The following is a 101,736-nucleotide window of genomic DNA, read 5'->3' on the forward strand; positions in this document are numbered from 1 at the left end:
ATTATTAACATATTATATTTGTACTTTCTTTAAGGAGCTTAGGGTGGAGGACATGGATTATCCCATTTTATCCCCACATGAAGAGCTCAATCTGTCTAAGGACACCCACTTTAATTAATGGCTAAGCAGAGATTTAAACCCAGGTTTGATTAGTTAAACTGAATATTCATCCACTACCCTATAGTGGCCATACTCATACTTCCTTACATTTCGGACCCTATCTCTAGAACCACTCTGACCTGGACGGCCCAGGCTGGCCCATTCTCATCACATCTTGGAAGTTAAGCAGGGGTGGCCTTTAGTACTTGGATGGGATACCAACCTAGGAAGTCCAGGGCTGCTAAGCAGAGGCAGGCAATGGTAAATCACCTCTGTTTGTCTCCTGCCTTGAAAACCCTATGGGGTCATCATGAGTCAGTTGCGACTTGACAACTCTTTACACACACATCTATAGAGCCTAACCTTTCCCTTCTTCTTCGGCAAAAACAGCAATTCTGATGTGAAGTCTTCATCGAATGTAAATCCTGTGTAAGGTTCCTAGAGAAACAGTATTAATATTAGTATTTTCTAACAAATATGAGTGCCACAGAAGTTTAGTATTTTTTATTCATAACTCTAGGAGGATTGTGCTAGGGGAAAAAAGGACTGGAAGTCTGTGAAATATGCTTCAGTACAGAAACTGCTGAATAAGTAACTGTAGTGAAAATTTTCTAATCTTGAAAACTTTGACTATGTTTAGATTAAATATGGCAAACAAGTTATCTATATAACATGTAAAGTGTACTTTTGATAAGTGTCACATTCTAAGTTTAAAGCATCTTACTAGCTTTTAGAAACAATCCTAAAAATAAATACACCCTTTGGAGTCACAAATCATTGCACTACAGCATATGTAACAGAGGGTGGCAGACTTTACTTCTGAAACAAGACTTCATTTAATTTTATGATTTATGTCTCTAACAGTATTGTGCCTAATTCAGCCTTAGTTCCTTCATAATTTTAAAAATATAATGAGCCAAGACAGTTCAAACATACCAGATATGAGTTCATTTCAAATGATTTGGAAACATCAATTTTGCCTGTCTCTTGCTCATCTGAAGGTTGGCTTTCAAAAATAAAGGATTCTAGAGAGAAGATCACAACAGCCGCACTTTTATTACAAGCATTTACATTACAAAACAATATAAGAATAAAACTAGCATGATAAAGAGTTATTCATATTTTATTTGCAATGTTTATTGTTGCCATGAATATCTCTGAAAAGCATAACAATCCAATTTGCATTTCACATACATTTTAGTTACTGACTTTGGGGCGGGGGGTGTTCTTCAAATAAACAACAAAACACCACCCAGCTTTTGCCTGCTGCTTTTGCTTCTGGGGTTCCTTATGCTGCACACAAAACAACACTGAATGCCGATTCTCTGAAAACTTTCCGTTTGGGAGCTAGCCTCAAGAAACCATTCTCCTCCCTCCCATTGCATGAATTGTCTCAGTTACCATGAGTATCTACACTGACAAGGTTAACGCCATCAGATTTGCATAAACCCACCTTGAACTCTGGATTTTAGATTCTGATATGATCATTTTTTCCTGATTAGCATGAAAAAAAATGCAGATAAAATACTAAACCATGGTTAAAGACAGAAAAGAAAGGAGGAAAGTTAGTACAGCGAGGAGGAGGCAATGTATTTATCCTGAGACTAACTCCAGACTAGCAAACCATGCCTCACAAAGAGTAGGTATGAGACCAATATTTGGATGGCAAGAAATGCACAGGAAAGTGAAAGAACCATGCACTAGATCTTTGATGTTACTAAAACTTACAAATGTTAGTAATTTTTGGGATTTGTAAACATGTATTTGAAAGCCTAATTCACTTGTATTGAATGACAGTTGACAACTGAAAGATTAGTAGTATATTCATCATAATTTAACTTGATGGGTTATTGTACATTGTTGCAGTGTAAGTGGAAACCTGCAAAAATTTATGGGTAGTTTTATTTTTCTCCGTAACATTTCTGTTACCATACCCCCTAATCCTCTTCTCATCCACCTTTGACAAATACATTCTCCTCCAGGTTCTCCTGTATCCAGTCCTGGGAAGGATTGACTCATTAACCAGAGCAGATCTACTCTTCTCCCTTTATGTTTAGCTTTGGTGGCCATTCACAATTCGCTATCCATGTGCATAGCGACGGTAATCCATGCTACGGTCACCTCAAGAATAGATCACTGTAATGCTCTCTACATGGGGCTACCCCTGACGCTAACCCGGAGACTACAACTAGTGCAGAACGCTGCGGCACGGCTGTTAATGGGGCTACCACGACGGGGGCACATTCGGCCAGTGCTGAGAGAGCTGCACTGGTTGCCTGTTGTGTTCCGAGTTCGCTTCAAGGTGTTGTTATTAACCTTTAAAGCCCTTTATGGTCAGGGACCTGCCTATCTACGGGACCGCCTTACCCCATATATCCCCCAGAGAGCACTGCGATCAGGGACAAAAAATCTGCTGTCTGCCCCTGGCCCAAAAGAAGCCAGGCTTTGCGCAACAAGATCTAGGGCCTTCTCGGTGGCAGCACCAGAACTCTGGAACACCCTCCCAGAAGCTATAAGGGCCCTGCGGGATTTGTCGACGTTCCGCAGGGCCTGTAAGACCGAACTGTTTAGACAGGCTTTTCTGGTTGACTGAAAATGGGCTGCCACCGGACATCCTACAGAAGCTGGTGGTCATAGTCAGAACCCAATACCGCCAGACTGGATTGAGATAGCGTAATAGTTTTAAACTGATAAATGTATTATGGTTTTATATGTTTTATGGAATTGATTGTTTTTATGATACTGTAAGCCGCCCTGAGTCCGCTTGCGGAGAGGGCGGGATATAAATGCAAAGTAATAAATAAATAAATAAATAAATAATGAGTAACTTCCATGACTGTATTAAGTGGAATGAAGTGTTATATAAATATTTAGAAATCCAAGACTTTAAAACTGTCCTGAAAATATAAGGCATCCTTTCCAAAGCCCTCCTAGGAACCTGGCCAGACTTCAGGATGATCAGGTAAAGGCCAGGATACATTGCCCTGCTTTTAAAGCTTGACTACTCTAATATGCTGTATGTGGGACTGACCTTGAAACCCCAGAAACCCCACAGTTGCTAGCTGTAGGGAGTATATACTCCAATTTTGCATTGATGCAATTCCTTGCATTGATTGCACTTGCTTCTGGATCCAATTCTAAGTGCTGCTGCTTAAAGTTCTTCAAAACCTGGGGCCCACATACTTGAAGGACTGTCTAAATATGAGTCTATAAACCAACTTCAGTCAGCACACATTTAAAGTTGTTCTACCTCCTTTAAAAAATCTGTTCTGCTGCTGCCTTTTTATGGGCCTTTTCAGTGGCTGCTTGGCCCTTTCGAATGACCTCCCAAGAGGAATTCAGAAAGGCTTCAACTCTGTTGGAATCTCACAAGGAATATAAAACTGAACCTTTTAAAAGGGCCTTGATATTGATAGAGTTCTAAGAACTCTTATTCTGCTGGGAGTCCTTGGTCAGGCTTCTGCTAAATGAGTATCATTTATTGCATTTTTATTGGCTGTTTTAATAGCTGTCTGAATGTTTTATTATTCTTATTTATTGGTTGTGTTCAATGGTTTTATTTCTGTCACCCACCTTGGGTCCCAGACAGGGTGTATAAATATTTTGAATAAATAAAATTCTGGGCTTAACATCCCCCTCATGTTCAGCCCCCCATAACTGGTCACTACCAGTCACACTAGCAATGGCTGCTAGCCCCTCTGACTTCAGCTTATCAATGTGTGTGGCACAGTGCCTAATACTGGACTATGTTGAATGCTTTCTCACCTCACAGTTGTTTTGAGAGTCTTTCTCTCTCCCCCTGATTGGGGATACCTCACATGCCTTCTCTTCCTAGATTCTGGCTCAAAACTAGCTGATTCCCAAATGATGTTCTGAGCAACATTCTTCTTAACTCATTTCCTGATCCTCACCACAGAAGGTTGGCTTTAACTGGGTTTCGTTGGAATATTTGCATCCTCATGCTAATAAAATGAAGCTCTCCATCAGATGACAGTATTTAAGATTCTGTGGAATGCATGGGAAGGTTTTTTGCCACCACATTTTCCCCCTTTATTTCTTAAGGATGATTTTGCAGTAGGATGGGTAGGAAAACATACTATGACACTTGTGATTACTTGTAAGCCAAACCTTTGATCCATTTGTCAGTCCACCTTGAACATCTGCTGAACAGCTTTGTAGCTGCACAGTTGCTGAGGTGGTTTAGTTTTATCTCCTTCCATCTCACAAACTTCTTTTGCATGGGGGAGTTGTACTATGACTCCCATCAGGCTGTGCAAAAGCATACATGTGCAAAATAACCTTGATAATAATACAGGCACTAATGCTGGCTGACCAATTGTGTATTAGAGGTGCCGGTTTCCAGGTGGAACCTGGGAAACCCCTGGAATTACAGCTCATCTCCAGACTATAGACATCAATTCCCCTGGAGAAAATGCCATGGAATCCATCTTTCAAGGGTGGATTCCACGGCATTACACCCCTCTGTAGTCCCTGTCCACATCAGGCTCCTTCCCCAAATCTCCAGGAGTCTCCTGGCTGGTAGCTGCTAACTCTACCCCCACCCATCCCCACCAATGGCCAGGGGAAACATGGCAACTATTGTTTATTCACTGGCTGCTGAACACTGGGGACAGATCTGAGCAAGAGGGGGGAAATTAGGACTCCCATCAGGTTGTGTGAGGATGAGTATGCATAAAATACTGCCAATTACTTGGTAATGTACTGTATGAATATACAAAAAGTAATCTGATGAACAACCCTAAACTGTTCCTGCACAGCCAAACAGTAATCCCATGCCCACTAAGTTCCACAGACTTTATTAGGATGAAAAATGTACAGGATTAGTATCAAAGAGTACCAAAGGAGGCAATGAGACTTGGCTGATGTCTCATTGTGCAAGTTACCTGCTGCTGAGAGGCCAGAGGAATCAATATATGTTTCCGATAAACCCAGTGCCTTACTGAGAGGCAAGGTATAAACATCATTTTTGAAAGCCAGTAAAATATTCCCAGAATCATTCAGGAAACAAGCGGTGCTTAAAGTGCTGTCAAGAGTGATTTCGGCCAACATGTTCTTGTGACAATCCCATAGTTTTATTACGGAATCTGAACTAGAAAATAAAGGAAAGAATCTTAACACAGGATTTAACTCTTAAGGTAGGATGTCTGTCACTTTGACACCCATGTAACACTAAAATCCTAAATAGGAGGTAAACTGTATATGTTTACTGTGGTCCTTAGCTTAGAGATGAACTTTATCCTGTGGTTAGGAATGTAATGAGTAAAGGTTGTAAAGTATATGGGTTTATATGTATTTATTGAATGAGTTGCTAAATTTAGAGTAAGAACATAGCACAGCATCATACTGAGTCATTCCACTGGTCTCTCAAGGTCTCTTCTGACTAGCAGTAGGTATCCCAGTTCTCAGGTAAAGGTCTTTTATATCACCTCTAATACCTGGTCCTTTTAACTGGAGATGCCAAGACTTGAACCTGGGACATTCTGCATGCAAGGTAGATGCTGCACCTCTAAGCCACAGTCCCTCCGCACAGCAAAGCAAATAATGAGACAATTAAATTTCCTTTCCTTCAGTGAACTGAATTAATTCCAAATCCCAAATTAAACTACTGATGAGTGTCTATAGCACTAGCCCTTCTCTAAATGTCCAAGCAAGACAATGGGATTTTGACCTCCCAAGACAGCAAATATGCATAATTCAATATCCAGTCTTTATATTGCCTTGGAAAATATTAGATGAACAAATGCTTCTTGATCTAAACAGGCTACGTGAGACATCCTTCACTAATATAACCACAGAGATTATTCCACCTCTTCCAGTATCCCCATTAGAATATTTCTAATGTATACCCAAGAACAGGGTAGTCTTAGCCATAGGACCTCTGAGGCCCTGACTGTCAGGAGGTATGGACTGGGTTGTCATCAATATGCAGATGACACCCAGCTCTATCTATTGATGGGCAGCCAGTCCGACTGTACCCCGGAAAATCTAGACCTGGCTCTTCAAGCCGTGGCTTCTTGGCTCAGGCTGAGCCGGCTGAAGCTGAATCCGACGAAGACGGAGGTTTTCTATCTGAGTCGGGGTGGTCCGGGGGGAGAGGTTCATCTGCCGGCTCTTGATGGGGTGCCATTAATACCGGCCCCCAAGGTCAGGAGCTTGGGCATGCTCCTTGAGTCCTCCCTTACAATGGAGGCCCAAGTAGCAGCCACTGTTAGATCCGCCTTTTTTCACCTTCAGCGGGTGCAGCAGCTGGCCCCGTTCCTGAAGCACAACGACTTAGCAATGGTGATCCATGCTACAGTCACCTCAAGAATAGATTGCTGTAACTCTCTCTACATGGGGCTACCCTTGACGCTAACCCAGAGACTACAGCTAGTGCAGAACGCTGTGGCGCGGCTGTTAATGAGACTCCCTCGATGGGAGCACATTCAGCCGGTGCTGAAAGAGCTGCACTGGCTTCCAGTTGTGTTTCGAGTTCGTTTCAAGGTGTTGGTACTGACCTTTAAAGACCTTTATGGTCAGGGACGAAAAATCTACTGTCCATCCCTGGACCAAAAGAAGCCAGGTTGCATGACACTAACCACGGCTTTCTTGGTGGCAGCGCCAGAATTCTGGAACGCTCTCCCAGAGGCCATAAGGGCCCTGCGGGATCTGCCTACATTCCGCAGGGCCTGTAAGACCAAATTGTTCCAACAGGCCTTCGATATCTAACTGAGAGAGAGCTGCCACTGGACATCATATAGAGCACCATGTAGAGTACTGGTGGTCACCACCGAATTTTCAGAACCGCCTATATTGTATTATATCAATACAGCACCATGAAATGGTTTTAAATAATTTAATATGCAATTATGTTTTATATGTTTTATTGGTTTTAATGATAGTAATGTAATGTTGTGAGCCGCCCTGTCCGCTTGCGGAGAGGGCGGGATATAAGCTTAATGTAATAAATAGATAAAGGCCTGCATAGGAAGGGGCCTATGCCACCATCACTCCTGAAGCTGCCACCACTGAACTGCAAGTTGTGGTGGCTTCAGGGCTGCTCAAACTATACAGCACTCTGAAGGGGTCCCCCCATTCTGTCGCTGGCTGCTGCCATGTCTGACTGAAGGCCCCTGGAGTCGCAAGCATCAGCTTCACTCAACCAGGGGACGAATCCACTGTAGGGTAGTGGGGCCCTCTCCAACAGCCCTACAGCTGAGCTTCCCTGAAGCTGATATGACTCCAGAGGCTTTGGAGATGTGGGGAGTCAAGGAAGTCCTTCAGTCTCCCTCTCAGTCTCCACATGAACTGACAGAACAGAACAAGACTTGTGGCAGATGTCATGTCTGTTTTGGCCTCAATAGCAGCCAGTGGCAATCAGCTGTAGAGGGTGAGTGTGCCGTGTGATTTTGAGGGCCCATCATTAACTTCTGCTCAGGGCTCCAGAATCATCAAGACTACCACTGCCCAGGAACTACATTTAAGTTCTTTGCTCCTACATTCTCTTTTTAGCTTATGTGGTTGTTTGCTTTCATGTCACAGCTGATTTATGGCTACCCCATAGGGTTTTCAAAGCAAGAGACATTCTAGAGGTGGTTTGTCATTGCCAGTCTCTACATCGTGACCCTAGTATTCTTTGGTGGTCTCCCATCCAAATACTAGTCAGGGCCAACCCTGCTTAGCTTCTGAGATCTGATGAGGTTGGGCTAACCTGGGCCATGCAGTACAGGATTTTTTCAGCTTATAGTCATCTTGATGACAACCAATATTTAAAAACCTCTTTCCTCACCTCACTTCATTCTCAGCTACTGAGTTCCAGAGTAACAGAGGTGTTTACCAAATGCCTAACCTTATACTTCATGTTAGTAAGTATAATTCCATTTTGCTTACTGCAGTTCACTGAGGTTATCCAGTTCATTCCCAATAATTTCACAATATCACCTATTAATGGCATTCACAAAATGTATCAACACCCACCTATGTACTTCTCAAAGGTCACTTCTGTGAATGTCAAAGAGGAACCCTGAAAAAGTCCATCATACTTCAAGTAAAAGAATAGTTTGTACTGCTTTATGATGGCATTATATACTTAAAGCTCACAAAAGCAGGGAACATAGTCTGTACAGCACAAAGCCAGCAAAGAAACAGACCATGACAAAAATAACAATCCTCTTAAAGCAACATAATGTTTATAAAGTAGCTGTTAACATATTATGCATACTCATAAGATTAATACAAAATACAGCAACACTTCACCATCCAACAGGTGACCCTAGAGGTCCCTTCCAACTGTATGATTCTATGATAGGTAAAGAGAAATAACCTCAAAAAATAAGTCCCAAGCACTCCAAACTAATATCACAGTTCAGTATCTCTCTATTTTAGGTGCTTGCAGACTTCTCTGGACCGGGAGACTCTTCTCCCAAACTTAGGGTGCAGGAACCGTGAATTCAACGATTGTTTGGAGGCTATTTAAAACTACAATCCTAGAAGCTCAGATAAAATATATACCACAAGTTAGGAAAGGCACAAACAGGTATAAGAAAAGGCCTGCCTGGTTAACAAACAAAGTTATGGAAGCTGTAAGAGGTAAGAAGTATTCCGTTAAGCGGTGGAAAGCTGGTCCAGAATAGCGCCAGGAACATCACTGTTGCTGTTAAATTATGTAAATTGGAATGGTTTTTTAAGACACTGTTGATTTAAACTACTGTATAACTTTTTAATGTCGTTTTAAAATTACTGTATAACTTTTTATCTGAATATGTTGTTAGCCGCCCTGAGCCTGCCTAGGCGGGGAGGGCGGGATATAAATAAAATTTATTATTATTATTATTACTATTGAGATTAATAAAAAGGAACACAGGCTGTGGCAAATCAAATGCAAGACTGTGATCAGGAAGGCAAAAAGGGACTATGAGGAGCATATTGCAAAGACCATCAATAAAAATTTCTTCAAATATATTAGAAGCAGGAAACCAACCAGGGAGGCAGTGGGGCCCTTGGATAACCAAGGGGTAAAAGGATTACTGAAGGAAGACAGGGAAATGGCTGAGAAGCTGAATGCATTTTTTGCCTCCGTCTTCACTGTGGAAGATGAGAAGTGTTTGCCCGCTCCAGAACCGCTAATTTTGGAAGGGGTGTTGAAAGACCTGAGTCAGATTGAGGTGACAAGAGAGGAGGTCCTACAACTGATAGATCAATTAAAAACTAATAAGTCACCAGGTCCGGATGTCATACATCCAAGAGTTCTGAAAGAACTCAAAGTTGAACTTGTGGATCTCCTGACAAAAATACCGTATTTTTCGCACCATAAGATGCACTTCCCCCCCAAAAAAAAGTGGGGGGGAAAGTGTGTGCGTCTTATGGAGCGAAGGTACCGGTACCTACCTTCCTGGGGGGGGGGAGCGATCCACTGCCTCCGCCTCTGATCCCGGCGCTTCCTCCGTGCCTTTCTGCCTGGCTTCAACTCTGACGCTTACAGCAAGCGCCAGGATCGCTCCCTCTGCCCTCCGATCCCGGCGCTTGCTGTAAGCATCAAAGCTGAAGCCAGGCAGAAAGGCACGGAGGAAGCACCCGCCCCCTCCACAAACCCAGCGCTTTGCGAGCACCGGCTGTGGGGAGGGCAGCGTGCTTCCTCCGTGCCTTTCTGCCTGGCTTCAGCTCTGACGCTTACAGCAAGCGCCGGGATCGGAGGGCAGAGGGAGTAATCCTGGCGCTTGCTGTAAGCGTCAGAGTTGTAGCCAGGCAGAAAGGCACGGAGGAAGCGCCGGGATCGGAGGCAGCGGATCGCCCCCAGGAGGAAGGTGCGTCCTATCGTCCGGAGCGCCTTATGGTGCGAAAAATACGGTATGTAATCTTTCATTGAAATCTGCCTCCATTCCTGAGGACTGGAAGGTAGCAAATGTCACCCCCATCTTTAAAAAGGGTTCCAGAGGAGATCTGGGAAATTACAGGCCAGTCAGTCTGACTTCAATACCGGGAAAGTTGGTAGAAAGCATTATCAAGGACAGAATGAGTAGGCACATTGATGAACACAAGTTATTGAGGAAGACTCAGCATGGGTTTTGTAAGGGAAAATCTTGCCTCACTAACCTGTTACAGTTCGAGGGGGTAAACAAACATGTGGACAAAGGGAACCCAGTAAATGTTGTTTACCTTGACTTCCAAAAAGCTTTTGATAAAGTTCCTCATCAAAGGCTCCTTAGTAAGCTCGAGAGTCATGGAGTAAAAGGACAGGTCCTGTTGTGGATCAAAAACTGGCTAATTAATAGGAAACAGAGAGTGAGTATAAATCGGCAATCTTCGCAGTGGAAGACGGTAAGCAGTGGGCTGCTGCAGGGCTCAATACTGGGACCCATGCTTTTTAACTTGTTCATTAATGATTTGGAGTTGAGAGTAAGCAGTGAAGTGGCCAGGTTTGCAGATGACACAAAATTATTTAGGGTGGTAAGAACCAGAGAGGATTGTGAGGCACTCTAAAGGGATCTGTTGAGGCTAGGTGAGTGGGTGTCAACGTGGTAGATGAGGTTCAATGTGGACAAGTGCAAAGTAATGCACATTGGGGCCAAAAATTCCAGCTACAAATACAAGTTGATGGGGTGTGAACTGGCAGAGACTGACCAAGAGAAAGATCTTGGGGTCGTTGTAGATAACTCATTGAAAATGAAAAGACAGTGTGCAATTGCAATAAAAAAAGGCCAACGCCATGCTGGGAATTATTAGGAAAGGAATTGAAAACAAATCAGCCAATATCATAATACCCCTGTATAAATCAGTGGTGCGGTCTCATTTGGAATACTGTGTACAATTCTGGTCACCGCACCTCAAAAAGGATATTATAGCATTGGAAAAAGTGCAGAAAAGGGCAACCAGGATGATTAAAGGTTTGGAACACTTTCCTATGAAGAAAGGTTAAAACGCTTGGGGCTCTTTAGCTTGGAGAAACGTCAACTGCGGGGTGACATGATGGAGGTTTACAAGGTTATGCATGGGATGGAGAAAATAGAGAAAGAAGTACTTTTCTCCCTTTCTCACAAAACAAGAACTCGTGGGCATTCAATGAAATTGCTGAGTAGTTGGTTTAGAACGGATAAAAGGAAGTACTTCTTCACCCAAAGGGTGATTAACATGTGGAATTCACTGCCACAGGAGGTGGTGGCGGCTACAAGCATAGCCAGCTTCAAGTGGGGTTTGGGTAAAAATATGGAGCAGAGGTCCATCAGTGGCTATTAGCCACAGCATATTATTGGAACTGTCTGGGGCAGTGATGCTCTGTATTCTTGGTGCCTGGGGGGGGGGGCAAGTGGAAGGGCTTCTAGCCCCACTTGTGAACCTCCTTTTTTTTGGCCACTGTGTGACACAGAGTGTTGGACTGGATGGGCCATTGGCTTGATTCAACATGGCTTCTCTTATGTTCTTATGTTTGATCTCTTTATCAAGAGCCCTGGTCCACCCTGCTATATCGTCTCCTTGAAAATGTTTACAATTTCAAAATGGAACAAGATAAAGCCTTCACTGTTTTCAAATGCTGTAATACACATTCTTCTACTAGAGCAAGGAGCTGAATAGAACAAGGGCTTTTGTTAAAGAGAGAGCAAAGGATGAAGAGATGAAACAATCGTCAGGCTCATGGTTCCTGCACCTCAGGTTTGGCAAAAGAGTCTCCAGGTCCAGAGAAGTCTGCAAACACCTAAAATAGAGAGATACTGAACTGTGATATTAGTTTGGAGTGCTTGGGACTTATTTTTTGAGGCTATTTCTCTTCACCTGTTGGATGGTGAAGTGTTGCTGTATTTTGTATTAATCTTATGAGTATGCATAATGTGTTAACATCTTCTACTTTATAAATGTTGTATTGCTTTTAAGAGGATTGTTATTTTTGTCAGTCTGCTTCTTTGCTGGTACTATATACAATAGCAACAGATATGACATTGTTGAGCTTTAAAGTTACGGCTGTCATTTCATTGTATGTGACTTTACCTCCTTCCAGTATGCTGCTACTATTTTTAAAAGTGAAATCTTTACCTACCCACAGCTTAAAAATATTAAAAGATCATTGCAGGAGTCAACTGCTACTACAGGGCCTTTGTGGAAGTTTTCTGAGCAATAAGCATCATTTTTTTGATTATTCCTCCCTGAAAGACAGAGAATACTTTGTAAATTCTAAGTATCTAATTTCTGGCTTTGAATACACCCTTGATTGTCAGGAGATCATAACAACACAATGTGACAGAATATGCAATTTTCCCTAGATCATCTAATGAATGTTTTGTTTGTGACTGAATAGCTAGTTTCTGCACTGGCAACTTACTACAAAACAGCATTTTATTTAAAACAGTTTAATTTAAGGCATGTGCTGTCTTTGTAGAATTTAGTCTTTGCACTGTTTCTCTGCAGTGTCCTTGGGCTGATTTCAAGTATAACTTTTTTCCTTTCTGTGACAGCAGTCCAAAGTAGGTCTACTCAGAATTCTGCTGGGGTCCATTCAAGAGCAGACTGCTTACTGAAGGTCTCCATCAGTGATGGTGATATATCTCTTCTGAAAGAGTTATTGCTTCATGTTTAGTCAGGCCTGGGATAGCTATCTACATTTCAACTGAGAAAATTATTTGATTGGCATCATGATCTTTGCCTACATTTTAAGTACATTCACTTAAAAATATTAAATGGACCTGTATTATACATATACTATAAATGAGGAGGAGGAGGAAGAAAAAGCAGCTCCAAAGCCATTGAAATTAAGATACAGAAATAGGGTTGCCAAGTCCAATTAAAAAAAAAAGTATTTGGGGACTTTGGGGGTGGACCCAGGAGACTTTGGGGCTGAAGTCAGGATTGAGGTTGTGACAAGCATAACTGAACTCCAAAGGGACTTCACATTTTTTAAATGCCTTCCCTTCATTGGAAATAATGAATGATAGGGGCAACTTCTTTTGGGGCTCATAGAATTGGAACCCCTTGTCCAAGCCTTTTGAAACTTGGTGGGTGTTTTGAGGCAAAGCACCAGATGCTATGCTGAAAATTTGGTGCCTCTACCTCAAAAAGCAACCCTCCCAGAGTCCCAGATAACCGCAGATCAATTCTTCATTATTCCCTATGGGAATTGATCTCCAGAAGGAATAATGGAGTGCCCAAAAGACATTTCCCTCCACCCACCACCCTGTTTTCTGATGACCCTGAAGTGGGGGAGGGCCTCCAAACCGGGGGATCCCCTGCTGGGGATTGGCAACACTAACACTCTCTCTCTCTCTCTCTCTCACACACACACACACACAGAGCAGCCAAAATAAACAGTCTGCAATCCCATACTTGTGTGGTCTCATTGGGCAATTTACTTATGCGTTGCTGGAGTTTCAAGTTCTATCAGACTAACACAGGGAAAGCAAAGGTTCTAGTCCTCCTTTACTATGCAAATGACTATGCAAACAAACAAAGAGTCTGGACTGCTACAACTTCACAACTAACTGGGAGCAGCCATCTTGTTCTACCAGCTCACATGCCCCCATTCAGCCTGGCTGGGTCCTAGATTTAAAGGCACAGACACACTATCCAGAAAGCAAGCCTTTCCAAGGTTCCTCTAGTTTTAAAATGGAAAGGCAGGTGGGGGCTGTGGGGGTGGAGCTCCCCCCCCCCCCGTGCTGACCAGCTAACTGGGGGCAGGAAGGAGCCTGCAAAACCAGGGGATCCCCTGTTGGGACCTTGTATTGGCAAACCTATACAGAAATGTCTGAACCAGTCTAAGGAATCTATGCATTCATGCAGACAACACAGATTACAAATATGAAAGGGAGTGTTTATATATGTAGTTTCTTTATAAGCTCTTCTACCCTTTGTTTTTATAAAATAAGGAGAAAGAGTTTAATAAATAAAAACACACAATCATTTACTACAGATCTTGGAAAGAATACAGCTTACCAAACACATGAATGGAACAGCAAAAGTTCTTTGTTAGCAACACTAGTTAAAACCAGATGTTGCTTGCATGTCAGTTCTCAGTTCAAACTGGGCCAACATACAGCAATTACGGATCCCTTTTTTTAAGGGAAAAAAGTAACTAACAGAATGAATATGCAAATCATGTGTGAAATGTACTGTGAAGCATCAATAGGAAACAAAAACTTTGAATTGTCTTATTGACTAAAATATATGTGGGTGGAATTCAGCAGAAATGAGATTAGGCAAAGGGGAAGCTCTGTGCTGCTGTTGATCATGAGGTAGTCAACATTCTGCATGAGCCCCAGGCTCTATCCATCTCTTTGTGTGGTGAGGAGGTAGCATCAACAGTCAGTGAGACATCTTTTATTAAATTATTAATATGCCCATCAAGCATGACTGATTCACAGTCAAAGAAGCTGATTCACACAAAGCCAACGGAAAGGCTAAAAAGGAGGAGTTATTTGAAAGTAGAGCTTTATCTGATTTGACAGCACTTTAGATTAGACCGGTATGCAGCTAGTTATATACATATAATTCTTGTAGACTGATGTGCCTGACTATAGGAGTACCTTTGGTGAATATTTAATGTCATTGCAACAACACCATACACCAACAAAGTAGGGATATCCATTCAGATATCCACAGTTCAAATATATATCTGAAAAATACACTGTTGATTATTTTTTACATATTCAGGTAACCTGGTGGGATTTGGAAATGTTCAGGGATGTTTTGATACAACATCTTAAGGCTCCTGGAACTGTTTTTCTTTCATTTCAATGTGTGATTAGGTCTGTGTCTTCTTACTAGGTCTTGGTATTGGCTTACCAGGTTAATTTGGCTTGGATTCTCTGGTTTTACATTAGAATAACAACAATTAATCCAAATACCTAGACCATACTGGGGAACCAGGAGTCACCTAGAATACTGTTATTTATGACCTTCCCAAAATCTGAAAAATTGATGTGCACATCCCTACAATACATACTTCATTTTATTTTATTTTGTGATTTCTATCCCGCCCTTCCCAACAAGTGGCTCAGGGCGGGTTACAACATAGAAGTCTAACATAAATAGGAATTAAGTGTAAAACATTTAAATTCAAACATTAGACCATTTAAAACATTAAAGCATTTAAAACATTTAAACAGTTAAAACATTTAGAGGCAGCGAACATCCAATATAACTGCGCACAGTTTCTTATACCAGCTAGTCATAGGCCAGCCGGAAGAGGGTTGTTTTACAGGCCCTGCGGAACTGGGTAAGGTCCCGCAGGGCCCTCACCTCTTCCGGCAGCTGGTTCCACAAGGAGGGGGCCATAGTAGAAAAGGTCCGGTCCCTTGTCGATTTTAAGCGGACTTCCTTTGGCCCGGGGATGACTAGGAGATTTTGTGTTCCCGATCTCAGCACTCTCTGGGGAACGTGCGGGTAGAGACGGTCCTTCAGGTAGGCAGGTCCTAGGCCATATAGGGCTTTAAAGGTAATAACCAGCACCTTGTACCGGACTCGGTAAACTATCGGCAGCCAGTGCAGGTCCCGGAGCCCCGGCCGGATGTGCTCCCTTCTTGGGAGCCCTAACAACAGCCGGGCCGCGGCATTCTGCACTAGCTGTAGCTTTCGGGTTCGGCACAAGGGCAGCCCCATGTAGAGAGCATTGCAGTAGTCCAACCTCGAGGTGACCGTGGCATGGATCACTGTTGCTAGATCGTCACGTTCCAGGAAGGGGGCCAGCTGCCTTGCCCGCCTAAGGTGAAAAAATGCGGACTTGGCAGTGGCTGCTATCTGAGCCTCCATCGTTAAGGAGGACTCCAATAGTACCCCCTGGCTTTTGACCTTGTCCGCCGCTATCATCGGCGCACCCTCAAAGGCTGGTAGGGGGATTTCCCTCCCCGGGCCCCGACGACCCAAGCAAAGGACCTCTGTCTTCGCTGGATTCAGCCTCAGCCCGCTCAGTCTGAGCCACCCAGCCACTTCCTGTAATGCCCGGTCTAGGTTTTCTGGGGCGGAGACTGGTCGACCGTCCATAAGTAGATAGAGCTGGGTGTCATCAGCATACTGGTGACAACCCAGCCCATACCTTCGAGCAATCTGGGCAAGGGGTCGCATATAGATGTTGAATAACATTGGGGAGAGAACCGCCCCCTGAGGTACTCCGCAGTCAAGCGTACGCCTCTGGGATAGTTCGCCCCCAATCGCGACCCTTTGTCCCCGACCTTCGAGGAAAGAGGAAAGCCACTGTAAAGCCAGCCCCTGAATCCCCGCGTCGGCGAGGCGGCAGGTCAGTAACCGATGGTCGACCATCTGAATAAAATATCCTGTACAGATGCAATAAAAAAAAATTAGATATACCTCTAGTGGACAGATTAGGAGTGCAATCCTAAACAGAGTAGACCATTAGCCTATCACTATAATGGTACTGGTTGGAAAACTTATAGATGCAAGTTTCACTGAAGAATATCATATTGTGAGGATGCTAGGAAATCAAATCAAACTTGCTTCAGACAAAATCAGCCTCCAAGCCTGCTCCAAATATAACTGTTTCAGAGGTAGTTCTCTGTACAATACATTAGTATTTTGTTATATTAAGAACAGCATCCAGGTCTCACAATTTTGAAGCCATGGGGGCAGGGAAAGCCATAATTTTTTCCATAGTTTTTAAAAAATGAGATATATGCAAAACTTTATTGCTAATCAAACCTAAACCAATTTTACTGCTCTGAGAAAATATAACACATCATTTATACCTTTGTATACAAAATTGTACTATTTTGACGTATTTTATTTATTTATTTATTTATTTATTTATTTATTTATTTATTTATTCGAGATTTATATCCCGCCCTTCCCACAAATGGCTCAGGCGGGATATAAATTTATAAATTTATAAAATTTAAAGTATAAAAGCTTTACTTTCTATATGCAAAAATGGAATATACATATACAAATCTTAACACACATCCATATTTGTTCTTTATAAGGTAGGCAAAAATAAAAGGTGAAAATAGAAACACAATTAAAAAAATAAACAAAAGGAACTGCACAAACCAGTTTCAGGGACCAGCAACATATTTATTTAGCAAGGTGAATAACTTTTCAATAGTGTATTATTATTATTATAATACACATTACAGCAAATTAATTATGGACAAATGTATTCACATTTAAATAATAAACATATCCTTGAAAATATGTTGTATGGCTCTAATATACACCAGAATGATCTTCTAATGCTTTAGATTATTATACATAAAATATTGTAAATTTTGAATGAGGAAAACCTCACTTGAAAAAGGATTTCACTCATTCTGAAGAAGAAAATATTTCACATGACGTTTTTTAAAAATAGTACTCATCCAATGTTCTCAGAAGAAAAAAAAAATCTAGTTTATTTTTCCCTTGGCTTTTTTATGGGCCTTCATATCGCTAATCTAAGTATGAGGCTTTGAATTGTGAAACACAAGGAGCTGAAGCAACAGAATAATTAAGACATGCATTGGTTGCACCATGTGATTGCTAGTATAAATGGACCCCTTTGCACATTTAAAGCTTTTAAAGACAAGCTTTAAAAGGGATTTTTATTACATGTGGAAAATAGAGGAAACATGATGGGAACTAACAAGTTATTTTTCACCTAAATTCAGGTTTGCGGTTTTCTGCCTGCACAGAAAAACTGTGTCAGAAGTATTTGCATGCCAGGATGAGTTATTTGTTGTAGGCTGATGAGGAAGAAGCACTGTATCAGTTATGCAAGCCACACCTCCCAGGCATGTGACTCAAACTTGACTAGTCTACCGAAAGTCACAGACGTGACAGAGCAGCTTCTTTCATTTGACCTTTATATATTTAGCAGCAAACCAGGTGTTGGACAATAACACCAGTGTCTCTCACATCTGATACTTATTCCAGATTAGATCACATATATGCTAACTGCCAGGGTGTGATCCTTCTCAAGACGCCTTCAAGTAACACACTCTTACCAAAACAACAGCAAAAATAAAATAAAAATGAGCTGCATTGTTGTATGTTTACTTAATGTATCGATTCTAATATTTTTATATTTCTACCCTGCTTTCTTGACTACATTCTTAAAGTAGTTAACACCTTAAAAATGTAATACATCACACATCAAAGCAATACAATTTATTTTTAAGCTTTTATGCCCGGCGATGATGCCAACCCTTTTATTGTCCAAGGGCACTAACAGCCCCATTCTTATCCCTCTGTGCTGGCAAAGTGCCCATGCCATGCACTGCTGGTCAGCATCCTCTGGTCATTCTGCAGAGTGAAGATGACCATTAGAAATATCTCTCAGCAAGCCATAGGCAACACAGCAGTGGTGGCAGAGTTCATAGTGATCCTATTGATATCCACCAATCCTACAGCAGCGTGCTGCTGAGTGCCCCCCCTCCAATGCCAAGCTGCTGCCTGTCACTGTGCCACAGTCTCCAATGTACAGCTGCTACCCACACACACAGTATTGGAGGGAAGGGGAAAGGATATGTTTATGTTTATTTGATTTATATCCTGCCCTCCAGGCCAAAGCAGGCTCAGGGTGGCTCACCATGCATAATATAACAACAATAAAAACATTTAAGATAAAACATTAGATTTAAACAATTTGAAACAACTGGGTGCTAATTCAGTACACTTTAAAGATGGCATTCAATGATCTTAAGATCACTTATGGTTGGCACTTCTACTCCCAATGAGGATAATGGTATAAGTGGCAGGAACCCTAGAGTTAACCTACTCCAGGGAGCTCCACAGATGTGGGTTCAATTCACTGCCTACAGCCAAGTTTCCTTTTTTGCCAGGAGTACAGAAAAGGGAAGACACATGGCCACCCTTGGCACAGCTCATGTTCCTGTGCCTCACTCAGTGCAGGAAACCAAAATGAACTGCTCAAGACAGACTTCAGTTAAAATGTTTCTGCATGTGACAAAACAATACAGCTCTCATCCTTTGCACCATTAGTTAAGGATCATTTCCTCTGAAATCAGAACATCTGAGATGGCATGCATAGAATCAGACAGCACACCTGTTTTTTTTTTTTAAATGTCTTCTTTCAAACAAACAAAAAACAAAAGCTGATGATGAAACTTCCACTGATTCTTATTGACAGATCTAAACATGGGATTAACTCTTGCATTGAAATTGTTGGGGTTTTATAAACTTTAAATTTGCCTAGATTATGCTCTTAGATGTAGCTCTCAGTTCTTATTTTAGTTATTGATCTAGTGTGTGAGTTCCATAACCCTTGTAATGAATGTTCAAAGCTTTTTCCTTCAATCAGGCTACCACTGACCTCTTCCATGACATTAAATACATTGAAGCATTGTTTTTTAAAAATAATGACAACAATCTTACCATTATTATTGACAGCTTTTCCTGAAATCTCTTCTTGGTTATCATCTGTTAGAATATCGAAAAATTCTACAGCTCCGGACTTCAGGCCAGCAAACAGTGTATGTTCCTGAAACATGCATATTGTTTTAGTTTGGTATGCTCAGATCTTTTGTGTTTGGTTTTTTCAACTCTCTAAATCAAGAACATGGATCTAAATTATTTTGCAAGAGATATTCTTTCTTTTAGATTTTTCCCAATCAAAGCCATCTTCAAGTTTCATTTTTCCTGCAGTGGCTTTATGGAATGCTTGATGGATTTACTATAATTAGGAACCATCTCAGCCACAAACAACTGGCCATATGGCTCTAAGTGTAGTGCTATTCTCTCCACACCATATTCTCCAGGACAGCCAGGGCAGAGCAGGGCATCAGATTTCAACTGGGGAGATCTGGATTCAAATATCACACTATTACTCAGTTGTTTTTCTTGCTTACAGCCTTTAAATCTCCAGGAAGCTATGCTGGACATAAACCTGTGTAACATTGAATCGAGGGAGAAAAAAAATGTAGAACAGACCCCCCCCCCCCACACACACACAGAAAGAAATAGGAACTTACAAGCAAGAAAAATGAGAATGAGGAAAAGCTTTTACTGCACAGAGCTGTTGTGTGGATAAAATGGCAAGAAAAATGATTTCCTGAGACTCATACTAGACTTTACTACTTTTGATGGGTAGGGTCCAGGAATATGTATAGTATTCAGTTAGGGTTACTAAGTCCAATTCAAGAAATATCTGGGGACTTTGGGGGTGGAGCCAGGAGACATTGGGATGCAGCCAGGAGAAAGGTTGTGACAGGCATAATAGAACTCCAAAGGGAGTTCTGGCCATCACATTTAAAGGAACTGCACACTTTTTAAATGCCTTACCTACATTAGAAATAATGAAGGATAGGGGCACCTTCTTTTGGGGCTCATAGAATTGGACCCCCTGGTCCAATCTATTTGAAACTTGGAGCGGCTTTTGAGGAGAGTTAATAGATGCTATGCTGAAAATTTGGTGCCTTTATTTAAAAAAACAGCCCCTCCAGAACCTCAGATACCCCCAGATCAATTCATTATTCCCTATGGGAATCGATCTCCATAGGGAATAATGAAGTGCCGAGCAGACATTTTCCTCCTCCCTGCCTCCATTTCTGATGACTCTGAAGTGGGGGAGGGCCTGCTCTCACCTAGGGATTGGCATCTCTACTCACAGTTGCTGAACCTCCAGCTTCTTCAAAGTAACACAGAGCAACCGACCTCTGAAAAGATTGTGCAACGAACAAAGGGTCTGGGCTGCAAATGACCCCTGCAAAGATTGTGCAACCAATGGAGAGTCTGGGCTGCTTTCACAGCTATGTTATTCTGCCTGCTCCCCCGCCCCTCTTCAGCCTTAAAGATGCAGAGGCACCATCTCAAGTGGAAGCCTTTCCAGTGGAGTCTGAAAGCCTCCGGAGGTGGAAAGGTACATGGGGACTGTGGGGGCGGGGCTTCCCCCTGCCGGTCAGTTAACTGGGAGCAGGAAGGAGCCTGGGAAAGCGGGAGAACCCCTGCTGGGACCTGGGGATTGGCAAGCCTATATTCAGTGTTCATGCAACTCCAAAATAGGGCAAATAATGACCTGGGGACATTTTGGTTGGGAAAACAGTATGGGGGAGAGGACACAGTAGACCCTTCTCTCCTTGCACTGTGAACCAAGCAGAATCAGATCCTTGTGGCTATTAAAAAGGCAGTTCCGCACTACTCTTACAGGATTTCAGGCAGAGGTGGAATTCTAGCAGGAGTTCCTCTGCATATTAGGCCACACACTCCTGATGTAGCCAGTCCTCCAAGAGCTTACAAGGCTCTTTTTTGTAAGTTCTTGGAGGATTGGCTACATCAGGGGTGTGTGGCCTAATATGCAAAGGAGCTCCTGCTAGAATTTCACCCGATTGCAGGGAATGTGAGTCGTGTCCAGCAAACCCAGACTTGACTTTTGCAATGCCATAATGTCTAGTTTGAACTTAAGAAGGACAAAATGCTGAGGCTCTTCTGCTGTATGCTCTCTAAGTCAGAAGAATGGCTTTGCAAGTCACTTCTGTATCTAAAAAAGATCATTTGGCAAGTGTTTGCAGGTGTCTGCTTTCCAAGAAATTCCCATACATACTAAAATCTAGAAGAAAGTCAATAATATCTATTTCATATATCTTGGAAAATAAGTGTGTGTAAACCATTTCTACATTACATACATGCAGGTGGAAGTACTTCTCAGGAACGCTTACATAATGTGGGAAGTACTCTGAGAAAATAAATTTACTTCCCACATTTGCTTCAGAGGATTATTCCAAGGCGATGTGGATAGGTATCACATCACAAACAGTGCCCCATTCTAGATGCATCAGAAGAAGTGTGTGAAAAAAATCTTGTAACTGGTCATAATAATTACAGTATTTACAACAATGTATAACAAAACCATATCTCCCAATATTACTCAATTGTTCATGTTACTCACAAGCCTTGAAAAAACAGCGGTGTCACTTGAGGCCTCAATGTGGTGGACCAGATCCAGAGCAGGTAAGCTTCTGAAATGTATCAGTCTGCAGGTTGGTTTCTGGCACATAATTACCAGCTGTTGATGGGTCACATCATGTCTTAAATGAATTACCTAAATCAATTTATGTTTGTCTTTAATTCCTGAAAAGGCATATGCTTCATAAAACTAAGCAAAAATTAAAAATCAATCAACAAACCAAACTGAAGCATACTTCCATATAAATTTTGGAAATATGGTGCTAGAGGCAACAAATGTCATTATTCAAAACTCATTTGATCATGAAGAGACTAAGTAAGGCTTTCCCCTTCTCTTGTAGGTGGAACTGAGATTGAAGATTTCTTTCTTGGAAGAAATTACTGTTTGTTGTGATGTTTTATTAGGACACCATAACACATTGTGATTTGTTTCTCTCCTGCAAACTGAGATTCTGAAACAGAACTTAAATGAGATTTATAATCCCAGTTTGTAGATAAGAGGTAGCATACACATTCTTTAAAGATAATAAATAAACCGCAGTTTGTTAAAAGCACATGATTGAGAAGTCTTAATGACCTGCTGCTTCTCTCAAACCAGAAACTTTTAAATCAAACCTGCATACATGAGGGAGTGTGTGAGCCCAAGAATAACCATACTCATTCTAGTTATGCACTGTTTGTTTGTGACATCTGAAATTCAATCAAAGTATGCAGGTTCAAGCAAAGTATCAAGTCAACCTCAAATCAACTTTTAATACTATCATCATGCAAATATGAAACTGGGACATTTAATAAGATTTGTGGTTCTAAGGAAATGTTAGATACGTTACAGGCAAAAGGAGTAGGTGTTTGAACTATCTATGATTCTCACCACATGATGAATGCAGGAAGGGATTTGATTACACATTTGAATCAGCCTGAGATTATTGTCATGTACATATCAAGATTCTAGAGGTTACTCAAGAGCTGACAGGTAACGTCTTGCTCAATTTACAATTAACATCTTGCATGATTGTTGGTAAAGACTAAACCTCTGGGTACTGTGTGTTAGGGACAAATCACAATGGAATGCTATTCTTCATTTGTAAGCTTAGTATTTGTTTCTTCTGTACTTCCTAGCAAATGTTGGTGACAGTGCCAATTCCATCCTAATCCACAATTACATTTGATTTTTCATAGTAGTTTTGGAAAAGTTCTAAATATTTAATAAATAAATACAATTTCCCACATCATTTTTTACCACTTGTTAGATTGGAGTGTTGCATCTAAAATATGGGGGTTTTCCCCTGCAGTTAAGCCACTTCTGTATGTATTTTTCTCCTATTAAAATTCTCGGCACACGGCCCAAGGTCCAGAATGCAGAAGGTGCACTAATGTGCCCACAGAACTCCAGTGTGACAAAGCACACCACTCATTTGCACAGATAAAAGAACCTCAGCCCACTTACAGCATACAAGCCTGGTACAGATGACCCCCCCCCCACACACACACACACCTATACATCAACAGAGTGCATAGGGAGGAGAGCAAGCATGATCATCTAGGAAGCTGCAAGGTGAAATCACATGGAGGAAGTGGCCATTTGAACACCACAGCTGCTCCCAACTACCTGCTGATCATGGAGGGAGAGTATTCATGCAGCCCCCTCCTTCACATAGTCAGACCCTGCAGATGACCAACTGATTGCATGAAAGCGGGATATGGGGCCAGCACACTCACTCTTGCTCTCCCTCCCCATGCACTCAGTCAGTGTGCAGTGTAGTCATCTGTATTGGGTTGCTCACTGAATGGAATGAAGCACATGGGTGCGCTCTAAGCACACCCCCGCGTATGCAACAAGCCCCTGAGTGGTACCTATTAAGAATAAGTTACATGCTTCAAATCTTTATCTATGCTACACAGAGAACTACGATACACAACTAGCAGAAATATGTAGGGTAAATTTTGTGCTAATCTTTTGGAACCAGTTCCTATGACCAGTCAAAGTGGTGTTTTTCAAATAACAGCTTTAACACAATTCTGCTAGCTTTCTATTGGATTTGTCCTGTTTGATCTGTCATTTCAATTACCAGTTCATCAAGAAACACGATTTTGTTAATGGCTACGATGCTATCATTTACAAAGAGAAGCAACATTTTGAAATAAAGAAGATATTAAAGTTAAAATATACATATTTACATGCTGAGAAAAGGATAACAATTAATTCAAGTGCACTTACTGGATCTTTGTAGGTTATCATCTCATAGTACACCAAATTCTGTATTGATGTGTGCAGGAAAATAATTCTTCCATCCTTTAAAAAGGGAGTATCATATTCAGTGCAATTAAGTAAGTGATCATACTCAAATAGACACAGACACAGATATCTGGGTGGGCATGGAAGTTAAAATGGACCAGGAAAAGACATCAGAGTGATCCCCTCAAATGCACCTGATCGGGTTGAAGGATACAGCCAAACAGGTAAAAAGGCAGGGAACTGTAAGGTGTCCACAAGCGTTGGGAGGAATGGGGTGAGGGGTTGAACCTCACCCTGTCTCCAAGAGCTAAAGGTAGAATAGGGGGTTCCCTCATTTTATTCTCACAACAACTTTGTGAAGTAGGTAAAGCTGAGAGAGAGAGAGAGAGAGAGAGAGAGAGTCAAGGTATTCATAGTTGAGCATCTTCCAGTTCCCACTCCAACACTCTAGCCCAGGACAGGAATGTCTAACTCCAGTAGCTGGAGTACCTAACTCTTCTCCAAAAGACATGAGAGGGCCCTACTTTTCACACCTACCCATCTCCCATGATCATTTTTATAACCCTCCCCAAGCTCTGTCTCTTAATACTATTGGCCATATCTGATCAGGCCATGACTTTGCTCCAGGGTGCCCCTGAATTGCTTGCTTTCCCACAAAAGAGAGAGGTGGGTAGGAGAAAAGAGAGACAGAGAAGGAGGGAGAACAGAAGAAGAAATGTGGTGGAGGAATGGAAAAACAAATCTCCAGGGGGGGGGGGAGAAAGAAGGGATGGGGCAGGGAAAGAGAAAGAAATATGGTGAGAAAAGAAATAGGTTGGGTGAAAAAAATACGGTAGGGAAAAGGGGGAAAAAGAAAGAAGGTATGGGGCTGGGGGAAGAAGAAACTGTGTGTGAAAGAGAGGGAAAATGGGGTGAGAAAGAGCGAGGAACCATGCTCAAGTTGGACCTACTGTACACGTTCTGTACATGCTCAAGTTGGACCTACTGTACACGCTCCATTCCAGTTTTCTGATACTAAAGCACAGGGTCCTTGAGCAGGAGACTGGAAGGTCAGAGGGGAAAAGATCAAGGCAGAACAGCTTTCTTATAGCTGTCTTGGGCTTCGGTATTCCTTGTCAGCCAACGGTAGCTGGCAGCCAGATGAGGACCCCTGGGGATGGAGAGGGTCATGGAAATGAGGCCCTCTGGGAACAGGGAGGTAAGGGTGCAAGTCAGGCAGAGAGAGAAACATTCCTCCTGAGTTGCAGCCCACTGGGAATTTACCTGGTGGTAACTTAAGTAGCCAGCCAAGTTCTCCCTTACACATATTTCCTGCCAGTATATATTTTGCCTTCTTTGCAAACAGCCATATTATCAGGCCCCCATACATGGCAAATCTAACTTTCTCCACATCTTAATTTATTTTGTTTCAAAGCACATGGTACAAGAAACAGAATGCCTAAGTTAGAATGTGTGGAATTCTCATATAAAAACTGAGAAACTTTTTCAAACACAGAGGCCCGAGGATTTATTTATTTATTTATTTATTTGGGATTTGTATCCCGCCCTTCCCACAAGTGGCTCAGGGCGGCTTCCAACAACTAATCAAACATAAATTTAACAATTTTAAATATAAAACAATTAAATAATTAACATTTAAACATTAAAACCAGTAACATTTCACTTCATAAATGTGTTAAGGTTAAGGTTTGCATCCAGATTAGTTTAATGTAATGAACTATGTGTGGTGCTACCTTTGAAAATGGAAGATTTGTAGTACTTACCATGAAGCTTCCTTCTCAGTGGACTGGCAGTGGGCCGGTCCGAACTACTGGGTATAGGCTCCTCATCATCATCACAGGGTCGGATCTTCTAATCGATCCGGGGGGAGTGGCCTATACCTTCCAACTTTATCAGTCATTTCCAAGCTGCAACTCCCCCTATAGGGAATAAACTCCCCAATCCTGCCCGTTAATCATACTCCACAACCGATGAAAATGAGGAGAAAAAACTTTATTACGCTCAACTGCGCCATACAAAAGGTCAATTGACTGTAGAACAACAAACCACAGTACAGTAACTTACCCCAAGTACAGGTGTAAACTACAGGATCCATCTCCAAAACCCAGGAAGCTGCTCAACCACTAAACTAAGGGCAGATCGGACCAACCCACTGCCAGTCCACTAAGAAGGAAGCTTCACGGTAAATGATACAAATCTGATACAAAGTGATACAAATTGCTGAGCAGTCAGGTTAGAACGGATAAAAGGAGGTACTTCTTCACCCAAAGGGTGATTAACATGTGGAATTCACTGCCACAGGAGGTGGTAGCAGCTACAAGCATAGCCAGCTTCAAGAGGGGATTGGATAAAAATATGGAGCAGAGGTCCATCAGTGGCTATTAGCCACAGTGTGTGTGTGTGTATATATATATGTGTGTGTGTGTGTGTGTGTGTGTATAAAAATTTGGCCACTGTGTGACACAGAGTGTTGGACTGGATGGGCCAATGGCCTGATCCAACATGGCTTCTCTTATGTTCCGTTCTCTGGTGGCCTGGTCAGTGGGTTGGTCCGAACTACTGGGACGTATCAAAGCTGTACATCCCAGGGCGGGACCCGCTTCCCTGTTTAGAGTGCATGCTGCAGCACACGCCTCCCAAAGGCAGCCTCTGCTGATACCCACTTGTCTACCTTACAGTGTTTGGTAAAGGTATGTACTGACTTCCATGTTGCAGCCCTACACACCACTTTCAGTGAAGGGAAGGACCTATACACTGCAGATGTGGCAGCACCATAATCCCATCCGGAGGGACCTGACCTTGGGCTTTATAAGCCAACACAGTGCATTCCCTCAACCATCTACTTAGAGAGATGGTTTACTGAAATGTATGCTTTACTGAAAGACACAAACATCAAATCAGATTTTCTTCAGTCTTTCGTACGCTCAATGTAAAAACTAAGCGCCCGCTTAACGTCTAAACAGTGCAACTCCCTGTCTCTCGAGGAGATTTGGGATTAGGGCAAAGGTTCAGAAGCACTAACTCCTGACATCTATGAAAAACGGAGTTGACTTTTGGAATAAAGGAAGGATCCGGTTTCAGCACAACTTTGTCGTTATGAAAAACACAGAGCTCCTTATCCACCGATAAGACCCTTAACTCTGACACTCTGCGTGCCATAATGATCCCAATCAAAAAAAGACTTCAATGTCAGTTCTTTAACCCCACATGAGGCCATAGGCCCAAATGGGTGTCTACACAAGGTATTCAGTACCATGTTCAATTTCCATGAAGGGAACTTATGCACCTGGGGTGGTTTGAGAAGCAAAGTACCCCGCAAAAACCTTTTAATATACTGATGCAAGGATAGCGCTTTACATCTCCGCACCCCCTGGATAGCGGAAATGGCAGCCACTTGATGCCTCAGAGTGCTGGTGGACAGCTCCTTATCCGCCCCCTCTTGTAGAAAACCTAGAACCCCTTGAACATTCACCTTCAATGGGCCCCACCCCCGCTGGGCAGACCAAGAAGAAAAAACTTTCCAAGTGGTGTTATACACCTTGTTAGTAGAGATTCTATGAGACGCTAACATGGTGTCCACCACCTTCTTTGAATATCCTAGGCTTTTGAGCTGAGACCGCTCAACCTCCAAACTGTTAACTTTAATAATCCCGGCTGGGGGTGTGACATACTGCCCTGAGTCAGCAGATCCCCCCTCCCTGGCAGACACCAAGGAGGCAGAACTAACAGCCTCAGGAGCTCCTGGAACCATGATCATCTCGGCCAGAAAGGAGCCACAAGCACTATCTCTGCCCTTAGATCCACCACCCTCTGAATCACCCTGGGTAACAGCTGGGTGGGCAGGAAAGCATACAGGAGCCCTGCCGGCCACTCTCTGCAGAGTGCATTGGTCCCTTCTGCCTCTGCGTCTCTGCTTTTGGAGAAAAACCTGTCCACCTGCCGATTCTCCGCTGTGGCAAACAGATCCACCAATACTGGCCCATATCTGTCCAATATCTGCCAGAAAGTATCTCTGTGCAGGCTCCATTCTGTCTGATCTAGAACGTCTGCTGAGCCAATCCGCTAGCAAGTTGTCCTTCCCTGGCACATGAATTGCCTTGATTGACAGAAGGTTGGCTTCCGCCTACTCGAAGAGTAATGTCGCCTCACCTGAGTCTTCACCTGAGTCCCCCCGCCCCCCCCCCCGTCGATTCACATATGCCTTGGCTGTGGAGTTGTCCATCTTGACCAGAACATGGTGGCCTGCCAAAACTGTCTGTAGATCCATCAGTCCCAAATGAATTGCTCTGAGTTCCAAGAAGTTGATGCTGCATAGCGATTTGTGGGGCCCCCATTGCCCCTGGAGCATTTGCCCCTGTGAATGAGCCCCCCAGCCCCATAGACTGGCATCCATGGTCATGCACACTCTCTGAGGCTCATGGTGAGGGTGCCCCTGAAGGAAACGGGCAGGCTCCAACTATCAATGTAACTGAGTCACCACCTCCGGTGAAATGGTTACCAGTTTGTGTAGCTTGTTCCCTATAACTTCCTGGAAGGGTTGGAGAAAAAATTGTAGGGGTCGAGTATGAAACCTGGCCCAAAACAGCAGGTCCTGACACAAGACCAGCAGCCCTAGCAACTGTGTCAGGGTCATCACCGGTACCCTGCACCGTTGTAGAACCTTTTGCAATAGGGAGCAGAGCTTCAGCCTTCTCTCCCCTGTCAGAAAAACTCTGTCCATGGTTGTGTTTATCTGCACCCCCAGGTGCACTAATCTCTGTGTGGGAACTAGATTGCTCTTCTCCACATTCACTACAAAATTGTGTCGCTGTAACATGGTCACGGCCCGCTGAGTGTCCTCCAGACACTGATGGTAGGACTGCGCCTTCACTAGAATGTTGTCCAGGTATGGAAACAGAGACGCCCCCTGCAGGTGCAGGTCCGCCACCAGTGTCACCAAAATCTTCGTGAAGACATGAGGTGATGATGTCAGGCCGAATGGTAGAGCCTGATATTGGAAGTACTTCCCCCCATATGAAAAACACATGGGAACATGCAAATAAGCCTCGGATAGATCCAAGGAAGCCAGGAAATCCTGTGGCTGAATGGCTAGTAACACCGATCGTAGAGTCTCCATCTTGAAGTGTCTCATTTTCACAAACTTGTTGAGTCATTTCAGATCCAGAATGGTTTTGAAGTCCCCATTTTTCTTTGGCATTAAAAAAATTATGGCGTAAACCCCAAGACCCTTCTGGGAGGTTGGGACTGACTCCATTGCCCCAATGTTGGATGGCAGATAACATTGCCCTGTGGGCGGCCCTGTCTCGCTTCCACAGAACCCAGCAAAAGCAACTGAAAGGAAGGGAGTGAAACTCGATGGCGTAGCCCTGTGTCACAGCCTCCAACGCCCATTGATCTTGTATAGACTGCCATCAGGTGTCTGCGAACTTTGAGAGTTGGCCCCCTATCTTCCCAGTCACATGCCGGATGGCATAGTCATTATGACCCTCCTTTTTTTGAGAGGGACTTGGAGCTCTGGTCGGACTTTGCGAAATAGTAGGACTTGGAGTCTCGCCCCTTCTGTTGCCACTTCCCTCTAAAGGAATGAAAGAAACCTGGTCTAGAAGGCTTCTTAGGTTCTCGAAAGGAAGCAAAGGGCTTCCTGTGCTTCGCCTCTTTACCTTTAGAAGGAAGGACCTTCTTTTTGTCTCTGTTCTCAATAAGATACCCATCTAGTTCCTCACCAAACAACAAGGCACCCATAAAGGGCACCGCTAACACCCGTGCCTGGGCCACAGCATCAACTTCCCAATTCCGAAGCCAAATATTACGTCTAGCCACCACGCCACAGGCCATGGCTCTAGCTGCTTGCTGCATGGTATTTAAGGAACCATCTGCCACAAAGGCAGCAGACAGGGTGATCTTCTTTAACTCATCCTTAAACAATGAGGTCGTCGTGGAAGCCTTAATGGCCCAGGCTGATGCCTCAAATTCCTTCCGCAAGGCCTGTTGTATTCTCCTATCACATGGGTCCTTAGGTAGGCCATCTATGTCCATAGGTAGGACCGAATTGGAGATAAGACTAGTTACGGGATCATCTACCACTGGCAGTTTTAGTCTCTTGGTGGCCTGTGGAATTAAGGAATAGAGTTTAGAGAACACCTGCTGGGTGGCCTTGGGCTTGGCCAGGCGCTCCCATTCTGCTTTAACCATGGCAAAAAAAGGCAGCTGGCAAAGAAACCCTCGTTTGCGAGCTACTCAGCTTAGGTATCATCTCTCCTGAGCCTGTGGGAAGGTCAGGATCCAACTCCTCCTTCTCTTTGGGAGTTGCCACAAAATTAAGGGTTTGTAGAACCTTGGGGAGTAGCCTAGAATAGTATTCGAGGGAAAAAACTTGGATTGGACTCCTCTTCTGAGAGTTCCCCTTTCTCCCTATCAGAAGGCTGGTCAGAACACTCAGACTCCTCTGCCGAACTAAGCAAGGGCAAGTCTAAACCCAGGCTAAGTCTGCGCTTAGGTTGCCTTTCAAAGAGGTCACTAGGACTGGGGTCTCTGTCTCTTTTCCTTCTTTCTTGTCTCTTCCGCAGGGCTGAAGAAGCAGAAGAGCTCAGCTGCTGCAAGAGGTCCTGCCCCAGTTCTTTTAGTATCTCTTTCTTAAGCCACTGAAGCAAGTTTGTTTTGGTGTCATCCCCAGAGAGGTCAGGATTCTGTGTCTCTTGTGCCTGCTGAGAGGCTGAGGCCCCAAGAAGAGAGACAGTTCAAACTCACTGGGGGAATTGCCTTTAGAACTAGTGCCATTTTGTTGCCTCCGTGCCTCACTGAAAACAAAAGTGAAAGTAGAAGGCAGTAAGAAATAAAGGTGGGAAGGGGCCCCAAGATGGAAGGCAGGTAATGTGCCTCCACCACACCCCCTGCTGGTCACCAAGGCCTCTCCTTCCCCCTCTCATTCTGGTGGCGCCTGTTCGCCCTCTGACTTAACAAAGTGCTCAGGGCTCTCGAACGTGAACAGGTCTCTCCCCGCTGCGATGCACTTAGCACAACACAGCTCCGGGCTCCACTTGGTTGGGCCTGTGCCGCGTTGGTCCCTAAGGCCTCCCCAGGGCTCCCAACAGCACCCCCGACTGTGAAGGATTCCTTCCTGCTGTGGTGTGACTTACTGTGCCGCAGTTTCCAGGTCCACTCGGCTCCTGTGCCGGTTTCCCCGCTCTGTTCCTACCATGTGAGTAAGGGAATGGAGCGTCACTGGGCTTTGCCGCCTCTGTTGACTGGGCCTACTCATGAATAGCCTGTGGCATCTCGCCCTTGTGCTGGTGTTGTTGGGGTTCAACCCCTATGCTCCCAGCTTCTTTGAATCTTCTCTGTCATCTGGATCAACGTGCTTTGCTTTAGCGCTCGAAAGAAAAGCCGTCCTGCTGCTTGCAGGGCCGGAACGAACTGACGAGGTTGGAAGGTATAGGCCACCCCACCCCCTGGATCAATTGGAAGACCCAACCCTGTGGTGAGGAGAAGGAGCCTATACCCAGTAGTTCGGACTGACCCACTGACCAGGCCACCGGAGAAAAGTCCAGAAACTTCAGTTGGTTCAAAATGTGGCAGCCAGACTACTGTCAGGGATTAATGAGAGAGATCACCTCATCCCTGTTCAGAAAAATCTACACTGGTTACCCACTTGTTTTCAGGCACAATTCAGTGCTAAGTTTTATACATAAGGCAGAGTACCTGATGGACCACCTCTTCCTGACCAGACTGCCAGTTAAAATTTGCTTCCCAGTCCCTGCTCTGTGCCCTCACCTTCAGAAGTGAAGCCAGTGATGCCTAGGAACAAGGCATTTTCTGTGGTGGTACCACTCTTGGAACACTCTTTCCCTTGAGGGTCACCTGATGCCTATCTTACTATTGTTTAGAAGCCAGTCCAAAGCATATCTTTTAATCCAAGTTTTAATTAGAGATTTTATGTTTCCAGCCTTTTAAATGGTCTGCTTCAGAGGCCTGTTTTATGAATAGTTTTGAGCTATTTATGTCCCTGGCCTGTTTTAATGACTTATTTCTTATATGTTGATGATTTATTATTTTTAACAGTAAGCTGATGATCCCTCAAGCAGCACTTTAAAGAGGAGGCATAAAAATCTCCTAAATAAATCAATAATTAAGGTGAATTATGCCTAAACAGATAGATAGCTGCCACAGGACACACACACACATACATTTATGTTCTTATAAGTATGTTCTTGGAAATGCATACTTAATATATTTGAAGACAGCTTTCATTCTTTCTAGTATACATTTTTAAAGATAGATGACCTCCAGGAAACTTGATATACTTGCAGGTTGGCCACTGGGCAAGCACAGGAATGGGTGGATAGCTTTACATGGGTGGATGTGTGGTGTCTTCTCTCTGCCTTCCAAGTAATTGTGGGTGGATTGCAAACTACTCATGCCCATACAGGTACAGTGAGAAAGAGTGGGAGGGAGAAGTATTACAGGGAGCCCTATGCCAAGATCTTTTCACAGACTGTGGTTCATCCTCTAGGCTGTAGACTGCACTATCATTTAGCCATATGTTTCATCCTCTAAGACTGGTAGGTTTTTAGAGCTCACTTACAGATTTTCAAAATAATTGTAATGACTGATGTTCCTATACACATCTTCAGATTTCCTTATAATTGAGATTAGATCTACAAACTAACAATATTTCAGATTAGGAAAACAGCATGAGGGGCAACGCTTACTTACAGAATTGTTGTGAGGATAAAACAGAGGAAAGGAGAATGATGTAAGCCACTTTTCATCCCCATTGGGGAGAAAGGTGAGATACAACTAAAGTAAATAAATGCATTTATTCCCTTTCCTCATGCCATGGTCCCAAGGTGACATCCCATTATAATTCCACATCTATTGGGTCCCCTTTGTCCACATGTTTGTTCACCCCTTCAAAGAACTGTAACAGGTTAGTGAGGCAAGATCTTCCCTTACCTGCCTGGTGCGAAGGTAGCGGAAATTACGCATGTAGTAGATAGACTGATAGACAGTGCTGGGGAGGAGCCTGTGGTTGTGGTGCATGTTGGCACCAACGATGTGGGGAAATGCAGTCATGAGGTCCTGGAGGAAAAATTTAGGCTGCTAGGTGGGAGACTTAAGGCCAGGACCTCCAAGGTAGCCTTCTCAGAAGTGCTACCTGTTCCACGTGCAGGGCAGGAGAGACAGGCACAAATTAGAAGTCTTAATGTGTGGATGAGACGATGGTGTAAGGAGGAAGGGTTTAAGTTTGTTAGGCACTGGGATGCTTTCTGGAACAAGCGGGAGCTGTACAAAAGAGACGGTCTCCACTTGTCCCCGGATGGAACCAGGCTGCTGGCGCTTAAAATCAAAAAGGTGGCAGAACAGTTTTTAAACTAAATCTTGGGGGGAAGCCGACAGGAGATTAAATGTCTCTGGTTCGGGAGGACTCATCTCAAAGAAATGAAGGGTTAGCTGCTATTTTTCTACCGGGTAACGGATCAGAGTTGTCCACTGTGATGGTGACAAACAGTATGGACTGTCGGCCAGAGCCTCGAGGCGGCAGGAGGAAGGTGGCGGGCCTAGCTTGCCTGGGAAATTACAGATGTTTGTATGCAAATGCTAGAAGTGTTCGAAGTAAAATTGGTGAATTGGAATGTTTAGTGTTGGGAGAAAACATAGACATTGTGGGAATTTCAGAAACTTGGTGGAATGAGGAGAATCAGTGGGACACGGTGATTCCTGGATATAAGTTATATCGGAAGGATAGGGAGGGAAGGGTTGGAGGTGGGATGGCTCTGTATGTCAGAGAGGATATACGGTCCAGTAAGACTGAGGTCAGAGAACTAGATTCCCTTCTAGAAATGCTTTGGGTTGAAATAGAGGGCCCAAAAGGAAATTTAACTATGGGAGTTTGTTATTGCCCACCAAATCAAACGAGAGAGGACGATTATAATATGATGGAAGGCTTAAAGATAGCGGCTAAACGTAAAAACTGTGTTGTAATAGGTAATTTTAACTACCGGCAGATTGATTGGGTCAATATGTGTTCTGGTCGAGAGAAAGAGATTGAGTTTCTTGATGCTCTCAATGACTGTGCTATGGAGCAGATGGTCTCTGAACCTACCAGGGGTGGGGCGATCCTGGATTTGGTCCTAAGTAATGCCCAAGACTTGGTGAGAGATGTAAAAGTGATTGCGCCGCTTGGGAGCAGTGACCATAATGTTATTGATTTCACTGTTTGTATAAATAGGAAGTTGCCCCAAAAGACCGCCACAACCATGTTTAACTTTAAAAGGGGTAAATTCTCTGAGATGAGGAGGCATGTGAGGAGGAAACTGAAAGAAAAGGTAAATACGGTCAAAACCCTTGGGGAAGCTTGGAGACTATTTAAAACTATAATCCTAGTAGCTCAGATAAAATACATACCACAAGTTAAGAAAGGCACAAACAGGTATAAGAAAAGGCCTGCATGGTTAACAAACAAAATAATGGAAGCTGTAAAAGGTAAGAAGGACTCCTTTAAGCGGTGGAAAACCAATCCAAGTGAGATTAATAAAAGGGAACACAGGCTGTGGCAAATCAAATGCAAGACTGTGATCAGGCAGGCAAAAAGGGACTATGAGGAGCATATTGCAAAAAACATAAAGGCCAACAATAAAAATTTCTTCAAATATATTACAAGCAAGAAGCCAGCCAGGGAGGCAGTGGGGCCCTTGGATGACCATGGGGTAAAAGGATTACTGAAGGATGATAGGGAAATATATATAGTGGTTTTACAACTACTGTGTGCAACCTTCATTCTTGCGTCACTAAGGATCACCCTCTTGGGCTCTAAGTGCATCGACATGAGGCTCTTTAGCTTGGAGAAACGTTGACTGCAGGGTGACATGATAGAGGTTTACAAGGTTATGCATGGGATGGAGAAAGTAGAGAAAGAAGTACTTTTCTCCCTTTCTCACAATACAAGAACTCGTGGGCATTCGATGAAATTGCTGAGCAGATAGGTTAAAACGGATAAAAGGAAGTACTTCTTCACCCAAAGGGTGATTAACATGTGGAATTCACTGCCACACGAGGTGGTGGCGGCCACAAGCATAGCCACCTTCAAGAGGGGTTTAGATAAAAATATGGAGCAGAGGTCCATCAGTGGCTATTAGCCACAGTGTGTGTGTGTGTGTATATAAAATTAAAAAAAAAATTATTTTTTTGGCCACTGTGTGACACGGAGTGTTGGACTGGATGGGCCGTTGGCCTGATCTAACATGGCTTCTCTTATGTTCTTAATTTTGAATTAATATATTGTTTCGAATGAATTATAGTTAAATTTATTTTTTTTTTCATTTATATTGTGTCATTGGTTCAATTCTGGGTTTATAATAGAGGTTTGTTATTTTTCCATGGTTTTTTTGTATTTCCAGTTCACCCTTTACTGTGATACTCTAGGATTACTCAACCTTGAGGTAGGGCCTGGGGATCTGGAATTGCAACTGATCTCCTGATTACAGAGATCAGTTCCCCTGGAGAAAATTGTGACTTTGGAGGGTGGAATCTATAAGGTTCCTCTCTTTCCCAAACCCCATCCTCCCCAGTCTCTACCCCAAAATCCCAAGGGATTTCCCAACTTGGAGTTGGCAACCCTGATCTCTCCCTAACTTCATTGACTCTGCATCCCATATCCAGCCAGGTATTGTCTAGTATGATTGGCAGTAGCAGCCATGAGAGGGTGGGAGGTGTAGAGGGTAGCGTTGCCAAGTCCTCTTCATCCCCCGACGGGGGACATCTGCACACTGAAATGACGTCACCCGGAAGTGACATCATCAAAATGGTGGTGCCTGTGCGGGGGCCGCTTTAAGCATTTCCAGGAAAACTCTATGGTTTTTCCTGGATGCTCTAGCAAATGGCCAGAGCATCCCAAATGGTTAGAGCATCCAGAAAAACCAAATGGCTAGAGCATAGTTTTCCCAGAATGCCTAGAGTGGCCCCGCATGGGCACCGCCACCTTGATGATGTCACTTCTGGGTGACATCATCACGCCAGCGCCACAGGGGAGGTTCCCCCTGCCGGGCCAATGTGGGCCGGCGGGTTGAGAATTTTCCGGGCAGGAGATTCCCCACCCAAACCGGGGGCTTGGCAGCCCTAGTAGAGGGCTACAGCTCAGTGGTAGAACATGTGCTTTGCTGGAAGTGTAATTAGATAAACTTTAGAGTCTAGTCTTAAGTGTCTTATTGGCCCCCACGAATTTTTATGAATCATTATGAAATCTGACTAATTTAAGGGAGGCTGACATTCATGTTTTTATTAGCTTGGAACACAAGAAGAGTTTCCCAGACAGCACCCCATTCACTTGCATGGTAAATCTATACCAGAGAAGAATCCCACCCTCCTCTCGTCCACCCCCTTCCCCACATTTGTACATTGTAATGAGGTTGAATGAAGTGATAAAAGGAAAAGAAAGCTGAAAGGAGAGAAAATTCATTCTGTGTCATCCCATCATCCTTCTTTTTTCTTTGATTTTTCACCATACATTCTGAGAACTGTAATTCCTAGAATGCCTGACATTTAGTAGCAGACATTCTGAGAACCACCTTCAAAGAATGGACTAGGAAGGCCCAGGAATGTGACATTTGTTCTTTTTTTCTCAAATGAATTCTGGATGTTGTGTTGAAAAATCTCTAAAAAGAAGTAGAAGAATAAGACAGACATGAGGTAGGGGGAGCTCTCCCATCTCTAGAAAAAAAAAATTGAGTCCAGTGGCACCTTTCTTTAAGAGCAACAAAGTTTTATTCAAAGTATAAGCTTTTGTGTGCACATATACTTTATATACAGTGAAACTGAAATTACCAGTCCATACATATAGGCAGAGGGTGAGCAGTAAATTAGCATACAGCATAATGAAGATGTTTAACAGATTCAAAGACCAAACAGGAATAACAAGTTTAGTTTACATGGTTATCATTTGTTTGGATTTAATTCCGGGGTGGGGAGGGGGGACATAGTGAAGGAAATAAATATGTCAAAATTTGAGACTGTTGGGCAGATGTATCCTTAATTAACTGACACCCAGGCTGGTACTAGAGTTTGCAGTAAACCCAGATGCCAATTTTGCTATCACATACACCCAGATAACACAGTCACTGGACCTAAAAATATCAGCTGCACCAGTGGTGTCAAATGTCCAGTCCTTGGGCCAGAACCAGGCCTGCCCAGGGTTTTAATCAAGTCTGCGGGGCTCTCTTCTCTCCACTACTCCCCCTCCTGTTCTCACCCTTTGGAACTCCAAGGCTGCTGAAGTTCCCTCCTATAGGAGCGCTGAAAAGTGAAACTGATCTTCACTCCATTGAAACACATTACAGCACAGACAAAGTTGCAAGAAAAACGTGGAATGCATTTTTTCATTAAGGTTTTTGGCACAGAGACATTAATGGAAAATATACTCTACATTTTCTTTGCAGTTTTGCTTCCTACTGCAACCAGTGAAGACCAGGCAGAAAGCTGAAGCTGTTGCTTCCTGGAGTTGTGTCCTTGCAAATAAAGGGTTGATGCTTTGAGCCACCTTGTCTCTGCTCAATGGACCTGAGAACTGGTGCCTAGTGAGTACTTTAACCTGGGAACCCTCGTACAAAGGGAGATATTACACTAGAGAGCCATTGCCAATCTGAGTAGACCTGGAGTGGGGGGGTGGGGAGCTTGCAATGTCATTTCATTGCTTTCCCAGGCTGAGAGCATTTTATATTTTTAGTTTCTGCTGTGATCCTTGTGCTTTTCTAGATGTTTTATTTTTAAAATTGCATTGCCAAATCCCACTATTCCCCCACCTTTCAATTTTAAACAAGCCAAGTTTCTTTATTCTGCTCTAAGGCTGCACCATTTAAAACAAAAAATTGCAAGTTTTAAGCATGTTTGCACTTTAAGTTAAAACATATCTTCAATTGTGTTTTTCTGTGTTCTTTATAAAGTTTATATCTCTGCTTCCTTACATTACATTACATTTTATGATACACATGGCTCAGCCCCACAAAGTCCCATTTGTGTCAGATCCATCCCTGCAAACAAATGAGTTTGACACCCCTGAGCTACACCATCTCAGGTTTATTCGCATGCTCATCTTCTAACATTGTATATGCCATTAAATGCCAATAATGCCCTTTGGTTCTCTACATAGGGAAAATAGGTCAAATCCTATGCCAAAAGATAAATGGACACAAATCTGACATCAAGAATCACAGGCTGAGAATCTTGTAGAACATTTCAACCTTCTAGGACATTCCATGGGTGACCACAAAAGAACTTTAGGAACATACTAGAAATGGCTGAATCTAGAAATGGCTGAATCAACCCTGGCAATCAATGGGGTGACAGATGTCGCAGCCAGAGCCCCATGGCGCAGAGTGGTAAAGCTGCAGTACTGCAGTCGGAGTCCTCTGCTCGCGACCTGAGTTCGATCCCAGCGAAAGCTGGTTCAGGTAGCCGGCTCTAGGTTGACTCAGCCTTCCATCCTTCCGAGGTCAGTAAAATGAGCACCCAGCTTGCTGGGGGAAGGTGACTGGGGAAGGCAATGGCAAAGCACCCTGTAAAAAGTCTTCTGTGAAAATGTTGTGAAAGCAATGTCATCCCAGAGTTGAAAACGACTGGTGCTTGCACAGGGGACTACCTTTACCTTTTAAAGTTATCACAACAATCAGAACAATGGAATCCCCAGGACTTAACAGGGATATTGGGTTATTTTCTCACTACATATGCTAACCTCATGACATCTGTAATCTCACCAATCCACCAGAAGGGCCCTATGTCCTCTTTATTTTTGTTTTATTTCTCATTTGAAATAATAGATTCATAAACTGTAATGTAACTTAATGAATAGTAAAATATAATGTAATTTGAAAGGGTAGATTGGAATGTATTTTTCTGGTCTGGGGACAGGAGAGATAACTCTACACAGCCAAACACTGCACTTCAAAGAAGAAGGTGTTTTAAAAAGTCGCTTCCATGCTTGAGAGGAGATGAATGGAACGTAATGGCAAGATCTCAGTTAATTAATTCTATAGTTAATTAATTCTACTGTTTTACAGGGCCTTCCTCCAGGCCTTTGGTTGAGGCAGTGGGCATCCAATCAAGTTGGCCTCACTTACTGCAACCCTTTTCTCCATCTCCAGTCTTAAGAAGTTGACCCAGTGGCTCCAGCTTGGGTTCATCGTATCTTAATCAATGGCTGCCTGTTTTAAATTTATGCTTTAACCATTTTAATTTATTGAATTATTTTGTTAATGTGTTGTATACTGTCTGATGTCATCTGCCCAGAGCCCCCTTGTGGAGAGGGCAGTATATAAACTGAAACAAATAAAATTACTCTCAACATTCCACAAATAAGGATACATCTGCCTATAAATCGCCAATTTTGACATATTTATTTCCTTCACTATATTTCCCCCCAGAATTTAACCCAAACAAATGGTAACCATGTAAACTAAGCTTGTTATTCCTGTTTGGTCTTTGAGTCTGTCAAACAACTTCATTATGCTGTATGCTAATTTACTGCACACCCTCTTCCTATATGTACGGACTGGTCATTTCCATTTCATTGTATCTGAAGAAGTGTGTGTACACACGAAAGCATATGCCTTGAATAAAATGTTATTGGTCTAAAGGTGCATCTAGACTCAAACTTTATTCTGTTGCTTCATACCACCATAGCTACCCATCTGACTCTATTTCCCATCTTTAGTTATTGCTTACATATGAACTCCCCTGTTGAGCAAGGATAGCCAGGGTCTGTTCCTGACAGCATCAATGTGTTTTTAATAACTAATGTATTGAAATATTTATACCCTGCCTTTCTCATTTTTAATAGTTCTCTGAGGCTGCTTTGCACACACAGAGTTCTTTGTCCAGGCCACACCACCTCCAGTTAAAAAGGTCTCAGGAAGACCTCTCTCCACCTGAGATGCGGACAGCTACTGCTGATCAGAGTAGATAATGCTAAGCAAACTAGACCACTGGTATGAGGTATTTTCCTACGTTTGCATGACTTCATATCAAATGCACAGTCTGCTTTTTTCAGGATTCTAATTGCTATGTTAAGTTCGGATGATAACTCCTGGGAATTCTTACAACCATTTAACATATCCAGCAAGCACACCCTCATTTTGTTACACGTCTGTCTTAAGGCATTTCCCTAAATAAGAAGATGGGAAATCCCCAAGACTGGCTTAGGTCCTCTTAAACAGTGTTTTGGAGAATGCTATTTTTATCAGTGTTTCATCAGTTAATAAGTAGTCAAAATTTATAAATACACTGGCCTTTCCTTATTTAAAAAAATATGTATAAACATTTGCAGAATTCAGGACTTCCATCAACAGCTACAAAACATACTCATGTATGCTAGATGATTGTCAAATAACTGATAATATCAAGCAAATATTTGGGTGATTAATTTAATTAGATTCATATCTCTATAAAATTTTACCTGCATACCAAGAACCAGAAATTCCTGATTATCTGCATACACCGGTCCTTCATCTGTTGAGTAGCACAAAGGTGAGGATAAGCTGCAAAGGCATTCACATCTTGTTGAAGTTCTAAAATTTCTTTTTCGAGTATGTTGAAAATATTCATTCTTCTGTACACATCTAGGAAAGCACATCGTTCCAAGTCAGTGGGTGTATGTGTTAGATGCAAGCCAGTTATATGTGTGCCCAGGACCTTACAGTTTTATGCTGAAATTTTGACCAATTTTCAACTTTAAAAAAATAAATAGAGAAAATTATTTAACAGTTAATATTACATATTTAAAAATTATTATATTCAAAAATAATCCATGCAAATTGTGGCAACATGCAGTTTGTGGATACATATGTACCAGGGAACATTTACGGCTACTAATAAAACTGCGTTAGCAATGTTTTTTTCTGTAAACAGCTCCTTGGAATCTCACAGAGAAGTAGGTAAGCAGAAGGTCGAGGTTATCCCTAGGTATATGACTAATTCTTTTGATCTGTTTTTTTAAAAAAATATCTGGATCAAAATTATTCTATCCTTTTTTCTTTCTTTCCATTGTGTGGGGACGTATATGCTTTGGTCAACTCCACAAGCTGTTCTGAGGTATCAACTTGTTCAAACTATTTTTTACTTGATTAGTTTTTCAAACCTAACAGAACAAAAAAATTGTCACTTATCATGAATTTCCATTCTCAGGGATTCTGGAGTGTAGGTCTTAACACATGAGAAGCACCACCTTTCATAACAGGCAGGGCCTTTTGCTGATGAAGCACTGAGGGGAAGGGTTTCCCAGGAACCACTCAGACAGAACCTTGAAAACCTCCACCCCTAATCTCCAATTCTATGCAAAACATGAACAAACAAACCTTCAACTGAAACATACCTCATTATGGGTGGAGAAAAGGAGAGCTTGAGCTGAATGAGGCAGACACAAAAGCCAACCACTGATTTCCCCTAAATTTAATCCAAAAATTCTCTGATGCTAATTATATAGCATCAGATGCTAATTGTATAGCAGAGTATGGTTAGCTTCTCTCACACTGGAATCCCTGACAATGAAAATCCATGGTAAACTGACAATTTTATTTCAACAGTGGGTTTGTCTCAGGGCCTTATTGACACATGGGGTTTTGAAAAGCAAGATATACCACACTGCTTTGATATGTCTGAAAAACAGTTCCCCACAGAGCTATCCCAAGCAGAGTTACACCCTTCTATGTCCATTGAAGTCCATGGGCTAAGAACTTTGCTTAGGATTATACTGCTGATCTGTCACAGGTTTCTGGAGTACCCTCCTTACCAAAACAGCACTGGCAAAAGACTACATGCAATGTTTGACAAATGGGTGAACAGCCTTCCAGGTTAGCACTCTTAAGAGACTGCATCCGATTTCCCACTAGCGTTGCTCCACCTCCGGGCTTCTTTTTTCCTCAGAGCAAGAGATAGATTTCCCACCAGTTGCTCTGTGGGTGCATTCTGAGCCACGGCAAAGACAGCATCTAAAAATGGCACGGGAACTGGAAGTTGCCGCAGCTCAAAATGCCCTCACGGAGCAACTGATGGGAAATTGATCACTTGAGCTGGGGGGAAACAGTAACCTGCAGGCGGAGCAACACTAGTGGGAAATCGGTCTGCATCATGATACTCTCCAGAGACACTTTCCTCTTTATTTGATAAGCTTGATAGAGGAGGAGGAGGAGATTGGATTTATACCCTGTCCTTCACTCAGAGTCAGACTCACTCTGCCTCTTTATCGCAGCAAACAAGATCCTCTAGAAACCAGTTTCTGTTTGCTGTGCGAAAAAGGCGAAGCTAGTTGCAGCCCCGGGGCAGATAGTGTGAAATCCAACAGAAGCCCCAGCTGAGAAGAGGAGCATGAGAGCGGCATAAGGCTAGTGGGAAATCAGTCTCAGAGCAGGTTACAATCTCCTCTCCCTTCCCCTCCCCACAACAGACACTCTATGAAGTAGGTGGGACTAAGAGAACTCTTTTGAGAACTGCTCTTGAAAGAACAGCTCTTTAAAGAACTGTGACTGACCAAGGTCACTCAGCAGGCGCAGACACACACGTCTGAAATCAATGAGCAGATTAATACTATTAAGAATGTGGTTTCCAGCCATTAGACCGAGAGTCAATCCCACATAGTTGAACCTAGGAACAGTAAGTGTGTTGATTAGTGACAACTCCCTGAGGAACCTACTAACATGCTAGGTTGGGCTACCCATTTATCCTCGTCACCTAAGATCCTTCAAAGTGCCACCACTTGTCTTCTTAAGGTGTTGGTGCTGAGCCTTTTACTGATTCCACTGAGTCCATCCTGAAGGAACTCCAAGAGCAACCACACCAAAATACCTTTGGAATCTACTTCCTTCTCTGTGCTTGATGCCATAAAAAATCTTCGAGTAAACTTATAAATCCTATTTGGTGGAAAGTTTGTGAGATGAGTCACTCTTGTCATGTCTTGCTTGTCCTTATAGACTGAAAACATTGTGGTGCCAAGTATCTTCAATGCCTCCTGGTGTAGAGTTTGAGATTTGGCTCCGCTCTGGCAACTGAAACATCCCTTGACAGACGTGTTGCTTATTAAAATCAACAAGCACTTGCCCTGAACCAGATTCTGAAAGGAATGGAATGCCAGCTGGATTGCTCTAAACACTAACCAATCTATGCTTTTCTTGGTCTTGCTGATGTTCAGATACCATGTCCTGCTGTGTTCTGGAAGTAGGCAGCCTACCTCTGGAGGCTGGCATATGTTTTAGCAATGTACCATGGAGGATCTCTTAAGAGATCCTATATTTAAGTGGTTTTTTAATCAGCTATATCTTCATGCTTGGTTGCTGCACAATATGCTCTTCATAGGGAAGCAGAAGTTTCTGCAGTGGTATGATTTGCTGTCTGGTGTGAGGAAATCTAGACATATGAATTGATTCTTCTCCAGTGGTTCTACGGTAGGACAGTCATGGCACATGGGAAGTACATCCTGTTGGTCTTTTGCTGATGAAATGCAAAATGCTTCTAAACAAAGCAGGCCTGATCATTTGCATTTTATTTTCAGACCTGCAAGCATGTATTGCTCATTATTCTCACTGTCCCAACCTTGAAAAGACAGTTTATGAATAAATGGCTGCATGTTCAGAATAAATCCAAAACAAACAGAACACAGTGTGAAACAAGTAGTCCTTATGAAAGTGTCATTCTGTGTCCCAAGGTGTCATGTATAATTCCTTCATAGGCAATGAATTAGATGATTTAATACAGTAATATGAGGTTCACATAACTGTGCTTGTACAAGGTAATCATACCTTACTATTCCGTAATCTCTCAGATATGAGTTGCAGTGAAACTATCTTATATTTCCTGGAAAATACATTGGTAAGAATCTTACAAAACAATATTTTTAAATTTAAGATAAATAGAATAAAGGATGACATGTATGCTTTTCTAAATTTCTAATTTCACTGACATACACTGGGGATAGTATCACTGCGATTCGTTAAGCAGCCTGTTTTAAAGTAAAGATCTTTTAAAGGTAACATTGAGTGATTTTTGGCTGAGATACAATGTTTTCACTTGATTTCCCCTGGAATAAATATATTTCTGAAGTCTCTTATTAGCTATCCGAGACTGATTATTAGATAATAATCATATCAATAAAATTTTGTAGCTTAGTGGAATTAATGTGTTGCTTTGAAACAGTCAAAAAGACACTTGGTTTCCATGTGCCTGTTCTAAAAGTAATGCTCTCCCATGAGTGAGATCAAACATTCCACAGCCCCCCCAAATAGAAGGCTATCTGGAACTTTGCTCATGCTTGGCTCTGATCCTTCTTCTTCTTCATCATCATCATCATCATCATCATCATCATCACCATCACTGGGATATGCATTTCAGCTTGAGGATACAAAGTCTTTTACCTTCTGAGATCATGATGCAGGACAAGATTCTCAGTGCAGTAAAGAAGCTGACCAAGTATTTCTTCATTCTAATGCAACTCCTGGACATGTTGGTTCTCCCTACATACTTAGATTTACAGTCTGCACCACTCCAAAAGTGCAGTATAAACTTGTAGTTTATGGTACACTTCAATTTCTTACCCATTTACAAAACTAATAATAGCTAAAACAAAACAAAATTGATTTCTCACTTCAAACAAGTTATTTTATTGTATGCTAGTATATTTTGCATAAAGTGTCAGCATTTAAAATGCAGATTCCTGATACCTTTGCCATTTTGTCATCGAAGTTTCATCAAAATGCAAATCTCTTTTCTCTCTGGACAGATTATGACTCAGTCTGATCCCTAAAGGTATTCTTAGGATCTAATCAACAAATGAAGTGAATGCTCCATCCTGACCCCCCAGGCTTTGCAGTCCCCGCCAGCATAGAGGACTCTAATGTTGTGTTAGCAATACTCATCATGCAAAATATTCTTAAACACAAGTGTCCTCTGGTCTCCTTACCCTCTTTAAAATTCTACTTGTCTACATCACTCTTCGCTGAGAAGGAATAATCAGATCTGTTACTCTCAAAATGCAGTGATCTGAAATTACTGTAACCCATTAAAAAGATAAGCATGTATATAAACTGAAAAGATTTAAGTGCTCAGTCAGTACAGAAGAAGGCTGGATTGGACCAGAATGTTGAACAGATACCTGTACTGGATGGGAAAGGCCATACTGCATTGGGCAGCAGCAAAATCTACAATGTAGGACAAGGGAACTCACGAAGCTAAAGGGTGTTTTCTGTGCAAGTGTTGCTGTAATTCTTCAGTAGTCCAAACTGCTGCTCTACATGCAGGATCAGTCCTGAAATCAGAACATATTTGAGGTGTAAAACAGCCTGATACATTACCTTCACACATTACTATGTTAGCTTTTCTCTGTGAAAGAATCTACCTAACATGCCACACTGTTCTAAAATGGTAAAAATTGCAACATTTAAGGAATGCCAAACTGGTGTCAGAGCAGAAGCCACCAGGCCAGTCATAAAAAGGCTCAACTCAGTTCTTTTTCAACTCTGAAGGAGTCCAATGGCACCTTTAAGACCAAAAAGATTTATTCCAACATAAACTTCCATGAGTCAGAGCTCACGTCATCAGATGTTTGAATGAGCAATGCTGTCTTTAATAATATGAGGAAGGGGTGAAAGTGAGCATTTTTTGTGGGGTATCTTGCCCCCACTCCATCAAGATAGGGAGAAGATCCATCCCAGTGCCAAAATTGCCCCCAAGCCATGATGGATGTGTAACAAACAAAAGACCAAAATGCAACCTGTAACAACCAAAAGCAAAGGAGGGGTAGGTAGGAGAGCTGGATTGAAAAAGTTCCAAGTGGGCAGCCGTGTTGGTCTGAAACAGTTGAACAAAGCAGGAATCAAGTTACACCTTTAAGATCAACCAATATTTATTTAGAATGTAAGCTTTCGTGTACTCTTAAGCACACTTCATCAGACGAGGAATCCAGCACAGTGAGCAAAGCCATACATGGCTGAGCAGAGCCATACATAGCTGGTAGGCAGTGGCCCAGAATGCAACATGGTACAGATTTAAGAACCAATGACAGTGAAGTAAAATTACCTGGTAGGCAGTGATTTAGAGTGTAAAATGGTACAATGACAGAATAGTAAAATTAAAAAATCGAGCAAACCTTTGATCTGAGTAGCATGAGCATGCGAAAGCAACAAAACAGTAGTATGTCAAAATGTGAGATTGTCTGTCAATGACAATGGGAGATGGGTTCAATATATGTAATGGGATAAGCAACCAAAGTCCCTGTTTGAGTGTGTCAATACAGTATTTCTCTTTTAGCTGTATTGACACACTCAAACAGGGACTTTGGTTGCTTATCCCATTACATATATTGAACCCATCTCCCATTGTCATTGACAGACAATCTCACATTTTGACATACTACTGTTTTGTTGCTTTCGCATGCTCATGCTACTCAGATCAAAGGTTTGCTCGATTTTTTAATTTTGCTGCATACTGTTGTTTTGTTGCTTTCGCATGCTTATGCTACTCAAATCTGTACCATGTTGCATTCTGGGCCACTGCCTACCTGCTATGTATGGCTCTGCTCAGCTATGTATGGCTTTGCTCACTGTGCTGGATTCCTCGTCTGATGAAGTGTGCTTAAGAGCACAAGAAAGCTTACGTTCTAAATAAAAATTGGTAGATCTTAAAGGTGCACTTGACTCCTGCTTTGTTGGATTGAAAAAGGTCAGTCATGGCAACAGCCCCATTATATAGAGGCAGGGTGGATCTAATGAGGGGCAGCCTGGATCCCTGGAGTCCCACCCCAGACCCAACCAACCCTGTGCAAGGATTGGCTGATGTGAGACCAAGCTCAACCCTATTTATTTCAACCATGCAGCTGGTCTCTGTACAGTAAAGCATGCTTTTCTCCAATGTGCCCTCAAATTGCAAATCCACCCCCCACACACACACAATTTAGTCAGGGCATTGCTTATTCAGATTATTGCTATCATCAAACTAGTTTGGATGATTTTGGTGCTGAAAGGCCATAATCTCCTTAGTTGATGAACTGTATAAGGAAACAGATAGGGGGGCAGTATATTCCTGTTGATTCTTCTGGAATTTCATTAGCTTTATGATGCCATCAACTATATTGTCTCCATATTATTTAACCCAGTTAGGTAGTGGGTTTGTTAGACAAATATTAAAAGGCAGTTATGAACTGGATGAGGATTAACAAACTGACCTCCATCTAAACCCAGTAGAGGTGCTCTTGCATGGTGGTTCAGTGGATGCAAGGCATGGTATTCAGTCTGCTTTGGATGCGGTATGTTTCCCATGAAGACTCAGGTTTGAAGTCTGGGGTACTTTTTGATTAAGCCTTGCTCTTGAATTATCATGTGATCATGTTGCAAACCCCCACCTCACCCCTGGCAGCTGCAGTTATGTTGCTGCCTACTGGTTGTGTCATGCCCTTGGGTCACACATTTGGCATCCATCAGGGCGAGGGCTTTTTCAGCCATAGCCCTGTTCTGGTGGAATGCCCTCTCAGTTGAAACCCGGGCCCTGTGGAACCTCCTTAGGTTCCACAGAGCCTGTAAGGTTGGCAGCCCTAGTTCTGTGTCACAGGAAATCAACTTTCCCTGGGTCACAAATTGCTGCTAGAGGATGGAAAAGATGCACAATCCTTTGTGTGAGGTTAGGTTGAGAAAGAAAGTGATTCTGCAAAGTTGTAAACCCCTCTCAGAGAAAACTTATGACCGAAAAGAGGGATATAAATATTTTAATAAAAAAGAAATAGGTGACTTCCATTGAGAAGCACCAAATACATTAAAACTTTGGAGTGCTAAATAATAAAAACCTGCAAGTACTTCATAAGTACTTCAAAAATTCAGTATATTAGTTGCTAACCTCACCCAACCATCAAGATAAAATCTCTCAAGAATTAATCCAAATGAATCATTTAGGATTAGGGGTGGATAACATCTATAAAGCACGAGGACTAACATCTAAATTGAAATGTTGCAATTCACTGAGCATATTGTTTGAGGCAATGCCTTTTTTGGCAAGAGTAGGCAGGTCACAACAAAAGGCCCCAGGTTTAAAAGAGGGCCAGCAAGGGTGCTGTAGGGGAAAAGGCTATAGTTAGAATTTGAAGTGTAATGACAAGTTCAGAGAGCAATCTTAAGCAGATCAACTCAGAATCCTACTCAGGTCTACTCAGTAGGGTTACTCCGAAGACATTGTTCTGAAGACTGTACTGTTAGTCTATGGCTGCTTCCCCATGGATATGTTTCTCAGTCTTGACTTCCAAACTGAAGCACTTTCTTTTTGAGATTTCCATCAATGAAAAGGAAAGGTCCCCTGTGCAAGCACCAGTTGTTTCCCACTCTGGGCTGATGCTGCTTTCATAATGTTTTCACGGCAGGCTTTTTACGGGGTGGTTTGCCATTGCCTTCCCCAGTCATCTACACTTTTCCCCCAGCAAGCTGGGTACTCATTTTATCGACCTCGGAAGGATGGAAGGCTGAGTCAACCTCGAGCCAGCTACCTGAAAACCCAGCTTCCACTGGGGATTGAACTCAGGCTGTGAGCAGAGTTTAGGACTGCAGTAATGCAGCTTTAACACTGCGCCACGGGGCTCTTGTTCAGGCTTTTTTTTTTTTTAAGGGAAGTGTTATTGTGCTGTTTTAAAGTTACAATGTATTCTCTATTTGCACTGGGGGAAAAAATCAGTTGCTCTGAATTCCCAGTCCTCATTTTTTAAAATGTTTCTAGTGTGGCCCTTTTCTTTGTGTAGATAGAGGGGGTAAGGTGCAGATAATTTTTGTCCAGATCCCTTGGAAAGGAATGGGGAGCAGAAGCTGCTAGATGGTTGGAGTGAGGAGGGAATTCACTGCTCAGTCATTTCAAACTATTCTGTGCACTGATTTTAACATGTACCAAGTAAAGGAAATTAAAGGTGTAAGATGGCACTTCAGGCTGAGGGTTATTATTGACATACATCACTCTATAGCAGCTGCATTAAAAAAAAACCAAAAGAAAAAAGTAGTAAGTTGCTATGGTATCATTGACAACCATGGTCCCAAGAACCATTACAAAGTTGTTGTAGAATGGAAAAGTTATGCAGAATTGTATTTATTTATGCAGAAAGCCCTCCACGTGGAAGCTCTATTGTCAATTCACAGGTCTTTATTTTTCAGAATAAAAAAAATATTGTGAATTCAATAATTACAATCCAACTTATTCCTTACAGTCTATTTTGAATCCTTGTATAATGGATTTATATAATAAAAAAAATATTTTAACTGATTTGACTGCAAATAAGTGGGTTTTGAAGTCTCATTCAAAAGGCCATAAGAAGCAGTGGCCAAGGAAGCGGTCCTCTGGCAGGAAACACATTGCTACAACAAAATTCATAGAATGAAATGGGCATTCATCTCTGTAGATATGTGCATATGTATTAAGAAGTGTTTGTAAACATATGGCATGCCTATATTTTCCTCCTTGTTTGTTTTATCTTTGGTACAATTTTATTTGTCTTTAGTGATTATCACCAATGACAACATAACAGGATAAAATCTGTCTTACTGAGGTAAGAAACAAAACTCATAGCTTGTCAAGTAATAGCAGTCTGATTGCTTTAGATGGGGAAAATGCATGAAATATCTAATAAGAAAGCAACCCATTGAGAAGTCTCTGTGCAAGCTAAGCTCTCGGCACACAGGCACCCTCCACTCTAAGGGTTCCCATATTAAAATAAAAAAGAGAATCTCTTTGTCCTCTGCAGAAAGGATGTGCATGCAGAGCTTCCTCAAACACTGAACCAAATAGTGATTTCCATCTCATAAGAGGAGGTCCTGAGGAGGTCAGAGCCTTGCGGGAGCTTGCCCAGATCCACAAGGCCTGTAAGATGACACTGTTTCAGTTAGCATTTAACTGAGATGCTGACCTCCATTAACGAGATGTTAGATCTAGTGGATGCTTAAGATCACTGAACGCCATCTTAATCCATACTGAAGGAAAAGGAAAGGTCCCCTGTGCAAGCACCAGTCGTTTCCGACTCTGGGATGACGTTGCTTTCATGACGTTTTCATGGCAGACTTTTTATGGGCACTCTGCGCCACGGGGCTCTTTTAATCTGTACTGAAACTAGCACCAAATTGTTCTTAAACTATTTTTAATGCTTTTTAATGTAAATGTTTTATTGTATGCCACATGTTATGAGCCGCCTTGAGCCTGCTTTGGCAGGGAGGGCGGGACATAAAAAGACTTTAAAGTGAGTTTCAGGATAGATTGATTGGGAAATGATACTGATGTGGTAGCTAAGTGATACAAAATAGCAAAGTTCAACAAGGTTGCATCAATCCAGTACTTAGCAGTGACTCACTGAAATAAAGTTATAACGTTTGTGCTGATTGGCTACTACACCCAGTTACCTTGTTCAAATGCACATGTACTGACTGTTATGTTTTCTCCCATTATATTCAGCATTGGCTTTTGCTCATTATGTCAGCAGTGAGATAATTCTTCTAAATTTCTACTGTGATATAAATATTGATGTCAAGATTTAGCATGCATTTACATCTCCATATTCAGATCAAGGCAGAGTGAATTCCTTGGGCTGGGCATTTTTGAAAGGCTATACACGAGATTCTTAGGCAGTGTCCTCCATGCTCAGCAGCCTTAGCAGAAGTCAGTGTATTAAAATGGCAGTCATTTTCATATCTTAGTCTTTTCCCTGTCTGTGTTTTCTGCTAAAATGTAATTCTGAGATGCAAATGCTGAAGCCTAACTTGACATTAAAATCCAAACATTATCAATGCCCAACAGAGGAAGTGTTTATTAATTGGCTCTTTAATGTCAACATGACATAACACTGTATGGATAGATATTTATCAGTGTTTATTTTTTCACATTTTGCCTATATTTCTAGTTCAATATTAAGGCACAACCAGTCTCCTACTACACAAAAATAGATTCTTTTGGCACATCTGCAAAAAATATTTTTATTATGCCAATTGAAGACAATGTTTGATGAACCTGCTGCATTTCAGATTTAAATGTACCTCTTAATGTATTTCCACAGTACTATTGCCATCTGATTGAGCCTTCCAAAAAACTGTCAATCACATATTCCAATCAAATAAGGGAAACCCTTGCTATATTCTGTGGATCCCACTTGACCAGCCATACATTGGAGAAGCTACATACAGAAGGTATATTTGCTATCTACTTTCAATATCTGCATAACTGTGGGTTCTCTAATCCACACTGCCCCACCTTGCATTTTTTTCTTTTAAAATAATCTAGATTTATGTTCTTTTTACTATTATTGTGAAAATGAAAATGCCATCATTTATTACCTTGCTGTGTAGACCCATATATCCCAGGGGGTCACAAGTAGGTAAACAGTTCCACTATTTCGGTTGTAGGTGAAGCTTAAAACTGGCTGCAGCCCAGAGGGATACAGAGGTGGCAGAATGGTGCATAGCTTTGTTCCTCCATGAAGAGAAAATATTCTTAAACTTTGAAAAGAAACAGATAGAAATAGTATTTAAAACGCACTATTGGTCAGCTTCATTATTATACTAAGGTCCCATCCACATATTTAGCACTCACTATTTAGAAAACTGCCTTCTATTTTGTTAGTGCAACTATAAGGATATTGACAGTTATTTCAAAGTGTTATCATTTAGACAGTAATACTGAGATATTTAGCTAGAGAAGTATTATTTGCATTATATTTCTGATAGCATTATGTTTCTCACAGAAAGCTAAGCTTGTTCATATTACAGAGATAAGGAGCTTTGATTTCTGTTCCACAGAAATCATGGATTTTTTGTTTGCTACTTTAATTAATAATACAACATACCTGTTGTCAACACCCACAGCAATTACCCTGCTGGACTTCCCACCAGCTGTACAGACGCGGAGATTACTTATCCGACCATTGATATGAGCCCAAAAACTGGTGAATGAGTTCAGATCATACAAATGAAGGCTCCGGACACTAGAGCAGTAGAGCAAACTATCATGTAGGGTGCCAATCCAAAGTATTCCTTCTTGGAATATTGATAAACTGGGTATAAAAGAGCAGTATTCAGGCCAAAAGTGAAATGAAGAAAATAAGTAATCATTGTGAATTACTAACTACAGAAGAGACCAGGCTGAAATGCATAGTGCAATACTCTTTCAGAATTATGTCCAAATGTTGTTGTAAAATAAATAAATGAGGACAAAAACTCTATTGTCAGTAAGCATGTTCAGGTGCTGACTGCATTAGTCAGTTTGGCATATTTGACTTACAGAACATAAAACTGAGGAAATACATAATGATTTCTGAATCACAAAAACCTTCAGAGGACAGTTCCTATAACTGTTCTCCTTAGTCATTATTGATAATTATTGAAACTTTATAACAGATTATAACATCAGTGAAGAGTTAAGTATGAACACAGTTACCATGTAAAGGGACCCATGGCCTGCTTTATAAACTTATATCAAACCACACAATACATAACAATACCTGGTCAGGATTGATGTATATTATTATCTGGATGTTTTTTCCAAGTATGTATTATTGACCATTGAGACTAAAAAGCATATGGTCTTTTGTTGGTCATTTGACATGTTCATCAACATTGTATGGGAAGCTACTACAGCTTCTGTAAAGCTTGTTCTGACTCTTGATTTCACTGATTTCATTTATTCACTTTATACCCCAAACTACCTCCAAAATGGGCGTGGGTTACATCATAAAACCAGCAAGATAAAATGGTAAAACAATAAATAGAATCAGTGGTTAATAGCAAAAAGCCCCATGGCTCATGTCATATAAAACAATTTTGGAGTTTTCTGAATGGTTCTTCTGCATGTGAACTGTTTGTCTGTACTGATGACCCTAGAGGTCCCCTCCAACTGATTCAGGTGACGTGAGAAAGTTTTGGGTGGTGTGAGAAAGTTTAAAAAGTAAAACAAGGCCTTGTCTACTTATAGGAAATTCTTACCACAGAGTTCCTTGTGATTCCTATAGCCAACCCATTTGCTAGCTTGTAAACCTGCCTGAGTTCTACAGGCACATTGTAGCTGTTGGAGCGGGGCTTTCCTTGTCGGTCACCTGGCTGGCAGCAAGGAGGATCCTGCAAAACCGGGAAACCCCCACCCCAGCCTGGGAACTGGCAAGCCTACCCTAGAGTTACCCTTTGTCACTTCTGGTTGGCTCTAGGAATCACAAGGAACTCTATGGTAAGAATTTCCTATAAGTAGACGAGGCAGGCTTGCCAATCCCCAGGTCCCAGTGGGGGTTCTTCTGCTTTCCCAGGCTCCTTCCCGCCCCCAGTCAGCTGGCCAGCAGGGGGAAGCCCCGCCCCCAGAGGACCATGTGCTTTTCCACCTCCGGAGGCTTCAGTCTCCGATTGAAATGCTTCCTCTTGGGATGGTGTGTCTGTGTTACTTTGAAGAAGTTGGCAGCAATTCGTGCGTAGAAAGGCCAATCCCTCACTTCAGAGTAGTCAGAAACGGGGAGGGGGGGAGGGAAATGTCTGCTGAGCACTTCGTTATTCCTAGATCCATGCCAGTCTGGTTTCCGGCCAGGCCACGGGACGGAGACGGTTCTGGTCGCCTTAGTAGATGACCTCCAACGGCAACTGGATCGAGGCGGTGTGGCAGTGCTGATGTTATTAGATCTGTCGGCTGCATTTGACACAGCCGACCATCAGCTGCTGATCCACCGCCTCGCCGACATAGGGGTTTGGGGGTTGGCCTTACAATGGCTTTCCTCCTTCCTCATGGGTCGGGGACAAAGGGTGGCAATTGGGGGTGAACGATCCCAGAGGCGCACACTAGATTGTGGGGTGCCCCAGGGAGCAGTTCTCTCCCCGATGTTATTTAACATCTATATGCGCCCTCTTGCCCAGATTGTCCGGAGGTTTGGGCTGGGTTGCCATCAATATGCAGATGACACCCAGCTCTATCTGCTAATGGACGGCCGGCCCGCCTCTGCCCCGGGGAGCCTGGATCAGGCCCTACAGGCTGTTGCAACATGGCTTAGGCTGAGTGGGCTGAAGCTGAACCCAGCGAAGACAGAGGTTCTCTGTGTGGGTCGTGGCGCTCTGGGGAGGGAAATATCTCTCCCGACCTTTGACGGTGCGCCGCTGACGGCGGCGCAGCGGGTAAAGAGCTTGGGTGTTTTACTGGAGCCTTCATTATCAATGGAGGCCCAGATAACAGCCACTGCCAAGTCAGCATTCTTTCATCTGAAGCGGGCGAGGCAGTTGGCCCCTTTCCTAGAGCGCCGGGACCTAGCAACGGTGATCCATGCAACGGTCACCTCAAGATTGGACTACTGTAACGCCCTCTACATGGGGCTGCCTCTGTGCCGGACCCGGAGATTGCAGCTAGTGCAGAACGCGGCGGCCAGGCTGCTGCTTGGCCTCCCAAGATGGGAGCATATATGGCCGGGGCTGCGCGAACTGCACTGGCTGCCGATTGTATACCGGGTCCAGTACAAAGTGCTGGTGATTACCTTTAAAGCCCTATATGGCCGAGGACCGACCTACCTGAGGGACCGTCTCTCCCCGTATGAGCCCCAGAGAGCACTGAGGTCAGTAGGTAAAAACAGATTGACCACCCCTGGGCCAAAAGAAGTTAAACTTCGGACTACCTATGCACGGGCCTTCTCTACCACGGCCCCTTCCTTGTGGAATCAACTCCCAGAGGAGGTGCGGGCCCTGCGGAACCTTGATCAGTTCCGCAGGGCCTGCAAGACCACCCTTTTCAAACAGGCATTCATGAACGGCTGACCAAGTCCACAAAGAAACATCAAAATGGTCCAGTCTGGAGATCCGCCATCATTCACAAACTGACAGGCATAGCGTCGATTAATAACGGTACTGTCAGATCTAACTTAATGTTTTTAGACTTAGTAACTGTTTTAACTAATGTATTAATCGGTTTGGGGTTAATTTAATGTTTTGTTAAATGTACTGTTGTTTTGCTGTTGTTAGCCGCCCTGAGCCTGCTTGGCAGGGGAGGGCGGGATATAAATAAAATTTTACTTACTTACTTACTTACTTATTCCCTATGTGGAGATTGATTCTCATAGGGTATAATGGGGAATTGATCTGGAGGTTTCGGGGGCTCTGGGGGAGCTATTTTTTGAGGTAGAGGCACCAAATTTTCAGTATAGTATCTAGTGCTTCTCCCCCAAAGTGCCTCCTAAGTTTCAAAATGATTGGACCAGGGGGTCCAATTCCATGAGCCCCAAAAGAAAGTGCCCCTATCCTTTATTATTTCCTATGGAAGGAAGGCATTTAAAAAGGTGTGCGGTCCCTTTAAATGTGATGGCCAGAACTCCCTTGGAGTTCAATTATGCTTGTCACACCCTTGTTCCTGGCTCTGCCTCAATGTTTTCTGGCTCCACCCCCAAAGTCTCCTGGCTCCACCCCCAAAGTCCCCAGATATTTCTTGAATTGGACTTGGCAACCCTAAGATGAAGCCTTGTCTTACGTTTTAAGTTTTCTCACGCCATCCAAAACCAGGACTGAATCATAGAACCATATATTTGGTAGGGACTTCCATGATCATCTAGTCAAGACAAAAAACTTTCATGTGCAGAAGAACCATTCAGAAAACTCCAAAATTGCTCTGCCACCATTTACTTGATCAGCTTGTCTAAAAATGGAAGGCTGAAACAGGCCTATAATTGGTAAGATGTTACTTTGCCAAAGCTGGACTTTTCAATAATGGCCTCTCAAAACCTTCAGGAATCTCACATTAAAAATTATCCAGGGGTATATAAAGGAACAATTTAAAAAAAAAAAAAACCACACACACACCCTATAATCGACAATACTTCAGCATTCTTACAGCTATGAAAATGCTTGCTGAACCTTTACATGTTAAAATGTATGTGTTTACAAACTGGGCAGAACAGCATTGTTTCAAACTACCTGTAAAAAAGCTGCATTGAATCAAATGACCAGAGTTTGATTGATCCATCTAGAGATCCAGAGATAAATAAAGAAGTATTGGTTGGATGAAGAAGAAGCTTTGTAACTGCTTTGGTATGACCTTGAAACACATGCACCAAGCAGGCTTGGTCATTCCATGATTTTACTAGGTATAAAAAGAAATAAAGTCATCAATAAAGTCATTTCCAGTTATATATATTACTTTCTATCCTGTTTCTGATAATAAAAGGTCACTTACTGATTCCACCCTGCTCCTCTGCAGACCCTAGGCTATTCACAGTGGCCCATGAGGGAAAACATTTGATGGGCCTCAATGGGCTGCAGTAGGAGCAGAGAGGGACAAAAATTCTGCTTCATGAGCCCTACTTTTGGGTCTCATTAAATACAAGCCACAATTTGCAAACCTGTTTCTGTTTATTTTACAAAGCACAAAACCAAACTCTGCTAGCTCAGAAGATTCACTTATAAAATAAGTAGTCTGTTCTTTCAAAAATATAACCATATGATAAATCTATTACTTCTTCAGTACTATAAGTTCTTCTTAAGAGTTAATGAAAATACATCATGACCCATGAAAAACATAATTCTTGTTTTTGTAAAACAGCATATGCATACGCCTTTTAACATCACCATTAATCAGCTTCTTGATAGTTAAAATAACTACATCAAAACTGAAGCCTTGACAAAAAAGAACAGACCATTCTAATTGTAAATTTCCTTTCCTTGTTACATCAGAAGAACTTTTGGCTTAATTTCAGGGAAACTTCTTTCCAAGAAGCTAATAGTACCTACAATAGAAAGAGGAATACTACTTCTGGTAAGGTGTCTTTATTCAAATAAATCTGTTCAAATGTGCTGCTCCAATAAAACAGCACCTTGCTAATTCAGTCATCACTACTAGAGTGGTATGACAAGGATGTTCACTTAAGCAATCTGATCCTCACTATTAAAAAAGGGTTAATCACCCCCCTCCCAAATAAACTGGGATTAAAATTAATGCTTCATTATATGCTGATGGTGCAGTAATTCTTTCTCAGGCCAAACTGCGCCTTCCACACAGGGCCACATAATGACTTTCTTGGGCTCTAGGTTGTTTTGCCTTTGCGAGCCCCTCCCACCACAAGAATATCAATATTCAAACATTTTTGATATAACTTCAAATGCTTCAATGTTTTTTTTTTCTGTTTTAGGGGAAAAAAATAAGATTTTCATGGACCCTAAACATTTCATTTTTTTCTGATGTGAGAAAAAAAATGAAGAATTTTATTTGACTCCAGAAGTTCATTATTTCTTCTGATTTTGAAATAAATTAAAACATTTTCATGAACCCCTTAAAGTGTTGTGGGCCCTAGGCATATGCCTACTGTGCCTAATGGGCATGTTGGCACTGCTTTCATGGGTATTTAGGAAGGAATATCGGAAAATTAATCATGATAGAATAAAGTCCTTGTCTTCTCAAACAGCGGAGTCAAGTTTAGATGGCTCATGGATGGTCACATGCTGGAACAAATACAGTTCTGTAAATATTTGAGTATTATATGTCACTCTTCTAGCAAATGGACCACTCATCTTATCATGCACTAGTGAAAGATGATAAATCTGCTCAGTGACTCAGTTCTATCACGTTAAAAGTTCCTGACACAGTTGATGGCTACAGGCCAAAGCAGTGGCTCAGGTATTTCATGGGGGTATCTATTTGGCTTGATGGATATAATGTGAACATAGAGAGGTAGAGATTTGATTGTTCAGAGCTATTCTGAGAGTCCCTAAATTTCTAAGTGGAAGTTATGAGTTTTGTGGGACTATGTTCATTAGCAGCTATTGCAATGTGCAAAGATTGCATCCATTCTTTTTTTGGCTATTTGCCATAGAGATCCATTCTCTAGTTATGCTCTTAAGTACTGGAAAATGCATATATGAGCAAACTGATGAAAGATATAACAGAAGTAATCAACGCTGATGGATTTTCTGTCTCAGCATTATTGTCATACAATCAGAAGAAAGCCCAGGCATTAGTCAAACAAAGGACTTGCAAAATAGATTACCAGAATGTATATAATGCAGCATGTAGACTTGGTTTACTTTAAATGAATCTAACCTTGCCAGTACTTAAGAAGTGTGCAAGCTACTTGAAAGTCTTAATGGTTCCAAAATTTTGGACAGCTTTATATTAGCACAACACAATACATCCCCACCAGCTATTCCTGAAGGTCATTGCCAAGCAAATCCTTTCAAATGATCAGTTCTGTCCTTGTGGAAAATAGACAGTCCATGTGCTGTTATTTGGTAATTACTATAAAGAAATTAAAAATGAAATAATTGCTCCACTAGTGGAAAAAGTACCAAGATGTTCAGATGAAGATCTAGAACAAAGTTTGAATCCAGAGGCACCTTTAAGACCAACAAAGTTATCAAAAAAGATTCCTGGAGAAAATGTAGGTATTACTGAAAATAGTTGCTATTTCCTAACGTAGCCATTGAGACAATTTCCTGGATGCTGAAGAAACTCTGATAACCAAATGTGCACAAATAATGTTTTATTGAAAGAGCTCAGCTGACCTTATAATAAAAGTTTCCCTTTGCTCTAGTTAGTTTCTTTAGCACAAACTTGTCCTACTACTTCATTATGTGGGAATCAGGTATTTTATAACTGCATCTCAACTCCTCCTCCCAGTGGTATTGAGTCAAATTAATATACATATATGGGTGCAACTTAACATGTTGCTTCTTAAATAATGTTTAATTGGAGGGAAACAGAAAGATGGTGGGAAGCAGACAGAAATGAGGTCCAAGGTAGTAGGGAACAAATGGAAGTATATCTGCCTGACAGGCATTGGTAGTTCTTCTGTCCTTTGTCACAGCATACTGTGGGGCAGGGGCCTCAGACTGAGGACCTTGACCTCTTTGTTTGGACTTTGGGCTTCTCCTGTTACTCCTTGGTGCCGCATTCATGTTAGTGTTGAATTAGAACTACTCATGGTTAAGATTAGTACTGATATAATCCTTCACCATGGTTGAGGAAGAGGACAGGGAATTGACATGCAGGATATGATGGGGAAGAAGAACACTGGATCCTGCTACTCTAACTATGCTTAAAAAACTGAAATCATTATGGTGGCATAGGATCAGAAACAGACTTGAATAACTACCATCGGTTGCATTTCTGAAGGGAGGTCTTGCATTTCATATTCTGTTTCAGCTCATCTCTATGTAACCTGAGTTTTTTTGTGTGCAAGGCACTCTCTTCATTTAATTATTTTGGCAAGGTTTCCTCTGTCATCCTCTCACAATAGAAACAAACAGCAGACAGAATTTAGCTCCATGGCCTCTCCCTAAAAGAGGCCTCTTCTTTTAACATCTATCTGGTTTGTATAACTTTTGTATAACTCTAAAGATCTGCGCAGGAGTGCAAGAAGTTCTGCAAAAGTTATGAGCTAGCAAGGTTGTCTTGGGGCAATATTGGCGGGAGAGATGGAGAGCTGAACACACCAGTGAGTGTAGAGACACACACACCCCATACACACACACACCTTCACTGCTGTTAAACAACAGAGTGCTAATCCCAGGTGAACTAACGTGGGTGAAGTGGAATCTCTCAGAAAAGAGCAAAAGAGAGACAAAGTGAATAAGAGGAGGCAGTGGCCTGTTCTTAACATTATGAAAAGCAGCTATGTGCTCTTTAGCAACCCAAGTGCTAGCTAGCAGGACTGTTTTTTAAAGTGCCGCTGGCTAATGGTTGCCTGAATTTTGGTTGTTCTTGTTGTTGTTTGCACTCTTGAGATGACACTATTACAGGCATCATTTTTATTTTCACTGTGGATCTAATACTAAAACAGAAAATAAGAATTCCAGCAATTTAAGAAAAAATGGTTGTTTTTAAACACTTACCTGTTTAAAAGCAAAAACAAAAAGGGAAATGAGCAGGTAGGCATGACAACACAATTAGCTTGTTTCTCTACAGGTTAGGTAACTTACTTTCAATGCCTCTGCAGGCAGTAAGCAAAATGTTAGCATGTGATGAGTAGACACAAGAGACAACTGCAGTCTGGTGTGCATTTGGTATCTCAAATAGCAAATTCCCACGGATGTCGTAGCAGAAGAAGTGGCAGTCAGAAAAGCAGTAGAATCTTTGCATATTGACATCAAATTCCATACTTGTGCACCATTTTCTCCCCATGTATGGATATTCTGCACTGCATTTTAAAATATTACTAAAACATTACAATGGATTTTGTGAAAGCTCTTTCAATCTAATAAATAAATCTCAGACAAAGATAGAAGAGCATTGTTTGCATACATATTGCCATTGCTGGATGGAAACTGTGGACTTTATAATTATTTAAAATGCTTAAATAGCAGGGACCACTGATTTAAAGGAAATTTGTGGACCTGGGCAACTTTCACACAGAGGTTTTGCTCCATCTTGTCTTCTAAACTGGAACATCTCCCCCCCCCCCACCCCCCATACATGATGCCATGCTGCAATCATTCTGTTTCCTGGCTTTCCTACAGAGAAAAGAACTGCGCACATTTTCCTATCTTATAAAGGTCCTGCCCACATTGGCTCTGTTTTCCTGCTATCAGCTCCTTGTGTGTGCCATTTTCTCAACATTTTTTTCTGCCGCTAGAGGGCTTTCTGAGGGTTCTTTTTGTTAAATCATTAACTGCCAGGGTCCTGAAGCCCTATAACAACCTATTGCTACACCACTATACTGCATTAAAATTTGACATACTGTAATGGCATAATAGCAACATATTGACACTTTTGTAGTTCAAATTTTAATAGAACTGTTTACAGCACTATAATGCATACATGAGGAAAAGAGCAAAAAAGAAAGGTGGCAAGTTGCCATGGCAGCTGTGACAGCCATACTTCTGAGAGCCAGTGAGGAGTCATTGGGCATATGTGTGGAAGGAGTAAGTTGGAAGCGCACAGAATACTGTGTGGAAGCTCTGTTGCCAATGTGCATACCACTGCATTTATAGAAGATGAAAGCAAATGCAGAGAATTCTTGATGCGCAGGAGCAGCTCAATTAAAGAATAGGATACATTTCAACTTGCTTTATTGTAGGGGTTGCCAATCCGCATAGGGCTCTGGAGCAATGATGAGTCCCCCTTGCTGTGCCCTCAAGTGGACACCCATGAAATAAAGCAAGCAGAAGCTTGAGCTGATCTTGTATCAAAATAAACTGAACTGAGTAAGCAGAAGCCATTAATGAGGAGGCTCGAGGGCCATTTTAACGTGTTCTACAATAGCAAACAATGATTAGCCACTTTCAAGCTAATCCTCTCAGCTAATATATAAAGTTGAAACATTGTTTTACTTGTATGCACACATTAAGCTTCAAGCAGGTATCTAAAGTACTTTAAGGGTGTACCTTAAAACCATTTGATGTGTTCCTGAGAAATGCAAAGGAGTCACAGAAAAAGAAAAGCATCTGTAACAATTCACTGTGGGAGTGGCCAGCTCTTACACAGCCATCTGCAGTCAAGAGCCAGTTGCAGACTACCTGATGAGCACATTCCATTATTATACATTCTGTATAAAAGTAATTAAGCATATTTCCCACACCATTGCACTCCCACACATATATGTTACAACCAGAAACAGAGCTGGTTATATCCAGGTAGAATGAAAGATGGGGAGGATAGAAATATAATCCTATAAATATAATAAAATAGAATGGAACAGAAAATGAGGGGAGTGCCACTGCCCCCATAGGGTGCCATCCACAGGGGGGATTTTCTTTGCCATTACTTCTAAATGGCAGCAGGACTTTGGAGAGTATCCACACACACTGTCATCATCTATTCACCCACTTTCCAGCTTTTCCTGTCCTTAATATATTCTTTCATGGACCTGATTTAATAAATCTGTCCACCAAGAATGCATTTGAAGTGCATTAGCATTAGCAAGTATGGCCCAGAAGGTGGGCATTTTTGAAGGTTCCTCTCACTTTGACACCACCATCAGAACCATTGAAGGGCTTTTGAAGGGTTTTTTTTTTTAAAAAAAAAATCAGAAATTACTATCAAGCTATAGCAGTAGTGCAAGAACATTATAACAATCAATTGCCATGATCTTCTAGTTCCTCTGAATTCCTAGTATCCATTTAAAAAAGCTCTCTAGCTCTTTAGAACAAAAAGGGTTTGATGATTACTTTTTTTAAAAAAGGAAATGGTGGGAACTGAATTTTCATAGGAACTGAAAATTCCTGGCACTAGATTATAACATTATTTCACTATAGCGCAATAACTGTTTTGGCACTGCTAGGGAAAACTGCAGAGAAAATAGAAGCTGATGGAAGAATGGGTGCACAAAATTACTGTGTGGATGCTTCATTGTCAGTGCAAATGCAGTATTGATAGTAATGCATCCACCATGTGGATGTAACCATAGCTTTCTAAACAGAGAGACACAGAATACATATGTGTTCATTACAAAATTCAGATAAATAATCCATATACCTGAGAAAAAGGCTGTAATTCATCATGTGTATGACATTAGAATAATCCTGAACTTTCTTCTCTTTAAACTTCCAAAGCTAAAAAGGGGGGGGGGGGGGAGAAATATAAATTCTTAACAAATTTGAATACTTTCTAGCTGAAAAGCTAAACATTTTTGGTAAGGCATCTTTGCCTTTATTAAGATAAAGGCCAAAGATGGTATGCTTCCTTTGTATGCAGTTCTCCCATTACAAACATTAACATTAGTTTAAACAAAGGAATCAAGCTAACTATAGAAATCCCAGTGTCTGAATACAAAATGTATGTCACCAATCATGGTTAGCCACACCACTACAATCACTGGGTTTCCTCCCCTGCTGTGGCCAAGATCAGCTTCATCCAGCAAGCAGATAAGGTGTAGATTGGTGGATTTCTCAAATCAAATTGGAAGTCAAGAATTAACATAAACTAACAATTACCAGACCCCAAATTATGTTTCTTTTAATCTGCTAACAAACAGTTTTGTTGTACATGTTCTCTGACTGGTCAGACACCAAAATATGGCAGAAGGTTTTTGAGCGCACCACCCATGTCAATTAAAGGCAAATTTATCTAATAAGAGTACTGAGATAATAGTTTTAGAAGTGCTTACACCCAAAAAGCATAATGAGAGTAGTATTCCTTTCCTTTTGCAACTCAACCCGCATGATGCCACAATTCAGTAGAAAGAATAGATGTCATATTTTCAGGACCCAGTTAGGCTTGCCAATTCCCAGGACCCAGCGGAGGTTCTCCCACTTACCCAGGCTCCTTCCCACACCCAGTCAGCTGGCCGGTGGGGGGAAACCCCGCCCCCACAGCCACCATGTGCCTTTCCACCTCCAGAGACTTCAGACTCCACTTGGAAAGGCTTCCTCTTGAGATGGTGTGTCTGTGTCTTTAAGACTGAATGGGGGTGGGGGGAGCAGGCAGAACAACATGGCTGCTCCCAGTGGCTGTGAAAACAGCCCAGACCCTCTGTAGATTGTACAATCTTTTCAGAGGTCATTTGCATAGGAAAGGTAAACTTGAATCTTTGGTTGCTCTGTGTTACTTTGAAGAAGTTGAAAGTTCAGCAACTCATGAGTAGAGATGCCAATCCCCAAGTGGGAGCAGGCCCTCCCCCGTTTCAGAGTTGTCAGAAACAGGGGGGGAAGGGAAATGTCTGCTGGGCACTTCATTATTTCCTATGGAGATCGATTTCCATAGGGTATAATGGAGAATTGATCTGGGCGTATCTTGGGCTCTGGAGAGGCTGTGTTTTGAGGTACAGGCACCAAATTTTCAGCATAGCATTTGATGACTCTCCTCAAAATGCTCGCCAAGTTTCAAAAATATTGGACCAGGGGGTCCAATTCTATGAGCCCCAAAAGAAGGTGCCCCTATATTTCATTATTTCTAATGTAGGGAAGGCATTTAAAAGGTGTAGTTCCTTTAAATGTGATGGCCGAACTTCCTTTGAAACATGCATCCTTCCTGTTCCCCAGAATTTCATGCTTCCAGAATAATGTATGAGAATATATAACTCTGTCAGCTAGTATTTAGAATAAATAACCTATCCCTTGCCTGTACGCCTTTGGTTCCTCCACTGATGACCTCATCTGTCACTGGGTTAAATGATATAAATGTTAACCGTCGTGAATCTCGATTTTCTACTGAGCAAATCTCATTATAGTTCTTATTGTATACCTGAAGAAAACAAATACTTTAATACTAATATAATGCATTACATAGTGTAGCAACAACAAACACCCAATGTCCTAATGGTTTATTAATTACACTGAAACTTCAGGGCACATAAATTAGCTCATCAAGGAGATATAACAATAATCAACTAAAAGCTGTTGTCCACTAGGGCCCATGATTGCCCTGTACTGATTCTGCACAGTTTGTGTAGGTCTGGCATTCATGCAGCTAGGGTTGACAACTCCATGCTGGGAAATTTAGAAGATTTGGTAGTGGTCCATGGAGAGGGCATGGTTTGAAGAGAAGGAACTTAGTGGGGCACAATGTCATAAAGTCCACTTTCCAAAGCAGCCATTTTCTCCATGGGAACTGATCTCTGTCAACTGGTGATCAGTTGTAATTCCAGGAGATATTCTGGGGCAACCTGAAAGTTGGGAACCCACCAGGTTACTGACAAGGAAGTGAAATTGTGTCCCTTAGGGTTGCCAGGTCCTTACCTCTCACCAGTGGGGGGAGGGAGGGAGCCTTCCAGGAGGGGGCGGGGCTCCATTCCAAAAAGCAACATCCCCATACGACATTCCAGATACAATGACATCATGCAGAAGTGACATTTTCACACTGGGGACAACATGCAGGGACACTCTGGTTTTGAGGGCCAAACTCTATGATAAAATTGCCCTCAAACCAGAGCATCCCTGAATGACATCCCCAGTGTGATGACCTCACTTCTGCATGATGACACTTTACTGAGGACATCTTATAGGGATATCATTGTTTGGGGGCAGGGTAGTGGTGAGAAGCCACCAAAAGTGAGGGATCCTCCACTCGGACCTGGGAGCTGGCAACCCTAGTGTCCTTCTTGCACTGAGGCCTTCTGGGTTAGCCCCTTAAGGAGGAAGTACACAACATAATATATAAAAAATCTTATGTGAGATAAAAGAACCAAGAAACCAAACACTTTGGCCATGGGCTAAATTCTAAGCATGGAGATCTATTGCTGGATTGAGATCACTGCAAGCAACAAACAAACCTTAGAAGATATGGAGTTAACAGCCTCAGAGAGTTTAGCTATTACCTTTAAATTTAAATTATTCAGTTTAACAATCTGTATTTGTGGTCAAAATAAACTAGAAAATTAGACCAAATCCTAGGGGAAAGGTTTAAGGCAATTAAACATTGTTAAAAAGGTAAAACATTATGCAATGACTGTTATTGCTTGTATTGGAGCCTACTTTTCTACTAGTATGAAGTTCCAGTGCTGAGCACTAATAACAGTGGTGATTTATATTCTTTCAGATTTATTTAACACCATGACAAACATTTTTTTAACTGCCATTGCCTTCATAAAATTATATTTAGTTTTATGGCTCTATGGTTATCAGTATATTAATACTGATAAATTCTGGCCAAAGTCATGTATGATATGAGGTCTTCTAGAGACAAAGTGTTTCATTATTATGTTTAATAGTGAAACAGTGATTGTATACTTGAGTTTCATGCTTTTAAAGACAAACATGAAACAGCTGTGATTGATCCAGAATTGAAATATGAGCTGTGACAAACTGATTTCTATTTTTTTTTTTTTTTTTACTTTGTGAGCTGCAATGGGTTCCGGTGGAGTACTAGGTCAGGTTCAAGGTCCTAGTATTGACCTATAAGGCCCTAAACAGTCAGGGACCTATGTACCTTCAGGACCGTCTCTTCTGGTACACTCTGCAGATCAAAATCTAGTGGTGGTTTCTGGCCCAAGAGACTTCTGGCTGTCCTTAACCAGATCCAGGGCCTTTTCTGCCCTGGCTCCAACCTGGTGGAACTCTCTGCCTTACAATATCTGAGCCCTGTGGAACTTGTTACAGCTCTGCAGGCCCTGCAAGGCAGAAAGATGTTCCACCAGGTGTTTGGTTGAGGACAGTGACGGTTGCATCCTGGCAACCCCTGCCCCCCTCCTTCTGAAAGACTGTGGTGTTACTGACTCTTGCCATCTTCTGCTACACTTGTTTGCTTCTGGCTTTTAATTTTTTAAAAGTGATGTTTTATGACTATGTTGTACACTGCTCTGAGCCCAGCTTGCTGGGGGAGGGCAGCTGAAAAATCTAATAAAATAAAATAAACCTTCCTTTTTTAATTAGTGGAGTACAACTCAACAGTTTACAACAGGGGTGGCCAAACAGCAGCTCGGGAGCCACATGCAGCTCTTTCACACATATAGTGTGGCTCCCAGAGGCTGAGGAGCAACTTCATTCAGGCTTACTCTCAAGTAAGTGTGCTTAAGCATCGGGACCTCAGTCAGCCTCTGAGCACTGACCCATAGGTAGGTGACTATTTCCACTGTGTGTAAAGCAGGGAAGGAGGGGGAAACAGGCATGCTTGCAAGCTCTTCTCATCCACCATAGAGGTTTCCCCCTTAGTTTTACAGGTCTTGTAGGAGCTGTATTTACTAACCTTGGTGTCAAGGCAAAGAGAGATGCAAATTGATGCAATTGGTGGTCCGTGATTTATATCAGTGGTCCCCAACCACCGGGCCCCGGACCAGTACCGATTCGTGGCCCATCAGCAACTGGGCTGCCAGCTGAGCTGCCCGCCCTCCCCATGGTGCCCCACAGCCTCCTGCCCCCCCCCCTGTGCTGCCTCCTCCCCCTCCTGCGTCACCTCCTCTTCTCTCTGTGTTTATTAGGTTAAGCCGGGGAAAGCGCCTTCCTGGCTCTTTAAAAGCTCACCTCCTTCCCCCATGGCAGCAGCTGATCCACGGGGGGAACCGGCGGCAGCAGTGTCGAGCGATCGTTGAACAAGCCGTGCTGCCTTTGCCTCCAGAGGCAAAGGCAGCGCCGCTTGTTTAGCAGATCGCTCACCGCTGCTGCCGTGGGGGTGGGGGGAGGTGAGCTTTAAAAGAGCCAAGAAGATGCTTCCCCTGGCTTAACATAATAAACACGAAGGGAGGAAGAGGCGACACAGGAGAAGGGGGTGGGGTAGGGTGGCAAGGCTGTGAGGCGCAGAGGGGGGAGGCCAAATTCAGTCCCCCCACCCTGCGTTTCCCCCACCCTGCCAGTCTCTGGTGCCAAAAAGGTTGGTGACCACTGATTTATATGGTACATATGCATTTTCTTCTCTCACTGGTGCAAAAAATAATTCCCTAACCTTTCCCTATGCTGGTCTTATTGGGACTATTATTCCCAGCTTTTGTTTTGTTTTTGTTTTTTAAAAAACCTCCTTCTAGCACGGTCATGTTCAATACTCTCTCTAAGCTGTGGAGTCTTGTGAACAAAAATCATACTTTTTGAGCTACTGGCATTAAAGTTGTGAGCTACTGCATAAATTAGTTTGCTCTGAGCTATTTTTCCTGAGCTAAGACAAAAATGTGTGATCCAGAGGCTAAAAAACTGTGAGCTAGCTCATACTAACTCACCTTAGAGGGAACACTGGTCATATTGCAAAGTGTATACATATATATTTTATGTTTCTGTGCAAAGAAAGTATTAAGAGTTTTAATAAATACATGTTTGTAATATTAGTTCACATCTTGTGGCTCTCAAAACATCTGATGTTTATTCTATGTGGCTCTTACATTAAGCAAGTTTGGCCACCCATGGTTTACAATATGAGACTATGGACATTCCTGTGTTCTTGTTACACCCCCAGTTTCATTCAAGGATCACTTTTACACAAGGAACAGTGTCTGATCCCCTCAACCCTCATTTTCTCTGCAACACCTTGTCCTACTCTGATATAGAAACAAACAATATTTGGTATTTTATTTACAGATGCAGTAAAAAAAAATGAGACACACAACACACAATCTACATTTCAAAATGACACTACCCAGCTGCTCTGTTGAATGGAAGGTTCTGCACTACATAGGGACCTAAATATTCATGCATGTGCATTTTTACATGCTTGTGAACAAGAAACAACACACATTTCTCCCTCCTCGCACATATTTCAGATGTAATTTCTAGAGACTTTGAATGGGGAGCTAAAATCTCAAGAAAGGCAGCTCCATAAATTCATATGGATGACATTTAAGCATATCCCCAAAAAGTGAAATAGGGGCAAAGCAGACAAGAGATTAACAAGGGACAATAAATCACTCTCCCAAATAGGGACAATTGCTAAGATACAGGGGCTAGACACAGGTGGGAGTGTGGCACACAAATGCATGCATCCCTGGCACTGGTTTTGAAAGTGGAATGTGGCAACTTTATAAAAGGTAAATTAAGAGCAAAGATGCCAACAGTGGGGGAGGAGTGGTTTAATTTATTCCTGATCCATTGTTTAGTGTGAGGAGAGAAGGTAGAGGGTGGTACCCACTACCTGCCATGCAGTTTCTCTGCTCTGAATTCCATTCTCCCTGCGCTGCTTTTCACTTAAAAAGATGGTGCCAGGGCTGAGTTACACACTTCAATATGTAAGGTTAATCCCATCTGTTTTATATAGCTCATATCTTGGTCTCAGCCACCACAAGATGGAGATTCTGCCTCTTCCCATACGAACCTTGTAGGACCTTACAATTAGGGAACCAGCATATTTTGGTGGTCCTGGCCCCAAGGATGACTGACTTGCCACAACTAGGGCCAGGGCTTTTTCAGCTCTGGCCCCTGACCAGTGGAATGATCTTCCATTAGAGATTAATTCGCCAAGATGATATGACAGCAAGATGGTATAGCACAAAAGGAGTACCACCATACAGCAAGCACCACAATACAGTAGGGCAGTAGGGGAGTAGAAGGAAGGCCAAGTGATTGAATAGGTAGATGCTTGTTGCCTGATCCAAAAACCTGGCAGAACAGCTCCATTTTACAGGCCCTATGAAAGGCCAGCAAGCCAGGAAGGGCCCCGATCTCCATAGGGAGCTGATTCCACCAGGTCAGGGCCAGGACCAAAAAGGTCCTGGCCCTGGTAGAGGCAAGATGGGCATCTCTTGGGCTGGGAACTATCAGAAGATCTTGGGAGGCTGAGTGAAGTGACCTCTGGGGCACATATGGAAGGAGACAGTCCCGTAGGTATGTTGGTCCCAGGCCGCGCAAGGCTTTGAAGTCAGAACTAACACCCTGGGTACTCTATAGGCAGCCAGATCAGGGCCCTGCAGGACCTATTACAGTTCTGTGAGGCTTGTAAAATGGAGCTCTTCCACAAGGCCTTTAGTTGAGGCAGCGGGTTTCCCCATGCTATTTAGCCTCCCCCTAGAGGCCTGTGATAAGCCTCTGCATCTACTGGTGCTATCAATTGAGGCAACTCATTATCTATGCTGAATTTTAGATGTTTTAATCTGCAAATTTTAAATGTTGTGGTTTTGTTAATATAGGATGGGAATTTGCCCTGAGCCTGCTTGTGGGAAGGGCGGGATACAAATCCAATGAAATTATTATTATTAAAAAAAAATCTTTGAATTGCTCTACTATTTTTCTGCAAGAATCTGCAAATTATCTTATTTACCACTTTTTAAAAGGACAGTATGTAAAAAACAACACCCAGTACATAATTTTACCTTAATTGTATAATCTCTTGCCAGAATAAAGTAAACATTGTATTTCTCAGAGTATGTGACTATTCTCACCAGGTTGAACTGATACCTTGGGAAAATCATCTCTCTTTTAGCTAAGAAATCAAACGCAAACAAGATTAAAATATAAACTCTTCCATGAAATAATTCACTGAATATTCATAATCTGCTGCTGAAATATCTAGGCAAAGGTAAATATGTAAATTCACAGGCTTTAAAAAGTGACCAGAAGGCAAGAATATCTCCATAGCTACTCTTCTCCCTTTCAGTTACAGTGCAATTTATCAGGGGTATGCAGCATAAAGGGTGGCAAAAATCTATTTCAGGGGTGTCAAACTCATTTTTTATGAGGGCTGGATCTGACATAAATGAGACTTTGTTGGGCCAAGCCATGTTGGGCCATGCCATGTGTGTACCTATTTAAGATTAGGTAGCAGAGATATAAACTTTATAAAGGAACAAACACAATTCAATATTTATTTTAAAAACTTGAAATAAAATATGCTTAAAACATTAGCATTTGTTGGTCTTATAGATACGTTCTTTGTATGTCTCCCATGGGATTGAGGGAAGTGGACAAAGGAAGCTCTTTCTCTTTCCTTCCTTCCCTAGGGGGCCAGGAGGGAGAGGAACCTCAGCCAATAGAAGGAAGAGAAGAAGAAGAATTGCAGATTTATACCCCACCCTTCTCTCTGAATCAGGGACTCACAGCGTCTTATAATCTCCTATATCTTCTCCCCCCACAACAGACACCCTGTGAGGTGGGTGGGGCTGAGAGGGCTCGCACAGCAGCTGCCCTTTCAAGGACACCCTCTGCCAGAGCTATGGCTAACCCAAGGCCAATCCAGCAGGTGCAAGTGGAGGAGTGGGGAATCAAACCCGGTTCTCCCTGATAAGAGTCCACGCATTTAACCACTACACCAAACTGGCTCTCTTGGTTCAGTGACTCTGCTGTGCAATTGAGAGAGCCTGGCAAAGCAAGCTCTCCTTTCCCCCTTCCTCTCCAAGGGAGGATCCTCAGCCAATGGAGAAAATAGAGACTTTGCTCTGTAGCTCCTGTGCGATTGAGCAAACCTTGCAAAGCAAGCTGTGATGCAACAGGAAGCAAGAGAGAGGGAGTAGGAAGCAGATGACAGCCAGTTGCTTAGGGGCCTGATAGGAGCCCTCCGAGGGCCTGATCCATCCCCTGGGCAGCATGTTTGACACCCCTGATCTATTCCATGTGATCTGCTCTCAGTTTCCTGAATCAAAACCTCTGTCAGGCAGAATAGAGAGAGAAGAAATAATCTTCAATCAGTACTCAGAGCAGATGTGTCAAACACAAATAGCTTTGAAAGATGCATCACAGGCAGAGCAATCCTGTGCTATGCCTATAACCCTTATGTAGAACCCACCAAAACTTCCCAGGCTTCCATGGACTGATGTAGGCTGGCCAGCAATCCTCCTGCTGTTCTGACCATCAAGCAAAGATGAAACCACTAAGGGCAGGAAGGCTCCCTCCTGACCCCTCCCATGCCAGCTGACTGGTGAGGGGGCATGGCAAATTCAGGAGGGGGTGTTGCCCCTGTGGGACCCCCATGGCTATGGGACTGACCTGTGTGCAAGGCTATGAATTGGGGGTTATGACCATCTTCAGAAGCCATTGGACACCGCAGTCTTCATGCATCTTTGGCCATTGCAGGACACATGGGATGCTACTGCGGAATCAATGTGGAATGCCACTGAGGAATCAATGCCCATTGAAAAATGGGCAACTGGATGGGAAGGGGACCCTACCTCGAGAGTTGTGAGGTGACCTGCAGGAACTGGCCTGTAGGAGGGGGTGTGGTTGGGTGCTGAGAAGTGAGCATGCCCTTTGTGGGGGAGGACGCTGATTGGGTGTTACAATCTCAATGAAAAGCCATGTGAGTTTACCCACCATCCGCCTCTGGCCTCAGCTGAGAGGGTGTTCCATAAGCATGGAGCAACCACACACACAACACCCCCCCCCCAAAAAAAAACAAAACCCAACCCATTGCAGAATGTACATTGCAAAATGTTCACAAAAAGTACAATAACAATTGATCTTGCTGGGAAGAACAAAGCTGCCACACTGGAAAATGCAGACAGAGGCAGATCTTCAAGTATGCTGTTGTTGTTTTTTTAAAAAATTCTTCTAGTTAACACAACTAAAGGCATTGCACACTGTTTGAAATAAACCTTAAGAGATCAGAGATTCACCTCACCAGCAGAATTTGAAGAAAACAAATCTAAGGTGGACAATCCTCTTCCATCAGCTAGGACCAATTTTCCTTTCCGGCTGTTGAAAGTTACTAAATGGAATTGTGAAGATGAGTGTTTTAGAGATAAAAGCCCTAAATATATGTAACAACAAATATTTCTCCATAGAAAACATGCTGAGATAGGAAACAAATTTAGGCTTAAACTGTAAGAAAAAAAGTATAACATTCATCCAAGATTTCCCCCTTTAGGACACAATATGCCTCTTCTCACCTCCTGCTATATCTAAAGCTTGCTGGTAGGATCTCTTAACCAAATTTAAGCCAAAAGTAAGAAAGTTTGTGCCTTTGGTGGCAAATCTGCAAGAAGAAGAATAATTCCACATTTTAGAGATATGCGTAAATTACATTCAGTATATGATAGTTGGGAAAAACATTGGTCAAGAAATAAATAAACATCTGATAAAAATCTTGTGTGGAAAAGTATTGAGTAAGTTATATCTAATTGAAACTAGATCTATCCTCTCCCTGCACATTTAATTCACAACTCTCGATCTTAGAGGATCGATATGGCAAAGCTTACCTGCAGAAGCCTTGTTGTTGCAGTTGCCAATGCAACACAGTAGCCATGCAGCTTCCAGGTAGCAGGTTTCCTTGGATTTTCCCTGCCCCAATCATAGGGTTGCCAGGAAATATCTGGGGACTTTGGAGGTGGAGCCAGGAGCAAGGCTGTGACAAGAACAATTGAATTCCAAAGGAAGTTCTGGCCATCACATTTAAAGGGACCACACTCTTTTTAAATGCCTTCCCTCCATTGGAAAAAAATGGAGGGTGGGAGCACCTTCTTTGGGGGCTCATAGAATTGGACCCCCTGGTCCAATCTTTTTGAAACTTTTTTTTTGGAGGGGGGGTTGAAGAGAGGCATCAGATGCTATGCTGGAAATTTGGTGCCTCTACCTCAAAAAATACCCCTGAGCCCCAGATACCCACTGATCAATTCTCCATTATACCCTATGGGGACAGTTTCATTAGGGTATAATGGAGTGCTTCCCCTGGAATTCTATTGATATATTTCTATGTTGTTTACAGGAATGAAAATTCCTCCAAAAATTCCCTGTAGTGTGGAGACTGACATGCCATCATGAGGACAGGAGCCTCATGTTGGTGGGAGTGGGAATCCAAACTTTCCCACCTACATGACAACAGTTTAGATTTTGCTTTGATATTTCTTGAAATTTCACTGCAAAGCAGACTTGGGAAAGATCACAGAAAAGCAGGGAGAACATGGGGTGTGTGAGAATGCACCATAGTGCTGTGAGGAAGTGGGAAAATAAATAACACAGAGATGTACTCACAGTTTTCTTAATTCTTTTAATCTTGCCTGCTCATCAGGTCTAGTAGCATGTACTTCATCTAGGAAAGTTAATCTGTACAATAAGGAAGTAAAATTAACATAAGGAAAGCAGTAGGTAGTATCAATCATTTGGTGTCTCTTCAAGAGAACAACCTTTAAAATTATGATGCAAGGACATCTATCAACACAATATGACATAATTTACAACTAGGGATGGACAAGGACCAGAAAATGTGGTTCAGTTTGTGGTGTTCCATTTGTGAACTCCATTCTGCCACAAACCTTTAGCCATGCCCCCCACTCCCAGCATGCTTTCTGGGTAAATTACAAGGTGGTCATTTCCCAGAAAGCAGTTTTCTGGGGGCACCTTCCTTGGTGGGGGGCTGTAACTTGGACCCCATATATCCAATTGTCACCAAACATGGAGGGCAGATAGTGGAGAGTCATCTAGAGATCCCCTGAAAGTTTGGTGTTTCTAGCTTGCACAGGATCTGTTCTGTACAGTCATGAACCACCTGAACCTGTGCCTGTCAAAATTCCCACTGTGGTTATTTTGACAGATGCAGGTTCAAGAGGTCCAGAGGTGTATAGAACAGATCTTGTGTAAGCTAGAGACATCAAATATGTAAGCATGGAGAGGATCATCTGGGGCAGGTCCACTGCGACATTGGTGCCTCTAGCTTGCACAGGATTCATTCTGTACACTCCTAAACTTGTGCATGTCAATATGACCACCAGAGATCATTTTGACAGATGCAGATTTAGGAGGTTCATGAGTATATAGAACAGATACTGTGCAAGCTAGAGACACCAAACTCACAAGGGACCTCCCCCATATGCTCCTCTACATGCCCTTCAAGTTGTTGCTTTGAAGATACATAAACTTTTCGATTGAGTGGAGACAGTCTGTAGAAATATCTCAGCTCATGAACCAGCAGCAACCTCAATAGACAGCTTAAAAGTTTTGCTGGTTAACCTGCCATGAACTTGATCAATTCCCTACTAGGCTTGTTACTGCATCAGAACTCTTTCCCCCTTGATGCTTCCATCCGATTTTGCACAAGCTGCCCCGGGGCTGCAACTTGCCTCACCTCTTTCCTGCAGCAAGCAGAAACCAGTTTTAGAGGATCTTGCTTGCTGCGGGAAAGAGGCAAAGCAAGCTGCAGCCCTGGGGCAGCTTGTGAGAAATCGGATGGAAGTGTCGGGGGAAAAGATCTCCGACGCTGGAACAAGCCTGGTGGGGAATCAGTCTTTGACTTCATGAACTGGTCAAAATTTGTCATGAACATTAGTTTGTGAGCTGGTTCATGCCTATCCCTATTTACAACAGCTGGAAATATTCAGAATGTCATGGCAGATTCTTATATTGGTTATTAGGTTTGTCTCATGGAGTGAGAACAATGTATCAAATGCAGAGAAGAAACTGCTTGACTATGATCTTTCACATTGTATCATGACATTTTGATATACATATGCAAACTAATTATTTTAATAGCAAGATAAACTAGCATTCAATTGGTCTGTTGCAGTGACAGCAATGCATGTAGCATAATGGAAGTAAAATAAAGGCTTGCCCACAGAAAAATGAAAAAAACTTAAACACTGACGGACAACTTAAATCTTAGCAAACAATGGCTATAAAGCTTTGAAAGAAGCTTCAATGACAAAATAATGATTTATAGATCAGTAAGGGAAGAACAACAAAACCCAGGTAAATTTATTATAAGAAAGGCCCCTCTTAGCTTTGGAGTTGTATGAATAAATAACAGTACAAATGCATAGACTATTCCCATATGCTCAAAAGACTCCTGAAACAGCCCCTTAGCTTCTTATGCTAGAAAAGCAGCTTTCTACACCAGTCAAAACACTATTAATAAGAAGGGGCAGGAAGGGCAACTGCATCTGCTTACCCCACTTGACTGCTGTAAGTCATATTGCATTACACACACATACATGGGCTGCCAAGCTCCCATCAGGGGTGGGAGATCCCCCGGTTTGGGGGGCCCCAACCCACTGGCACTGAGCAGGCCACTGGGCAGATCCCTGCCCTAAAGAGCCCTATCATTGCATGACATGCCCTGCATGATGATGTCACCCAGAAAGGATGTCTTCATGCTGGGGACACTCTAGGATCCATGGTAAAACTCTATGGTAGCACAGAGTTTTACCACACATCCTAGAGCGCCCCCGGTAGCCTGCTCCATGCTGGCGAGTTGGGGATCCCAAACTGCAAATCTTAGCGTGTCTCTGGCATGACATGCCTGGCACAATGACATCACTTCTGGGTGATGTCATCACACCACACATGCACAGTGTGCTCAAGAAGAGTCCCCCACTGCAGCAGTGGAGGGCCTTGCAACCCTAACACACACACACCTTTCCCCAGCAGCCCCAGTGGATGCTGAAAATACAGCTCTGAGTTGTGGTCCATGTGGAGTTATGACATGTTAGAACAAATGACATGCTAGATCAGAGTCCATATGGATTAAAATATAAGGCTTTTTAATTTAAAAAGAAAACTCTGTCTCTACTAGAGTCTCACACAGTGCTGCATTGAACCCATCCCATTATCTTTTCTCACATTTCCAATAGAAGCTCCAAATTAAAGATCCTTGCACCTTGCACTGGACTTACATAGACTGCATGAGGATGACACCACTGAACATATTAACAGCACTGTCAGTTTGCAGAAAACTGATCACAATCTCTTATACCAGCATTGGGAGCTGGTTCCAAGGTTATTTTCCCCTAGGTATCATATGCACAAACACAATCCTCAAGGGTAATCCAGGCATTACTGTATATGAAATCAGATTGTGCTTGATACATTGCAGCAGTTAACTTTTCCATGCTATTCTTTTTGATTAATTTTATATGATACAAATTCTTAGTATATGGCAAATATAAATATTTTAAAATCTCCAAACCAGCAAAATGGAGAAATTGTTTTCAATTTACAATAAAAAGAGCAATAATATCTTTTAAAATTCAAATCTATACTGGGCAGTGAGGGGAATATATATATACAGAGAGAGAGAGAGAGAGAGAGAGACTATCTATGATTGCATCATTGTTAAGTTTCCTCAATTTGCACAAATATGGTTTCATAGTGACAAGAAAAACCACTAATTGTAGATAGTTTTATCATGTGTTATTATCAATTAAGGGCCAAATTAAGATTTCACAGAATCAGTGTTATCTCTTTTTCCAGCATATATAAACAACAAGTGATGAGTCAAGTGAGCTGATAGTAATCACAACAGATAAGACACTGGGGAAGAGAATAAGCTGTAACAACACATATAAACAGGTACAGAGTCAACATCGTAACTCCGAATTACCTAGTCCAGCAGTTATGGAAACAATGAGACAATTAAATTGGTGATATTAACTGTTTACTCAAGTTCTGTTCATTTCAAAGAGACCTAGCATACTGGATTTAGCATTCCCAGGAGCAGATAATCTAAGGCACAGAATTTTAATTTGGTTTGCAGCCAAATTTGGAAATCAGTAGGAATACATTATACTATGGTGTGTATTTGTGCATTATTGCACAAATAACTCCCCCCTTTCATTAGCATAGCCCTGATCCACAGATTATCATGAGCTGCGCAAGAACCTCAGTGTAATGGACCAGTGTGTCTCAGCACCTGTTCTGATGTGCCCATCAATATTGCCATGTACTTAGTACAAAACATGTTTTTTTACAACAGAGACCTGAAAGCTACTCATTTCCTGTGCTAAATCAGGATTCTTCATAAAGGTGCATTCCTAACAGGATCATAAAAACCATCCAGATTATATTACGATAAAAGCAAAAAAAGAAAATAGATGAAGATATGCTAAACTGCCTTTAAGGCAAGGCAGATATTTTATCTCACTGGTAGAACACATTATATGCTTGATCAGTGGCAATGCAATGTGGAACATGCTGTGACGGAAAGCAATGGGTTAAGCATAAGCTGAAGACGCACAGGGCTGCGTCAGGTGACCTGAGGGTGGGGGCAAAGTGCTCTGAGCTCTCAGGGAGGGAAAAAAGTTAGTTTAGTGAGAGAAACTGCTGAGGCAGGAGTTCAGTCAGTTGGAGTCTGACAGAGTGGAGGCCTATCAGAGAAGTCTGTCAGTGGGGACCTGACAGAGACTGAGAGGGTCAGTTAGTGCCGGCCAGAAGGGCTAAGAGGGCAGTTGATCCTGTGAAGAAGCTGGAGACGGAGACGGGGAAGTCTTCCAGAGACTGCCAGCTGGACAAAACCAGCCAAGAGGGCTGTGTGTGTGTGTGAGTCAGTTAAGACCAGAATGGTCACAGACACCGGGAAACTACTCTAAAGATCTAGTGAGGAGGTTGAGGGAGTGGATGTGGGTCTGAGACACCAAGAAGGGCTGAGAGGAGAGACTCCAGTCGAGGGGTGAGACTAGACACATCAATCCCAAGAGGCCAGACCTTGGCTAGAGGTGGAGAGTGAGTTAAAGGGAACGGTGAACTGTGTAACTGTGAAAGATCCAAGAAAGTAAAAGTGATTGAAAAGCCTGAAACAGAACAAACGTATAAGCCTGTGCAAATATCTCCCATATCCCCAGTTTAAGACTTTTTGTTACAATAAATCTGTGGTTTAAGTTAAAGTTCTCGTGAGCCTATATATTTTGTGGGAAGAATAAACAAAGCTGCTGGGGTCCCATCAACAGAACAAATAAAAATACCCCGAAGAGACGAAAATATAGAGATCCAGTGAGGCTGTGAGGTGGGCGCTGCTATAATTGGTTGGCAGCGTCGGGATTTCGAAGGAACACCCCAAAATAAGTGTCACTAAGACACACAGAAAGTAGAGGGACACTGCAGTAAAGGAATTAATAAAGTTTTGTGAAAAATTCCTGTCAGAAATGGCTCCTCCTAAGAGAACTACCACAGCCACGGGGGATGGGCAGACACAAGAAGAGATTCCTGAGGATAATCCTAGTCAGAGCATAGAGGCTATGAAAATACAGTTGGAATTGGCCAGAATAGAGGCAGAAAAAGAAATTCAGATGGCCAAGATTCAAGCAGAACACAGAGAAAGGGAAGCAGAGAGAGAGAAAGAATTGCAGATGGCTAAGCTGGAATCAGAGAGAGAAAGAGAGGAGAGAGAACGCAGAGAGAGGGAAGCGGAAAGAGAGAGAGAACATGAGGAAAAAATGTACAGTTTGAAACTCCAGGAGATTCAGGGAAGGCCTGAGTTTCAACGTGATACAAGAAATGAGAGGCGACTCACAGTAGAACAAAAGAAATTCCCCAAGTACCAAAAAGGGGATGATGTAGAAGCTTTTTTGTTTAATTTTGAAAGAACATGTAAAGATTTAAGAGTTGCTGATGAGGACAGAATGATTTATTTGAGACCTCAGATCTGTGGAGAGTTGAGTGAAATCTACTCTGAACTGAGGGATGAGGAAACTTCTGATTATCAATTGTACAAGGAAAGGGTCAGAGTCCGCTTTGGCTTAACAGCAGAGCAAAGCAGGAAAAAATTTAGAGAAATCAGAAGGAAGCCTGGAGAAACATACTCTCAACTAGGTTGTCGGTTAGACAGAGCCCTGAACAGATGGGTAGAAGGGAGTAAAGTTTCCACTTTAGAGGACCTGAAAAACTTAGTGGGCTTGGAACAGTTTTATAACCAAGTCCCCTCTCAGTATAGGTGGGTTCTGAGAGACAAGAAATTGAAGACAGTAGAAGAAGCAGCTATGATTCTTGTAATGTACTGGGAGACGAGCCGTGGTGGAAGCTTATTCTTTATTCGCTGGTACATTACAGAACAGAACAGACGCGGCCGGGTCCGCTAATTTATACATGCATCCCGGAACATCCCCTTCGCTGGCCAGCCCAATCCTGGCCAGTTAAACTTCCCGCCCTTGGTCTGGATTGGCGGGGCTTTTCCCGCGCAGCGCACGGCGACCTGAGTGCGCCCTCAGGTCGCGCGGCGCTTGCGCTGAGTCCGATACTCTACACTCCTCCCCTCCTAGTTTAAACGACATAGTCCTTTAGGTACCCTGGTGTTCGGCGCTCCCGTGTTGATCTCCTCGGGGTTGCCGTCGGTGGGGGGCCCGATCCCGATGTGGGAGGCGCCGTTTCTGGCTGTTGCCCGCCCGCGTCGGGTACTGGCTCCGGTTCTGGTTCCGCGGCTCCGGGGGCATCATACGTTGGTAGCTCCTGTATTGGCGGCGCCTCTTCTGGCGGTACCGTGACCGGCGGTTCCCTGCTTTCTCCCTCTGCTGACTCCTCGGGTGGGGTGCGGCGGCGCAGCTGGTCGATGTGCCGTCTCAGCACCTGGCCTCCGGCGGTGGTTACTTCGTAGGACCAGGAGCCTGTCACCCTCAAAACCCTTCCCGCTAACCACTCGGGGCCGCTTGAAAAGTTTTTCGCATACACTGGATCGCCCGGGAAGAACCCTCTCACTGCCTCCCTGACCTCGGGGGTCCCGCGGACCTCTGGCGCCCTGTCCGGGTGTAGCCTATCTAGACGAGTGGTCAGTTTCCTCCCCATGAGCAGTTCTGCGGGGCTGAAACCGGTTATGGGGTTTGGGGTGATCCTGTTGTGGAACAGGAAGGCTGAGAGGCGGTAGTCCCATTCCCCTTGTACTATACGGCCCAGGGCTTCCTTGGTGGTCCGCACCATCCTCTCCGCCTGGCCGTTGGTGGCTGGATGGAATGGGGCGGACCTTATGTGCCTTATAAGGTATCTGTCGGTGAACTCCCGGAATTCCCGGGAGGTGAATGCCGTGCCATTGTCCGTTACTAGTGTGTCGGGGATCCCGTGTGTGCAGAGGACCCTTCTGAGCGCCCGGACTGCTGCTGCGGTGGAGGTCGAGGCCACCGGGATTACCTCCAACCATTTCGTGTATGCGTCCACCAGTATAAAGAAGATCTGGCCCTGATGCGGCCCCGCGAAATCCACATGGAGGCGGGACCATGGCCGCCCGTTCGATTCCCACCTGTGGGTCGGGGCGGACGGCGGGTTGGGTCTGGACTCCTGGCATGGTTGGCACCTTCTTACCCACCCTTCTATTTCCTCATCCATGCCTGGCCACCACACGTAGCTCCGTGCCAGGGCTTTCATTCTCACGATGCCCGGGTGGGTCTCGTGGAGATCCTCCAATACCTGCCTGCGCAAGGGGGGGGGGGACCACCACCCTGCTACCCCAGAGTATGCACCCCTTGTGTGTCGATAGCTCGTCCTTCCTGGACGCGAACGGCCGGAAGGCTTCTTCCGCTTTGCCCGAGGGCCACCCCCTTCCCACCCAGTCCCTGACCCGTGCGAGGACGCGGTCTCTCCCGGTCGCCCGAGCCACCTCGCTCGCGTGCAGGGGGCGCTCGGGGAGCGACTCTATGAGCATCACTCCGTGTGCCGGGGCGGGATCTGGGTCCGTCGCGGGTAGCGGGAGGCGGCTGAGGGCGTCTGCGTGACCCATTGCTTTACCGGGGCGGTGTATCAGCGTATACGTGTAAGAATTCAGGAACAGGTTCCACCTTAAAACCCTTTGAGACAGAATTTGGGGGGTCTGACGATCGGGGGCTAGGAGGCCGAGGAGCAGCTTGTGGTCAGTAGCGATGGTGAAGCGCCTACCGTAGAGGTAGTCGTTGAACTTATGCACCCCCGCCACGATCGCCAGGGCCTCCTTATCGATCTGGGCGTAGTTCCTCTCTGCCGGGGACAGAGTCCTGGAGTAGTAAGCGATTGGCACCTCTCCCCCGCCCGGGAGTTGGTGCCCTAAGACCGCTCCCACTCCGTAGGGAGAGGCGTCGCAAGCCAGGATCAGGGGTAAGTTTTCATCGTAGTGATGAAGTACCGCGTTAGAGACCAGGAGGTCTTTCACCGCCTGGAACGCCGCTGCTTGGTGTTTACCCCAGACCCACGGGGCTTGTTTATCTAACAAACGGTGTAACGGCTCCGCCACGGCGGCCTTGTGGGGCAAGAATGCGTGGTAAAAGTTCAATAAACCTAAAAAACTCTGTAGTTCTGCTTTGCATTTGGGGGCAGGGGCTTGAACTATGGCCCTGGTCTTGTCTGCCGTTGGGTGAATTCCAGCCGCGTCCACGGCGAACCCCAGGAACTCCACCCGCGGAACTCCCAACAAACATTTCTCCTTTTTGACTTTCAACCCCGCCGCTTTGAACCGTCTGAGGACCTCTCGCAGGCGGCAGCCGAACTCTCCATCGGTGGGGGCGGCGATTAAAACATCGTCAAAGAAGGGTTGAACTCCGGGGATCCCTTTGAGAAGAGAGTCCATTATGCTCTGGAATATCCCCGGAGCTACGCTAACCCCGAACTGCAGCCGTTTAACCCTGAACGCACCCCTGTGGGTCACTATCGTCTGTGCCTCCGCTGTCTTAGCGTCGACCGGCAGTTGCTGGTATGCTTGTGCTAAGTCCAGCTTCCCAAAAACCCTCGCCCCGGCTAGTGCTGCCAGGACATGGCTGACTACCGGGACTGGATAGGGGTTGTCTTGCAGTGCCTTATTTATCGTGCACTTGTAGTCAGCGCAGATCCTTACTTCCCCGTTGGGCTTGACCGGCGTTACTATGGGGGTCTCCCATTCTGCATACGTTACCGGTTCTAGGACGCCCTGGGCTGTGAGGCGGTCCAGCTCTGCCTCTATTTTTTGTTTGAGGGCGAACGGAACGCGCCTCGCTTTGAGCCTTATGGGCCTGACCATAGGGTCGATCGGTAGGGTGATGGGCGGGCCCTTGTAGCTCCCCAAGGACCCGTCGAAAACCTCTGGGAACTCCCGGCAGACCCCGTCGAAATGGCTGGTCTGCATGTGGTCCACCCCCACCAGCTGGATCCCCAGTGGTTTGAACCAAGCCAACCCGAGGAGTGTGGTCAGTTGGCGCTTGACCACTAGGATGTCTAGGGGCCCCTTAAAACCCCCTCTTTCTACATGCACCCGGGCCCACCCCACGATGTGTACTGGGTTCTTCTGAAAGTCCCTCAGTACGAAGTCCACTGGCCTCGTTTGGAGGCGGCGGCTGGGACATAGTCTCTTGAGGGTTTCCTCCGAAATGATAGAGATGGAGGACCCCGAGTCTACTTCCATGATGCAGGGGGCGCCCTCGATTAGGACTGACATTTTGACCTTGTCTGGGGCCGAGAGGGGCAAGCTCAATACCTGCAGACTGGTGGATGCCGTCGTGTGTGTGTCCATGGAGTCGTGATGCGCTGACGGTTGGCGGCGGCTGTTCTTGGCCCGGCAAGCCCGGGCGATGTGGCCTGTCTTTCCGCAGCTGCGGCAGTCCAGGTTTCGGTACGGGCAGTCCCTCCGCTCGTGGGGGTCGCCGCAGCTGGCGCACCGGGAACCGGTGGTGGCGGTGGCCCTCTCCGTCGCTCGTTGTCTCGCGGGGGCCCGTGTGTCCGCTCTTTGAGGCCGCCGGAGCTGGAACGCTTCTTCCTCTGCTCGGTCCTCCGGCTCCGTTTCTTCCTGGTGGACTGCCTCCCCACGTGGCTGGCCGTACGCCTTGGTGGCCCTTTCAAACGCCGTCGCCTCGTTGAAGGCTTGTTGTAGGGTGAGCTCCTCTTTTGCGAAGAGCTTCTGCTGCAGTCGCTCGTCCCGGAGGCCCCAGACAAATCGGTCCCTCAGGGCTTCGTCCCTCTTGTCGAAACTGCAGTTTCCGGCGATCTGCCGAAGGGCCGCCAGGTAGACCGCCGCTGTCTCCCCCGCCTTCTGGTCCCTCTTGTGGAAGAGGAACCGGCGGGCGACGATGGACGGTTGGGGCGAAAAGTGGCCCGTGAGGAGCCTCACGACCTCTCCGTAGGTCCTCTCGGTCAGCTTCGCCGGAGCGGAGAGACCGCGTGCGATCTCGAAAGTTTCTTCTCCACAGACGCTCAGCAGGACGTCTCTCTTTCAGTCGTCGTCGTCGATCAGGTTCGCCCGCAGGTAGCACGCGACTCGTTCCGTATAGGTCTCCCATCTCTCGGGGTGCTCCGGGTTGAATTCCGCAAGATGGCCCGTCGTTACACTCGGGTTCGCCATGGTGGCGGCGGGCTGTGCGGTCCTGCGGTCCCCACCTTCCTCGTCTTCGGCCAGGTCTGGTTCCCCTCGGGCGGCCGGACCTAGCTAGATCCCATCCTCGTCGCCAGTGTAATGTACTGGGAGACGAGCCGTGGTGGAAGCTTATTCTTTATTCGCTGGTACATTACAGAACAGAACAGACGCGGCCGGGTCCGCTAATTTATACATGCATCCCGGAACATCCCCTTCGCTGGCCAGCCCAATCCTGGCCAGTTAAACTTCCCGCCCTTGGTCTGGATTGGCGGGGCTTTTCCCGCGCAGCGCACGGCGACCTGAGTGCGCCCTCAGGTCGCGCGGCGCTTGCGCTGAGTCCGATACTCTACAATTCTAGATGAGATTGAATCAGATCTAGGGAGATCAATGTGGACTGCTCCAACTAAAAAACCCCGAGTCTGGAACTCTCCAGAGAAGTCTGGGGTGGGTAACAACAGCCCTGCAAAGCGGTCCAGTCCGCCTCCTTACAGAAAGACTCAGGCTGCTTGTTTCCAATGTGGGGGCATAGGGCACTATGCCAGGTTTTGCCCAGAAAAAGGAAAAAAGACCCCACCAGCTAAGACAGTTAAAATGGTGCAGAGTCAACAGAAAGAAGCAGAAACAAACCCCTCACTTCCAGAGAACACACCACCAGAAAGACCCGCTAGTGTTCTGAAAGTGTGGAAGGTACAGGAAAGCTTGGATGAGGAATATACTGAGACTGTGACAGTAAATGACAAGGAAGTCAAGGCTTATAGGGACACAGGGGCGCATGTTACCCTAATACAGCCAGAATTAGTAAAAAGTCATCAGTATTTGCCTGGGAAAACTTACACCATAAAAGGCATTAAAGGACCTACATTTGAAGTGGCCCTGGCAGAAGTTCCTATCAAGTATAGAGAGTTCCAAGGTGATTGGATTGTGGGAGTCCTGAGTGACATAGGAACATCGCTTTTATTGGGCAATGATTTGGCTTCTGAGTTAAAGAGACAGCAAGCTAATCCTGTCAACATTGTTACCAGAAGCAGGCCAGAAGCAGCTCCTGAGGTGTGTGTACAGCAACCAGCAGAAGAAGAGGAAACAATGTTGCAGACCATCCCTGCTGCAGAATTCCTCAGAGAGCAGCAACAAGATGACAGCCTGAAGGAACTATGGCAGAGAACTGGGGAGATGACAGAAGAAGAGTGGGAGAGCCTGTTTGGCTCTTTGGAACCCTCTGAGATGGCCCAACCAGTGAGCAGAGGACACAGCCAAGCAACAGAGCAAGAAATCGTCCAGTCCAGCAAGCCTCTTCGATCAGAGTCGTCAGTTGGTATGTGTGCACCTTTGTCATCCTCTCCCAAGAAAACTAATGGAACTGTTGTCCAAGCTAGGAAACCAACCGTGCAAGTTTTGAGCAGTATAGCTTCCCCATCTACATACCAGCTATGCATCACCACTTGTGAAACAGAACTGCAGCGGCTCATTCAGCAGAAGCAAGAACAATGCACCGCCGGAAGAATTGCCAAGCAGATGATGGAGACTGCAGACAACATGAGAAGATCGCAATGACGGCAGAAGCAGTGGTACGACTCCAAGTCCAGAGACAGAGAGTTCAAGTCAGGAGACAGAGTACTGGTGTTGAAGCCCAGGAAAAAGAACAAGTTAGATGTGGCCTGGGAGGGACCTTATACCATCGCCCATAAGGTCTCCAACATGAACTATGTAGTGAATTTAAGTGAAGATGCTGAACAATGTAAAGTGTTCCATGTAAATATGTTAAAACCTTATTTTGACAGGGGTAATTTGGTTTTAATTGCAAAGAAGGGAGAGTGTGCGGGAACTGAATTGTCGGGTTGGGGGAAAATATCCCAGGAAGAGACCCTTAAGGAGGTTCAGTTCGCCCCTTCTCTTAATGGAGAACAAAGAGGCCAGTTACAAACAATATTGGGAGGGTACAAAACAATTTTTTCAGATGTACCAGGTAAGACAAACCTAGCGTGTCACAAGATTGACACAGGGGAATCGAGGCCTGTAGCACTCCAACCATATAGAGTGACCGGCCCGAATGCCAAGTATGTACAGCAGGAGGTAGAAGAAATGTTGAAATTAGGTTTGATTGTACCATCAGAAAGTCCGTGGGCCTCACCTGTAGTCCTAGTACCCAAACCGGACAAAACCATGAGGTTTTGTGTGGACTACAGAAGACTGAATAAGATCACAGTACCGGATGTGTATCCAATGCCTCGCATAGACGAGTTGGTCGAGACAATTGGAGCTGCCAATTTTATTACCACCTTAGATTTGACAAAAGGTTATTGGCAGGTAGCTATGGATCCTAAGGATCAGCAGAAAACAGCGTTTGTAACCAAAGAGGGACTCTTTGAGTTTACTGTGTTACCATTTGGGTTAAGGAATGCTCCCTCCACATTTCAGAGAGTAATTGATAAGATGTTAGTGGGACTGAAAGAATTTGCTCTTGCATATATTGACGATATTGCTATTTACAGTGCTACATGGAAGGAACACTTGCAGCATGTGGCCATTGTGTTACAACGAGTGAAAGATGCGGGTCTCACCATCAAAGCATCTATGTGTCAACTAGCCATGGCCGAGGTTAAGTATTTAGGGCATGTGCTAGGAGGAGGTAAGATCAAAGCAGATTGGGGAAAGGTGCAAGCCATACATGAGTGGCCCAGACCCCAAACCAAGAAACAAATTCGAGCGTTTTTGGGCGTAGTAGGATACTACAGGAGGTTCATACCTGAGTTTAGCACGACAGCAGCACCGCTATGTGAGTGCACGAAGAAGAAGAACCCTGATCCAGTAAAATGGAATGCAGAGTGTCAAAAAGCGTATGAACATCTGAAAGTGGTTCTGACCACTGAACCAGTGTTGAAAACTCCAGAGTTTTCAAAGGAGCTTACCCTCTTTACTGATGCATCTAATGTTGGGGTAGGTGCATCTTTAAGTCAGCAAGGAGAGGAAGGACTGTATCATCCAGTTCTGTATTTGAGTAGAAAATTATTGGACCGAGAGCAACACCTCTCAGTAATTGAAAAAGAGTGTTTAGCCATTGTGTGGGCAATAGGTAAATTGAAACCATACCTATGGGGAAGGAAGTTTACACTGTGTACAGATCATTCTCCCCTGAAATGGTTGAACCAAGTTAAAGATACGAACAGCAAACTGATAAGATGGAGTTTACAGCTCCAAGATTACAACTTTGACATTCAGCATATCCCTGGGAAGCAAAATGTGATAGCAGATGCACTATCAAGAAGAATGTAAAATTTTAAAAGTCTGTTTGTATAGTAATGTTAAAGAAAATTAGTCTGTATAACGGAGGAAGAATGTATATAATTTTGAAGTTGGTGTTATGACAAAAGTGTTATAACGTAGTGTAACCCAAGCAAGTGTGCCCATGTCCCATTGCTCAGCAAAAGGCTGAGACCTTTCGCCTTGCGCAATGTCTCAAAAGGGGGGGGGGACATGTGACGGAAAGCAATGGGTTAAGCATAAGCTGAAGACGCACAGGGCTGCGTCAGGTGACCTGAGGGTGGGGGCAAAGTGCTCTGAGCTCTCAGGGAGGGAAAAAAGTTAGTTTAGTGAGAGAAACTGCTGAGGCAGGAGTGCAGTCAGTTGATGTCTGACAGAGTGGAGGCCTGTCAGAGAAGTCTGTCAGTGGGGACCTGACAGAGACTGAGAGGGTCAGTTAGTGCCGGCCAGAAGGGCTAAGAGGGCAGTTGATCCTGTGAAGAAGCTGGAGACGGAGACGGGGAAGTCTTCCAGGGACTGCCAGCTGGACAAAACCAGCCAAGAGGGCTGTGTGTGTGTGAGTCAGTTAAGACCAGAATGGTCACAGACACCGGGAAACTACTCTAAAGATCTAGTGAGGAGGTTGAGGGAGTGGATGTGGGTCTGAGACACCAAGAAGGGCTGAGAGGAGAGACTCCAGTCGAGGGGTGAGACTAGACACATCAATCCAAAGAGGCCAGACCTTGGCTAGAGGTGGAGAGTGAGTTAAAGGGAATGGTGAACTGTGTAACTGTGAAAGATCCAAGAAAGTAAAAGTGATTGAAAAGCCTGAAACAGAACAAACGTATAAGCCTGTGTAAATATCTCCCATATCCCCAGTTTAAGACTTTTTGTTACAATAAATCTGTGGTTTAAGTTAAAGTTCTCGTGAGCCTATATATTTTGTGGGAAGAATAAACAAAGCTGCTGGGGTCCCATCAACAGAACAAGTAAAAATACCCCGAAGAGACGAAAATATAGAGATCCAGTGAGGCCGTGAGGTGGGCGCTGCTATACATGCCCATCCATTCAAAGGGAATGAACATTTCCTGCTACAACCAGTTTCATAACTCCTACTGAAGTGCTTTAAGAGTGCTGTGTTGCTAATAGAACACCATAACAAGAAGGACTATATTGGGGTTTACATAATTTATTGAGGTTCTAGTCCATTTTCCTTTTAAGTGTACTATATAAAATAGAACATGATGATTTCAGCACACGGTTCTCAGCTATATGGAAGTCTACACATAGCTACAATCTACAAATGGTGATTTGGGGGAGGGGGTTGTTTTTAATGCTCAGTCTTTGGATATATGAAATAGCAAGGAAAAACAGCCCCTGAGAATGTACTTAAGGCATTTTTACTTAATAATCCATAATCAGCTATCATAAATCTCGGTTTAATGAACAGACATTCAAGAAAGTTCAGCAGACATATGCTAAATAATTAAGTCACCAAATTCACCTTTTCTTCTTTCTTCTTGTCTCTTCTTTATTAGGATTTTTAATAGCACTGGCAATTATCTGGCCTTCTTCCATCATCAAAAGCTGTTAGTGAGTAAACACAGAATGAATCTGACCCTTAGAAGATTTATCCCTGGTGCAGAAGAAGGCATAGAATTGTAAATCCACAATACATCTACTTAATATCAAAACTTGAAACATGTTAACTTTCATAATAAAATGAAAAGCCCATTTGGCAAATTGCTTGGATTTTTTGTGGGCATTTTTTATATGCATCAGTCTGTTTCTAGTGGGAATTTCAAAATGTCAACCAGGAATCATGCATCAAAAGATGGTTTTGAAGTAGGTACATTTTATTCTCCATCTTACAGAAACACAGACATTAGCTTCAACGCTTCCTAAGAATGGGTACTTTGGGGAGCCTTATCTTATAACAATTGCTGTAATTCTTGTTCTTGGAGAGACTCCATAGAGTTAAACACTCAGTATATTTAAAAAAACCCCCAACAACCACTAAGTCATTGTTAGGGTTGCCAGGTCTGGGCTGGGAAATACCTGGGGAATATTAGGGTAGAGCCTGAGGTTTGCAGAGAGGAGGGACTTCAATGTAGTATAATGCTATAGACAGAGTCCACCTTCCAAAGTGGCCATTTTCTTCAAGTGAACTATCTCTTTTGCCTGGAAATCAGTTGTGATTAGGCATCCCAATCCTCCCGCTCTGGCGGGGGTTTCCTGGATTTCTAGCTCCTTCCCCCGCCCCCCCAAAAAATGGAAGCGGGAGGAGGGGGAAGGGGGGGCGATCCACGAGTCCGGTTGCTTTTGAGCCCATCTACACTGAAGTGGAGAAGAGGCTGCAGCGCAGCGGCGTCGCCTGCTCTGCCTCTGAAGTCAAATGAGAGAAGGGGATGGTGGAGGCAAAGGGAAAAGTGAGCCACAGAACTGGACGTGCCACGACGCTCCTTGCTTCCCGCTGCCGTGATCCACCGACACACCAGCCTCCCGGCCTAATCACCTCCCCGTTCAGAAACAGCGTGCAAGCACTCTCCCTGCAGCCCAAACACGCTGAGAGGACTGCCGAGACGGGGAGCGGAGGCTTCAATACAAGCGTTGAAGCCCCGCCCCCTCCAGACGCGGCCGAAAGCACGCCGAAGAGTCCTCTCTCAACACATACATTGGATCCCTCCTTCTTCCATCGGATTTCTTTGCAGAATACGGCAGGTAGTCTTTGCTTTCCCTCTTGATCTGTCCCTCTCTTATTTTCCAAACCACATGTACACCTTTAGCCCAAAGAGTATCCCTTGTTCCAGTTTGGAGCAGTTCTGCTATTTGTTGCTATATTTAATAAGATAACGAATGTGTCTGTGTTTTTGATTTAGTACTTCTAGTATTTGCTTAAGGTTATTTCCCCCTGCACACACACACACACACACACTACCGTACCAACTCTCTGAATAAATTTTGTATCCCTTTTAAAATCAGATCTCTGCCATCCTTTTCCAACTGAAAACTTGCTCCTCACTGTTGCCACTTGAGGTAAAAGATCTTGGTTTTCTTTGCTTTGTACAAACATGCAAAGCTAATTCTCCTTGTTGATCTGAACATAATATTCATGTGTTTGTTGTGTGGGCAGGGTAACATTTGCATAGATATGTTATAACACCACCATATAATGTGAAGAATAAGGTGGTATGATCAGCCGTGTCTCTGTGCAGTGAGCTACTTAACCAAGGGTAAACACCAGTGAGTATATTTTTTATAATACTAATGCCATTATTTTCAGCAAATATTGGCTACTTACAAATATCAAAATCTAGTACAAAAATTAAAATCCATAAAACACAGTGTGTTAAGAATGCCTGTCTTTTTTAACATGCTGTTTTGGCATGTTATACACACACACACACACACTGTGGCTAATAGCCTCTGATGGACCCCTGCTCCATATTTTTATCTAACCCCCTCTTGAAGCTGGCTATGCTTGTAGCCGCCACCACCTCCTGTGGCAGTGAATTCCACATGTTAATCACCCTTTGGGTGAAGAAGTACCTCCTTTTATCCGTTCTAACCTGACTGCTCAGCAATTTCATTGAATGCCCACGAGTTCTTGTATTGTGAGAAAGGGAGAAAAGGACTTCTTTCTCTACCTTCTCCATCCCGTGCATAATCTTGTAAACCTCTATCATGTCACCCCACAGTCAACGTTTCTCCAAGATAAAGAGCCCCAAGTGTTTTAACCTTTCTTCATAGGGAAAGTGTTCAAAACCCTTAATCATTCTAGTTGCCCTTTTCTGCACTTTTTCCAATGCTATAATATCCTTTTTGAGGTGCGGTGACCAGAATTGCACACAGTATTCCAAATGAGACTGCACCATTGATTTATACAGGGGCATTATGATACTGGCTGATTTGTTTTCAATTCCCTTCCTAATAATTCCCAGCATGGAATTTGGGCACAAGTAGATTTTTCTTGAAAAGAGGTGGAAATGAAGCTTCGGAGCTCAAATCTGATACTGCTGAGGGAATGATGCTTCATATTGCAGTAAGAGAGAAACGGCAAGCGAGTTTAAACAAATGCTAAGAGTAAAAGACTATTTGACTTTTGCAGTGGTATGATGAAGAGCTACTTCTAGAATATCCATATGACAAATCTTTATTTTGGTTAACAACAAAGCACCATTCTTTAAAACTCAGATTTCATGCTTTTTTTTCTTTTTTCTTTGCACTGGCAAAACACAACATTGTAGGTTCTTTTAGAGTGCAGGAACCTGAGCCACCATCAACACTTGACCGTAGAGTAGGGTTGCCAATCCCCAGGTGGGGGCGGGGGATCCCCCAGTTTGGAGGCCTTCTCCCCACTTCAGGGCCATCAGAAAACGGGGGAAGGGGAGGGAAATTTCTTCTGAGAACTCTATTATTCCCTAGGGAGAGTTATTCCCATAGAAAATCATGGAGAATTGATCCGTGGGTATCTGGGGCTCTGGGGGGGGCTGTTTTTTGGGATAGAGGCATCAAATTTTCAGTATAGCATCTAGTGCCTCTCCCCAAAATACACCCCAAGTTTCAAAAAGATTGGACCAGGGGGTCCAATTCTATGAGCCCCAAAAGAAGGTGCCCCTATCCTTCATCATTTCCTATGGAAGGAATTGAAAAGGTGTGCCGTCCCTTTAAATGTGATGGCCAGAACTCCCTTTGGAGTTCAATTATGCTTGTCACAGCCTTGATCTTGGCTCCACCCCAATGTCTCCTGGCTCCACCCCCAAAGTCTCCTGGCTCCACCCCCAAAGTCCCCAGATATTTCTTGAATTGGACTTGGCAACCCTAGTTGTGATCCCAGGAGATCTCCAACCAGCACCTGGAGGTTGGCAATCCTAGTCACTGTAGTGTTTAATATGGGCATACACTAAATCATGGTGTGTAGATCTAGATCTTGGTGGAAATATAGACTGAATTCTAGTCTTCACTTTAAATAAGAGTAGAACCACTATTTATATAGCATACGGTTGACTAGGGAAGACCCAGGTATAAATCTCTGCTTTTCTATGATCTGGTGACCTTAGAGAAGTCATATGTCTCAGACTTACCTACCTCACAGACAGCTTGTATCTCTGTATTTGCTGAGCCCCTAGGAAGAAAGGCATGATACAAATGTGACTTTAAAGTTTAGTATTTGTTAGTTATACTGGCTGGTGTTGGTTGTATTGTCTAAATCAGGGATGTCAAACATGAAGTTCGGAGGTCAAATCAGGGCCCTGGGGGGCTCCTATCAGGCTCCCAAGCAACTGGCTATCATCTGCTTCCTTCTCCCTATATCTTGCTTCCCTCTGCATAGCAGCTTGCTTTACAAGGCTTGCTCAATTGCTCGGGAGCTACATAGCAAAACCTCTATTTTCTCCATTGGCTGAGGCTCCTCTCCCCAAGTCCCCTAGGGAAGGAAGGAAAGAGCCAGAGCCTCTTTTGCCCAGTTCCCTGGATCCTATGGGAGATATACAAAAAAAGCATCCTTAAGACCAATGAGTGCTAACGTTTTAAGCATGTTTTAAGTTTTTAAAAATATATATTTGTGTTTTTCTGTGTTCTTTATAACATTTTTATTTCTGCTACCTAATCTTAAATAGGTACACACATGGCCCGACCTGACATGGCTCGGCCTGACACGACATGGTCCGGCCCCTCAAGGTCTCATTTATGTCAGATCTGGCCCTCATAACAAATAAGTTCAACACCCCTGGTCTAAATAATAAAGACAAGCAGAAGGCTTTTTTTGTTTTTTTGCAGTTAACATCCTTTCCCCTCCTCCCGCTCCACAGCATAAACTTTATTTTAACTTTAAAGTTTAGTTACAATATTCAAAGCTAATAATCATAGCAGAAATAGCTACAATTCTTGTTACAATTATAATTACATATTCCTTTCAAAAATAAAAACAAAACAAGGCGAAAAAAGAACAATTATTGCTGTCAATAATTAAAATGAAAGCACAAGGGGTATTTCCATCATTATTATCTATATTTTTTGTTTTAACCTTTCCAGAATAGCTAAAGCAAAAGAGTTTACACTTAATAGGACTAAAAATATAACATCTTTCTATACAGCATTGGACAAGGCAAAATGTTTTGTTCAGATAAGTAAGTTATCACTGGGTACCATACAGCAATAAAAAATATTTCATAATTTTCCGTCAAAGGGGTTTGAGTCTGAACAGAAATCTTAGACATTATGAAATATTCCCGCAGTCTTGTTGCCAAGCTAGGATAGATGGGGGATTTTTATTAATCCAGTGCGCCGCCAGGGTGGTGAGTGCAGCAGATATTAATATAGGTACTCTTTCTGAATTTGTCTTATTTTTTCCAGGGTCAGTCCATTTGCCAAGAAGGAAGACTTCAGGTTTTAAAGGTAAGTTTGTAGTTGTAATAAGTGCTATATGTTGAATGATGTTTTCCCAGAAGTTCTTAAAAGCTTGTAAGTTTAACTCGACCAAAGTGCTTTGCAACTAGTTATCAAGGAACTGGGCACATGGCCCAGTTTTCTCCTTCCAGTGGTGACTTGGAATCCTGCGGAGGTGTTATTAAGTAATTAAGGGAGTAGCTGTAGTAGTTTCTACAGAAAGACTTGCCCAATCCTCTTCAGCTTTATGGCTTTATGGCAGCAAAGTAACCAAATTATAATTAACATCTAAGAACAATGGGGTGAGACAATAGAGATGGTAATGGTTTTTAGAAGGCATCAAGATGGGGGGGGGGGGCGGGGAGAGACTGGGAAATATCCACACAAGATATAATACTGTAAAGAATATTAAGAGCAAAGAGGCCATCCGCTACAACAGGGGTGGCCAAAACTTGCTTAACCTAAGAGCCACACAGAATAAACATCAGATGTTTGAGAGCTGCAAGTAGACAGGCAGGAAGCAAGGCAAATAGATGGCGGAGGGAGAAAGAGGTGGAAATAAAGCAACTTTAACTTTAAGCACATTCTCCAAGTTGCCTGCCAGCTTGGCTTGGATAAGTGATTAAAAGAGAGGAAAGCCTTCTCCAAGCAGACCAACAGGCTAGTGGGGGCTTTGAGAGCCACACAATATGTGTGAAAGAGTCACATGTGGCTCCCAAGCCACAGTTTGGCCACCCTGGCACTACTGTGGAGATAAGGGGGGACAGGGTTTGGAGAGAGGAGGGACTTCAGCAGGGTATAATGCAATAGAGTCCATATTCCAAAGCAGCCATTCCAGAGCTCCAAACCCCACCTGAAGGTTGGCAACCCAACAGCAACTGTGTCTCAAACCAGGCCTGTCTACACATCAGCCTCTCATAAACTTACATGAGCAATCCAAACTACATTGAACAGAGAAAGGGCTTTACAGAGCTAAGAGATCTTGATGATGAAAACAAAAGAAGGGGCATACAAGTATGGAGTCAGCACACCAACCCTATAAGCAAAATACCCAAATGGTACCTGGGCACACACAGCCCCCAGTAACTAGTTGGTTTAGACAGATAGGGGTGGAGTCAGTCTAGGAAGTTTAGTAGCAGAAGAAAAAGCTGGTTGCTGGGGAGCCTGATCAGGTTTTCTGGGCTTTTATTATCTTGTACATGAAATGTTAATTAGTAAAGGGGGGGATTAAATTTAGTGTTAACTGATAATTGTAATTGTATTGTTACTGCAGGGCCATGTCTTCTGAGCTGCAATTCACATCCTTGGTACTGTCCTGACAAACCCCTTTGGAAGAAAAACAAATGAGAATAATACGGCACTTGAGGTGGACTTGAGGAAAAGAGGAGCTTAATTCACCACAAAGTTATGCAAGCAAGAACCAGTTGTTTAACAACTCAGAAAGGCTATCTGTTGCAATTTCTTGTTCACTGTTAAAGTTACATGTTAGCTACACTGTTTTTTGTTGCATCATTCTGTATGGTGGAAAGGTTGAGTTATATAAATTTTTATTTTAAATTAATTCCTTGTGCCAAGTTCTGCTCTTGAATTACCCCCACAGAAAGAGGTTATACTTCTACATACACCTCTGCCTTCAACCTACAAAGCCTGGAACTTATTCCTTCTTTCCCATCAGGCTTGGAGACCTCTCCTCCCTTCTCTCAGAGGCACCAGGTAATCACCTTTTCCTTGGGATGCCAGCTTGCCTCCTGCTCCTCTTTCCTTTGTAATTAGTCTCCTAGTCTTGAGAGTCTACTGCTTACCCACTCACAGCTTACAAATCAACCCACTATCCTTTAGCCAACTTTGATCACTGGGATCTCGACTCTTCTTTGCAGTTGCACCCAGCTATCCATCCATCACAATTTCATTTATCAACTGTGTTTCATTGCATTTTTTGTTCTGCCCTTCTCCCAAGGAGCTGAATATGCGGTTCTCTGAGAGAACCCATGTTCAAATCACTACCCAGCCCCGAAGCTTTCTGGGTGTTCTTAGGCCATTCACTGTTAGTTTACCCTACTTCAGAGTGCTGTAGTAACAGCATGAGGAGAATGGAAGAAACACATATTCAGCTCCTTGGGGGAAGGGCAGAACAAAAATGCAATGAAATACAGTCGATAAATGAAAATGTGAGGACGACCAACATTGTTTTGATGGAATATCTGAACTGTTGTGTCTTTTTGCTAGAAATCATTGCACCAATACATATTAGGTAAAGTAATGTGTAATGTGGCAAGCACTACTAATCTTCTCCACACCCCCAGCAGCAATCCATTTGGAATGAAAGGTAACAAACTTCCAGATTATTTGATATGAAGTGGAAGTCCTAGCATCTTTCATGTCAATAATTCTGCAAGTGAGTTTATGATGGAAAGGAAGGAAAGAACCAAACAGAATATAAAATAGTCTAAATCCAGCCACATCTGGAATACCATCGTTATGGTTAATCAATCTCATAAAGTATATAGAACTTGAAAATGTACTGGACAACCAAACAGATGAAGGGATTGGACTACCTCGCCAGTGAAGATTAACCCTAGCAGTGTTGTGTGTGTGAAGTGCCATCATACTGCAGCCAATTTATGCTGCTCCTGTAGGATTTTTTAGACAAGAGACATTCACAGGTGGCTTGCCATTTCCTTCATCTATACAGCAACCTGGACTTCCTCGGTGTTCTCCCATCCGAATTCTAACCAGGGTCTACCTTGCTTAGTTTCTGAGATTTGACAAGATCAGCAGGTCTGGGGCCACCCAGGTCAGGCTACCTGGGGTATATCTTTCTCAGTCCATTCAAATAGTAAGGTGTGACTTTGCTTAGGATTCTCTGTGTTTAGAGTTTTCTAGGCTGGCTAAAGGGAACAGATAAAGGAAGATATGATAAAGGTGTCTACAATTATGACCAGGGTAGAGAAATGTTTGTACATACAAGAACTCAAGGTCATCTCCTGAAATTGATTGGCAGTACACACACTGAAACACATAATTCGCTTATGAAACTCAGTGCCACAAGATGAAGTGGAGTACTCATTTGGAGTACTGTGTGAAGTTCTGGTCGCCGCACCTCAAAAAGGATATTATAGCATTGGAGAAAGTCCAGAGAAGGGTGACTAGAATGATTAAAGGGCTGGAACACTTTCCCTATGAAGAAAGGTTGAAACGCTTGGGACTCTTTAGCTTGGAGAAACGTCGACTGCGGGGTGACATGATAGAGGTTTACAAGATAATGCATGGAATGGAGAAAGTAGAGAAAGAAGTACTTTTCTCCCTTTCTCACAATACAAGAACTCGTGGACATTCGATGAAATTGCTGAGCAGACAGGTTAAAACGGATAAAAGGAAGTAGTTCTTCACCCAAAGGGTGATTAACATGTGGAATTCACTACCACAGGAGGTGGTGGCGGCCACAAGTATAGCCACCTTCAAGAAGGGTTTAGATAAAAATATGGAGCACAGGTCCATCAGTGGCTATTAGCCACAGTGTATGTGTGTATATAATTTTTTGCCACTGTGTGACACAGAGTGTTGGACTTGATGGGCCGTTGGCCTGATCCAACATGGCTTCTCTTAAGTTCTTATGTTCTTAAGTGGAGGCCACTGGTCTGTGTACAAACCTTTAGATACATTTAGAGATGACAGGTCTATCAATGGCCATGACAGATAAAGTGAAGCTGCTAACTCATTCTTGTAACTTGTGAATATGAGTTGCTGGAAGGTTATTGCATTTCTGGTTGCAAGTTTCCCCAAAGCATTTAATTTAAGCTGGCTCCCTGCTCACATTGGGATGCTGGATTAGACCAGGACCGGATCTACATGTTTTTTGAGGGGGGGGGGGGGCAAAATTAAAAAAATGGTGCCCCTTTATGGGCCATTCTATCTTATGGTCCCATAGAATACAATGGACTCCATACCCAATTTGGTGCCCCCCTTCCGTTGGTGCCTGGGGCAAGCACCCCTCTCTGCCCCCCCCCCCCCCCAGATCCAGCCCTGGACTAGACAGATCTGGCACATGATTCAGGAGTCGTCTCCATATTGATAACTATTTTAGTGATGACAGAAGAGACCAAAGCCCGAACCTCTGAGGACTATGATGCTTCACAGTGCCAGCATGGGAGAGAGAGAAAATGCTTGTTGCTGCTGCTGCTTACTATTATTATTATCAGGGCTTCTTTTTTAAAAAGCAGGAACACACAGGAATGCAGTTCTGGCTGGCTTGGTGCCAGGAGGTATGGCTTAATATGTAAATAGGCTCCTGTTGAGCTTTTCTACAAAAAACCCTGTGCGAAACAATGGCAATGTCAGGGGGTGTGACCTAATATGCAAATTAGTTCCAGCTGGGCTTTTTTATAGAAAAGCCATTATTATCATCATCATCATCATCATCATCATCATCATCATCATCATCATCATCATCATCCACCAAGTCACTGCTGACAAAAGACAACCCCATACCGTTTTTAAGGCAGGAGATATTTAGAGGTGATTTGCTACTACCTCCCTCTGGGTCAAGACCTGGGTCAAAACTTGGGGGTTTCCCATCCTAATAATAACCAGGGCCAACCCCCCTGCTTAACCTTTGATATCTGACTAGATCAGGCTAGCCCTGGTTAACTGGGTAGGGGGGGTTATGAACAGTGCGAGGGATGGGGGGGGGGGCTTTTGCTCACCTTCCTTCAAGGAATTAGTTCGCAGTAATAGCAAAAGGGCTGGTGAGGTGAGCTATTTGGCGGCTCCACAAAATCCTTCGGAGGGGGGAGACTAGAGGGCAGGGCAGGCAGCAGGAAGTTTAAGGAGAGGAGCTGCTACCGCCAGAGGGGAGTCTCCTGAGCGAGGCGGAGAGCTCAGAAAGGGAAGGGCAAGCCAGCTGTTTCCCCTAAGAAAATGTCTCACCGCGGCCTCAACTGAAACGGGAGGAAGAAGGAAGCGGCAGCGGCTTCGTTGCCGGGCAGCAGCTCAGCCGGCGAGGTTCTGGAACCTCAGGAATCGCGGGCCACTTCTCCGTTCCCTCCGTCCCGCATTTCACCGCAGCTTGGGAGGAGAAAGGAGGAGAGCGGGACGGGAGGGTCTTTCCTTCCTGTCCCGGTTGAGACGGCAGAGCAGAGCTGGCGTCCCCAGTCAGGCAAGCAGGCAGCCCAGACTCCAGAAACTTCTAGCTGGCCTAAACAAACAATGAAAACCTTAAAGCAGAGCTCTGGACAGAGTTGCTCTATCGAAACCAGTGGGCATGAACTAGAACTCTGTATGGGATGGATTCAGGTGGGTGGGTAGTCTTGTTGAACCGATAGAACAAAGTTTGAGTAAGGTTTGAACAAAGTGTCATGAAGTGTGCGTGTTGATATCCAGAATCAAAGTTCGTTGGTCTTAAAGGTGCCGCTGGACTCAAACTCGGCATAGGACGGTACTTGTCGCCCATTCTCTCTTAAGGAAGTGATAGCTATACAGCAAATGCAGAACTTTGCACAGGTCACAGATTCCAGTTTATACACTCCAGGCATTAGCAGGGAAAATACCGTACTCCTGCCACATTGCTCCTGCAGGCTGGGGTTTATAACCCAGAAATATTATGGTGGAGCATAATGGTTTGGGGAGGGGTATCCTCAAGTGCTAAAATGATTGACAATTGGGATGCACTAATTTCCCAAATAACTGATTTTCCAAAGACCACTACAAATCATTTAAACAAAGGAGACTGATTGATTCTGAGGCAATCATGAGGGCCTGTTTCCAAATCACAGACATTCAGACTGCCCAAGTTTACTGAGGTTTTGTTCACAATAAAGACTGTGACATTATCTAAGCAGAACTGGTTTGCGCTTCCATCATAAGACCACAGCCACGTTAGTGCTAGACTGGTTCATGTAGGCTAGGTGAGCCACTGAGAAACCTCTGCAAACAGTTGGAGGAATGACAACACTGCAAATGTGAAATATGATTCTGGAATTCCTTTTAAACTGAAGCATCTGAGAGCGCAGGTGGGAAGAGAGATCACAGGAGGAATATGGCAAGGCCAGAGATTAGTATGGTTCTGGAGAATATTGCCTAGTTCTGCCTTACTCAGTTTGTAAAGTGTTGTGTAATTTCTATAGGGCTTTTATTTCACCACTTGCTAGCAATTTATTTTTTTAAAAAGCTTGGCCTTTGCATAGCGGTGTAGCACATTGAAGTCACAACGAGCATAAATGAAAGGGTAGAATCCATTCTAGAAATGACATAGAATGGTATCTAAGCCCATGCTGGTGTAACATGGAGATATGCAGGTGTAGCTCCCTGGAGATGCTACACTTCTGCAAGCAGAGGAGTCAGAAAGGCCACAGTTGGCATGTTAAGCTCTCTGAACCCACACCCTGATGCTGGCATAACACTACACTGCTGAAAACCCCAACCTGGATCCTCCAACTGGGAATGCAAGGACAACATGACCCAGATAGGCGAGAGGGATCCACTGCCAAGTTTTGACATCTGCAAATGCCACAACCCCATCCCATAGACAACATGTATACAGTGTGTTGGCTAAAATAACAACCCTTCCTCCCTCAGCAGTTTGCTATCAGTATCTTCCACTCAGGGAGCTGCAGGTGTAAGTACACACAGTGCAGAATTGCTGCCTGCCTTCTTGGAAATACATTGGAAGAAAGATCCAATGATCATGCCAGTGTAAACTCCACACACATGATCTGGGAGAAAGAGAGAAAGCAGTAGTCACTCCAAACATTGCTACTGCTAGCTAAATGTGCCATTCTTTTTGACTTGCAGGATGACAGCCCAAATAGAAATTCCAGAGTTCCAACACAATTTCCCACAGCAGATGGGTAATTATTGGCTCAATGACAATCTCCCTGAACAAATGAATTCTAACTTGTGGGGATTTCCAAGGAAGAATGGCAGATGTTGAAAAAGGCAAAAAGCACCAAGGTGGTGCCACTGTCCCAGATCATAACTCAAACCCACATACAGGGTGCCTGATCTCACCTTGTTTGTTGCTACTAGTGAACATCATTAATTACTGTACTTCTAGCTCTTTCCCAACAGTCCTCCAATGCAGGCTGAGACCATGGTGTAAACTGAAGCTCAGTCCAGACAAGACTGAGGTGCTGTTGGTCAATGGAGCTGTTCAGGGACTGCAGATTCAGCCTGTCCTAGACTCTCTGCACTTTTGCTTAAGTAGCAGTGGGTTCAGAGTTTGGGGAGCTGCTAGATACTGGTCTACAGTTGGAGGCTCAAGTCTCCTCTGTAGCATGTAACACTTTTTATTAGCTCCAGCTGGTTTGCTAGTTATAGCCATTCTTCACCAAGTGTGATCTTTATGATCTGATCACATCCAGTTTAGATTACTGTAATGTGCTTTACATGGGTCTGCCTTTGAAAATGACGCAGAACCTTCAACTGGTGTAAAATGCAGCTAACATCCTATTGTTGGGGGTTGGTTACAGGGACAATGTTGTCCCTAAAAGACCTGCACTGGCTCCTCATATGTTTCTGGGCACAACTCAAAGCACTGGTTCTTAAGACCCTGAATGACCTGGAGCATCTCCTCCCATACTATCCAGACTAAACAATGCTGAGAAAGATGGGAGTAGAAGAGATGACTTATCTAGCAGTAAATTACTAAACTGAGTGATTTAGTTACACCTACTTGTAAGTAAAAACTTCCACCCCAGAAATTCATCCCTTAATAAGGTAGGTGTGTGTTGGGAGACACTTTGTACCTGTTTGGGAGCTTCTGAATAAGACTAGAAATACTTGATTTTTCTGTAGTGAGAAGAAAGGTTAACGAGGATCCCTTTCTGGCCTCGTGCAATGAAGTGGGTTTTTTTTATAGTGACCATCTCTAGGATATGGCTACTGGAGTGTATAACTTTCTGCCACAGGCCCAAGTTCTCAAGCCTATATCTGCACTCCTCCTTAACCATATTCATTGGTGAATAAAAGGCACATAATCTGCAAATAATCAGAGTTATACATTGTTGTGGCAAGTGGCTTGACACCATGATGTAAAACTAAGCCCTCTCTTTCCCTTCCTGCTTCCCTGCAAGATGTGGCAATCTGAAAAAAGTGCAGGTCTCTCAGATTTTCTGAACATTGTTCTCTATTAACATAGCTAACATAGTTCAAAGAACACAAGCAATACAAGTGATAGATCAGGGCAGATGAGAATAAATTTGTTGACTGTTGGGGGGGGTGTTTCTTTGCAACCAATTTCTGCTCCCAGAGCTTGACAGAAGTATGCAGCTATTATTATTGCACCTGAGTTTTTGAAAATGTGAATTCCAGATGTACAGTAGGATTTAGCCAGAGGAGCTGTGCAGCACAGAGCCCCAAGATAAAGCAATTAGAGCAGTGGGCGGGGAACAAAGTAATATGTATTCCCTTAAAGCTTTGGGACACTTTATGCTGCTTTATATGCTGTTCTTTCACCGCAGATTTTAATTTTTAAAGATTTGCCATACTTTGTAGTTCTCGTCAACTTGAGACAGCTTACACAACTGAGTAATTATACTCAGAACATTAATGAGTCAGCTGTAGATTTGTGAGCTTTTCCCCCACGGGTGATACAATACCCATTATCTGGATTAAAATAGACACTAACTGCTCCTTGTATGAAGCCCTGCTTACAGCAAGACATGAAGAAAACCCACTGGAAAAGCACCCACTACTTCACAGTATGCTGAAACAACACATTTCCCGGTCTACTGTGGAGAACAGGTAAACAGATCTCATTAACAACTGCCTGAACTTAATTTAGT

At 43.4% G+C, this 101,736-nt stretch overlaps 1 protein-coding gene across 1 annotated transcript; it reads right to left on the bottom strand.

Annotated features, from left to right (window-relative positions):
* Window positions 1-30,510: 30,510 nt before the first annotated feature.
* LOC132572011 (uncharacterized) lies at window positions 30,511-92,232 on the bottom strand. The gene is made up of 14 exons (XM_060238803.1): window positions 92,206-92,232; window positions 88,074-88,156; window positions 73,327-73,398; window positions 72,246-72,331; window positions 71,978-72,064; window positions 69,738-69,847; window positions 64,136-64,258; window positions 62,552-62,628; window positions 60,058-60,275; window positions 56,062-56,227; window positions 51,984-52,190; window positions 40,605-40,686; window positions 31,300-31,354; window positions 30,511-30,875 (listed from the first exon to the last, which is right to left on the bottom strand). The coding sequence occupies exons 1-14, from the start codon at window positions 92,230-92,232 to the stop codon at window positions 30,511-30,513; spliced, it is 1,758 nt and encodes a 585-aa protein (XP_060094786.1).
* Window positions 92,233-101,736: the final 9,504 nt, after the last annotated feature.

This window comes from Heteronotia binoei, chromosome 5 (assembly GCF_032191835.1).
Source record: "Heteronotia binoei isolate CCM8104 ecotype False Entrance Well chromosome 5, APGP_CSIRO_Hbin_v1, whole genome shotgun sequence".
In the NCBI taxonomy this organism is placed as follows: domain Eukaryota; kingdom Metazoa; phylum Chordata; class Lepidosauria; order Squamata; family Gekkonidae; genus Heteronotia; species Heteronotia binoei.

Coding starts and splice junctions, on each gene's coding strand:
- LOC132572011 (XM_060238803.1), bottom strand. CDS start 92,232: ATGTCGTGTCAGGCCGAGCCATGTCAG. Junction 72,332..73,326: donor TTAAAAGAATTAAGAAAACT/GTGAGTACATCT, acceptor TTCTTCTTGCAG/ATTTGCCACCAAAGGCACAA. Junction 69,848..71,977: donor GTTTTCTTCAAATTCTGCTG/GTGAGGTGAATC, acceptor TTGATTTCTTAG/CTAAAAGAGAGATGATTTTC.